The 122,523-nt window shown below is 34.3% G+C and overlaps 11 protein-coding genes, 1 long non-coding RNA gene and 1 other non-coding gene across 23 annotated transcripts; 5 read left to right on the top strand and 8 right to left on the bottom strand.

Annotated features, from left to right (window-relative positions):
- Positions 1–6,313: 6,313 nt before the first annotated feature.
- Positions 6,314–11,894, bottom strand: LOC18044549 (U5 small nuclear ribonucleoprotein 40 kDa protein). The gene is made up of 7 exons (XM_006436897.2): positions 11,591–11,894; positions 10,809–11,208; positions 10,501–10,657; positions 9,992–10,036; positions 8,900–9,065; positions 8,328–8,698; positions 6,314–7,122 (listed from the first exon to the last, which is right to left on the bottom strand). The coding sequence occupies exons 1-7, from the start codon at positions 11,756–11,758 to the stop codon at positions 6,807–6,809; spliced, it is 1,623 nt and encodes a 540-aa protein (XP_006436960.1). The 5' UTR covers positions 11,759–11,894; the 3' UTR covers positions 6,314–6,806.
- A 277-nt stretch (positions 11,895–12,171) lies between these two features.
- LOC18044548 (APO protein 3, mitochondrial) lies at positions 12,172–14,715 on the bottom strand. Its single transcript, XM_006436896.2, has 2 exons — positions 13,962–14,715; positions 12,172–13,787 (listed from the first exon to the last, which is right to left on the bottom strand). Exons 1-2 carry the CDS (start codon positions 14,453–14,455, stop codon positions 12,929–12,931), a joined length of 1,353 nt encoding a protein of 450 aa, XP_006436959.1. The 5' UTR covers positions 14,456–14,715; the 3' UTR covers positions 12,172–12,928.
- A 275-nt stretch (positions 14,716–14,990) lies between these two features.
- On the bottom strand, positions 14,991–24,081 carry LOC18044348 (protein MEI2-like 1). Of its 4 annotated transcripts, none has more exons than XM_006436894.2 (15): positions 23,459–24,081; positions 22,624–22,796; positions 22,421–22,466; positions 21,059–21,397; positions 20,363–20,793; positions 20,110–20,268; positions 19,824–19,940; positions 19,591–19,739; positions 19,221–19,303; positions 18,714–19,121; positions 17,135–17,789; positions 16,570–16,654; positions 16,346–16,414; positions 16,032–16,211; positions 14,991–15,748 (listed from the first exon to the last, which is right to left on the bottom strand). In XM_006436894.2, the coding sequence occupies exons 2-15, from the start codon at positions 22,699–22,701 to the stop codon at positions 15,587–15,589; spliced, it is 2,961 nt and encodes a 986-aa protein (XP_006436957.1). In that variant the 5' UTR covers positions 22,702–22,796; positions 23,459–24,081; the 3' UTR covers positions 14,991–15,586. The 4 variants fall into 4 exon arrangements, with proteins under 4 accessions (XP_006436957.1, XP_024041297.1, XP_024041298.1 ...); XM_024185529.1 differs by having other exon boundaries at positions 21,059–21,391; XM_024185530.1 differs by lacking the exon at positions 23,459–24,081 and having other exon boundaries at positions 22,421–22,482; positions 22,624–22,715.
- A 12,022-nt stretch (positions 24,082–36,103) lies between these two features.
- On the bottom strand, positions 36,104–41,185 carry LOC18044347 (protein MHF1 homolog). 3 transcript variants are annotated; one of them, XM_024186225.1, is made up of 5 exons: positions 41,014–41,185; positions 40,846–40,917; positions 39,493–39,573; positions 39,009–39,171; positions 36,104–36,344 (listed from the first exon to the last, which is right to left on the bottom strand). In XM_024186225.1, the coding sequence occupies exons 1-4, from the start codon at positions 41,135–41,137 to the stop codon at positions 39,023–39,025; spliced, it is 426 nt and encodes a 141-aa protein (XP_024041993.1). In that variant the 5' UTR covers positions 41,138–41,185; the 3' UTR covers positions 36,104–36,344; positions 39,009–39,022. The 3 variants fall into 3 exon arrangements, with proteins under 3 accessions (XP_024041993.1, XP_024041992.1, XP_006436956.1); XM_024186224.1 differs by lacking the exon at positions 36,104–36,344 and adding an exon at positions 37,205–37,478; XM_006436893.2 differs by lacking the exon at positions 36,104–36,344 and having other exon boundaries at positions 38,884–39,171.
- Positions 41,186–41,641: 456 nt separating this feature from the next.
- Positions 41,642–43,276, top strand: LOC18044346 (trihelix transcription factor ASR3). The gene is made up of 2 exons (XM_006436892.2): positions 41,642–42,603; positions 42,841–43,276. The coding sequence occupies exons 1-2, from the start codon at positions 41,925–41,927 to the stop codon at positions 43,125–43,127; spliced, it is 966 nt and encodes a 321-aa protein (XP_006436955.1). The 5' UTR covers positions 41,642–41,924; the 3' UTR covers positions 43,128–43,276.
- A 1,053-nt stretch (positions 43,277–44,329) lies between these two features.
- LOC18044345 (magnesium protoporphyrin IX methyltransferase, chloroplastic) lies at positions 44,330–45,765 on the bottom strand. Its single transcript, XM_006436891.2, has 2 exons — positions 45,041–45,765; positions 44,330–44,935 (listed from the first exon to the last, which is right to left on the bottom strand). The coding sequence occupies exons 1-2, from the start codon at positions 45,605–45,607 to the stop codon at positions 44,534–44,536; spliced, it is 969 nt and encodes a 322-aa protein (XP_006436954.1). The 5' UTR covers positions 45,608–45,765; the 3' UTR covers positions 44,330–44,533.
- A 2,198-nt stretch (positions 45,766–47,963) lies between these two features.
- LOC18044344 (probable alpha-mannosidase At5g13980) lies at positions 47,964–54,877 on the top strand. Its single transcript, XM_006436890.2, has 30 exons — positions 47,964–48,380; positions 48,463–48,546; positions 48,643–48,731; positions 48,909–49,083; positions 49,173–49,292; positions 49,391–49,477; positions 49,555–49,626; positions 49,858–49,971; positions 50,116–50,216; positions 50,301–50,394; positions 50,483–50,650; positions 50,738–50,824; positions 51,111–51,176; positions 51,279–51,335; positions 51,464–51,683; positions 51,776–51,915; positions 52,013–52,078; positions 52,176–52,235; positions 52,320–52,391; positions 52,503–52,550; positions 52,641–52,760; positions 52,908–52,973; positions 53,195–53,307; positions 53,400–53,484; positions 53,573–53,683; positions 53,769–53,864; positions 53,981–54,028; positions 54,129–54,197; positions 54,295–54,497; positions 54,571–54,877. The coding sequence occupies exons 1-30, from the start codon at positions 48,183–48,185 to the stop codon at positions 54,572–54,574; spliced, it is 3,033 nt and encodes a 1,010-aa protein (XP_006436953.2). The 5' UTR covers positions 47,964–48,182; the 3' UTR covers positions 54,575–54,877.
- Positions 54,878–55,679: 802 nt separating this feature from the next.
- Positions 55,680–64,523, top strand: LOC18044343 (signal recognition particle subunit SRP68). Of its 3 annotated transcripts, none has more exons than XR_002905984.1 (14): positions 55,680–55,996; positions 56,092–56,158; positions 56,289–56,399; positions 57,158–57,353; positions 58,422–58,507; positions 58,889–59,084; positions 59,159–59,270; positions 60,284–60,411; positions 60,586–60,792; positions 60,964–61,073; positions 62,243–62,372; positions 62,713–62,862; positions 63,184–63,650; positions 63,835–64,523. XR_002905984.1 is itself a non-coding variant. In XM_024185842.1 (13 exons), the coding sequence occupies exons 1-13, from the start codon at positions 55,906–55,908 to the stop codon at positions 63,403–63,405; spliced, it is 1,806 nt and encodes a 601-aa protein (XP_024041610.1). In that variant the 5' UTR covers positions 55,680–55,905; the 3' UTR covers positions 63,406–63,753. The 3 variants fall into 3 exon arrangements, 1 of the variants encoding a protein (XP_024041610.1); XR_002905983.1 differs by having other exon boundaries at positions 63,803–64,523; XM_024185842.1 differs by lacking the exon at positions 63,835–64,523 and having other exon boundaries at positions 63,184–63,753.
- Positions 64,524–64,855: 332 nt separating this feature from the next.
- On the bottom strand, positions 64,856–66,498 carry LOC18044342. The gene is made up of 2 exons (XR_002906002.1): positions 65,869–66,498; positions 64,856–65,567 (listed from the first exon to the last, which is right to left on the bottom strand). It is a non-coding gene; the product is annotated as an uncharacterized LOC18044342 (long non-coding RNA).
- A 2,949-nt stretch (positions 66,499–69,447) lies between these two features.
- LOC18043477 lies at positions 69,448–72,711 on the bottom strand. Of its 2 annotated transcripts, none has more exons than XM_024186470.1 (2): positions 72,680–72,711; positions 69,448–71,771 (listed from the first exon to the last, which is right to left on the bottom strand). In XM_024186470.1, the coding sequence occupies exon 2, from the start codon at positions 71,077–71,079 to the stop codon at positions 69,802–69,804; it is 1,278 nt and encodes a 425-aa protein (XP_024042238.1). In that variant the 5' UTR covers positions 71,080–71,771; positions 72,680–72,711; the 3' UTR covers positions 69,448–69,801. The 2 variants fall into 2 exon arrangements, with proteins under 2 accessions (XP_024042238.1, XP_024042239.1); XM_024186471.1 differs by having other exon boundaries at positions 69,448–71,761.
- Positions 72,712–73,153: 442 nt separating this feature from the next.
- LOC18043476 (ADP-ribosylation factor GTPase-activating protein AGD1) lies at positions 73,154–86,162 on the top strand. Of its 3 annotated transcripts, XM_024186038.1 has the most exons (19): positions 73,154–73,375; positions 73,751–73,827; positions 74,795–74,895; positions 75,382–75,452; positions 76,386–76,448; positions 78,464–78,508; positions 79,254–79,319; positions 79,433–79,480; positions 79,576–79,671; positions 79,762–79,803; positions 80,380–80,595; positions 80,684–80,815; positions 80,915–81,142; positions 81,302–81,388; positions 81,472–81,810; positions 82,038–82,183; positions 82,257–82,350; positions 83,249–83,739; positions 85,489–86,162. In XM_024186038.1, exons 1-19 carry the CDS (start codon positions 73,331–73,333, stop codon positions 85,601–85,603), a joined length of 2,502 nt encoding a protein of 833 aa, XP_024041806.1. In that variant the 5' UTR covers positions 73,154–73,330; the 3' UTR covers positions 85,604–86,162. The 3 variants fall into 3 exon arrangements, with proteins under 3 accessions (XP_024041806.1, XP_024041807.1, XP_006436948.2); XM_024186039.1 differs by lacking the exon at positions 78,464–78,508; XM_006436885.2 differs by lacking the exon at positions 73,154–73,375 and having other exon boundaries at positions 73,752–73,884; positions 74,047–74,895.
- A 586-nt stretch (positions 86,163–86,748) lies between these two features.
- Positions 86,749–90,762, bottom strand: LOC18043474 (pentatricopeptide repeat-containing protein At5g61990, mitochondrial). The gene has a single exon (XM_006436884.2). The coding sequence runs from the start codon at positions 90,669–90,671 to the stop codon at positions 87,579–87,581; it is 3,093 nt and encodes a 1,030-aa protein (XP_006436947.2). The 5' UTR covers positions 90,672–90,762; the 3' UTR covers positions 86,749–87,578.
- A 13,066-nt stretch (positions 90,763–103,828) lies between these two features.
- On the top strand, positions 103,829–103,932 carry LOC112099358. Its single transcript, XR_002906162.1, has one exon. It is a non-coding gene; the product is annotated as a small nucleolar RNA R71 (small nucleolar RNA).
- The last annotated feature ends 18,591 nt before the right edge of the window (positions 103,933–122,523 follow it).

The following is a 122,523-nucleotide window of genomic DNA, read 5'->3' as shown; positions in this document are numbered from 1 at the left end:
ACCCAATTCAATTATGGGAAATTGATAAAACATATGCTAAGATTGAATTAAAAAATCCAAATGTTATCATAAGAGTCAAGCCTATGAGATATGGGCAAGAAGATAGACAAGAATTTGATAAACAAATTAAAGAGTTATTAGAACTTAAGATTATTCGAGAATCTAAAAGTTCTCATAGTAGTCTAGCCTTTATGGTTAGAAATCATGCAGAAATTAAACGAGGAAAAGCTTGTATGGTTATTAACTATAAAGAATTAAATAAATATACCAAATTCGATAGATAATTTTTACCTTATAAAGGTACATTAATTACCTCTGTAATTAATAAAAAGATATTTAGCAAGTTTGATTGCAAATCTGGATTTTGGCAAATTAAACTTGAAGAAGAAAGTATACCGCTTACTACCTTTAGTACACCTCAAGGACAGTATGAATGGATTGTAAAGTCTTTTGGATTGAAAAATGCACCACAAATATTTCAAAAAATGATGGATAAAATATTCAAAGAATTTCATGAATTCTGCGTTGTTTATGTAGATGATATTCTTATATTTTCAGATAATAAGATAGACCATGTTAATCATCTAATTTCTTTTGTAGAAAAATGCAAGAAATATGGAATATTACTCTCTAAAAAGAAAGCTGAAATAATGAAACTCATGACAGAATTTCCAGGGTTAATAATAGATGAAACAGGAATTGAGATGCAACCTCATATTTCTGAAAAAATATATATATTCCTAGATAAATTATAATCTAAAGAACAAATTCAAAAATTTTTAAGATTTCTTAATTATGCTGAAGGTTTCATAGAAAAATTAGCTAAAGAAAGATAACCTTTACAAGGGTTATTAAAAAAAATAATACTAATACATGGGAAGATCTCCATACCAAAGTAGTAAAAACGATTGAAAGAAAAATGTAAAAATCTTCCAAGGTTAGGATTCCCTACCTCTAGTGATAATTTAATTCTTGAGATCGATGCTTCAGATAATCACTGGGGTGCAGTCTTAAAAACAGATCAAGAAAAGATCTGTAGATATGTCAGCGAAGCATTCAAACCCACATAAAAGAATTATCATAATAATGAAAATGAATTGTTAGCTATTAAAAAAGGAATAGCTAAATTAACTTTCTTATTGTTACCAAAGAAATTCAAGGTAAGATCTGATAATACTCAAGTCAAAGGATTTATATTTAATAAATTGCCTAATCTACCTCAAAATAAAAGATTAATTAGATGGCAACAGTTTTTTGCTAAATATGATTTTGAAATTAAATAAATTAAAAGATCTAACAATTGTATTGCAGATTTTCTTGGCCGAAAATACAATGGAGAGGAGTCTTTCCAAAATAATTAAGGGCATAATGATGTGCTCTAAAGGTCAAGAATTGCTTCTCAAAGGCAATGGTATAATTTATGATGGGTTTGCCATGATAGATGATGCCCATGAAGAATTGAGCAAACTTTGACTAGACAAAAGTTTGCAAAATCATCCAGAAGTCCAAACTTCATAACAATCTATTAGCAATATACTAAAAAATATCCATTTTAAGGATCAAACTGAGGGTCATATCACCCAGAGTTCTTCATAGAACTCAAAGGTCACACATCCAGAGAAATTTCTCACAATCAATGATTTCAAAGAACAATATACGAAGAAAGAAGAATCTCAAGGGTCTTCAATGAGCCTAAGGCCCCAATATGATAAAAGCGGATAATATCTTCTTATGGTTAAAATTCCATTAGGAAGTGACTACGCTTATAATTATAAAAGAATTGGTAAGATAGCCTATGGGATTCGTTCTAGCCAAACTATTATACCAGATTATTCAGGATTATACCCAAGGATAAACTTTATGCCAAGAGCTGATCCAAAATTGATAAAAGACATATTTGAATATGGTTTTCTTAACATTGTTTATGTCAGTGAAGATTGTAAGAAAATAAAAGACCTCCCAGAAAAAATTACAGAGGCTGACAATGACCTCAATACTCACTGCTTGCCCTGAATACTGTGAAAACAAGTGGTATCCAGCACAACACATGATTCAAGTTGGAATTAACAGCAAAAAAGTTAGTCCAACTGTTGATTTAGATCAAGTCTACAATGATATGATCCTAAATTATTCAAGGCCAAAGCTCTCACCAGCAAAAGGGCCATAGGAATGAAAGTCCTCTATAAATCTCTTGAAAGGATAAGGAAAAAAATATGGCTCCACAAAGCCACAAAGGAGCATATAATCTTTTCTATGAGTAGAAAAGAAAGCATTTTAGCCAGATATGCCATATTAAAAAAGAAAAAGACAATATATGTGGAATCCAGCTTGCCGACACATCACGAGGTATGCAAAGTGCTAGAGTATCAGTCATTATGTGGCTATTACTACGAAGGATCAAAAGGGAATTCTAGTGGGGAAGACATGTCTCTAGATGAAGATTTGATAATTGGCATGTGACAAGAACCACTAGAAAAGATAAAAGGTGCTATCCTAAAAGCATCAATAATTCAAAAAGAAAGATTCCAGAAAGATAAAACTCACCACAATAAGATAAAGGATGTCTGCCACTAGGAAAAGAAGACAACCATTGTCTTTAATGATAAAAAGAAAAGGGGTCACCTTATCAAGAGGGAATCCACGATCCACTAGGAGAATTGAACATGTGTCATGTAAAAGAAATAACCTTATCTCTTTAAGATTATAAATAGAAGCATGTAAGAAGGGAAGGACATCACATGTCTAACCTTCACCTTCATCTGTATTCTCTGTAACCACCTTTTGTAAATAATTTCAGTTGTGAAATAAATAAAGCTCTTTTGAGTGAAATTATCATCTTCCATATATCTTATATTCTTAGAAATTAACCAAGAACCTTATATGCCAATACTTGTGCTAAATGAAGAAGATTTTATATTACTAAGCACTCTTCCAGAGACAACTGCAAAGAAATTACTTAGGCATATCCTATTAGGCTAGTCTACTGTGTGTTGCGTTAGGCCGTGTGGAATAGTCACTGAAGTGGTCTTGTGTGATGTGTGGAGCTATGGCAGTGCTGACCATGAACCTTTCTATGGTTGGAGGCAATTGGTGAATCTATCTCAGAATTCCGAGAGATAGTACACTGGTTAGTAATCTTGAAATCTCTTCTTTTATTTTAGTAACAAACGGAAGCATGTTCGACCTTATTTGTTTTCAGAGATGTTATAAGATAAGAAGTGATAAGAGTAACTCAATTTCTCAAAAATGAAAAGATCTGTTAATAAATTTCTAGATGCAATTGATCATTTAGACTTTAGTCAAGAATATCAAGTTGCTTATACAATTTCCATGGTTAAAACTAGATTAACTACAAGCAAACACTTGTATGAATAAATAAAAGGAATTAATGATCCAGAAATATTCGATTCATTTGAAGAAGAGAACTGGACAGCATTAATAGAATCAATTTTATCTATCCTCGAAATAATCCAGGACAGGTGCAAGACTAATAATAGAACTCAAAATCGAGCATAAAACAATGGATAATAATAATAATATGGAAATATTGATTCAAGATGCAGATCTCAAATTACAATTTATATGTGAAAGCTTTGATAGGATGTACCTAAGTTGGGAAGATAGATTAGGAATATACATAGATATATTGGAAGAAAAAATTTGGTCTGTGACTCAAAAGAGACAAATGATTACAAATTCAGGAATTAATTTACATATAGATCTCTATGAATGAGATAATCATTTAGAACTTTACAAAGATATAGTTGAAACTTTGAAAAAATTTAAGAATAGATGTAGAAGAGATGGAAGGAAAAATGCTCCAATCTATCAAAATCAATAAAACCCATAAATTCGAAAATCGCATAAAAATTTTGAATATGCAAAAAAGGTCCTTATTGTACTAAGCTTTGTACTCATTGTTGTAAGAATATCATTGTTGTAAAACAATAGGTTAAGGTTTATTTATTTTAAGATGAAAATATGTTTTAAGATATATTGCATCATTATTCTAATAAGCTATAATTATTAGTTGTAAATGAATAGAAAAAAGGAAAATCTTAGTTTCTATACGCTGATGAAAATCGAAGCAATAATTATGAGTTGTAAATGATTTTGAGGTAGTTTACTTGGATTATAAGCTAATGTTGTGTCAATATGATTAGGTATATAGTTGTTTATTTAGCAAAGCAATTCATGGATTCTCAAAGTGGGAAGATGATGTTCGCACAGAAATTGGAAACAAAAAAAGAGATTAGAATTAGTGAAAAGAGGGGAGGAAAAAATTAATTGACGTCATCTTAGGGGAACACTATTTCTGTTATGGGTGGTGATATTTTGTGGGTTATAGTAGTTTTTTTTTTTTTTTAGTGGTGGTAAAAGTTAACAGTTCGATACATGGATGATAAGATTTTTTTTTAATTTAAATGTAACACAAATAACTATTAAATTACTTTCTTAATCATATAGTGAGATTCGAACTTCAAACTTTTTGATTCAATCCTAGAGATTTAATATGATATTACTTTTAAAAACTTTAAATCTTCTACTTAAAGTTTTGAAAGGAATCTTCATTTATTAATCTTGTCCAGTTCAACTAAAAAAAGTTGCATGTAATGTCATCAACTCATTCCCTCTCTCCAACCATTAGATTTCATATCCAACGATTCGAGTAGGACTTGTAACATAATTGAATTAGTAAAGTGACATTCTTCCCATAAACAACTATGATTTACAAGCCAAAGGCGGGGCCTGCGAATGCAATCTTGAGCCACTTTCAAATGGGATATGAGTACATAATTGGTTGTTCTTTTTGGTAAATCCAAATTTGAAAAAAAAAAAAAAAAAAAACGAAGGAAGGCAAGAGAAAGGCCGCGGAGATGGCAAAACTAAAAAAGCAAAAGCCATGCATGTCCTCTTCTAAAGATACAAGTATTGGGCTCCAATCGGTGACTTGCTTTGTACTGAATCCCTAAAAGCAAAGCATAATAACTACAATTCTTACTTTATGTTACTATAATTAATTAATCTTCAATCACAAGCATTGCCCATGGCATCGATGACTCATCGTGGGCCACGCACATTTCGACAAACAATACAATCATAACCCTAAAGAACCAAATCTTCTTCCTTTTTTTCTTTTTTTCATTTTCATTTTCATTTTTTCCTTCGTATTTTTAACTTTTAATTTTGTTTTATATTAAGAAAAAAAAATTTACCTCTTTTCGTTTCATGTAGAGTATAGTTGATTCATATCATTCAGGGTAAGAAATTAGATTGAAGGAGCTGCATTAAGAAATCCGAGAGGTAGATATTTTTTTACAGTAAGATGTCTATTGACATTTATAATTAAAAATTTGTTAGAGTCAAACCTAGATCAATTTTATTATGAGTACAACTTAAGTTTTTATTTTTACATTAAAATATATTTATCACCACTAATATTTGAGAAATATAATTATTCTACCCATACTTATGAGAGAGACATTTATCCTTATTTAATTATAGGAGGGGAATAAAGTCTCAGTACTATGCTGGGACTCGAACTTTAGGGAGCAGCTCGGTGGTTGCCATGTACTACAGTAAATTATGAGGACGAAACTGTATATTTATGGCGTCAATGTCAAGTTTAGATGAATTTACTAGTCAACGAGCACCCAGGTCAAGGAGTCAACCACTAGAAGAAATGAAGGTGGTGGGGTTACTGGGCCTAAATACCTAACAAAACATATACCATTACATTGTAGCCCACTAACTTACTGTACGTAATGGGTATCAAGGAGTTGGTGGGCCTTGGCTAGTCAAGGTCAAGGTCAACGTCCATCTCCACTGTTGTTCGGTTTCATCGCTGTACATTGCATACGCCTACCAACCTACTCACGATGGAGAATTGTACGCCGAACGACCTGTAACGCTTGGACCAAATCTAGAAGATTTCTCTTTTTCGCCCCCTTTAGTTTGTAACTGGTGGATTTGTCGTTGGATATGTTAAGACAAAAAAAACATGACTAACGCAGAAATGAAACTTTTCCAACGTAGGCATGCCTAGAAATCTTGATTTTAATAATAACAACCAGGCTTGCACCCCTGATTTGGTATTTTGTAGTGTAATAATAATAATAATAATAACAACAATTAAATAGGGTCCGACTATGGTACCTCAAGGTACCATATTCTATGATCTAAATAGTCAAAAAATTAAAAAAATAAATTAAATATGACCATTTAATGACACCGTAAGTCCGTAACTGTGAGTACATTACCTCCAAGTCCAGTAACGAACAATTTTGATAGCCATTCCAAAATGCACGACACGAGAGAAAAGGTAACCCTGCTAATATTCATATATGTTGACCGTGCAATGTATGAATTCCAATTGACATGACGATCAAAATTCCTAATACAAATCGTTGCCTGATGCTGTTAACGATTTTAACGTGATACAGGATCCAGCGGGAATATTGTGTATGGGTCACGAAAATACATTGAAAGCTAATACAGTTGCATTAAATTTCCTTCCAATGGGAAAAGAATACAGAAAATGTGAGTGATATTGTGATACCAGCAAACCTGGATTCTCAGTCAATTTCTGGCCGGTCATCACAGCATATGGGCAACTAATGTGAAGGCATGTGTAACTGTTTCTCCGACGAAAACTCGATCTTTTAATCCTACATATCCCAATGGCATGGTATTTGCTAGGATGAACCAAAATTGTTCTCCAAAAAGAGCTGTTTCTCTTGGATGCATGAAGAGGAGCACCAAAGCAAAATGAGAGGAATGATGTTTTGTCATACAAGAACAGAAGTTTAAATCTTGTGCAATCCAATATTCAGATCAGAAGATATGGAAATCAGAAGCGGATGTGAATAATGCCACACAGCTTTAAAGACTCGTTTTTGATGAGCTCGTATTGACTGGGATGGCTTGTTGGCACTGTACCTGATATCAAAGAGGTGGATCACAGGGTCTGCTGAACCAGATGTTATGTATAATCCATCAGGAGACCAAGACTGGTTTATCAGAGCTGACTGGGATTCACTACTTTCTTGCTTCCACCCAAAAGCATGAATTTCTGTCTGCCTCAGTCTAATATCATATAATCGGAGCTGCCTCCCAGGAGTCCTGAACACAAGATGTCACATTTTCAAAACTTCCAGGCAGCAAAAGAAAATATAAAAACAAAAATAGGAAGAAAGCTCCTTCTAATTAAGGCAACTACAGGTTTTCCCAAATCAAGTGATGTTTCCCTCTCAAGGCTACAATCTCACAGTCAAATTCATCAGATCCATGTTAAATCACCAGATATTTTCTTACACTAGCATACAGCAACTAAAGATGACCCAGACACATGACTACAACCCTGCACGACAACAGCAACTCAGGTCTCAAAATTATAGAACTGATAGTTCAAATCTTAAGGCAAAAAAAAAGAACATACATCTCTTAAAACTGACTATTTTTTCTATCATTATTATTATTATCTTTCTTTCTTTCTTACTTTATGTGTTTATTTTTTAGGTGGCTGAGGAATTTTTCAATCACTTCACTCTGACAATAAACGACAATATCTTAATGTAATAAAGCCCACTAGTAGATTCTCCATATCAATTATGCATCCATAGTATCATGCTTTACATCTCTAATTATAATTTCGGCATCACTACCTTGCAGTGTACCCTATGACCTCCTACTCAGACAAGTGCAGGGGTTGGGGGTAAGGTGTAGTTTTTCAAGCATACAATATGACAGCAACAGATTACTACCACAGTGATTCTGTTAATGAACTTGAATACTTTAATAACTTTCTAGAAAGTAAATTGATATGCTCCATTTTCCATAATTTTATTAATCTGAAGTATTCGTAACTGTAGGAAGCAGAAACATAGCAACTCATGTGGACGTATTATAGCTTGAAACCGGTCTCATTATTGTTGTAGTAAAATATGAACCATGCCAGATATTTTAAATCACATTATAAGAATGGCTTGACACGGTTCCCAAATTAGAATAACATAAGATTCATATTAGTTAAAAACTTAACCATGACATATCCAATTCATCACAATTCTCCAACACAACTGCAGCCAATTAAATGGGATATTCTAATAGGTCTTTCAATGTGTTGCATCGCTTTTGTCAGTAAAGTTTAGTAATCTCATGTACTTTTAAGCTACTTGTTTAACAAGTAAAATCAAATACTAGAAGAAACAGATGAAGCAGGTGTATTAACAAATCCAATGTGACTTCAACAGTTAATAAAGATGTATAACAACTGGGAGATAGATATAAAAAGTAAAGAACCTCAATGCAGAGTAGAAGTTTCTTACCCAGTTTGAACCATGAATAGATTGAAGTCACAAGGGTTAGGGAGAACACTCATGCATTTACTTTCTATTTGATGCTTGAAGTCGGCTCTTCCTACTCCTGCATCAAACCCAATAATTCTCTTGTCTGCACCAGCAGATAACACAATCTGCTTCTGCTGCATCCCAGCAACTCCCATAACAGCCGAAGAATGCAAATTCCTGTGAAGGGCTTTTGGCTTCCACGAGTCCTCAGCATCTCTCTCACTCCAAAGCACAACAGCATGATCGCTGCCACCAGTGGCAAAACAGGGATTTTCCCAGGGCAAGAAAATAATGCTGTTGATAATACCCTTAACATGAGGTTTATCATCTAGGAAGGTTACACAAGCTCTCTGTAATGCACAAACATAAAACAATCATGTTTTATCTGAAGGAGAACTTTGAACATCAGAATTGTATGTTCATGGAGCTATAACTAGACATGGGGACCGGGTGATCTCCACATCTTTACAAATATATGCTATGGAAATTAACATGCAAGATTTTAGTAGCAGTAATATATTTATTAAATAAAAAATGATAGTAGCCCTTACTCCTTTTGTTTTATTCAGATTTAGGACTGATATCTGAGAATCCCCACTATCAGCAGTGTGTGCAGAAAAAAGGCTGTTTCCCTGTGGATGCCAGGCTATATCTTCTGGCCATCTCCTGTGCTTTGGAGATAAACAATCAGTAGTACTAAGTAAGGAGGCACCTGACCTGCAATTTAAGATAAAACATAAGGACCAACACCACATGAGAACAAATTAGTTTTTGGTTACTTTCTGCCTCTAGGATATCAGATATTGAAAGTGCGAATAATAGCTACAGGAGAAGACAAGAATTTTTCTCTTCCAAGTAGAGGGCAACACATGACAATAATTTGGCAACAAAATACAAACTGACAGTGATTTTCCAATCTTTAGGCTACCTTAACAGAGATACTATCTTAGCCAAAATGGCATTACTAAAAGAGGCCGACAAAGAGGGTACAAAGAAAAAAATCTAGACCTGGAAGGAGCTATATTCCCTCAACCACTCATAAAAAAGAAGAAAGTCTTTAATATTGCAACTTTCTGGAGCCAAATAAAATTCACACTACCCATTTTATACCAAAAAACCAATTGTTCTTATTAATCACTTCCTGTTTAAAATTACAAATGATAAAAGATAGCCCCTTAAAAATGCAGATTCTGCCTAAGTCAAGACCAGTTCAAGTAGCCAACTAGATGCTGGACCAAAAGGCTTTACAATTTCCTAAATGCATTTTTACAGAATGTGATCCAAATAGTTCAGCGTATCACTAAACAGTTAATACAATGGAAAAGACATCAAATTTACCCATAAAGTTCAGCATGATATGACTTTTCTTCTCAAGTTCTATAGGTATCACCAGATTATTATGAATGAACTAATCACTTGAGACACTTTCATCAGCACAGTTTTCATGCGTTGAATTCCTCTTCACATGCGTTACATTCACAGTGCATCTCCTACTAGTTTTATCATTCGACATCTAATACCGTAAAACTGATGGTATGTATAAAATGCCATGTTCTTTCACTTCATATGCAATGCCACAGTCAAAAGCTTGTGTAAGCTACCTGGTAAAACTTCACCAGCTCAAGACAAACAGTATAACTTACCCCCTGGACTGAAGCTGCCACAACCTGATTACTCCATCCAAAGCACTGCAAGAATTCCATATTAACCAGAAAAAATTAGTTCCTATGGAATCAAATGAACAAAATGCAGTATTTTTTCTCTATAATTTTTTTGTTTGTTTGATAATGACAAAACATACGTTACTTAAGTAAAAGAAGAACCAAAACACCAAAAAAAAGGTGCAAGTTAAGCCTGTCCACGGCATTTCATGTGCCTGCTTAAGATTATAGAGCTCACAAGTGAAACAAAAATTCTTGTTCATGTATTAAGCCAAAAAGCCATCTGCATTACCTGAGTCAGGAATTCAAGACAGAAGACCAAGTATGCGTGACCGCTTATCTTAATCTTAAAAGGACACACGGTAAAAACTAAAACAAAATCCACGATCAAGACTTGGAAGCAAAAGATTTTATGTTTCATTCATTCCAAAAGATCACCAACATTCAGTTAAAAGTGAAAGATAGTCTCTCTATTCAAACAGCTCCATTACCTGGTAACAAAAAGCTGTTCATTCACAGGGTTCAATGAAAGACTTCTCAATTTTCTTTTGTGCAGACTAGAGACGTGATTGCTTGTATGGCAGTGGATTGTAGCAGGTGAAGCACTAGTACGCACCAATGGAATCAATTCTCTATGTTCTTTATGCTCTGATATATAGAAAAAGTTTGATGAGCCGAAATTGCAAATGATTGAAACCATGAAGGTAACTACTGGAAAAGCCCGATGCAAAACCAATTGAAAATATGATTTCAAGAAAAATACACACACGCAATGAAATTCATCAGGTCAGAATGTTACCAAACTTCCGTTTTGTTCCTCTATCTCGAACTTCGACAATTTCTGAATCCGACAAGTTTCTATGAGATTTCTCCCCTTTTACTTTTACGATACCAATAGAGTGAGCAGCAGGACTTGCTTGAGTACTTGAACCAGATGCATCTTTCGCACCAGACCATGTTGATTTTATAGGTTCAGAAATCTTGGGATTCACAGCAGGAATTAAAAGTTCTGTTCTAGATTGAGATTTGTTTCTAGAAGAACCTTCATTAATATGTACAGGACTGACCGATCTGCGCTCCACCTTTACACTCTTAGTTCCGTTAGCCGGAGAACTTCTAGACGAAACCACATTATCTTGGCATCTAAGACGAGCCAATTTAGATTGTGAATCTTCTAACCTCTTCTCCGCTTCCTCAAGCTGCAAGCCTCTCACAAAGAACATAATTAGCAACTAATTGCAACTTCATCAGCAACGTTTTAGTGTAAAAATACACACAACTTTTTATTCTTCATGTTTTGTAAAAACGTAAGAAAGAACAATCAATTACAAAAAGAAATAAAAGGAATCGATTTTTAAAAAAGTGCAAAGTTGAAAGAAAGAACTTCAAATGCCAAAGGAAAAGAAAAAGCATCATCATCTAGTTAGTATATTCAAACTTTAAGCTTCGGATATTTCACTTTCTAGGAAACAAATACCTAAACAAAGATTATAATACAAATGAGAATAACGAAATAAAACTGATTAAAATTGTTATCAAAACTGAAAAAAAAGGAAAGAAAAGGAAAGAAAGTGAAAGAACCTGAGATTTGTAATAGGAGATACGCTGACGGAGATGTTGAACTTCTTTGGTGCGGTGCTCGATCAAAGCGACCAATGCCTCTTCCTGCTCGTCTTTGCTGTTACATCCTCCGTTTTCTTCTTCTTCTTCTTCTTCTTGCTTCGGTTTCTTTACAATAAGCTCGCTCATCTGTATCCTTTCTTCGCTTTTGGAACCGTATTGTACTTGTACCGACACTTTCTTCTCTTCTGTTTATTTTCTTTTTTGTTTCGCGGCGATAAGCAGAGAAAGAAGGAATTTGTGTTTCTTTGCCGCAGGAAATTATACTAATAATTATAATTATTAATAATCAGCATTTACATTTACCAATTACTAGCCGCTCTGGGTCGCATGGTTTCACAGTTCAACGCAAAATGATATTTTCTGGCTAATTTTCTTTTAATTTTTTCCGGAATTTATTTGAATTATCATTTTTTTTATTTTTTTCAGCAATACAACTCCAATTTTCTCAACCTTATTATTATTATTATTATTCCCAATACGAGGGAAAGAAAAAATAGAAATAATTAACCGAAAGAATAATTCCTATTTCTTTGAGCAGCTGCTATGTTGGCGACACACGACTACACGTTTGGTTTTAGTTGTATCTGAAGATCCGCAAGTACGAGTTCCAACTAGTAACTCCAATGGCTTTGGAAATAAACTGATTAATCATTTTGAGGGCCGTTCTCAAAATCTAAAGAGTAGTTGCCAATTGATCTAGCTCACAATCACAAACTGAACACAAAGAGGTTTACGAAAACGGGATTTATCCTTTCTCTGGTACACATGAAATCGGAAATAGCCATTTTCAATGTCTTGAAGCAGAAGAGTGTGTGCTTATGTGTGTGTAACGCGTCTAGGAGGACCAGATCAATGACTTTCTTAATTATACATGGTACTTCCTCAAATAGATTCTCAAAATATGTCTCTGAGGAGATCAGAATCATTATTAAACATCAGGATTTTCCGCTAAATCATATCCGCAGTTATTCACCGTGGCTACTTCATTGACAAAATCGATCTTAACCTTAAGTTAGTGCCGATCAACTCCGCTTCTCTAGCATCATTTCATATGTCGTCCATTCAACTAGGAAGGCCGCAGAAAAATGGCATATTATTTATCCAAGCCACTCAAACCAGACCAACCCAAGTGGCACAACTTGACAAACCCATCACAACAGAGCTTGGTTCCCAAGCTAATGAGCCAAGAATTTCAGTTTTAAGTCATAATCACAGTATAAAGAGTCACATCCAAAGCTCCGGTGGTCATGGTCTTGTCAGTGTATCTATATTCCATATGCTTGAAACGAAACTACTTCAAGCAACAAGATCAACTTCATCACGTTCAGGAGGAACCACATCTAATCTCATCATGCTTCTATATTGATCTGGAACAGGAGCACCACCATGCACGCACAGCTCCACTACAGCTGGAGCCTTACCGTAATACCTCTTCAAGTTGTTATCCAAAGCAGGCCCATTCAGATCTCGAACATGCCAGACATAGTTGGGACCAACAAGATCATCCATTGTTGCTTCTTGCCACGCATGCATACCATCGCGAGACTGATGCTTTGATGCCTTGCACATCCTCACCTTGTGTCCCTTGGGACCAACCTGAACCTCCTGACAGTATCCACAGGTCCACACAGTGTACTTCTCCATCATCTCCTTGGCCCCTGATATCATCTCAAACCACGAGGCCAATGTCCTAATACTTACCTCCCTCAAATTTGCCCCTTCTACATCATTTGATTGATCCATCCGTTCACATTTTGAACTCCTCTCCATTTCATCAATCTTAGCTCCCAAATAAGAATCCAATACATGTTTCTCCATTTCATCATTTTCTACCACTGACTCAAAATCTACTATTCTTCCTTCAACAGAGTATACCGGTTTAGTTCTTCTCTTAGTAGGGTACTTTTCAATGTCTACACCTGCTTGAATACAGAGCTCAACAATGGCAGGAATCCTCAGAACAGAATGCCTCTCGTCATGCACAACTCTCGCTTTCCCAACACGATCGTGGAGATGGAAGCATTTGGGAAAGAATACAACATCACCAACTCCTCCTCTTCTCCACACATGTGCAGCACTTCGAAAGCCGCTTTTCGGGCCGGTGCAGGTTCTGATTTCGTGGCCCACATGGCCAATGTGAACCTCAGAGCAGAATCTAAACAAGAAAAGAGAATTCACCCCATTATAATTAACAGATGAATTAACCAAAATGGCAACATGTGAACATCATTAAATTGTATATAAAACAGAAATATTAAAAAAAGAAAAAATCAAAAGATAGGGTACTCTCGTGAAAAGAGGCAATCAAAAAACGACGTCGAATCTTTACCTGCAGCGTTGGACGGGAATGAACTGGATGAGCTTAGACAGACCGGAGAGGAGTGACTGACGAGCTCGGTAGACCTGGTGGGCCACGCTGACGAGTTCAGGGACCAATAATCCGTTGCCAGGTGGATGCTCGAGAAGCTTAACAGGCTCAGCTTTTCTTGATTCTCTCTCCTCTTTCGCTCGTCGTATCAAGACCTTCATCGGCGTCGGATACGGCTTTCTCTCCGACTTGTCCCTACGGGGTTTCGGCACGTCCGAGTACAGAGGATCATCCCCGCCTCCATTTAGGTTTGGGCTTTGGGTTTCATTTGAGGAGAATAAGAAGAAGTTTTGAGTGAATCGGAAGTTGAGCTTGGCTGATTGAGAGATTTGTGACAGTATTCTTCTTTGCATTCGTTTCCAAATATCAATGCCAGGTTTTTGAACAAGATTTTTAAACTTCTTTCTTTTTTGGTTGCTGGCAAAATTGAGGAAAAGGGCACGCAGACGGAACATCAAATAGTTGAAAGGAAATCATCAAAAAATTCAAAACCAAATCACGCGAGCTGCAACTACAAGTATAGTCCAAGCCCAACAATTGAGTCAATTGACCGTAGCTTGAGCTCCAGTTGGCTACGAATTCTAATATCTTGTCCATTAAATCTCGAATTCATTTTCTACAATAATAATAATACAACATATTAACTAATTTTTGACTGATTTGCAAAATTAAAAAAATGTTCGTGTTTACTCAGATGATCGAGGATGCAATGTGCACTCACGGCCAGCTAAACTAAGCCACAACAACTTTACTTGGATGATAACGGAGGTAACGTGCTCTCACCAAAAATGATGCAAAGTTGCATACGCATTATACGATTAACCCGTCTCCCTACAGTTGTTTCCTTGCATTATTCTTCGGCCGAAAATGCAAGACAGACAGTTAAAACGGATCTTTAGTGTAAACTAGTCTGCGGGCTAGCTTACATGAACTCTTGGCCGGGACGTACACAGGCAGGTCTTGTAAGCTTGGACACAAAAGGAAAGAAACTGGGAGAAAGTAAAAAGTTCTAAACAAACGTCGGACACAATAGACCAGCACTTCAAAAATTTCTAACAACCAGAACAATAATTAAATCAGAAAATGAGCTCTCTCTCTCTCTCTCTCTCTATCTCTCCTTGAGCAATCACAACCGCCCGCATAGAACAGAAGCGGAGTCCACAAACACCTCCAAAATCTCAAGGGAAAATTGCAATTACAATAAAGATAATGGGATACAAAATTGAGAACAAAAACAGAGAAGATCCCCAGAGTCATTCAAAAAGCTCAGGAACTTCTGTACATCATAACTCTGTTTAGCCACGACTATCCAAAACTTTTAACCTCTCTCTATTACGCCATGCTCTATACTTAGTGGGCGATGATACAAAAACTGTTGAAGGAAACAGCAAAGAAAATCAGCAAATAGCCCACTGGATTTTGGTTTTGAATTTTGATTTCCAAAAACTATGCAAAAATTGCTCCCTCTATAGCTGAAAAATGTTGTCAGGCCACCCCTGATATACAGAATAGGGATGGGTTTAGCTTTTGTACTCTGATACAGGGTTTTAAGGTTAGTGCCTCGGACCTTGGTTAAACCTGATTACTCAATCAGAACCCTTTGAAGAACCCGAGGAGTCTGATCCATTGGGAGATTCCTCTCCGTTTCCAGATACTGAAGTGAATCCTTGGCGCTGGCTTTCCTCGTTGCCATTGATTCGAGGTTTGCCCAATCTTGATCGAATATTTGTACCCATGGGAAACGGCTCCTACAAAGGAATAAAAGATGGGTTAGTTTTGGTCCTTCGCAAATGCACCAGAAGTGCCTGATGTTGACAGTCAAATCATTCCCAAAAATTTTCCTAACCAACACCTGTTACCTAACCAAGACTAGGATACTAGACCGGAACTTCAGTTGACTGATGATAACTTGAGAAAATTCCAAAATCCACCAGTCAATAGATTAGAATTACTTCTAACAGCTCAGTTTGAACTACAATCAATTCTTTATATAAATCTAAATAATGAGTTGAATGTACCCAGATATCCTACCGGATCACCAGCATTGGGGCCATCAGTATGGAAGAGAATAGGACGGCAACGTTTATCCTCATTCATCAAGCTTGAATTCTGAAAATGGGCAATAAGAGCCGCTTTTCCCTGAATTCGAGCATATGCAAGAGATGCCACCTTCTCACTGTTGAACTTTTCCCACTTTTTTCCATTGAATGCCTGCAAAGAAGATTTGTCTCTTTTTCCATTAGTTTTTAGTACAATATGCCACAAACATTTGTTGACAAGAAAACCAATTCCAAAAGAAAGCAATAAATTCCTTCTAAGCACATATCACAGCTCATCTATCTAACCTGATGGAAAGGAATAATCTGGCGGGGATCAATCATGTTGATGAATGCATAGCCCACATTACATTTGTTCTGTTGATAATTAAAGAATTACTAAATCGTACATATAAAAATGTATGAGTATTTCATGCATATATCAAGAGAGATTCTCTTCCATTCAAAAGAAGAGGGAAAATGAAGATGATCCGTCAGGGTATTAAAAATGAAAAAAAACCGAACAAACTTGCCTTGAAGTCAATTGGCAAATAAATAAAATCGTATGTTCCTCGACAATGCTCATCAATTGCAGCCAGAAGCATCTTTGAAGTATACCTATTAAAATCACCATATCAAACCAAAAATGTAAGGGTTAATAAAGAGGGAAAAACACATCAAATTGATTTGAAAATAGGAAATTAGCAATTCGAGTATAATTAATACAAAAGCATGCACCAACTTCCACTATTTAGCAACTAAACATGATTACAAAAATGATCAAATGAAAAATTATCGTTACTGTCAAATTTCTATAATAAATTATCTAAGACACACCATACTAGACTAACCAAATTGGAATAGAAAATTTTAAGTACTCAAGGATACTGAATCTAATGCATCACTAGAATGCCTAGTACTGATTACCAAGGTCACAACACATATATCAATAAAATCAAAAATTGCAGTTCACTACTAATTAGTTTCATGGACAAGGAAATGCTGCATACTGACATCCTTCACACAAATAAATAGAATGACAGGAGAAAGCAATGAGAAATAAAATGCTTGAAACAACTAGAAGGATAGTTCAAATACTTGTTGGGAATGTTCTTGATCATCAGCGTAGTTCGACTGTCATCACCCCGCAAAATGCGATCAATATCAAGTTCGTACTGTTTCTTATCAGCATGATTTGAATTAGATTCATTTCTGCGGTACGACAGGTTTCTCATGCGTTCATTAGAAGAATCAAAAGAAGTTTGCATTGACATCATTGGATTCCTTCCAGGAAAAAGGTGGCATATCTGCTGAGGAGAACGAATTCCGACATTTTTAGTCATGTCCATGCAATTTCCACCAACATGAGAAAGGATGTTCTGAGAAGCAATGTCCACATGATGTGATGGAGAACGACCCAGGAAACCCCCACTCCCAAGAGAACCCAGGTGGAAATTAGAAGTTTCGGGAGACTCCCCTGCATAAGCGTGCTGCCTATCCCAAAGAGAAGGATTAACTGCTGGTGCTGATCCAATGTGGTGGTGAGCAGGCGATGTTGCGTTCAGCATCAGAGGAGGTACTCTAGGAAATCCAGGCATGTGAGTAACACGATTAGCATGCAGACCATTGAGAAACGATGGGGAATTTGGCCAAACCATGGGACTTGAAGGATGCTGCTGATGCGAATTGGAGTTATTCCAAACATAAGGATTTCCATGAAGGGCGTAGCTTCCATTTCTAGGAGATCCAAAAACTGGATGGAAAGGATTGTATCAACAAACAACTCACCAAACCAATAAATAAAAATCAAAATGAGGAAATCACTTATCTGATGTGTAAAAGAAAAATGTAAAATAATCGAAAATTAGAATCTATGACACATTTTATGTGCTGAGTTCAATACTAGGTGAATTACAACCGATCTATCTATCTTCAAAATCCCTGAATTGGCTTGACCCAGAAAACCATTGGAGTATACAAGAAAGTAAATATACAAATTGAAAAATCCCTTTCCATCTGAACCAGTATAATTTTACATTGCAAGCAATGAATAAGCTAATCTATTTAATCTAAGGTGCGCTGGAGAAAGCACTATATAAGGAAGAAAATGGAGCTCAGCAGCAGGCAGTAGAGAGAAAACACCAGTGGGCAAACAAAGTAGTTATTGCTTTAAGGTCCTGGTAGCCACATTGTACCGTACATCTCAAACATGGGCAGTTGGGCACAAGCAATGTGCAAAACTAGCATAATGTTAAGAGGAACATCCAGAAGTCCAAAAAAAATCAGTTTAGGGTATGTTTGTAATTGTTGATTTGTTGTACTTAATTTTGAAATCACAACTTCTGGTGTTTGGTAAATACCCACTTTCACTTGGCAGCCAATGTTCACCACCACGCACCCATATGTGGTTGAAGTTGTCTATGTTATCCATCTCATTAATAAAGAAAGCAATCAGTCTTCAAACAAGTGGCAAGCCACACAATTTTAAAATAAGAGTAATTAATTCTTTACAACCATCCGCATCCAGCAAATCCTTGCTTTCATGTTAGCCTCTTACTTTAGTGTGTAAAAATCCAATTGCTATCTTCTTGAAAATGTTATTTACCACCCAATTCTGGCAGAGATGCAAGCAAATATTTGAAATCAACTATGGAACATCAGAATCAACAGAACTTACCCCCTCCAGTAGGTTCCATCAGGTGCCCATTTGAACTTACTCCACGAATGTGTCTACTGTCAAGTCCATCCTTAATTTTGGTACCAACACTGCTGGCTATGTCTGCAATAGTGCTAGGGGAATTGTATGGAAGACCATTGGCCAAACTATCATGATATTCAGGGAGGGAATGAGGATGGAAACTTGGATGTTGGTTGCCAAACTTCATTTCATCCAAAGAGAGGTTGGGCTCATAATGGCCAAATTGCTTGCCAATAGATCCCACTCTTGCCAGAGAAGGCAAGCCGTTCGGCACACTAGAAGTTTGATGAGATTCAGTAAGTGCAATCACAGGCAACCGGGTAGCAGAATGTAAAACCTGGATTGATCCATTATCCATGCAGGTAGATGTGATTACTCCAGAAGAAACTGCAGCCACGGAAATTATTTTTGTCAGACAAAAAGGGAAAAAGCTCTGAAAAGACAAATTCACCAAGACGAAGGAATTATAAACCGGCAAAGACATACCCATTTGGCCAGATGATAAATCATCAAAAGGAATTTGGCAAAGATTTAAATCATCTTGCTCCTGCTCTGATTGCACCATGAATCTGCAAAAGTAATGTTCATGAAATCTACCGTTTAACATAGGCCAAAAAGAATAAGAAAAATATAAAAAACAGATAAAACATAGGGAAACATATAAGTTTACTAATCAATTAAAATAAAAAAATCAAGGTAAGACCATGAAAGCCACAGACCATTACACAAAATAGAATTAAGTCTTCATCACTACTATGCTGAGTCATACGTTAAGGGAAGCACATAAAGTTTCCTAATATATCCAACTTGTGATAGAAATAAGGAAAGAAGTGCATGAAATAAATGGAAACCGTACCGTCTTGCACCCCCTGGACGGCTTGCTTCAAGCTTGATCTGCTTGCCAGCAACGTCGCTCCTGTTCAATGTGCGGAGAGCAGTTTCAGCAGCCCTAATATCATAAAACTCTATGAACTTGTGATTATGCTTGTGTGGAGTATCACGGATCTGCAAATCAAATTCACAACCATGAAACCTGATTGTATCAACCTCAATATAACTGAAGCAAGAAGTAATCACTCAAAGCCTTACTTCTCTAATTTCTCCATAAATACCAAAAATTTGGTGAAGCTCTTCAGTTGAAACAGAAGAATCAAGATTAAAAACCACCAAGGTTCCTTGGTTTGCATCTTTTTCTGATGGATTATCCTGAAATGATGAAGCAAACAAGATATTAAAACAAAAAAATCAGATCATCAAAAGAGTACAAAACGACAATAATGAGGACCGTGGAAAAAAAGGGGGAAAAGAAAAAAAAAATCAACTGTAAGGAAATAATGACTAGGAAGAATGTTAAGAATGAAAGACATCACCAAACCTTCGGAATTGAATAGTGTATGTCAAGTTTCCTACGTCGCAATGGCTTATTTTGAAGCGCCTTCATTGCATTACGGGCAGCCCTTATATCATAATAAGAAATCATCACAAACCCACGATGCTTGCAGGCTGTATAGATTGTTCGGATATCTCCAAATTGCTGATAGATGAGAAGGCAAGGACACGTTAAACTTGAAATAAATTTAAGTAATTCTGTAATAAGACCACAGCAAAAGCAAAGTAGAGCTACACACCTCAAAAAGAGCCTTTAATTCAGAATCTTCAACGTTGCTATTGATGTTTCTGACAAAAAGTGTTCTAGAAGGGTGCTCACCATAAGGATGTTCGCCAACAACCGAACCAGCAGAAACCCCTTGATTTGAAACTCCTCCAACAAAATCAGAATTTTTTTGCACTGCAAATAAACGATCATCCCCTTCTAATTCCATGCCTCCACCACTGCTAAAAAGGTCAAAGTCTTCCAAGTCATCCACAGTATTGGCTTGAAAATTATGTCCCATATCATCAGTCACTCCCGAAAATAGATCATCTTCATCAGGAAGGAGATTTCCAATAGTCTGTGCCTCAATTTCTTTCAAAGATTCAAAAGGTTCTTCTGGCTGATGATGAGAAGCAACTGCATTGAGGGGCTGACGAGATAGAATTTCATTCCCTGACAACTTCACTGTACATTAATAGAGAAGGAGAAAAAAATTATCAATTCTCTGACAATTAATTAGGGACTTCAAAAGTTAGCAGTTAGAAGTAAACTATGATGAACATACAGAAGATAGTATTTAAGACAATTTTGGGCCCATTAATTGGAGTGCCACAATATTCCCACATGATATTCTTAATGCATAAAGTCATCTAAGGTGTCAGACTTTAGCCATTAGCTTACATTTGGAAATATAGAAGGCATATTTATAGACATAAACAGAAGCACTTACTCTTCCGAGTAAATATATCAGACAAAGAGCTTGAGAACAGACTGCTTTCAGACTGGATCCCATTAATACCACTCCTGTTTCCACTCAAACTATTAATTCCTGGTTGCACAGCCAAATTTGACCATGATTTTGGATGGTGATTCACGGAGTTCCATGAATTCTCAGACAAATTGGCAGCTCCTTCTCCAACAATCCCTAGCCTTTTCATTTTGTCTCTGGCTAATGTTGACTGTTGCAGTTCTAACCAATCAACTGACGGAATGCCAACTGGTGAAAAATTTTCCATTGGTGATGATGCAACAAACTTGCCGCCAAGCATTGGTACCGTTCCATCTGAACCTAATGAAGAACAACATTTACATAAGAATAAGTTGGAAAAACTCTCTACAGTCATTTGTGATTGTTTAAGAAGAATCTGTAGATAAAACAAGAAGTCAAGTCACAGGATAAGAATCAATACTACACTCAACTTTTGTACAGAATGAACTTAAAAAAGCTTAACTGAATCAAAAAAATATATAAATCAACTTAGGCACATAGAATGATGAACCAGAGTGGTGAAAATATTGACTATCATAACAACCATTCCAGAACAGAAAACAGATCAGACTAATAAATATAAGAACGTGTAAAAGCATATCCATCAACTACAACAGCTTAGAAAAAGCAACTTCATCTTGAGAAGTTTAGATACCCAGTTCATCATCTATATCATCTACAACCCTGCTGAAGTGCAAACATTATCCATGTATGCCTTTCAAAATGGTTGTGTGTATCAATTGTGCCCATTACAACAAAACAAAAAAAGAGTAGATTTGCTTAAATGTCCAATATTTGCCGGTCAAAAAACAGAAAGTCCAAATATTTCCTATAAATGGAAAAGAAATCTGATGCGAAAATCCATATGTCATATGCTTTGTTGACCAAATGAATGCATGAATCTTCTGCATACCGACAAGCAAAAACAGTTGGAACCAGACAGTCCTGGAGGAAACATAAAAAAGATTCACTCAATCATAAATGACTAGTCATCGTAATAGTCTAGCACATCCATGGTTAATGAATATCTGACACTCAATTAAATCCAGCTATGTGATTCTCCGCGACATGTGGAGATCGCTTTAGACAGTATCTTGCGTATAAATGCTTATTGCCGAATCTTCCGCGTAATGACAAGCGAGAACAGCTGGAACCAGCTAATCATGAATTTAACACATAAACCACTCACTCAATCATAATGACTAATCATGGTAATGATCAAAGAACATCCATGGTAAATGAATGATCAAATATACGTCCATCCTTCCAAAAGAAGTCAAGAGCCGACAAAAAGTTAACTACTTCAACGCATTAAACGCTCACCTTGTTGATCGGACATGGTATTCGGCTTCCAAAAACCAATTTGTCTCTGCCCAGAAAAATCACTGATGACAAGTTAAATTCAAATGAAAAGCACATATGGTGGACAAAATACATATCCACAGAGAGAAATTCAAATTGCTGAGATACAAACTCAATAGAAGTTGATAATTAGAAAATCTAGAGTGGATGCATTAAGCAGTTACCTCAGCTGGAAAACGAATTTCTTCGGAGAAGTGGGTTGGAGCAGATCCACTCCTGTGATCCATTATCTCAAAAGGCATAGCGCAGCAGTTTGATGACGGATAGAAAACCAAAAACAGAGACAAAAGCTCAAATTCTATCACTAGCTAGTCTGCTACTTCATGATCTTTTTTTCCTGCAAAATTTTCAAATTCCTTTTACTTCAGATATGATAATTTTCTACCACTTAAATTCTCATATCAGACTATCCAATTAAAAAGGAAAAAATTACTCCTTTAGAAAAAAAAACTCAGAGAAAAGTCGTTCACTTTGTATATGTCTTTCTAAGAGATTAAATATTTAACATTAAAAAATTAAACGGAGATTTTTCTTCTTTTTCCTTAAAATTTGAGAGATAATGAAATGAAAAGGATAATACCATAAAAATGAAATCCACAAGCTTACCTACCAACAACCAAACCTAAATGCCTTGTTTGGTTCGTGAGAAAATGAAAATTGAAAAAATGAATATTATTAAAAAATGCCTCAAAACATTTTTTCTCCAAAATTAAAAAAATAATAATAATAATTAAACCTAACACAACACCTTCAGAGCTTAGTTGAGCTAAATCACAACAAAATCAATCTTAACATTCAAGATTCCATCAAAATTCAGCATTTCCACCGCAAAATTCACAAAAATGACAAAACGATCGCGCTTTAAAGAAAATATATAAAAAAACAAAATTTTCTTCATTCAACTCACGCTTGATCCCCCAAAGGAAAAAAAATCAAAATCAGAACCAACCGCAAGTTTGACCTTAAAATTATGTAACCCAAAGAGAACAGCAATCTCACCTTTCAACAAAAACAAAAACAAAAAAGAATTCACCAGACTGTCATCGAATTTCGCTTTCTCCCTCAAGCTTGAAACGTCGTCGTAAAGAGAGAGAGAGAGAGAGAGAGAGAAAGCGAAAGGCAGAGCAATTAAACAATTGTTTAAAGATAGATAGAGAGAGAGAGAGAGAGCGAGAGAGAAAGAGAAAGAGAAAGAGAAAGGAGTTTTAAAGAGGAGAGAAGAAGAAGGGAAGAAGGGATCTCATCTCAGCATCTCTCTTCTTCTCTTTTCCCCCTGCATTACGAAGCTTTATTATTATTATTACTCACCACACAAGGGAGAGAATATTTTTTCTCACTTTTTGTTTTTTTCTGCACATCCAATTAATTAATTAAATAATAATAATAATAATAATAATAATTACTTCTCCAGAAAAGTAATTATCCAATCTCTCTCTTGAATGGAAACATTTTTTTCTTTTCAAAACCGGAGATTCAGATGTTTGTTCTCAGAAAGGACTGAAATTCCGGCCAGGAACCGGCGAGATTTCGCTCGCCGGTCTTAGTTGTTGCGTAAGGTGATTGATTGAAAGCGTGAGGAGCTTCAGAGAGAGAGAGAGAAAGAGACAGATTTTTTGTTTTATGAAATATGCTTTATTTTATATATAAGAAGATAAGAGAAAAAAAAAAAACTGAACTTTTTTTTTTTTTTTTAATTTGATGGGGGTCTGAAATGAAGACAAAACAGAAAAGAAATAGGCGGGGGTTGTGAATTGTGTTGTGTTGTGTTTGTGTGCGTGTGTGGATAAAACGGAACTACAAATCAGAGTACCAGACCCGTTCCCTTGAAACACGAGCTTTTGGCTTTTGATTCGGGCCATTTTATTCTCATGCTAATATAACGGCGTTACGGCTTTTGAAAGTTGCTGTTACTCACAGGGCTTCGTTGGCTTGGCTTAGGTGGATCGGCTCATGGGTCATGGCTCGAGCTAGATTGGATTTAATTATTAACTAGTGAATTAATCCAGGTTTTTATACGGTGGGCAAGGCCGTTCACTTTTTATAATATGCAATTATTCATACGACCAGTTCTATTAAAAAAAAAAAAATTGTAGGGTTTAGTGTATAATTCTTACAATGAGAATTGAACACATGGATTGTCGTTCACCATTAGATAAATATCTGCGTCTACTAAATAAATTCTCAAATTAATAATATTAACCTAATGAAAATTTTTATTTTTCATTAAGTTTTAGTGTATTATTTATGATGTTATAAGTTATTTATGAGGGATAAGAAAACGGGGGTTGATGTTGATGAGGTGTGAAATTTATTAAGTTTCCAACGATTAAACAGGGTGCATTTTTTTTTTAAGGAAAAGGATTAAAGAGTATTCTATAATAAGAATTACGTTTGTAATTAACCGTATCCAAACTTTTTTTTTTCGTTTTTTTCTTTTGTAAAGATAATGAAGGGAAATTTATCTACAATTATGATTTTATTTTGCTAATTTTAGAACAGTTGAATTCGGAATTCTAGAAAGTGGCTGAATTTAAAAAATTCTAGCACCCGTTGATCATTTTTGCGATTTCAAGACTTGAAATCATATTTGACCAAAGCCGTTTGAACTCTGACAAGACTGAGTTCAAGCATAATAATACCACTTCCCCCAACGCCCCAATCTATAAATTTAAGTGAGGTTAATTGCCTCCACGTCATAGATATTTTGACAAATTTAAAATATATATATATATTTTAAAAATACTGACAGATTATTATTTTTAATGTGAATAGTAAATTAATTATAAAATAATATTTTTGTCACTATAATTAATTATAAAATGATGTTTCTGCCCTTATAATAGTTACAAAATAATATTTTTATCCTTGCAATTAGTTACAAACTATGTTTTTACCCCTACTCAATTACACTTATATGTTTTTCTGCATAAACATTATTTTATTATTAATTCTAGGGGTAAAAATATTATTTTATTATTAATTTACTATTCACATTAAAGTTAATTAATGATTTGTCACCCGCTCAAATATTTTTAAAACATGTGTCATTTTTTTTAAAATTTGTCAAAATATGTGTCACCCAGAGATAATTAACTCATTTAAGTGTTGGTACCTTAATCAAACCCTTAAACATTGTTCCTACTAAATTAGATTCTGGTGTCAACATATATCGGTATTTATGATGAGTAAATTGTTAATAGATTTTATTATTTATTAGTAATTTAATAATTTTATAATACTTACCAATAACTAACCCATTAGTTAAAGTATAATTAATGTATATATTTTTTTCTTATCATTATGATAAGTACCCAGACTACATTTTCTAAAAACGATTATAAATTCAAAACTTGACAATAGAAATAAACTTAAACACATTTGTCAAAGGAAATATCCTTGAATTGAAAATTGAGCAAGAGTTGGAGGATGAAGTATGAAAGTAAAATGTTTTTAAGCTCAAAAGGTGTTGAAACAAAGGAGCTTGAAATAAACAATTTTTTTTAAAAAAAAAAAGAAAAAAAGAAAGAAACAAATTTGGGGAGTTTGGTATTGGTAGTTATGAACTAATGAAATTTTGGGAAAAGTTTTCACGTAGAGATGAATTGTAAAGCGTGCCCCGATGATCTAATTTCTATGAGAACATTCAATATGAGTGTCGTGTACGATATGTTTTGAACATTTGTATACACGAAAAAGGGTAAAAAAAAAGAAGAAGAAGAATTGCATGTATAAGCTGTCATTATTTATTATTATGGGATAAGCTAGCTATAGATCCTCTCCCTTGTTTACTCCAAGAATATTATTATTATTATTATTATTACAGTTCATTTTTATTGTAATAAAAAACTCTTTCATTGTTGTTCACATAAAGTGTGTAACAAGCAGCATTTATAACAATTTATTCTCGACTCCTTCTGATTTGTCAACAAGGGCATGGCGCTGTAAAGCTTCAATTTTTATTGTATTGTTCTCGCTGGCACAAAATTAAAAAAAAGCCATTAATATTGTCATGGTTTGGTGAAGAGTATAAAAGTAAATAAACAAACGGTGCATTTTCTTGCCCCTTTTTCTATCTATTGAGTAAAATGCCAACACGTGGGGGTTTAAGATGGAACATATTTTGAAGTACTATATTTAAAAAATGCATTATATTTGTTCCGTTCATTTTTATGAACGATGGTATAAATGATATATCGTGTACTAAATCAATTTTTTTAATATTCTAATTTTATAATAATATAACAATTTTCATTAATGCTTAGTAAAGTGGTTCGTGTATAGATTTAAAAGACAATTTAGATTATATCACAACCGATGCGTGAATAAAAGTATATAATGATTATGTGTTGCTCTCATGCACTAAATAAATAAAACTTCATTTTGTTAATATCTAATAATGCTTATTTATAAATCGGGTTAGTCAAGAATAATTGCCTTTTCATTTTCTCTGTATGGGAAAATATACAATACAACAACGATATTCTTATTATAGAAAATTCTATAGTTAGTACACTATCACTACGAGATAAAAAAAAATTCATGGTAGGATTGAAAAAAAAAATTACTACAAAATATTTTCTTTTTTTTTTGTTTATAAAAATATTGTACCAATAGTTGTACATAGATCATTATTCATTATCCTATAAAGAATTGAACAACAATGATAATGAACTACCGGTCTACCACTTAGCAAGAAAATTGTTACTTTTTAAATGAAAGAATATTCGACTATTACTAAACTAACCTTACTATTATAATATTATTCTCCTATCATTTTTTCAATTATTCAATAAATATTAAGCTCGTAAACTATGAAACCTAACCAACCTTCATATTACATATTAAATATGTATTTTAAATAGTATTAGAAATAAATAAGAATTGTTTGTCTAATTAAAAATAATAATAATAATAATAGAATTTGGGACATTTTTAAATTGCAATTTCCTCTTCCACACGAAATCTAACGGCCACCTAACAAGGAGTTCACAAGCAGAATAAATTGAATGGGAAAGCCGTGAAGCCGAACTGAAAGGGGGGGACCAAATAACCGTGCACCAGAATTTTGAATGCTGGGGCTGGGCGCTGCTTAAAGGATTAGAAAAGCATTTATCCGAGATACTGCTGTTCAAATCAACCATCCACGTGTCGCCCTTTTATTTGTTCCAAATTATCAAAGCTGCTGAGTAACTTGGAGTTATAATTCTCTGTGTGTGTTTTTGACACACTACAACAAAATCTCTTTTTAAAGGAGAATTAAAAAAAAAAAGGTCAAAATAGCTTTTACTTTTTCATATTTTTTTAAACTTTTCTTGACAGAGAATGCTTTTATTTTTTAATATGTTTTCTTTGGGATTTGTGAAATTATTGGCCAATCAGAAATGGTCTCCCCCCTCGTGATTTTTTTTTTTTTACCCTCGCCGGAGCCGGACCCCTACTTATTATTATAACGATATCATCTGGAGACATTTTGTAATCTTTGCTTAGCTAATCAAATGTGAAATATTTATCCACTTTGAAATTGTGTTGTTATTATTAGAGAATTTATTTTTTCTTGTTCAAGTAATTTCATCCTATTTTATAATAAATTTTAAAAAGTTAGAAACGAGTATATTTTTAAAATCTAATTTTAAAAAGTAGTTTTATACTTTATACAATTTATATATATACTCACGTATATTATAAAAATTTAAAATTATCATAATTTAATTAGAGAATAAATTTGTTAAAATTAAAAATATTATTATTATTACCTATTATAGTGAGATAACAAAATAAAAAATTTATTTTAGTTATTAATTACTATATACACGCAATTAAAAAAACTATATACATTTATGTTTATAAATGTGTAAATAAATTTTATTCAATACTATGTTAATTTTAATCATTTGTATTTTTTCAAGAGTTCGATAGCAAAATTTACTAAATACATATGACTGCTTTTTAAAACTCACAAGACTCTCAAAAATAAATTTACTAAACATGTGGCTAATTCTCTTCACATCTAATTATTTGTACAGTACATCTCATATCAATTATTTTAAAAATTACAGTATTACCAAATTGGCCCTTAACATTTTTAGGCTTTATGTGACAAAATTGTTCACCGCCTAGTTTTCAAAAATCTATGTGTGAAGATTCATGGAGGCATACCACGTTATCGCTTCTAGTAATTTTTTAAAATTTTTTAGTTTATAAATTTGAAACATTAAGAAAAAAATCAATGAAATAAATAAATATATAACATAATCTAAGTCACATTTGGGGAAAAAAAATTGTAATCAACATTAGAATAAGTGATGTTTAATCTTCTCACATCTCATTACAATAACAAAGAATAATTTTACTTAAAAAGTATATCATAAAATTATACATGTTTGGAGCAAATAATTAGTGGATAAAATTGACACATTTATAATAATATTTTATGTCTAATTAAAACTAAAGATATACATGGTTCTATATTATACTAAAATTTTAATATTAAGAATTTGTATATATTTAAATAAAAAATGAGAAGGTTCGATGAAAATTACTGAATTACAATAACATCAACAAATCAAACATGGATCATCCATTATTCTCAAAGTTCATATGATAACATGATTTAAGGTGAGCATGGAATAACAAAATTGTTAATCCCCCAATTATTTAAGAAAATGATATAAAAGTGTTAAATTATCTTTCTCAATTATTTTCTTTTTATCCAACCATGATGTATTTATTAAGACCATTTATTTCATGATATCTAAACCAAATCAATTTTAAAAGCGTTGAAAAATTGTTGAGATATCTGAAAGGTGTTTTATGGCGCCACGTGGGCACGATTTCAGCTAAAAAGCCAATTAGATTAGACATTAGACGGGGGTGCCGGGGGGTCCACACGTTAAGAATCTGGGTAATGATCCATGTGATTGATAATGCATGCTGTTGCCGTTGTGTCCATCTAACAAACACAACGAGGAAGCATTGCCAAACTTTATTTGCTGGCACGATTAGATTATTGACTTTGCCCTAATGAGGGGATGATGTGTTTGTGTTCCCTTTTAAGGCCAAAATTAATGAGTTTACTTATAGGAAAATGGTAAACAAACTAAAGGAAGACTAAAGGACGACAAAAACTAGCGTGGTTTCACGCGTTGCCTTACGCCAATTCGAAAATGCATGGGACCATAATAAATAATAAAATAAAGAATAAGAAAATGGAAAAGCAGCTCAAATTTCTTCATTTTATCTTTTTCCTTATACTTTATCCAGCAAATCTCCCCAGAGAGATAGAGAGGATAGGAAACTAATTTTAATCATTTTTCCTCTTAATTTCAGCTTAGCACCGTGTGAGCATTCCCTTTTCATCAAACGATGTCGCTCTGCTTTGCTTCAATTCATTTCAGCTGGGCAGCACGTTGTGAGTTCTGCTCTGTTTCGAAAATAAATCAGAACATAAAAAATTTTGTGCCCAGGCCAAACGGACAAAATTGGAAAACTGAACTGACTTTTATTGATTATCTCTATTACAAACATTGATTTTGTGCCGAGGCCAAACACTTATTATAGAAGCTTGTAGTTGAGACAGGAATAGAAACAGAGACAAACAAAAACACACAAACACAAAAAAAAAAAAATTCCAGCAGCAACAACTCCAGCACCAGTAACACTTTCAGCAAAAAAAATTCCAATAACACTTCCAGCAAAAAAAATTCCAGCAACAATAACCTGGCTAAGGGGAGCCGTGGTGTGGCGCTTTGTGAGTGGATGAGGAGATGAGAAGGGAGAGAGGTTGCCCCAATTTGACCCACGAACCCAACCCGCGAACGTGACCCGGTTGGATTTCACAATCCCGGCCACTCTACCGGCCAATCAAGGTATTGATCTGAAGCTTGGAAGTCGGCCCTCGTTTTCCTGCCATCCTTGCCGCCGAAAACCAACAAGAACGCCGTCGATTTAGCTCAAAAATCGCGAACCCGACCCAACCCGATCCACGAACGTGACCCGGTTGGATTTCACGATCCCGACAACTCCACCGGCCGATCAAGGTATTGATCTGAAGCTTGGAAGCCGACCGTCGTTTCCCTACCATCCTCGCCGACGAAAACCAACAGGAACGCCGACCTTTTAGCTCGAAAGAACCGCGGCTCCAACGCACCACCGCGTGAGTTCTACTTCCTCGATCACGTGATGGTGGTGGTCCGTCGTCTGTGGGCTCGTCCGTCGTATGTGGTTTGTCAAACGGAAAGTAAGAGTGCGTGGCTGATTGTTGATTGTGGGTGTGATTATGTGGTTTGTCAAAAGGGAAGTAAAGAGTGCGTGCGTGAGTGAGTTTGTGGTTTCTATTCCAGCTAAAAGAGAGGTGAGAGAAAAAAAATTTCTTGTTAATACTTTATTGGCTCACGCATTATGTTTAATTTAATTTTTTAAATTGATTGTGGGTCTAACTTAAAATTCACGCATGCTCATTTTCTAAAGAGAGAGGATAGAAAACGACAGCATATGCCGCCGTTTCTGTCTTCCTTTTGTCGTTCCTGAGTCTCAATAGCAGTACTCTTATACTATTAAAGGTATCATATATATTCTACAATTTAACACCGTCAAATAATCAAATTTTATTGTTTCACTGATCATCAAACAATATCCAAAGTGAAAGGGACGACATCTCTAACCTTCTAAAATTTATTTGAGACCCAGTAATTTTTTAAATATTTATAATAAAGCATAATATAAGAAGTAATATTTATATTGATCTTTAACACATTTTTAAAATGTTTCAGTATTACTAATATTCATATTAGCACCTAAAAAATTCGTATATCCGTATACATAACTAAAACATATTAATCTCAATGAATCGAACTATTATTTTAGTTCAGTACGGACTAAAATAATTTCCAAGCCTCGTTGTACGGCCGAGGTTCACCCCAAAAAAAAAAAAAAAGTTCCAAGATTAATATAGGTGGTGTTTAATTTGTTGGAATAACATAAACGAATGCGAAAGTTCTGGATGAACAAAAAAGAATACATGAGAAAATAGTGAAAGTTGGATCCTTTTGTATGGTTTTTGTATACATAAATTACAGAGAAAAAAATAATTTTTTTTTTCTTAGAATAACAATAATTAAGAATCCAATTTTAACTATTATTTTTTTCCCCGAAAACTATTGTTACTTGGATAAATTCAAATATTTCTCGATAATTGATGCACAAACCATACAAAGACAAGTCACTATAATTAAAATCCACATGGACCATTATTGGAGTCGACAGAACAGTTAGAATACAAGAGCAAGAAAAGGATGAATGTAATAGAAATAACAATCTAAAGAGGGAAATTCCCTCTCTCGGCTATAATTTTATTTTCCCATAACTAAAATGAAACCAAACACGAGAAACAAAACCATCTTATTCTATCTACGGTGTAAGGGTCAATAATTGGGGTACGTCAATTACATAGATTTTAAGTTAAAAGAAAATTAGGATCAATAATTGGGGTACGTCAATTACATAGATTTTAAGTTAAAAGAAAATTAATCTCAATATTTGGTATTATCGATAATATTCGAATGTGAATAACCGTCGTAGTCTATGTAAGTATTTTGGAATAATTATTAGGGATCTCTCATTTTTAACAAAAGCAAGGATCAAATTAGGGAGGAAAAAAAAAAGAAAGAAATCTAATGAGACGTGGGTGTTCTTTTTTTTTTTTAATAAATAATTTGTCATAAATGACGATCAATTGCATTTGCGTCTAAAAACGAAACAAAAAAGGATTATTCTTTAATGTACACCGTGGAAATAAAAAACAAAAGAAAAACACAAAAGGATTTGTTTGTTTTGTTTCGTTTCGGATACAATTACTGGGCAAACACAGCTTCTAACAAATTTCCATTAAATCGGACGCTTATTGTGAAAGCGAAACGGAGAGAGACACAAAAAGCAGAGACGGTTCGGTTACAGTCTTAGAGAGGTTCCCGTGGTAACGGAGGCGTCGTGGTGGCCGTTGGATCTGATCTTGCTATTGTAAGTGTACAGTGTACACTACAGCTGTTGTTGCGTGCATGTGCATGAAACATGAAAGCGACGGGCCAATGGGGAGGTGGGGAAACGGGTGTTGGGGCACGGGGTTTTATTATGGGTGATGGATAAGTTTTGTGGTACTACGTTCCATGATATCACTGCCACGTGTCAGCTTCAAGTGACATCTCTTTTTTTGCTTTTGGCCTTTTTGGAAGCATGGTGGGATTTTAATGGTGAAAACATTTGAAGACAGTCGAAAATTTGAGCATCTTGTAACGATTACGAAAGAAGAAAAAGGGCAAAAAGGAAAACTGATATATAAATATATATGTAATATGAGTGGACCAATTTTAAGCAGGAATTTATAAAGGAGATGCACTTTGCTTTGGTTTCTATTGTTATGGCTTTATTCATTTTACAGCCTTTGTGGAAAAATTTACCTTACATTATCATGATTCATAAAAGAAAGCAGAGTGTAGTACTAACTTTAAATTGAATCACCTAACTAAGTAATATATACACCAATATAAAAGTTGTTTCAAATAATTTAAGTGTAATTTATTGTCAAAATACTAAAAGGTTATTGGACATTTCATCGCATGAAAGATAACAGAGTATAGTGCTAACCTTGAGTTGAGTCACCTTGCTAAGTTACATATACATCTACATAAAAGTTGTTTTAAATAATTTAAGCATAATTTATTGTCGAATACTATTAGGTTATTAGGAATAACTCTTACGTTGCGTTTATTTGTCAATAATCAGAATAAACTGGAATTAGAATGAGTTGAAATCAGAATGAGTTGAAATCGGAATGAGTTGAAATGAGAATCAAAATAAATTATTTACTTGAACTGTAAGAATTGGAATGTGAATGAGTTAGAATCCCATTGATGTGTTTAATTTATCTTGGAATCGAATCATAATAAGTGAATTGTTTCAAGTTACTAAAATGTCCTTAGTTAATTATAATAATAACTACTGCTATTATTATTATTATTTGTGATTTTTATTATTATAAAAATGATTAATAATAATAATATTATTAAAATAATATGATTAATAATATATTAAAGTACCTTTTGTTAATCATTATCATTTGATGATGATGATGATTAAAAAATAAATAATAGTAATAATTAATAAATTAATAACAACAACAACAACAACAATAATAAATTTTATAAAAATAAAAATAAAAAGAATTAATAATAATAATAACAACAACAACCATAACTGAATTCCATAATTATAATAAATTTTCAATTTTTTTAATATATATTCAAGAACTATAATTATTAATATATTATTGTTAATAGTATATTAATATATTAATTAATAGTACTATTTATATTAATTAGTTAATATTAATAGATGAATTAATAATTAATATATTAATATTAATATTAATATATAATTATTGTGATTATTTATTCAAAAATTATAAATATTAATAATTATTGTTAATAATATATTAATATGTTAATTAATTAAATGAAGATAAAGTGGGTATTTAAATTTTGAAAGAAGGTAAAATGGTCAATCTAAAAAAATGAGAGTCTAACCACTTGAGCTAAGATCAAGTGGCTAGAGTCACTCCCTCACAAATGTGAGGGAAGTGATTTGTGAGGGAAGTAGTTCGAGTCCGTAGACGTATTGTAAGGATTTAATTTACATTTCTTTTTTCGGAGTCCCAGAGCTTGAGTGAAAGCAGTGTTTCTTTCAGGATGAGAGTTGATGTATCTCGAATATTTGAGAGGATTAAAAATTTGAATAATGCGATATTAAAATTGATGTAAACGGATCTTAATATTTATATAATTATAAATACCATGAGTAATATTTGTCATTAAAAAAAAATAAATGAGAGTCTCATTCCCGATCTTTGAATTACATGTACTTGGTACCACACTAGCGGTCAAGCACTAACCACCCCTCGTACGGTCAGGAGTTGCACAATGGCGTTAGCAATTGGCCCCGAGAAAAGGCCTGGAAATAGATTAGGTCAGGCTTCAAGTGATATGATGGAACCATGTGAGCCGCACGATGTAACCATGACATTGACCATCAAAGGCTCAGAAACAGAAAAAAGACATCCTTGCGAACAACGAGTACAAATGATTTCAGAGAATCTTGATTCAGGTGTCAGCACAGTACCCACGCGCTAGCACGCGCGTCGCCGAGATGAAACATCAACCGTTTTTTGGGAACAAATTATAACCCAGGCTAGGGATGGCAATGGGGAGGGGAGGGGAGGGGACCGATCTCCCCGTACCCATCCCCGATATTTTGCGTATGTCCCCGTCCCCTCCCCGTCCCCGTCAGAATTACTTGAGAGAATCCCCATCCCCTCCCCGAATAATAACAGGGGATCCCCGAGGGTCCCCGATCCCCGAATAACTAATACATTTTTTTTTCAATTTTGAGTTAATCATATTAAAATAAAAAATTCAAATAAAAGTAAAGTTCAAAATATATCTTACATTAATATATATTACAAAAGTCACATACATTAAATTAGTAAGTAACGCAACATGCAAGGAATACAAAATTCTTTTACAAACTATCATAAACAAATTAATAGTTTAATACAGAATTGTTACAAATAAAATCGAATTTAGATTCAAAATTAACTTTTTCAATGGTGGCGTGGGCACTTTATAAATGTGGATTATTCCTTTTACAACACAATAGTTAAATCGGAGCAAATCAAAAGCAAATATTAGATTAGATTAGATTAGATTAGATATTAAAATTGTGATTCGCTGTGGGCAATTATAACATCTAAAAATAAATAAAAAATAGATTTAAGTTTAAAATATTTAAAGAATATTAAAATTAAAAAAAATGTTTGGCTAATAGAATCTACTCGATCTTTTTAATGTCCTAAATAAAAATTTAGGACTTTAATTAGTTAATTAGGCCTAAAAGTTTAATAGTATAAATATTTCGATATTTTTTATTTTTACCAATATTTATAATTTTATTATTTATTTACTAGTAATTTTAAAAAATTAAAATAAAATTAAAAATTAAAATGGGGAAATGGGTAGGGGATGGGGATTCCACCTCATCCCCGTCCCCTCCCCGAATAAGAAATTGGGTAAAAAAATTTCCCCGCCCCCTCCCCGAATAAGAAATTGGGTATGAAATTATCCCCATACCCTCCCCGAATGGGGAAAATCCCCGAGGGTACCCGTCCCCGTGGGGATTTTTGCCATCCCTAACCCAGGCCAGGACAGAGAGCTTTTGAATTATATTCAACAAATTTAACTTTTAATGAGCCACGGTATGTGTTGCGAATAAAGGTTTTTTTTTTTTTTTTTTTAAATTTGAATGTGTTTATTGTCTGAGATAGCTAGGATGCATAGATTATGCCATATTCAAAAAATTCTCAGAACCATTTTTTTAAGAGATTCATAATATTTATTGCTAGATTAACCGAGACTTGAGTCATGACTTCCGTAAAACCCTTACACATTATATTCGATTCAGCCGTGTGGCCAATTGTATTTAACTATGACGTGACTTGTATCAACTGCTTTTGGCTCTTTTAATGCAATTTTGGATTTACTATTTTTTTTCAAAAAAAAAAAAAAAAAAAAGGCTAAGCATTTGAGTCTGAGAGGCGCGTTTTGAACAAAAGATGCGTTGGGTGTGTGAATGTGCACTAAATTGAAGAAAATGCTTGTGACACAAGACACTCGTTATCTTCTGCGCATATTTGCCGCATCGAGAGAAACTGCCAGAAAGTAATTCAGTTTCGGTTTCATTTCCACCTCCAACTGCGTGACCTGACGACCTTTTCAAAGCTTAATTCAATTGCAAGCAATTTAGTTGAATAGCCTTCCCGCTCTTTATTTACCCGTTGAAACTGAAAAAAAAGTCTTTATCATTTTTCACGAGTTCTCATTTCAAAATCAAAAAGTTTCTGCCAAACATACAAACAAAATATTAAATTTGTAAGTTGCAACAATCCACTGACTGTGGCAACACTCATGTGTCGCAGAGTAATTCGATTATTCGAGTTTAACTGTTCGAAAATATATCTGATTCGTCGTGAGTTCAGATATTTAAACTATATTGTTGAAAATTTGACTTATGAAATTTCTAAATATAAGTAAATTTGTAATTATGGTGTATTTAAAAAAGAAAAATCTTAGAGTTATCAGAATGATCAGTTTTTTCTTTGACAAAATTTACCGATAATCTCCAAATGAATTGGTCTAAGAATTAATAATATCCTTTCATCATTTTTTTTTTGAAATTTGCTAAACAAATGTTCATAAGACAGCAAATCAAATGTGCAGTTTTGGTAAAAAGAACAAAAGCATTCTTTCAAAAAAAAAAAAAAAAAAGAACAAAAGCATCCAAAAAGAGATACCTAAATATAGAGAGCATATACCTAATGTGCACATGGGCGGATGGTACAATAATCAAATCTAAGACGTAATCAACTTCAACTGGTTCTCGTTGCCCTCAAACGATTCATATTTCTTTTGAATCTTTTAAAAACAATTTGCAGCACCCGAATAAAATTTTTGTGATTTTGAATTGGACCGAATGCAAAATTTAATCAAATTAATGAACTGTAAACATCAAGAGACTTGCTTCACAGGATCCAATTTGCCTCAAAAAATTACCAGTCAGTTGAGTGGTATTTGACCTCACTATAAATTCTTGAACGAGATGTGACATATTTTTCATATTTGAAAATGATTCAATTTGCGTTGTGTGGTCTAAATCATACCAAGATGTGACATTAACAGCCCACCTATATTGAATACCCAAACACATCCATTTCATGGGAGCTTGTGGACTAAACAGATAGGGTACCCATCCAATATATAAAATTTATTTGACAAAGAGTTAAAGATATAGTCATCCATTTTTCTGAGGGACCACAATTTCCGCGAGCAACCATATTAATGATAAGGAATGTATTTTTACTATGGTACTAATACTTGCTCTCCTATTCTTTCCGAGCTTGACTGAAGAAGAGCTGCGGCTGTAAAACAAAAAAAAAATGTATTCCAATTTGGGCCGAGAACCATATATGATTTGTCAGCTTGCATACCTATCTTTTTTACAATCATACTCGTGCAATAATAAAAAATATACTCCATTTCTTTAAAAGTTAAATAAAGATAGATATATTAGTAGTTAATATTTTATTTTATTTCATTCAAGACATAATGATGCATTTGAAACTAGTTTTTAAAATTGTCAAAAACACTTCCAAGTTTCAATTCTTGTAATTGCTTTGCAATGTTTTGACTGAAATGAATAAAGTACATTAAAAGTAGTTTTCAAAGATTATCTTCTTATATTTTTTGTTTAAATATTATATAGCTCAATGTCACCACTCGACCTATCATTGGTTTTTATTTTCAAAAATTTGTTTGATACATAGTGAAATCCAACAAAATTGAACTAATTATAAACAAAACTTTGAAGCTTCGTCATTTGTTGATAGGATCCATCTGTTATCATTCGCTTGTGTTTAATTTTTTCTCCTCTGTATTATTTATTTCCTATAATAATAATAATACTAAGTGCAAATCAATTTTTAATCTCCCTAACTAAACCAAAGTTTGAACATTAGTGGCCAGCCAAAGAAGACAAGGAAAACACTTAGCCAAGCTCAGGGGCAAAATATATCCTATAAAATATAAATTGCAGTGGACTCTAGTTCTTTTTCCCTAAAATTTATGATTTCCGGTTATAGGGCACATCAGTAGTTTGTTCAAAGTGCAATAAGGTCCTCTCCTTACAAAGTTGGGCCAAGTCTGAACTAAAGTGGTCCACATGATTTGAAGGCCCAACTTGGACTCACAATCTCGTATCTAGATATCCCACCCTTGATGTTGATGGCTACAAAATTACCGAACTCAGCAGTTTCCACGAGAAAGGTTCCTTATGATCCTATTAGCACCAATATATCATCCTCTTAAAACCATTATTGATATTTACAATATCACCTCTTCTCTCAAATTTCATCAAACAATATTCATGACTCATCAACTGCGACCTGAAAATCTATTAAACGCTTCCTCCAAGTCATCAGGGTTACCCATAGTTGAAAATTAATCAACTTCTCGGTAACTGAGAAATTGCTAAAGCTTCAGCTTAATTTGGGAATATAATGATGTAAATTGGTATAGGTTGTGTTTAGAAAGAAATTAGTAACGAGAATGTCCAAGTCATGATCAAGAAATGGATGGACTCCAAAACGGCCAAACTTCAATTTTGAGATACTGTCTTTACTCTTTAGTAGAAATTAGTATCAAGCAACAAACATAATACAAACCATACTATAATCCTAAACACCCTTCGACTTAAACTTATCTTGTTGATCAGGTTTTCAGCAATTTAAGAAAATTATAAGTATATAGATATAGTACTTTCAGAGAAATACAAATGCAATTCATTTTACAGATAAGAAAGATTTGGATAACAAGTAGAGAAGTCATTGTTGAAGTGTTATTTAATTATCAAAGAATAATAGGCCTTCATTACCAAATGCGAGTGCACATACCTGGAAGTCCTGACTTAGAGATCAGGTACTTGCACGACATTGGTAGTAGTTATGTCTTCCCTTGTTGAAGATTTCTTCCGTTTCCTTTCAGATCGTGGTTCTTTAGCTTTCAAATCATTGCGAAAGGACCTTAAAGTGGCGGCCAGATGTTCATTCCTATGTGCTAAAACCAAATTACACCAGTCTTAAAACATTCACAGAAATTAAAAAAGTTTCTAGCTAATCCAAATGTAAACATAAATATATGCCATTTCTCCCCTTCTCTCAACCCTGGCATATCTCTCTCTCTCTCTCTCTCTCTCTCACTTTTGCATAATCATGATTGCAAATATGTGCCATGGTAACAGAGCAGGGATTTTGAATATCTTGGTCAAGAGCAAGAAATGCTTAGGCTGTGTCTTCTGGTGAAATAAATGTTCATTCATAACATTCAGACACCTTGATGCTAATGGTCCTAGCAAAGTCATGACCGAGGAACACTCACCTGAAAGTATGACATCTTCCATTCTCACAGATTTACGTCCAGCATGCTGTGCAAATAGCTCAAGGTCCTTTGAAAGCTGTTCTGCATTTCAAAAGAGTATCTTCCTGATTAGTTCGGCCAGGCTTGGCTTAGCAATCTTCAAAGAGCATTAAAATGGCACGGTTGGTGCGGAAAAAAACTTCACCATCTCAAGTTTTCAAAGAAGTTGTAAAGGTTATGCATCATTGTCCAATAGTGATGCTTAATGTCACTACTTTCCTTAAGGGAGATGAAGTACAAATGTCAAATATAAAATTTGATTGAAAGTAACTGAATTCTAAAACCAATTCAAGAAAAACACATGGTTTCTGGACTTATATGCTTAATTTATAGTAAAATCTTGCTCTGTTCAATGAAGAAACAGTGGTGGAGACTCAAGCTGCTGGGCGAAACAGAACAGCTGCAAACTGTGTGAAAGAGAGAAAACACTCTTTCTTGTAGCTAGCCAAAAATTAAATGATCACTCAGTAGACTAGCTATCACATATGCAATAAGAGGTTGAGAGTAAAATCTTAAATTTGGACTAGTAGGAGGTTGAGAAAACACTCTTTCATCGTTGATTGAGAAAGTTTTTCTGATATAGTTAAAGCAACATGTGATTTGCCCTTTTTCATCAACAACTCCTCTTTGAAAAACGATGGCAGCGTCCATAACCATCAATTCGTCACAATAGTCAGTCATCTCATGATATGCTTAATAAGCCCATCATATCGAGCAGTGTGTAGACTCATGGCATTTGCAATCTCAAGTTGGTAGTCCTGTTTGCCTATCAAACTTAGTAAGCTTCTTAACAATGGTTCCTAGAATGACCTTAACATCAACAAATATGGGAAACTTGTTCTCAAAGCTGTGTCAGCAATACATCTCATGATTACAACCCAAAAAAAGATTCAAACAAAAGGTTGCCAATTCCTTGTAAAAGACTTGCCCATCAAGGAGAGTTTGAGCACAGGGTTTGGAAGCTGCCTTAGTCATTAAGGTCATATCTATATTCAGTGGCCAATTAGATGATAACGTGATTCATATCAATCTTCATAGTTAGGTTTATTGATTACGTTGATGGCATCTAAATTGATCAATCTTTAACAAATTTCGTCACAGATGCATAACCAAAATTACATTACGAAAATAAAAATAAAGTTGCATTCTAAACTTTCAAAGTAACGGCACAAATACTAAATAAATACGTTCAAAAAAAAAAAAATTAGTTGTTCTCTAATAACCTAATTCCATTGATAGTACAGAAAAAAATTGAACGCTGTACAATCAATCTCAATTCAATAGCAATGACGATGATTATGATGCGATCTATACCTGTGTATTTGAATGCCAAATCTGAAATACAAGCTATAATCGGTTTCGATATCTCCATGCCGATTTGATTGGCTGCTTGATTAGCCAGAAAAAGAAAAAAAATTGAAAACGCTGCATTTGATTGATATGTCTTCATATTCAAATTTATAATTTTGGAAAGGACGAAACCTTCGGCTTCGGCGATGGAGATGGTGGAGAGTCGAAATCGGTCTCTCAATATTTCGGTTACCGAAGCGTCTTCTTCGTGTTGTTGTTTTCTCTCTTCATCGATTCCGATTGTTTCTTCTTCCATTTGCAAGCTACTGGTTCTAGGGCTTCGTCAATTTGGCTATCGATATATATATATATATATATATATATACATATATACATATACATACCCGTACGTTGCCGTAGAAGAAAGGCGCGGGAAAGAAACGGGATTAAACGCAGCGTTTTTGGTAAATGGCTTTGAACGTTAAGCACGCCGTTACGCTGAATTATATAATTCGTTTATTAATAATCCGTATTCATTTAGAAACCTTAGCCTTGCATGAAATATGGGATAATATGATAAGTATCACAATTTAAAATTCCCATTAAATTTAAGATTACGAGCAATCGATGATTGATTGGTCAACATATTAAGTATTTTTTTTTCCTTTGGTAGAGAATCTAGTCATCAATGAGGAATTTGCCCATTTTAGGATCCTCTAAAAATTGCGTTATCGCCTTATCCAGCTTATCATGCCCCATCTGTTCACAGCTAAAAAAATGACTACCATTTCTGGCGCTTACAGTTACATATTCACAGGCATATTCAAACAACCTTGTCTATTAGGAAATTGCCCATGAAAAGATCATAATGGCCCCGTGTGTCCTCCCGCAAGAAAATATTTCCCTTCATAATAATGCATACCTTTAACTCACCATTAAAGCTATGAGTGGGAGACAGTAGTTTTTTACCTGTCAAAAGAAATGGAATTAAGAATGTCTTAAATAGTTAAATTGCCTGAAAGATTGGGTAACACTGGGCAGAATTCGCTAACACCTAAACAAGACTCCCAAAACTCTTCTGCCAGTAGTCAAGATCATTTGTGATGGCGCCAGGGTCAAATGATAAGCATGAAGATGGCAGTTCTCTGCCAAATGGGTATAACGAAGAGCAGGCAATTGGTGGTAACACTGATGACAGGAGTAAGACAGCAAGACACCCTCGATGGACTAGACAGGAAACTATTGTGCTCATACAAGGCAAGAGGGTTGTAGAGGACCGAATTCGCGGGTTTCGCACGTCAACTTCAGCCTTCAGACCGGACCAGAGTGAACCAAAGTGGGATTCGGTTGCTACGTACTGTAAACAGTACGGTGTCAACAGACGACCAGTACAATGCCGGAAAAGATGGGGCAATCTTCTTGTAGATTTCAGGAAAATTAAAAGATGGGAGTCGCAGATGAAGGAAGAGAAACAATCTTTCTGGGTGATGAGAAATGAATCGAGGAAACAAATGAAACTGCCGGGCTATTTTGATAGAGAAGTGTATGATGTTTTAGATGGAGTCCTTGCCATGCCAGCTGTTCCATTGACGACCATGTCAGTGTCAGAGGAGGATGAGGATGATGAGGTGTTTGATAGTGACCGAAGTACTGCAGCAGGAGATGGTTTGTTCTCAGATTCTGAACCTTCTCAACGGCAGGAAATTGGCCACAATCCTGAGAAGGAAACAACTGAAAGACAGGGTCCCCGCAAGAAAGTTGCTGCTCAATTGCACGTTGCAGGTAAATGAAGTGTAAAACTGAAGTTTGCATTGCACATGATTTCATGCAATCTCTCTCCTTCATTCCCTTTCCTTCCCTCATTCTTGTTACTCATTCGATTAATAGACTATTCTGATGTATGCATCCTGATACAGAATTTATATGATGTTGACAAATGCCAGTGGTTACTGTCAATGAAAAAGAAAATAAAGAACTTGTGGTTTGTTTTGGCTTCATATATATATATTTATCCTGCAGATACATTGAAAGAAAAGCTTGCAGGCACAACTACAGCCAATGGATCCACAACTCAGGAAAGATGGAAGCGAAGAAGATTGTCATCATGCGTTAGCAAAGAGACCAACATGGGAGATCTGTTATTCAAGGTCCTAGAGAGGAATAATAGCATGCTAAACACCCAACTTGAAGCTCAAAACATCAACTGTCAACTTGATAGGGAGCAAAAGAAGGAGCATTCTGATAACTTGATTGCTGCTATAAACAAACTCACAGACGCTCTATTAAGAATTGCTAATAAGTTATAGGGAAAAAAGCAACATAACTCAAGGTATCTTTCTGAAACTTCCGACAACATTTCTAAGCGTGCATGAAGCATCTGATATAGTTGACATCAAATCTCATGCATGCTTTTAGAATCTTTCTCTCACACCCAAGCTCAAAAAAGAAAAAATGCTCTCCCATCTACAGAGGGCCCCAAACCCATCTTTTCAATATATTTGACGGACTTATTATTTTGTTGCTTTATCTTTTCCATATCAAAGTAAGAACCAAGTGGTATTATGAGTTTATGAGATTCATTCCTTGCTAAATATACATTTCAGGTTGAAAATTCGTAAATGAGTTTGAGATAATGGTACTTCAATCTCTAGTCAACAAAACTTTTAAAGGTAACAGGTTGATATCATCAAAATTTTAAATAAACAATGAATAAAATCTCTCCGATTAATTTGCATTCAAAGTTATGTGTTTAGGCATGCTGACACCTAATTAGATTACAGACGCACTCATATAAGTCGCTTCAGCCAATGAATTCAAATTTACGGTACAACATAATTAGGATTTAAGAAGGATTAAAATGTGGTCTAAATTTGCAAATATTAATATATTTTTTTATGAATCAAACATTTATAGAAGTTTAAATGTTTGGGCCACTAGTTGAAGCTCGAACCATCAACTGTCTCCTTGATACGGAACAAACGAAGGAGCATTCTGATAACTTGATTGCTGCCATGAACGAACTCATAGACGGTCTATTAAGAATTGGTAATGAGTTATAGGAGAAAGCTACGTAATTCAAGAGATTCTTCTAAAATTACAACATCACTAGGCGTACGAGAAAAACATTCTGATGGAGTTGATGACAAATCTCATGCTTGCTTCTAGAATCTTTCTCACACCCAAGCTCAAAATAGGTTCTCCAATCTACAAAGGTCCCCAAAACCATCTTTTCCAACATTAGGTGACTGCTAACAGAGGAAGCATACTGAAAGATTTCGAAAACTGATCTATTCAAGGACTAAGTCGTTTGATGGACCTTTTTTTTTTTTTGGCTTTATCTTTTCCCTATCAAAATCAATACCAAGTGATATTCTGAGTTTTCGATATTCTTTACAACAACATATACATTTCTGCTTGAAAATTTTAATGTGAGTTAAGAAAATGGTACTCAATCTCTCGTCAATGAGACTTTGAAGGTAACAGGTTGATGATATCAACGAAATTTTAGATAATCAAAATCTTGCCATTTTGCATTCATAGTTAGGCATGCCGACATCCAATTACCTTACAGATGAAGTAATATACATATACAGTGATAACACATGAGGAGAACTCAGGGGTTTACACACGAAGCACGAGAACTTTCCTAACAATTTCTAGCAACAAATAAAGTGCAATAATGTAAAATCTGAATCTAACCTCACCTCCCTCTCTATGCAGGGACAGCCTCAACAAGTCTTGCAAAGTAGAATTGAGTGGTGATTAAGCCTCTCTTTCTTATTTTCCAGCCAACCTTCTGTAGCGCCCTCTCCACATCAGCTTCGGCGTGGAGATAAGCCCTCGTTGCCTTTGAAGGCCCAGGAAACAACTCGCCCACCCTCTTTAACAAATCATAATAAAATGTCTTTGGCGCAAAGCTAAGAATAAGTCGCTTTTCAGCCAATGAAGCAAGGTGAGCAATCATCCCATCTGCCTTACTTTGTGGGTAATGTATCAAAACATCTAAGCAGACTACTGTGTCGTACTTCCCATCTAAACTCTCTAGATCCTTCACTTCAAATTTCGGCATCACTGGTGCTTCCCCTCCATTTTCTGCTAACAGCTCCTCTTCTGCCTGCATAAATTTAACAAATAAGGATAAAATATCAAATGTTTTTAATTTTTAGAACAATCACATTTTCCAAGTTCCAATAATGCAACATACGACGAGTCGTTTTACCTTCTTCCTAGCTTCAGCAACCATTGCGGCCGAAATATCGCTGGCCGAGACAATCGCCCCTTGTTTCGCCAACGGAATCGCCAGACTGCCGGTCCCACACCCTGCGTCACAAACCGTAATTCCTTTCAGCGAGCCTTCGTCATTCAACATCTGCATCGTATTCTCAACGGTCTTCGAGTGACCTAGCCGAATGTCAAGCTGAACTCTGTTAACGTCATCGGTCTCGCCGTAAATCTTCTTCCAACGCTGGAACCCCGAGTTGTTGAAGTACTCTCTCACGACCTCTTTGTCTCCGCCTCCGACTTCCTCGGCCTGGAGCTGGCGCCGGCGCTCGGGGTCGGCGAGGGAGAGGACGGCGGCGAGTGCTGCGATTGATCCGCCGCTGATGACGGCGATGGTGGATAGGTCGAGGACGGAGTTGGTGGTGGCGGTCGAGAGTGGGGGAATTGCAGCTACTGGTTTGCACAGAAGCGGCGTCGTTTTACTTGTTTTGCCGCGTTTCGGCGAGAGTGTAGAGGAGTTGTTGTAGAATGGAATGTGGGAAGACAGTGAAGCTGTGAATGCCATTTTATTTTATTTTTTTAAGTTTCAGTGATATTTTGTGTTTCCCGCCGGTGAGGGAGAGGGGAAGGGGAAAAGGGTAAGGTCGTTACGTGGTGACGTGGCGAGTGGGGAGTGGCTCAGTTGGTGATGTTTTTGATAATTATTGACGTTGGAGATAAGATAGATTTTCATGGGCGCTTTATTTCTGTGGGGCCTGCTTTCTTGGGCTGGACCAATAGAAGGTGAAATGCTTTCATGGGCCCTTGATTTTGTTGTTTCTGAAATGGTTTATAACTAATATTTAATTTGAAAATGTGTTGGATAGTGGATACTGTGTTTTCAGACTTCTATTGTAAAATGAAAACTGAAAAAAATAAAAGTAAAAATCATGTTTGATTCGATTGCTTGAACGGTGAATTACAACCGAACAAACCCATTTAGTGTAACCCAGTTTTACGGATGCTGAGTCCGTACTCATTTATTTCACCCGATTCGATTTGTAGTAAATGGGTTTATATTTAGAAAATTAATTCAATTAATAAATAGGTAACTTATTAATAAAATGAATTACTTATTTACTTTTATATTTTAAACAATTTAGGTTAATAAACACGGTTAACTTCTAGCGCAATATTGTAATCGAATTAGAAAAAGACAAAATGAAACATAAATATTATATGGTACATAACATTTATCTAATATTATATATTATTTTAAGGTTAAATCAAACTAAAATTTTAGTTAAGCAAATTGATTCGTTTATAAAATAGATTAATTCTGAGTTAGCCAAATTTTGAAGAAACTCGTTTAAAATTCGACAGGAATTCAGCTCATCAACTCAATTGCTACCCTCAGTTTTCATCATTTATAATTAATTTATTGGATAATTTTAAATATCCACAAAAATCTATCTAGAGCCAATATCCTAATAAGTTAGCTTGCTCATTAAGCTGTAGATAATTTTAATTTTTTAAAAATAATTTATTGTATTATTTTTCTATTGTACGATGGTGCCAACTTATTGAGATTTATGTTGCATTGCTCTTTATTTTAATTAATTTTAGATTATGTTTGGTATAACTTTTTAAATAGAGCGAACCAAACAAGCACTTTTTAGACGTATTGTTTTGTTTGTGTTGAGTCAAATCTACTCCGTTTTTTTTTTTTTGTTGTAGAAAAGAAATCCCTTCCCCCGCTTTCAAAAATGATGAAAATTAAGTTTGTGGGGCTGCAGCTGTAGGTATTATGGATTCTCTAACTCCCAATCGGGCTTTACAAAAAAAAAATATATAGTTGATTGGTTGTCAATGTAAGTTTTTATTAAAATTTATAAAATCATCTTAATAACTAAGTTTTTTTAAAATTATATTATAAAATGAATGAAGTAAGATTATTAAATGGGTAAACTATATTTTAAATATTTAAAAAATTATTTAACATCTACTTCTAAAATCTTAAAATTTGAGCTTTTACTAATAGTGGTAAAATAACTTATTTAATTTTCAAAAATTATATTAAATAAATTTAAACAACAACAAAAATTTAAAAAGAACTTATGAAATAAATAAAAACTTATACTAATTAAATAAAATATGCTAAACAGACACTTGAAATACTTCCTCATAGCATTCATTAAATCGCAATATGAATGAACGAGGGCAAAACTTCAAAAAGCAGATTCTAAACGATACAAAAGATTTGTTAAAGATTACAAATCTTATTGTTAAGAGCAGAATATTATCAAATTTTATTGTTTAATTATCTTATAATCTGTCCAAGACCATAACACGTCACAGTCAACCAACAAAGCCAAAAGGTGGGGTATGAGCTTTGACCATTATTAATTGCATAACTAGGGAATAATTGGTGCAAACCCAACTTAGAAGATAAGATAACAAAAACCTGAATGTTCATATAAATTCTGAATAAATTAATTTATCGAAATACGAAATTGTTTATTTATTAGATTGTTCACGATTTTCCAAAAATAGTAGCACACATATGTGTAATAAATTCTTTAAATAAAAAATCCAAGATGGCGAATCTTTAATAAAAATGGAAGAAAATCAAATTTAGATACAACAGTAAAAGCGTGGGGTGCCACGCTATTGGCTGGCCAAGACCAAATGATAAACGATTGGTCACAGTAGAAGCGGGCAAACACTTTTTCAAACATACACGCCCTTCATTGTCTCTCCGTTTAATCTTAAAGTTGCAAGTTAATTATATTTCCTTGGATTAAATGCTAATCCTTTCATAAGATTGTAATATACCTGTAATTTAAATCTTAACTGCATGCACGTGGCTCTGTAAGACTGTAAGTCTTGATAAAGCTCACAGACACATAGTGACTCGATAACGACTCTGAATACTAAAACAACTGGGCTCACAATATTCCATTTCCATCACTCACAAAGACAGACAAGAATTATCAAGAGCTTGGCTTTCATTTTCACAGGCCAGCCATTAGAAAACAAGAAAATAAGTGATAATACTACTGACTTTGGTTCTCTCGGCTGAGTTTTTTTTTTTTTTTTTTTGGTTTACTTTATCTGCTCAAATTTAAGCGTTTGTGCTAACTGGGCATCAACAGTCATCAATGGTGAATCAAGTTTGCTTAGTAGTGGTTTTTTTTTTGTCTTTATTATGCGTGGAGTCGAAGTACATGATGTATAATACCTCGGCCGGGATTGTGCCGGGGAAGATCAATGTTCATTTGGTGCCCCATTCGCATGATGATGTTGGTTGGTTGAAAACCGTGGATCAATATTATGTTGGCTCCAATAACAGCATTCAGGTTCTTCTTCTTTATATGTGCACTCACTTTTATTGAAATGAATGGTTTCTTTTTTGATGATTAATGGGATGCCTATATGCAGGTGGCTTGTGTGCAAAATGTGCTTGATTCTCTAATTCCGGCACTGGTGGCTGATAAGAACAGGAAGTTCATATATGTTGAACAGGCAATCACTCATGGCTTTTTTTTTTTGGTTTTTTAAGTTTTGATTTCCTATTGGAAATTTATGCCCACGGACTTGTTGTTTTCTCGATAAGTATAGGCATTCTTCCAGAGGTGGTGGAGAGACCAGAGTGAGGAAGTTCAGAATGTAGTGAAGCAGCTGGTCAACTCCGGTCAACTTGAGCTAATGTAACATTCTCCTATCTTTGAAGTGTTAAAATCTATATATCATAAAGAAGCTTTTCTTCTTAAAACTATGTTGCGGTAGCATCTAGCCACTGACAATGGATTACTGAAGAATGAAGATTAGTGCTTTAAAGGGAATTTTGTTTTCTGGGTTGTGATTTTCTCATTATTGGTGTGCAGAAATGGGGGTATGTGCATGCACGACGAGGCAGCCCCACATTACATTGACATGATCGATCAGACAACTCTTGGGCATCGATACATCAAAGAACAATTCAATGTGACTCCAAGAATTGGTTGGCAAATTGATCCATTTGGGCATTCTGCAGTGCAGGCTTACCTGTTGAGCGCTGAGGTATTATATGCGATCTCTTTAACTCCCTCACTAGTCCACATGCTTTATGCAACAAATTGGTGAACACAAAAGCTTCCTTATTGGCCTAGGTTGGATTCGACTTTCTTTTCTTTGCGAGAATTGATTATCAAGACAGAGCTAAAAGGATAAACGAAAAGACTCTGGAGGTTGTCTGGCGTGCCTCTAAGAGTCTCGGTTCATCTGCTCAGGTGAGTTACTTAAGCCATTCACATGGTTGTTTTCGTTAATTTAACCAAACTGGTCCGTGTGCTAATGTTATGTATGTGTGTTTTAATTTCTTTTGCAGATAATGACTGGTATATCCCCTAAGAATTATGAACCTCCATCGGACAATTTCTACTTTGAAGTTGGCGATACTTCGCCTATTGTGCAGGTAATCTCTATGACAAGCATTGACATATCTACACAAATATATATGTAAAATTCTGACTTTTTGTTTTTGACTTGAAGGATGACATGAATTTGTTTGACTACAATGTCCCTGAGCGCGTTAATGACTTTGTGTCTGCTGCAATAGCACAAGTAAGTTAGCTGTTTTCACACACTAAGCTTGTCAATATGTTGCACTTCTGTGACACACATGCATTGGCTTTAACTGGCAGATGCAGTGCTGCTATCTCAATTGATATCAAATACATATTTTAATTCTTTACCAGTGACAATTGCTTTATGTAATGATTTTCAGTGGATGCAATAGCAGCAGTTCAATTTTATCAAAGATCATTAATTTTCTCCCTCTCTTTTTTTTGTTAGGCAAATATAACTCGAACAAATCATATCATGTGGACTATGGGGACGGACTTCAAGTATCAATATGCACACACATGGTTCCGGCAGATGGACAAATTTATCCATTATGTTAATCAGGTTAGTACATCCATAATGATTGTAATGCATTACCAAGTTATCTAGGACTAGTGATTGTAATGCATTACCAAGTTATCTAGGACTTGGCTTCCCAAACACTTCTTTTCTGTGTTCAATGGAAGTGCTGGTTTTGAATGTATCTAGGATGGGCGTGTCAATGCTCTGTACTCGACCCCATCGATGTACATTGATGCAAAATATGCAGCAAATGAGTCCTGGCCATTGAAGACCGATGACTTTTTTCCGTGAGTAATACTTAATTTAACTACTCATAGCCATTCACCATTTGTTGTTTGATCTGTGTGTATACCTATGCCTGCATTCATCAGATATGCAGACCGTGAAAATGCTTATTGGACAGGATATTTTACAAGTAGGCCAGCCCTCAAAGGCTATGTCAGAACAATGAGTGCCTACTACCTTGTAAGACTGATTTGTCTTCTAAATTGTTTCATCATAAAAGAAAAAAAAGATAGATGCATGATGCTCCTTTTGTTAAATAAATAAACAGGCAGCAAGGCAATTGGAGTTCTTCAAGGGAAGGAATGAAGTTGGTCTCAGCACTGACTCTTTGGCTGATGCCTTAGCACTTGTGCAACATCATGATGCAGTGAGTGGTACAGAGAAGCAGCATGTAGCTGATGATTATGCGAAACGATTGTCAATTGGCTACACTGAGGTTGAGGCTTCACCTTCTTTAGCATTCTTGTATTATTTCTCTTCACCATGCTAAAACTGTAATGTTTCTTGATAACTTTTCTTGCAGGCCGAAAAGGTTGTTGCAGCATCACTTGCATGCCTAACAGAGTTTTCAAAGAATGGTTGTGTCAACCCAATTACTAATTTTCAACAGGCAAATTTACTTTCACTGGCTGCTGTTTTTACTCTGCGTGTAGAATTATAAACTTATTATAAAATGTATGTAATTATGTACGCACTAACTCAAGACTCTTGAAATAACTTTTGTGATGCGGATAATTGTGTGCTTCAAAATTGCCATGACATAAAGCACATTGCAAGACATGCTAATTTAAATAATGCATAATGTAGCATGCATTTCTTTAAAGCAATTCTTAGGCCCCAGGTTTTAAAATTAAGAATGCTGATCGCTTTTCCTCCTCCTCTTTTTGCTGTTTCAGTGTCCACTTCTGAATATAAGCTATTGTCCTCCATCAGAAGTTGATCTGTCTAGTGGGAAGAGCCTGGTAAGTAAGAACACTTGAATATTTTTATCCGATTTATTTAGAAAGGATTATTATCTTACTCCAATTGCTGTGGATGAAATCTTAAGGTGATTTGTTCTGCAGGTTGTTGTTGTATATAATCCCCTAGGCTGGAAACGAGAGGATATAATAAGAATTCCTGTGAGTGATTTCACTATGCTTTATCTTAGGTTTTAGCCAGTAAGAGTTTGAAAGTATTTTCTTCCGACTTTTTCTTTTTGTCTTCAACCTCTTTACTTATCATCTCAACTTATTTAATCTCCCTGCAGGTTATTAATGAGAATGTCACTGTTAAGGATTCCAAAGGAAAAGTAATTGAATCTCAGCTTCTGCCTCTTCTGAAAGACTCTATGAGCTTAAGAAACAGCTATTCTACAGCTTATTTGGAAAAATCCACGAATGTGACCCCAAGTTATTGGCTTGCATTTTCAGCATCTGTACCACCTCTTGGTTTCAACACTTACATCATCTCAAGTGCCAAACAAGCAGGTTATGAATGTGATTGCTGTAGTGTGTAACACGTGACATAGACAGAGTATAAGGTTTCTAACAGTTTGTTAACCTTCAATTTGGAATTGCAGCTTCTCATTCAGGGATGAGAACTGTTTACAAGTCACAAATCCGTCAAAATGATACCATAGAAGTCGGTCCAGGAAACCTGAAACTTTTATATTCTGGAAAAAGAGCAAAACTTACGCAGTACATCAATAGTAAAACTTTGGTATGTGTTTGTTTGGAAATTGACTCTCCCTTTCAAATTGTATATTTACATATTTCTCTAATTTTCATATGTAATTTGAATCATTTCACAATTGAAGGTTAACAAACTGCTAGAGCAATCATATATCTATTATCGTGGAGACGATGGAAGTAAAGATCTTCAGGTAACTATATATAACTACTCCATCCTTTTTCTAGTTTCCTGATGGGTGATGATATCTTAAAACTTTGCAAACAAATGTGTTAACTGAATTGTTGAAGCCCTCTGGAGCATACATTTTTCGTCCAAATGGTACATATCCTATCGAACCTGAAGGGCAGGTACTCAGACTCTTTTTAAGAAATTAAAAAATGAACAATTTATATGTAATGAATGAAAAACTAAGGAGCTGCCAGTAATTTCAGCTCTCTTTCACCATTTTCCGGGGACCATTGTTGGATGAAGTGCATCAGAGGATCAATCCTTGGATATATCAGGTGAATGAACTCGCCAGAAGGAGCATTAATCTTTATTTATTTTCTAATATTCGATGCAGCGTCAAATCATTCACTAAATGGTGGGTATTTACTTAATGCATGCATAAACAGGTCACTAGGGTGTACAAGGGAAAAGATCATGCTGAAATTGAGTTTACTGTAAGTGTACTGCACTACTACTTAGTATAATCAAGAGTAGACGATTCATATTGGAGACTTGTATCAACAAATTTTTTTTATCAACTTCAGGTTGGACCTATACCTATTGATGATGGGATTGGGAAAGAGGTTGTGACTCAGATTACGTCAAATGTGATTAGCAACAAGACATTCTATACAGATTCCAGTGGTCGTGATTTTATTGAAAGGGTATGTTACCAGCTCACATTGATTACTAACACATGGTTGGAGGGTTTATGAATAGGACCTTGGAATCTGGAATCTTTCTATGTTCTAGAATCAATCAATATTCAAATCTGTGATCGTGCATAAAGTTAAAATATTCACTTCTTGCAGATTCGAGACTACAGAAAAGATTGGAACCTGGAGGTGAATCAACCTATTGCCGGAAATTATTACCCAGTAAGTTTATCTTATATGTGTAACCACTTCATTTTGTTGTCTCATAATGCTCTGGATATCTTCCATGGACAACAAATTCATAAAATATAAGTGTATGCTAAAATGCTAGGTCCCTACAAAAGATTGTGTGCTCATGACTGGATGACCAATACAGATGTAAAAGATTTAAGATTAATCTCTTTGTGCATAACTTATGAAGTTTGCTCTTTTGCTCCTTTCAGGTTAATCTAGGAATTTACATGAAAGATAATAGTTCAGAGCTCTCAATCTTGGTTGATCGATCAGTGGGGGCATCAAGTATTGCTGATGGTCAATTGGAACTGATGCTTCACAGGTTTGTTCTCCATACCCATAGTACCCATAGCATTGTTATACCTATATCATTGATTGTTACAAACATGTTAAATGGGATCCTTCTATGAGCAGGAGGTTGGTTGCAGATGACAACAGAGGAGTTTCTGAGGCATTGAATGAAACAGTTTGTGTCTTTGACAAATGTGAAGGACTAACTGTAAGCCCACTCTGACTGATTTATATAACTATTTCACTGATACAAAAGTTGTCACCTGTGTTTCGCCTACTTAATGTACATCTTACAGATTATCGGAAAGTACTATCTCAGAATAGATCCTGTAGGCGAGGCTGCTAAGTGGCGCCGATCATTTGGGCAAGAGATATATTCTCCCTTCCTATTAGCCTTCACAGAGCAGGTGAAAAGCAAGAAATTTGGAGTATTCTAGCTAACATATAAAGTGATCTATTTCTTACTCATAAAGTTGGTCATAATATTTCCAGGATGGAGATCATTGGGCAAATTCTCATTTAGCAACCTACTCAGCGATGGATACCACTTATGTTTTACCTGATAATGTTGCACTGATAACCCTACAGGTTTTATGTCACATTGCTTATTTTCTGTCTCTTATAGACTACTTGAAATAAAGTATGTGCCCATGTATTAATGATTTAATGAGTTCAAATTTATCACTTTGCCCCAAATTCTGCAGGAGCTGGATTCTGGAAAGGTTCTCCTTCGATTGGCACACTTATATGAGGTAGTTAGTTATTTGATTATTCCAACCTCCAATTATAAAATCTATTATAGTCTTAGAAAGAAAACATTTTCATATTCCTTTTGGTGCCTTGTAATGCAAGATTGAAGAGGACACAGATCTATCAGTTATGTCACGTGTAGAACTGAAAAAGATTTTCCCAAAGAAGAAGGTAGAATCAGATCACTACACAAACAAAACTCATTTGTTACTAGTAGCATTAAGTAATGAATTATCATTAATGATGTTTTCTGTTTCATTACTCTTAGATTAGCAAAGTAACAGAGATGAACCTATCGGCTAATCAAGAAAGAGCTGTGATGGAGAAGAAGAGGCTAGTGTGGAGAGTTGAAGGCTCTTCCAAAGAACAACCAACGGCTGTAAGAGGATCACCTGTTGATCCAGCAAAATTGGTTGTTGAACTTGCTCCAATGGAAATCCGCACCTTCGTTATCGAATTTTATTCTAAAAGGTATGAAATGCTTTATGAACTTATAAGTATTCGCGAATGTGATTTATTACTTATAGGTTTCCTCCTTTTGTAGGTAACTTATAGGGGGAGTTTCTCAGATGCTTTATACCGGCGGAGTAACTTGCGTCGGAAGGCAACTTTTTCGCTACCGTAATGTCTGTCATTAGCTGTCTAAAATAAGTAACTAGTTTAGGCTTCTCATAGAGCTCTGCCTAGGCGAATTGTTGTAATGATCAATAATATATTGTCAATTGTCTCTACACTCTCATGTTTGCGATTCATGAAAGAATTAAATAGACAAAGAATGGAAACAACAATAATATGAGAAAAAAAGCTGTCCTAAAGAATAAGAAAATATTAAGTTTAATAACAAGCTTTGCTAGCCGAGTAATGTTCTTATTTAATTTTATTTTTTTTCTTAATAATTTTATTTTTTTAATTTATGTATAATATAATTAATCATCTAAAATCTAAGCAATACGAAATTTTTTTAACAATAACAAATTACGACCCACAACTGTGGTTGGGATTGATATAATCAATCATCTAAAATCTAATCGACGTAAAGTTTTCTAATAATAACAAATTACAGTAAATAACACATAATTAAATTGGTTGACACATTCTCTCTTAAGTTAAGAAAGTCTCCCCATGTGGCTGTAGAGTTTATTATGATATTTTATGTGTTGGACCTATGTTGGATTTTACATATTGAATTTTGAGTTTTAATTGTTGGACTTATAATATACAAAGAAAAGCAATAATAAATTATGGATTATTCATCCATGGAAAATTATTTCTTTTTTTTAATTATCCGAAAAATTGTACAAGCAACAATTGATGCCAACTCCATGCTAACTAGTGCACGTTTGATGTCTAAATAGCTTAAAAATAAAATTAACTTAATAAATTTGGCACCATTCACAGTTTCACATTATGAAAAAAAGTTAACATAAATTTTTTGAAAAGGAGATAGAAATCCTTGACTATTTAATGATAGAAAAGCATTTATATGCTTAATAAATACTGATTTATAAGGTTACGAGTTTCATTGTTTCAAAAATGAAAAAAAAAATCGAGTACAAACGATGCAGCAAAATCCGTGAACCGGGCTCAAAAAATATAGGCACAGAGAACCGGTTAACCCGGCGATGTCATCAAAACCCAAAATCCGGTTTTGAAATCGGCTCGGATTTCATTTGAAAGATTTGCCCTACGATTCAAAACCGTCATCTCTCTTTCGCCTTTTCTATCATATCCCTCTCTCTAATCTGATCTCTTTCTTTAAAACTCTACATTTTGAGTTCATGATAAATTGCACTGACTTTAAAATTCGATGCCACATTGAGATTTAAAACGACATCGTTTTCTCCAGACGGAGGATTTAGTTAATTTGTCGATCAGTAGCATGGCGATAAACAGCGAAACATCGGCTATGGAAATTGACGATAAAAAATCCAGCAATTCCGATCAGATCGGTTCCAAATTCTCTATCAACGGTTAGCATTTCACCAAACAATAGAAAAAATAAATCTGTTTTATATTTAAAAAAATTGACGTTATTTTTATATTTATTTATTTTTTGGAGCTACAGTGCTGCAGCTTCTCAAGTCTGCTCAGATGCAGCATGGATTGCGGCATGGTGACTACACTCGCTATCGGTACTTATATTGATGATATTTTTATTTTAGATATTTTAACAATGTTGAAATTATTTTTATTAGTTTAGGAATTGTGAAATTTGTTTTATATTGTGAATTTAAAATTGATTGGATTAAATGTCAAATACAGGAGGTATTGCACTGCTAGGTTGAGGAGGCTTTATAAATCCTTGAAATTTACCCATGGCCGTGGTAAATATACACGAAAGGCCATTACTGAATCCACCGTCACTGAAGTGAGGTGTGTCTCATTTATTCGTCTTTTTCTTTTTGGTTTATGCTTTATTTCATTCTCATTGTAATCGGCTTCAACAGAATCAAATGCTACTAATCGTATGTTTATAAGTTATAAATGCTATGCCTCTGCTTAAATTTGAAACGACAGCAGTTATAGTGTTTGCCACAAACATTCATATTTACTCGCCACATAATATTAACCTATCATCCGTCGATCATACTTGATAGTTAGCATTTCCAATCTCAATCCCAAGCATATCCAAAGAATGTTTGTTGGCAATTTGGTTGCTTTGATGTGTAAGACATAACCAAAGGTTGGGATTACATAATTTGGTTGCGATTGGTTGCTGTCTTTACTTATCTTGATATATGAATCGGATTAAGTCTTAAAAAGATAATCGTCACTAAAGGGTCTTTTGTTGAGATTTAAGTGTTTTCCTTTAATTTCTTTAGACATGCAAACTTGATTTCTTTACTTGTGAAACTTGAGATATGAATGGGATTAAGTCAAATAAAATATTATCATAATTAATGGGACGTTTGTTGAAGTTCAAGTTTATATTTCTTTTCCTTTAATTTTATGAAACTAGCAAACTTAAATTAATGGAGCATGGTGTTGCTTGTTTTATTGATTAAATAGAACCTTGTTTTGTGGCTTATAATTTATAAAAGAACATCTACCGGAGTTTGAAAGAGAGAAAAACTTCAACTTATTTGTAGTCTGTTTATGTTTAACATTTAGTGTTATTTGATTCAAATTAGGTTTCTTCATCTGGTTCTTTATACGGCAGAGAGAGCTTGGAGCCATGCCATGGAGAAAAGACAGCTTCCAGATGGCCCTAACGCACGGCAACGCATCTATTTGATTGGAAGACTGAGGAAAGCAGTCAAATGGGCCACCCTGTTCTCGAATTTGTGTGCTATCAAGGCAGACCCAAGAACATCTTTGGAAGCTGAGGTTTGTCTGTAATAAGCTTGTTTTGGGCTGCTTATGTGATGGCTGTTAGTAGGACACAGAGAAAAAGAAAGTAGTTATACTTTTTTCCTGAACAATAATGTTTCTTTAGTGCAAATCATGTATGTGTGGATAGAGTGAGTGCATTGTTTCCATGAACTCCTGGGAAATCACTTTTCTTCTTACTTTGTGTTGTGACAGTGGTAATTTTTGTTCAAATGGTTTTTGTGGAGCTTTCGGGGACTTTATTATTCAGTCATTGTACTGATGAGATAAGTTTATAAACTATTTGCTAGGTACATCTGTGCATATTTTGTTGGAAAGTTATAAAGAGTTTATATTTAGTCTTCCTTTTGTTGGATGCACTAATGACATTGAGTGGCTGCTATGTAGGGGTACGCTGATAGCGAAAACAGGAGGCCCTTGTGGCAGTTTCTTATCACTGCATCCAATGGCCTTTTAAATTTTTGATGGCTATCGCTTTTTTGAAATGGAATTTGACATGTGTGTGATAGGACTTAAAAATGTTGTATATAGTACTCAATTTTCTTCTTTAAAAATGCGTGAAGAACATTGGGATTACTAAATAAATGTATTGTCTTGGTTATGCACGATATTTTTCTTAGTGTGTATCAGTGGATGGGGCTTGTGCCTTGTGGGCATTAGAAACTGAAACTAAAAGTTTATCTCTCATGTCATCTTTTGAGAAGCCATTTTAAGGGAGCTGACTCCAAGCATAAGCCTAGTCTTTATTTGGTTATGAGTTTGCCCTATTACAAGGCATTTTTCAATGATCAAATTTTTAGCCCCTTACTTTGAGGTATGTATGAGATTAAGAAGTCATTCAAGGCTTGTCTGATTTTCATGCAAGGCTTGTGTATTCCTGACCTATTTCCCACCATTATGCATTTAATCAATTAGTTGATTATTGTATTACAGCTCAGTTATTATGTATTCCAAATGCTTCAGTACTCCTAGTTAAAATTCTGATTGCCTTAAGATTATTCCCATTGTCCCTTTTTAATTTGCTATTATTTGTTTTATTCACCTTGTTTTGTTTTTAATTTGTAGGCTTATGCTTCCTACATGAAAGGGAATTTGTTGTTTGAACAAGATCAGAATTGGGAAACTGCATTAAAGAATTTCAAAAGTGCCAGGTTAATCCTTGTCTCTGGAACATGATATATGGACATCATTGGTTGTTGCCTTTCCATAAACAATATATCCTTTGTCTCACTGTGATCAGTGAATTTCGATTTAGGTACTGATTAGAAGTCCTTGATTGTAGATAAATAAGCGTATTTTGACCAGTTTCTTATTTAAAAAAAAAAGCGTATTTTGACTGCTTCAGGGATTCATGTTATGAATTCTTGTGATATTTTCTTTTTTGAGTCCGCCTTTTTTCGTCTTTATTTCCTCACTTTTTGTTTGATTTCTCATACTGATTGCTGTGGTTTAATAAACCAGGAAGCTAGACTAACTATTCTTTCTTCTTACTGATGGGATTGTATTCTGCTGCTGTTGTTAATAATCTTTAGGGCTGTGTATGAAGAACTTGGGAAATATGGAGATGTAGAAAATCAAGTTTTATGCCGGGAGCGAGTTGAGGAGCTAGAACCTAGCATCCGCTACTGCCTACATAAAATTGGTGAATCAAATGTAAAAACCTCTGAACTTTTACAAATCGGCGAGATGGAAGGTCCTGCACTAGATCTTTTCAAATCAAAGTTGGAGGTAAGTTTGAATACTGTAAACAGAACAAGTCATATGCTGAGATGAGTGCTGATGCTTTCATTCTCTTGTTGCAGGCTGTTATGGCAGAGGCAAGGTCTCAACAGGCTGCATCCCTGACTGAGTTTCACTGGCTTGGCCATAGATTTCCAATATCCAATGCAAAGACTCGGGTCGCCATTTTAAAAGGTTGATTATTTGTTTCCTTTGATAATGATTCACAGGCAGCATAGTACAGTTTGTTGCTTAGGTCTGCTGTCATCTCTTATAGTCTTATTGTTCTACCGTGTGAATTTGCTTTTCTCAAATGTAGTACAAGAGATCTTAGAGCTCCTGAATTTATCAACTAGTAATTAATGAGGTAGATGAAATCTATTTAACTTACAGGTTTCTTGAAGCTAACTAATTGCAAGGTACTTGGAATAGTTTTTGCCTTGATTGATGCTATTTCAATTATCAGCAAACTGGCTTCCAGTGGATGGTGATGATTAGAAAAGTGTTTTCACTTGTCCTCTGGGGTATTGAATATCTTTTTTGACTAGGGAAATTTTTTTAGGGAAAGGTGATATTAAATATATCATTGTTATTAGGGGGTGCTCGGTCAAAAAATACCAATCCTTGTTTGTCTGTTACATTTTTGAAGGGTATACATGCTTCTCTATTCTATGCTACAATCTCATAGTATTGTTCTATCATGCTTCCAATATAGTTGGACAATATTTTGGGTGGGGACAGGACAAATATGGTTCTATGGTCTTGAATTTGAGCATTGAGTATATTGTCATGTCCTCTGGGTATACTAAGTCTTTAATAATTCAAGCAGTTCATGAATTTAATTATTAAATGAAAAATGCTGCTGTTCTGTTTCCTACCCAAATTGAAAAACCAATTATAAAGCTGATGCCAAGTCTGTAAGCCTTGTGTACTTTTTACCCTTGAACCTATTCTTATGTGTTTGTTGTTTGTTTCCTTTCGATGCAGTCTGCACTTTTGTTCGGTTAATTAAACTCTAGCAAATTAGTGGCAGTTGCATATTGGTTGAAAATCTTGTTTATGCATCATTCATTCTATTAGTGAATGATGATATCCCTCCAGGTCATTGTGGCAAATTCTGTGAAATGTTTCTGAAGTTTCGTCATCAGTCATATGCTGTTTAGTCCAAACAAGGTCTCATGTTCTGATTCAAATGACATGTTTTTCAGCTCAAGAATTGGAGAAGGATTTACATGTTAAAGCAGCGGATTCCCTACCTGCAGAGAAAAAGCTAGTCATCTTTGATAAAATTTTTACTGCATACCATGAAGCCAGGAGCTGCATTCGTAGTGACTTGGTATGGAACATTAACCAATTGTTTCTTATTCATAATGATAAAAGATGATATCCTTGTACTTTTATGCTTGAGTTTTTATTGGTGATGTCGTTGGTTTTTTCCCCGCTCTTTAACTTGTGTGTACAATTCATTTCTTCTTTTTGACTGATATTCCTGACCTGATGTCTATTATAGGCAAGTGCAGGCAATGCCGAAAATGTAAAAGATGACTTATATGGCCTTGACAAAGCTGTTAGTGCTGTACTAGGGCAACGTACCATTGAGCGGAATCAGTTGTTGGTTAGCATTGTGAAGGGTAAACTCACAAAGCAACGTGATGACAAAACTGGGAAAGTTACCAAGCCTGAAGAACTTGTTCGCTTATATGATCTCTTATTACAGGTTAACAGTCTTTCTATATGTATGCATTCTTGTTATGCCTTTATTCATGAAAAGATGCTGGGATGAGTTTGCTAGTTGCTGCTACCTGAGAGCTGATAGCTAATTTCTCTGTAATTGATGTTATATGTAACAGAACACTGCTGATCTATCTGATTATGTTATTTGTAACAGAATACAGCTGATCTATCTGATTTAGTTAGTTCTGGAAGAGAGAGAAAACCTGAAGAAGTAAAATTTGCTGAAGAGTGTGAGCTTAAAAGTTTAGCATTCCGTGCTGAAAGGTATGATTCTTTATAATTCTTTGTTGTTCGCTTGGACTGAACTCTTTTTAATTAAATTGCTTCATCTGCTAGTACAACTGTGGATCACACTAATGTCTTCTTAAGTTAATCCTTCCAATTTGTGTTGGGCGAGTTATGCCTTGATTTGCAATTTATTTTCCAAATCTTGCTGTGCCTTTTAGTTTGGGTAAGTTTGGAGCCCTTGTCATTTCCAACTAAAACCTTGGTTAGGTTCTTCTCACCTTCTTCAGTGCTACACGTCTTCTAATGTGTCATTTTCAGTATTGTCTGTATGTTGCCATCACTCTGGTCTACATCCTGTCCATAGATGCTCATCTTGTTAGAATTCTTTGCTATGGTAGAAAATGCACATCATATTTGTTTGGGATTTTGCTGGAAGAACCTGTAACCTGTGTTACATGTCCTTGTTGACTTTCTATGAGGATTGTTTAGCTAATTCTTTATAAAATCTGTTATAAGGGCATCAAGGATGCCTGGCTTTGTTGCCACATTTTTCTGGGAACAAAGCCAAGTAGATTGAATATATAAAATTTTCCAAAAGGTGAACAAGACGTCCGCTAGCCCCAAAAACAACTTAAGAATTTACAAATTAGAGAGTATCTCCAATAAGAATGTTTCAGATGTTGATACTGTTTAGCCCATCCAAGACAAAAACCTTTCCAAAAGACAAAAGCTACCTACCTTAAAATTCCTCCTCAATTTAAATGTATTTGAAAAAAGAGAGTACCTTGAAATTCCATTGAAACTAAGGCACAAAGAGACATTCTGTTAAGAACTGTTTTAAAATTCGTGAGGTATAATAATTGATGTTCCTTTCTTCCCAGAAAAATGGTATAGAAGTTTTGTCTCTTTCCTTTATCCCCTTGAAGTTTACTATTTTGTCCAATGTGAATCAGATTAATAAATTTTTTATTATATACCGGTTTCTCAAGTCTTTTCTTTGCTTGAGGTTGGGGTTAGGGGGTTTTGTCCGTTTGCTGGGGAGTGGGCCTTGTTGTCTTCATCATCATTTATGATTTCCTTCTTGCCTAGATGATGGATGATCCAGGTTCTCACATATCTCCAGGAGTATTTTATTTATAATTGATTTGGTTGTCAAGGAATGTTCCTAAGTCCTATTAAGTCATTGGACTCTGTACTTCTTGCAGGTGCTTTTACTTGGCAAGATCATATAGTTTGGCTGGAAAGAGAACAGAAGCTTATGCATTATACTGTCGTGCCCGTTCTCATGCCGAAAATGCCCTAAAGGATTTTCAACGCATGGCCAACAGCGATCAGGTTCGTCTATACCTTTCAAAGTAGTTTCAGAGATTGTTTTGCTTCCTCAAAAAGCATTATGACTTGCTTCCTAAATATCAAAAGGTCCTTGATGATTCTTAACTAAGTGCACGTGCATATATTGATGCTCATATGCCTTATATTCTCGGTATTTACAATTTTCTTCAAGTTACAGTAGAAAAGAGATTCTTAATGTTCGCAACTTTCTGTAAGTGACTCCTTATTTCAGGACAGATAACCTAGTTGCATAATCCTACACTTTTTAAATGATTTTTTTTTTTCTTTTGGGCATGTTGGGAATTGATGCTAAATCTTTTCTGTTTCCTTTTTCATTTTGCAGATGATGATCGAAGAGTTGAAGACATTATGCAAGGAGTGCAGATCTAATAGTTGCATAGAACATGCGAAGGGGATTATGGTGGAGGAGAAGGCTTCGGAAAATTTGTCGAATAAAATCTCTACGGTATCGATAAGTGGTACTGGAAAGAAGGTACTGCATAGCCTTCATCTTCTTTCATTCCTAAGAAATAAATATGACATCTGTTAACCATGTATTTTATTTTAACTAGAAGCTTAAAGCAGCTTATCCTTATTTAGTTAAGCTGATTTAGTCTGTGCTTACATACTGGGAGTTGCTTTTCTATAGGAGGGAGAGAAAATTGATTCATACTATTTTCTTTTATTTATGTATTTTACTATTTAATTTGTTAGCAGCTGAGTATAATAAGCATCTATAAATTGTGCTTATATTGGAGTATATTATCATATATCCTTGCATTGGTTTGACTCATTTCTTCGTAAGTCTTTTCAGGTGGATAAATTTCTTCTTGAGAAACTTGATGTGTATGAGTCCGCTGTTGGTGATTCAAATGTGAAAGGTGCTGCACGCATTGAGGCCTTCCCCCCAGCATTCCAATCAATAGCTCGGAATCCAATTGTTCTTGACCTTGCCTACAATTTTATTGATTTCCCATCTCTTGAGAATAGGATGAAGAAAGACAGAAAGGGCTTCATTAGTAGGTTATGGCGATGAGTTTCCTTGATGAGGTTTCTACTTATTACCCCAGCTGAAAGAAGATACGTGAACACATGAAAGATCAGAAATCTAGTTTTGTTGAGTTTTTGGATAGTGTATCTCCATATGAAAAGCGGAAAAATTTTGGCAATGTACTTAGCCATTGCTTCTTACCTCATAATTCTTTAGAATTCTGGGATGAGACTGTTTTCAAACGTTTTTGGCTCATTAAATTTCAGGAATCAGCAACCAAGTTGACATAGGTAAAGCTAACTTTGTCCTCCCTTATACTTTGGCTGTGGAGATAATTGAGAAAACAATTTTTTGTTTCACTTCTTTCTTGTGATGAAATCCATCTTTTTGAAATGGGATTTTTATTGCTATTTATTTATTCATTTACTTATTTTTATTTTAGTGGGTTTCCTGAGACCATCCAATTTCTCATAGGACCTTTGAGCAACAGGCATCTGTGGATTTTAGCTCTGGCTTTCCTCATTAATACCAATAGGGATTGATTTCAAGCATCTAATTGTAAACTATCTGTTCTTGGCAAATGGTTGCCGAGTATAAGCCGTCACAAAGTGCTCAGATTTTCTGTTATTCTCAGTGCTGAAGAAATCCTGTCTAGGCTCCCCCGATTCTGCGGTAGAAAGGAATGTTACCAAATTGGTTGGCTTTGATGAATGTGACAGGAAGTAATATTGATTTTACGGTTACTCCATCATGTTATTTGTGAACGTTTTCGGATGGGTTACTGAAATCGGAGGTATTATTACTTCTCTGAAATTTGACTTCAGGAATCCCTCTTACCCCAAGAGCACTTGGAAAAGGTGCAAGAATCCCATCAAGCGCACACCTTTTGCTATCAACCTTGAGACGTTTCCGTATTCTGATTACTACGAGCAGAGTTACGGCATCATGTATGTGCTCCAACGTCATTTCTCTACCCCGGAATGCTTTGTAGTGGTGAGCATCTAGTAACAATTTCTAACATGGGACATCTTTGTTGCAGAAAAAGACACTTTCTTTCTAGTTTGTACTAGGGGTAATTTTTAAGGACCTCCCCTGAGATTTAGCCTATTAATACCTAGATAGAATGTATTGATATAATTACGGAAACCTCTCATGCCGTTATTTAGAAGTTAAGTTGACTGTTAGTGGACTCTTAAAATTACTAAAATATTCTTCTCACCAAAATAATAAATGATTAAATATAGCTTTGAGAATCGATGGGTATAGGTTTGGCTGGAATCACAAAACACAGAAAAAGATAAAAGAGCGTTGTTATATGCCCCGTACTTAATCTCGAATTAATCTCGAATTTGCGCCCTGAATTTGCCAAAACGCTGCGTTTTAAAACGGTCACTTTTTCTTTTTAATTGCAGCTGTGCAGCACGTGTGTGAGTTTTAAAACGGTCACTTAAACCGAACGACGTCGCTTCTTCAATTCATTGCAGCAACACTAACAGCAGCAAGACTTCTTGTTGTATTCCAACAAGACTTGGGCACTTGTTGTATTCAATTCATTGCAGCAATTTCACACACACACATATTAGCAGCAACAAGTGCCCAAGATAATAAAAAACAATCAGGAGTTCACACACACAAAAAAAAAAAATTGCAACAACAATTCGAACATCAACTCCAACACTAGTAACACTTCCAGCAAAAAAAAAATCCAGCAGCAACAACTCCAGCATTAATTCCAGCACCAGTAACGCTTCCAGCAAAAAAAATTCCAGCAGCAACAACCTGGCCAAGGGGAGCCGTGTGGCGCTTTGTGAGTGGATGAGGAGGGAGAGAAGTTGACCCGGTTTGACCTGCAAACCCGACCTGACCTGCAAACGTGACCCCGTTGGATTTCACGATCCCGACCACTCTACCAGCCGATCAAGGTATTGATATGAAGCTTGGAAGCCAGCCGTCGTTTCCCTGCCATCCTCGCCGCCGAAAACCAACAGGAACACCGACGATTTAGCTTGAAAGAACCGCGGCTCCAACCACCTTCGTCGTGGTCGATTTCGTCGGAGTTTGGACGCACCACCGCTTGAGTTCTACTCCCTCGATCGCGTGATGGCGGTGGTCCATCGTCTGTGGGCTCCTCCGTCGTCTGTGCCGGTTGTTCGCGTGACCGTTGGGTGATTGCTATTTGTGGGCGTGATTGCTATTTGTGTTGGAGTCTGTGATTTGTCAAAAGGGAAGTAAGAGAGTGTGTGAGTGTGGTTTCTGATGCAGATTAAATTGAGAACGATGCATTTTCAATTTAATCAAAACAACGTCGTTTTTCTAATTCGGGGCGCGACTCGGGATTAAATTCAGGGGAAATAGCTTTTTCCAAGATAAAAAAAAATCATTTATGTAAAGTAATTGACAAGTTAACTATAAAAAATACCCTAACACTGAAATAATTCCTTAGTAAAATATTATCAAGTATCAAAGTAATTAACTGCATCAGAATCAACAAATTGTTTGAAAACCCACTTCAACAAAATGCATGTTGGCGGTGTATTGGGCTTAAAGAGAATTTCGTTTGCGAGATCTAATTGGGTTGAACATGGCCGCAAGTGCGGGATGAAATTTATGGCTGTTGAGATGTTTTGAGGTCGGAGCTGCACGAGGGTTGGTTGAGGGGATGGACGGCGACAAAATGGAACCATCACCGATGGCAGAAATCACGGTAGTGGTATGCGGCGTGAGAAGCCGCGAGCTAGGGTTTTGAGGGCTGTGTGTGGTTGAGTTTTGGGATATCAGAGGTTGCTGCATGGTATCGGGATGGCTCAAGGGTGATGGCGGATGGGTGGCATCAGCAACGGCCAAAGGGGCATTGCCGGTGTGGGGGTTGTGAGACAAAACCCATCTTCTTGGGTTAATGCTTGGTGGTGGATGCGGCTGATTCAGAGGCTCCCGTCACCGGCGTTGGTCACCAGCGTTGGTCACCGGCATGAAGAGGACTCTGGCAATGGCAAAACACCACCATCGGCCGCCTATGGAGCCATAACTGGCTGGTCACATTCGGTCAACATCAGGCAAGTCGGTTAAAATTGTATTGATCTAGTAAAAAAATATTTTGAATTTTAAATATGATTTTACACATTTACCCTCCTATACTGATGCCAGACGTATTTTTATGCTAACGACAAAGGAAATATCTGTAATTACATCAATACATTATATCTAAGTGTTAATACATCAAATTTCAAGGGAGGTCTCTAAAAATTACCCTTTGTACTATGTATTATAGGGTGAAAATATTTAAACTTACTAAATTACTTTTAAACTCTTTATTTTTTTAATTAAATTTTTATATTTTTGAAATACATGTCAAGCAATTTACCATTAAGGACAAAATAATATACTTTTTTTTAGACAATTAATATTAAGTTTAACTAAAACAATTTTACTTCCTCTACCCATCTTATTTATTTGTTATTTACTATCAACTTAATTTAACTATATTTTCACAAATAGAATTCGATCTAGAATATGTGTGGAGGAAAGAACTCAATTAGAGTTATCTTTTTCAATTAGTAGAAATGTTTAACACAAGTTTTTGTTTTAATTTCATTTCATAACTGGGGATGTACATATATTGTGTATAGGGTGGGCACGAGTTGGTTTGGGTTGGATTTCAAGTCAACCCAAACCAAACCATAAAAATTTGGATCCAACCCAAACCAACCCAAATATTTTTAACCCAACCAAAACCAAACCATTTGGGTTTAGTTTGAATTTTATTATCAAAATAATTTTTATTTTAATAAAATTTAATTATATCAAAATTATAATAATGATTAATTGTTATTAATTATTAAATTGATATTAAAATATAAAAAAATATAGTGGATAAAAATTATAAATTTTACAATAACTTAATCCTTAAATTAAAGAATACTAGAAAATCAAAATAAAGTTTAATCACAAAAATTATTATTTCTCAATAAATAAGAACATACACTTTAATAATAAATTTTCACAAACATGACATTAACAATCTAATAATAAATTTTGCCACTTGTTATTTATTTAATTATGTAATATTTATTTTTATTTATTGTTTTGGTAGTTTTGCGTTATGTTGTCTACTTATATACTTAATTTTAGGGAGATTGCTAGTTTCCCCTCTACAGTAATCAACATATATTATTTTTCCCCCTTCTGTTTTTATAATGGCCAAAAAACCCCCTAATAGTGTAAGTTTACAATATTATCCTTATTTTCAACTACTCTTTTATTTATATTTATTATAAATTAAATAAATCACATGAATAGAAACTAAATAAAAAATAAAGCATTAAAAATAAGAAATATATGTTTTGATATGAACAAAAAAATTAATAATAAAAATTTTTTATACTTATTTATTTTGTGAAAATTTTCTTATAATAAATATATAAGAAAATTATTAGTAAAATGATAAAAAAATTATTATAAGAAAACTTGAATGACAAATAAAAATTTATTAGAAGATAAATAATAAAATATTTTACCTATACTTTTTACATTTAATTTTAAAATATTACAAAATGTTTATTATAAGAAAATGTTCACAAAATAAATAATTACAAGAAAAAATTTTATTATTAATTTTTTTGCTCATATCAAAACATATATTTCTTGTTTTAATACTTAATTTTTTTATTTAGTTTCTATTCATGTAATTTATTTAATTTATAATAAATGTAAATAAAAGAGTAGTTAAAAATAAGGGTAATATTGTAAACTTATGTTGTCAGGGAGATTTTTGGCCATTTAAAAACAGAAAGTGGGTAAATGATATATGTTAATTTAAATTTATTTTTACCGTTATTTTTATTTTCTAACTGTTGACAATTGATTACGCCGTAAAAAATTTAATGGTGGCCTTTCACTTATTTGTGTTCATTTATTTTGTTTTCATTTATTTCATTTGAAAAATTTGAGTGTTAGGGTCTTGTCCATGACCCGTGGGTAAACTATACCCAACCCATAATGAAATAGTTTTCTATATAAAACTCACATTTAACCCATTTTCATAATTTACCCAACTCAAATCATTTAATTTAGTTTGAGTTTGGGTAAACCCATGGATTGTGGGTTTATGCCCACCCCTAATTGTGTATGTATGATAATAGTTTCTTCACCATATATGTTATAACTTTCCAACTCTCATATTTGTTTGATTGTTTCTCTCTCAATGGATATTTGTTATGAAATATTTCAATGGATACAATTTTTTGCAAAAACAGTAAAAGCAGGATTAAGAAACTTTGAGCACGAACATTAAACATCAATCCCCGCTTAATTGTTCGGATTTAACATCAATGCTTATTTGGTACGAAATTGAAAGCTTTGTAGACTATTAGCCAACACGGATGATTTTAAATGATTTTGGTGGGTGTTCATAGAAAATCACAGAATTATTTTGAAGTTACATGTTATAATGGGGCTAGTTTTGGTATAACAAGAGGTGTAGAAAGTAAAATTTTAACTTTTAAATCGAAGCAAAGGGTGTGCTGAGTAACGGGGTGTTCATAGAAAATTGTTTCCCACCCATTATTATATTAACTCTTGACGATTCCCCATAAATTCTCGGAGCTGGCTAAGTTACGGATTCTGTAACTTACAGATCCAGCTTTAACCAACTCCCCATACACACCCATTTGCTGGCTTTTCTCTCTCCTCAGGACATGTGTGCTCTTCTCATTGGGTGTGTATGTTACAGATTCTGTAACATAGCAACCTCCTAAATTCCCATATGAAACTTTCACAAGGAGACAAGAACAAGCCTTACGATTATGTTTCATCCGGCACTATAAATATTCACTTGACACGGTAAGCATCAAAATTATGGTGCACTTTTACCAACATGATTCCTGGGTGATTTAAAGGTCACTGAAATTTCAATTTTCACTGGGAGCGTCTTGGCTCTCACTGACACCTTCAACAAAGACATTAGCCCAGAGAAAAAAAGTTATTTGATATTATCGCTTAACATACAGAACATTTTAATCTCACCCAGGAATTTCACAACATACGTAACATTTTAACAGAAGTTCTCTAATTCAGATACATTAAGATCTTTTTGACATTTCTCAAAACTATTTAAACCCATCCTTAAATCTCATACCTATGTCATGTTCTTCTAGTATAATGTATCCAATATTTCTTATAAGTCAGCTGAATAAGTGACATGCTACACTAAGAGATCCGCTGAGACATGAGGTGCAATGCTATCCACTTAGTTAATTACTTGCTTAAGAGGTAATGCATTGGGATCCAAATGCCAAGAGTCTTCAGGAATACCATAAATTGCAGTTCCTTGCACTTTAAAAGCAGGGATCTTGTGAGAGAAGCTGAACATCTCTGCTTGTGAAACTGTACAAGTGATATCAAAACCATCATTTTGCTGTCTGTGGAAGAAAGTCAGATTATTCTCTACCTCCACCAGCCTAGCCTGGCTATTGTCATCCCAGTTTCATCAAACAAGTCTGATAGAATTTCAACTATGTAATAATGGTAATTCTTATAATCATTTTGCTGCCATTCTTCATTCCAATCCTCGTACACAGCCCAAACTTCGCCTTTTTTTGGGTAAATAATGAAGTGTGGCTCATTCTCAGTTACAGATCTTTCATATTCCATGGAATGAGAAAAATGTGACATCTTCAGTATGACACTGGTTTTGCCAAGTTCAAACAAGCCACAAGCGATGGGTAGGTTTTTCTTCTTCCACTCAGTGTCCAGATGAAAAACTGGTAGAGGTTCTAAGAATGTGACATATACTTGCGACGCTGAAATTACCTCGACTATTTGGACGTATGGTCGTGGCATGTTCTCCTTTCCACAATATACAGCCCACACTTGACCTATGGCAAAGTCAACCGGGGACCAAGTGTGCTTCAGAAGCTGGCTGTCTGCACTTGACTCAAATGAAGGTAAATATTTGCTAGGAGTGAATCCAGATGAGGAGTCTAATTTTTCTTCCACTGAGATAATTTCAGTAGAAGTACCATGAACCATATCATCAGGCAAAGCAGATTGGTCAAGCTCAAAGATTGCAGTACCAACTTTGCCATTGTCTCCACCCAAAAGCCTGTAAGCTGGTATATTGTGAGAGAAGATATACAAATGATTGGAAGGAATCTGATAAATCACAGGATATTGTCCAATTGTTTGTCTCTGAAAGACACTCCTGAAAGCCTCAACCTTCTCCAAACACACAACATGTGCACCAGAAGTTTTTGAAAAATCAGATAGCATTTCAACCAAATCAAATTTACATCCTTTTAGTTTTTGAGGATCATTGGCCCATTCGTCGCAGTTCCAATTTTCATAAAGTGCCCAAATTTCACCTATTTTGGGGTAAATCTCAAACTGATCCTGTGTCCCTGTATGAACAGGGGAGCATTTATGGGAAAAAATCATTGGACTTTCCAAATCATGTACCACTGGATTTAGATCAAAGGAACCACATCCAACAGGCAAGCCTGAAAAATACCATCTTGTCTCACTTGGTCTAATTGGTATTGGTTTCAACCATGTGACATGGAGTTCATAACTGCCATTATAGTTAATTAGAGCATAACAGTAACTTCTGTTAACATTTGCCTGAAGATGCGCAGCCCAGATCTGCCCCGCTTGGATATTTTCCAGTTTTCGGTTGTTCTCAAAATTGTAGAATTCCTGGTTAGACTTTCTCAAAGTGATAATCATCAGGTTTGAAATTGAATTATTTTCTGAATGGCTAGCTTGATATGTAATTAAACCAACTTGTTCATCTGCGTCACAATCTCGTAATGGAAACAGTCCAAAATTTCTACTGTTCTTGGAATTCACCTCTGTTGAGTTACTTTGTTCAATCAATCTGCCTAAAATGTGGCAAGAAGAAGTCCTGTCACATGTATACGTACAACCTCCCAAACTATGCTTCAAATCATATTCAGATTGCTTTTCTTGGTCTGAGAGCTTGGAGAATGCATCATGTAGAAATTGTAGAGCCAAGTCTGTGCCAGGAAAATCATCCCTTATAGGCTGCAACGAGGTCGAAGCTTCTGTAAGGGCTTAAGGAGCTCAAAAATCCAGCTTTTATTAATCTCAGAATCTGATAACTTAATACCAGCAGCCAAGAGTAGCATGTCACAGGCAGATAGCATTGAGTCTATGTCATCTAGTGCTGGATAAAGCTGCTGAGCTGTGAGTAGCTTGTCTCTAGCAAAGTCATAATCCTCATTATGCATCATAAGTTTAGCAACCCATATTTCCCTCAGGGCCATTATTCTATTTTCGTCCATTTCTCAGTTATTCAACGTCATTTTTCAAGTCTCTAATTGATTCATTAGAACATCAGAACATGATATCTATAGCAAACAAGTCAGCTGAATATTTGCCTTGCTTTCTGGGCTTAACTTCAAAACAAACAAACGTATCATTACTGACTGCATGTATCATTTTAAAAATGGTAACAAACAATATCACAGGGAAGGAAAAAGATCAGAAATTAACATCATACCAGCAAAGAAATCAACATATCGGAAAATAATTGTTGCCTAAAGAAGGCTTGATGAGGAAGGAACATAAACTTAACAACCTATGGAAATCATTATAAATTCATATTTAATCAAGAAACATCCAAAATTTGTATCCACTCATCAGGATGCATGAGACCACAAAATTTTTCATCTTTCTTTGCCGAACCAACCGTACTTCAGTAAACTTCTATCACATTATATTTTTTGTAACTACTTCCCTGATTCTTGACCACTCTACTTAACACGGTTCAACTAATTAAGAGCGATCCTAGCTACTGAAAATTTTAAGCCATCTACAGCACATTTCCTATTAAAGTCTTTCCTTTAGATTGGTCATCCCAGATTAAGAATAATTTGCAAACTGCAGTGAACAATTTCTCTGGGTCCGATATTACTTAACTCATTTACTGAATTATGTTCATCACTTTCAGAGCTTCCATGGATTAAATGATTATGCATCTGCACCATCACAGATGCCACCAACTCAAATTAGGTACCCCATTAAACATTTTCTATGAATTAAGAATTATCTATGATAATCAAGACAACCAGTAAGAACCCTAGTATGCGTCCACCGTGTACTATGAAAATCAAGCAAACTTTGCTCTGTCAAGTTTCCAAGAAAAGTTCGATTTTTTTTTTTTTAATGACTGTAATGAAACAATGCAATTGAATAATATACACACATTTGATGCTTTTACATTTGCTAGAAATAGAATCAAAAGAAAACTACTTGTATCAATAAGATAATGCAGTAGGAAAAAAAGGAATCAAAGTTGACTCACCTTGTGTCAAAAATTACTCTCCCAAACAAAACCCCACAACACTTTAATGGAAGAAACGTAATGCATCATGAAACAGACATAAATCTGTGTCGTTTTACCTTTTTTTTTCTTTTTTTAATATTTAGTACTATACGTGGACGCAGCTTTTGCGGAGCGTGTCTCACACGCTTGCCGCCAAAGTGCGACTAAGGTTCGTTTCCTTTTTTTTTTTTCATGGACCCCACAATCTCGAAGCGATTTATTATTTAATTAATCAGTAGTTAATTATTGCGAGGATTCTCCCACGTTTGGCAAATTTCAAATAAAACGACACCGTTGCATTGACAGTCAAAACGGCTTTTTCTTTTTCCCAAAATGACAAATAAACTATACATTTGCTAGTACAGACTGGAGAGAGAAACTGGAAGGCGGGTGATTTGTTTTTTTGGTTTTTTTTTGTTTTTTGTTTTTTATTTATTTAGTGACAGCCATGAAAATTCGCAAACACTTAAGAAACAAAAAGCTCCTTCAATTGCGGCCATTTAAGCCAAACACAAAACGCACTAACAAAAGAAGAAAGAATTAATAAATATTTCTTAATTGTTATCTTCTTTTAATTTTCTTTTATCTTCAGAGAAGAAGAAGAGAGAAATTCATCGTATCGATTCTAAAATGCAGTTCACGAAACTTGACGATTCTCCTATGTTTCGGCAACAGGTTCCTTTTTCTTTTCTTTTTTTTTCTTTTTTTGTAGTCTTTTTTTTGTTATCAAATTCCATTTTGTTCTTAACTGTTGTTTTAAGCAAAATCTTACTTGATTAATGCTTCACTTTCATGCATTTCAAAACGATGCGTTTTAGGTTGCGCAAGTGATTTTTATATTGTGTTAAACTTGTAAGGGGGGGGGGGGGGGTAGACAGAAAAGCTTTTGAATTGCTTTTGTTACAATGCCATTTTATATAATGAGAAGATGTTTAAGTTTTATGTTGTTTAAATTGCATACAAATGACAGTGGATTTTCCTTGTGTATTATATTCGGCTTCAAAATATTTAGAGAGTGAGTGCCCTGATAATATACTGTTTGGCGAACAGATACAATGTATGGAGGAGACTGATGAAGCATTGCGAGGGAGATGTTTAAAGTTTTACAAAGGGTGTCGCAAGTACACGTAACTCTACATTCCCAATGCTCTATTACGCTCTTTCTATAATTTTGAAGTTGGCAGGTATTTTAAGCTTTTAGTATGCATTTGATTGTGTATTTGTTCTGGGAGACTAATGATCCCTAGCTGAAAAATCGAGACTCGTAATATCTTCTATGGCCTCATGTTTATAGTTTACATTCCCTGAGCAACCTTTTTCTCTTTTTCATTCTAAATGCAACAAAGTTTGCAATGAGGGGGCAGCAGTCCTCATCAACAACCTGCTAGCTTCTTCTTTTTTAAGCTTCGGCCACTCAACGGTTTGAATACCATGAACGGATCAAAAAACTTGGAGAGGGAGAAGAGAAAATTACATAAATTACGAGAAATTTGATTATGCTTCAATTGTGTACAAAGAACAGCTACTAGGATGAAACAACTTTTATTGGTTAAATTATCAGTCATCAGAATCATTCGAAGTACTGATTTGTGGACAGAAAATGCTACATTGGAAACAAGAAGAGAACCATAATCTGCTTTAGCCAGAAAATGACTTCCATCCTCCTATAAAAATTACACCATTGGAAAATGTCTCTCTCAATTGAAATTTTATATCTGTGCGGTCAAATGAAATTTCACTGCAGACAATTACTCACTGGAGTAGAAGGTTCCTGACTGCTTCTAACTCTTAAAATTGTTGAGTGGCTTCCTGGAAGCTGGAATTCATGGCATCTCTGCCTCCTTAGGCCAGAGCACTCTGGGGATTTCTAAAATCAGGATCAAAAGGCTATTGGATTGTAAAAATTCCTTATATTTGGTCTGGAAAACGTTTGTTGATGAAAGCTTACTGGTATCAGATGCAATACAATGTTATTTCCAAAAGTGCCAATTGCAGAAATGTTATGGCCAGATTACTTTCTCGACCATCATATTATTTTTTTCTATAAGTTTTTATGTTCATCGATGTTCTTACACAGTCATCTATAAATATCAGAGAAGGGCTTGGAGAGGGGTACGATGGCGATATTGCTTTTGTAAGTGCTCTTGAAAGTTTCGGTGGTGGCCATAATGATCCTATTTGTGTTGCTCTTGGTGGTATGTATTCCTATTTCTGCCCCCAGGATATGTTATGAAAAATTTCCTCTTTTGGCATGTATGCGTAGGTTTAGCTTTGAGAATGTGTTTGAATTAATTGGTATGTGTTTTTGTTCTTGAGTTGTACAAAATCATTGCGTCAAAAACTTGTTTAAAAGTATAGCACAACTGAGCCCACCTTATTCAAGCTCTGTGTTGCCTGAAATTTTCTCTGCAAGCAACTGAGCTTGGAGTGAGGATTTTGTTTGTTTAGACCATTGGATGGGCCTGAAAGAGCTTTTAACAAGCTAACTACAGCTGCTTGATTGCACTTCTATCTGACACATCTTTTTTTTCTGGGCCGAACTTATACAGTAATGTTGTTGCTTCAACTGGAACTTTCGTTCCATGTGGCCTTTGTTTTCATTCAAAATGTTTTAAAGGAGCTTAACAAGTAGCTCAATATGTTTAGTTCTGTTACTACTGAGAAACTTAATGTGTCTGCAGGCCCTGTCATGACCAAATTCACAATTGCTTTGAGAGAAATCGGTACATACAAAGAAGTTCTTCGATCAAAGGTAGAAAATCTTGTGCTCTTATCGTTCTAATATGCATGCGACGGTTTCTTGTTTCTGGTGCTCCTGTAAGACTGCAAAAATTTGTTATGACATGTCATCCTGATAATTGAAGGTCCTGTCCCTTTTATAATGCGACTGCTGTTGTTTGAAAAAAGAAAAATCACTGCAAAGGGCTATTTGGACTTCTATTTGTACATAGCTGATTCGTACTAAACGAGTTCCAAATTAAGTTAGTCTGCGCTTCAACGGCTTGTTAAACCCAAACTCATGCTAGAATCCAGACTATATTAGACAATTGTCAACTGAAATAGACTGAAATCTGAATTTACAAATTTTCAGCTGTTTTTGTCCCTTAAATTCTGAATGAATGGAGCAATTTTACAAGAAATAAATAATGACCCTCTTTAGTTAGTTTCCAGAGAAGGCAAACATTACTGATTAACTTGCATTCTTGCATTGTGGCCATCATTAATTGAGTTAAAAATGCTTCTAACAACCCTTGGTATTTTTCCTTCTTGTAAGTTTCTAGTTTCTCTTAAATGCATGAAGCTCAAATTAGAAGTAAATTTCTGTGAAAAAAAGGGATCATCAAATACAGGATTGCCTCTTGATGTAACCTGGTTTTTCCCAGTCCTTGGTCTTTATTTAGTTAGTTATCATGTATGTTTTTCTTGTTTCTCTCCTGCCAATAATCATTAAAGAAAACAATGAATTTTTTTTTTCGCTGTCTGATACTTTCAAAGCATTTCAATGAAATGTTTGGAATTTCCTGCTGTAATAGAGAGGCCATCACATGCTCCTGGTTAAAATTGTGGGTCATCAGTTAATTTGTAGCTTGCTAGATTTGAGCTTTACTATTCCAGTGAAAGATTTAGGAGACATGGGGAACTTGATTGATTTCCTCTGCTGACATCCTGTGATTGGCTTTCTCAGGTAGAGGATATGCTGAATGAAAGGTTACTGCATTTTGTCAATGTTGATCTGCAGGATGTTAAGGTATTTTGTACACCTTATGCAAGTTTCTGTTCTTCGTAGTTTTGGAAGTCAGAATCTATTTTGTGTATCACTGCTCTGTGGACATAAACATGTGTCCAGTTTTGATTAGGACATGTTGTGGGAGACACAACAACTCCCAAAATCTAGGGGTGAAAGCATGCTGAGATTTGTGCTTGTTTTGTACATTGAATAGTAGATGGTGGGGGGAAAAAAGATATGAAGAATGCAAGTTTGAAAGTTTTATGTTTATAATTATATGGGTTATGCACAATATGATATTGTTGTTTCAGGATAAACCCACATAGTTTTATTCTTGCATTTTTCTGATATAGGACAACCTCTGTTGAAATTAGAATTTATTAAGGTGATATTTTTTTTTCCTTATTTAAGCTGGATTAGATTTTATTTTACTTGTATGAGTGGGATAAATAGTGGTAAATTTGATAATCTTATTTGAGTTGGGTCTTTGGCAAATATAATTAACACCTTATTTTTAGTTTTCAGTTACATCATGAATAATTATTGAATTAAAGAGTTATCAAGGCCATGAGATTGGATGGACACCACAGTTAAGTCCAACTTTGATTCCAATCGTAAGATTCGTTTCCATGGAATACGTTTAGCTCATTTTAGACCAAGCCCACCTGGTTTTGTTCTTAAGTTTTCACTTTATTACTCAGATTGGTTGGAAAGTTATAGGCCGTCTCTTTTGTGATAAAGATAATAATTTTCATTTCACTGATTTTCTATAAAGCTTTCAGAACTTGCTGAAGTTCATTTATGAAATTGTTAAGACATTGTCCTAAAGAACCTGAGTGCTGCATACAGTGTTAATGTGATGGACATTATATTTCCACATTCTAGATTGTGCACATGCATGAAGGTGATCCCTTCTCTTGCATACTGAGTTCCATCCTTAAGACAGAGGCCTAAGCTTGACGGGGCTTAAAGTATCTTATGATATCATGATTAATCCCATGAACACGGTGTTTTAATTGAATTTTCAACTCTATATCATCTCAGTGTCTAACTTTGTATGATCAATCCGCTGCTTGAGGTCATAGACTTGAAAAAATAGATCAATGCATCTTCCTAAGAAACAGATAATGAATGGGATTTTTATTTTTTATTTTTTGGGACAATCCTGTTGGTCATCCTATTGGTCACTAAAGAGATTGATAAGAAACAACATGTAGTCTTCATTCATTTTAAGATCACACAATTTAGCACCACATGAAGAACAATAATGATGCATTTTATCAACACTTTTGTGGGATGGCCAAAATAAATTGCATCCTCGAGCTTTTCATTGTCTGACATAAAACTTAATTCCTTACCCAATATCTTTTCTGTTTCCATGCCTTCATCTTTTTGTAAGAGAAAATTTGTATATTTTTGTGCATACACATTGCATCTAAAAAAATAGGTATGTTTATACATATGGTAGTAGTAACTTATGTGTTGTCTGATTTTCTCATTTCTTTTTCGTTTTTATTTCATTTAGGAAACAAAGAAACTTCTATTAAGAAAAAAATACATGTACAAAAGTGAACAAGGTGTTGACAAAAAAGAATCCCTTAAGATTGCAGATCTATGCAATAGAATACTGATCAGATTTTATAAGTAGTATAGGATCTATATGATTATAAGATTTCGCCACCCCAAAAAAAAAAAAAAAAAAAAAAACACAGAGTTTCTATCTGTATTGCACATCCACAGACTTTAAACTTGCCCTTTGCTTCATTGCCTTTGTAATACAATGTTAAAAAAGTTGTAATTACGAAGATTTTTATTTCAAGATAACAAACTGTGAAGTTGGTCTGTTTCTATTCTCCAGTTTAAGTCCTCTATTACACGGTACCTAGAGTTATAATCTTTTTAGATTTATTTTTAACATTAACCATTTCGAATTATAATTAGCTCCTTCTTTGATTTGTTCTTATCTTTTTATGAGTTCTATTTTCCGGTTGTGTTTCCAAAGAGATTCATTTTTCAGTACTCTCAAATTGGTGCAGGAGGCCCGAAAACGTTTTGACAAGGCTTCCCTTATATATGATCAGGTGGATTCCAAATCACAAGAGTTGATAATTTGAGAACTTATTACTTGTTTGAGTACTCTTCTGTATTCATGCTTGCTCACTTTCTCCAGAACTTTTCATATATTTTTGCATTGCTGATAGATATAGATTCTCGCTAGCATCAACATGCCTTCTATCCTTGGTGATTGCACTTTGATTTATAGTCATGACTTTCTTGAAATTTCATAGGTTGATACATATATAATATGTTTGTGTATATGTATGTTCCTTTTAAGTTTGTTCAAATATCTCAATGGTTCAATAAATTATTTGGATAGTTTAGAATCTAGTTAAAATATCTATGGGTTCCCCTGAATATTTTTTTAATTTAATAAATGTACCATGCACATATTGACACATTTGTCTTCAAACTCTTGATTGCAAACCAAAATAAGAAGAACAATGGAATTGGAAGAAAAGTTTCTAAATCTACCTGATAATATGTTCAATATAGAAAAGTTTCTAAATCTACCTGATAATATGTTCAATATTTGGATTCTTATACTAGGTTCTGTGAAATCGAGAAAGGGATCTTTAAGATAGTCCTAATTTTACTATAAAATCATCTCGAGTAATATGAGCATCTTGAGGTTCGTTTCAGAAAATTGGAATAGTTTTACAATGAACTTGTGGCTAACTTGTATGGAGAAATGTGTCATGTTGGTGCTATATGGCCAGTATCTTCTTTACAGTGGCATTCAATGGTGATGGTAATTTTGTATTGCAGGCACGTGAGAAGTTTCTTTCATTGAGGAAGAGCACAAGGATGGATGTAGCTGTTGTCATAGAGGACGTATATCAACTATTTAAAACATAACTTATGTTTGTTCTAATGGATAGATTGATTAGCTAATTGGTAGTTTACACAGGTACGTTTTTAAAATTCTAATTTGGTTGAGATTCCAGGATCTTCACAATGCAAGAACCTCATTTGAGCAAGCTCGCTTCAATCTGGTACATTTATTTTAACAAGGAAACTCGGTGCAACTAAGTAACTATGTCGTCTAGGGTAGGCAACTCTTATATATTGCATGCTTTTCCATATTCAGGTTGGTGCTCTCTCTAATGTTGAAGCGAAAAAGAGGTTTGAGTTGTTGGAGGCTGTTGGTGGGACAATGGATGCTCACCTTCGATTCTTCAAACAGGTACAATATGATTATGAGCTCAAAAGTCAGCCTCCTCTTCCCATAAGAAATAATATACTTGCGTAGCTTCTGAAACTTTGTTCCTCTCAGGGATATGAGCTGCTACATCAGATGGAGCCATTTATTAACCAGGTCTGATTCTCTAGTTTTGTTTTCTCTGAGATGGTGTGAAATGCTTTCTTTTTTACTTAATTAACCAGGTCTGACAAATCCACAAGGACTTTATCGTCAGTACCTATAAATATGAAGGGAATCATCTCTAAAGCCCTTTGGATAATGAAATCATAAACTTTCATTCACTGGTTGAATATATTTGGACTATCAAATTGGTACCATTTTGGTCTAATACCTTCTCAACATCAACATCCCGTGCAGTTCTAGCAATCCTTTCTATGGATAGGAAATTTTCTAGCCAAACTGAACGAATGGAAAGATAGCCCTATAATTGTTAATAAATAGCCTGCAGGCACTCAATTCTTGTTACTTTCTTTGGTTATGACTGTAACTCTCAGTTAGCCAGACACTGCAATAAGCCCAGCACTTTCTGCTGATCTCCTGTTCCCTTGAATGTCTGCGCCGAGTGGCACATTGTCTCACTGTTGGCTGCTAGCAACAAAGTTGTCTTCAATTCCCCCTTTTTCGTTGTAAAAATATATATTTTTTCTTTTAAATTGGTCAGTGTTAAATTTTTGGCTGTTGGGTTTTCAGGTTCTGGCTTATGCACAGCAATCAAGAGAATGTTCTGACTATGAGCAGGCATCTCTTCATCAAAGGATGCAGGACTATCTTAAGCAGATTGATCGAGAAAGTAAGCAATGTTTAAATGGTTCTCTTGGTTCTCCTAGTGGAGACGATGTAAAACCTTTTCCAAGGAATTCAAATAAATTGATAGAGGCAGCTATGCAATCTGCTGTGAAAGGAAAGGTATTTTCTGATTTGATTTTCGATTTTTTAGACTCAACTGCAGTTGTTTCAACCTTTACATCTTTAAGCCAATGCTACAAATTTTCAGGTTCAAACCATTAAACAAGGGTATCTCTCAAAACGATCATCAAATTTGAGAGCTGACTGGAAAAGAAGATTTTTTGTACTTGATAGTCGAGGGCTGTTGTACTATTACCGTAAACCTTGGAGCTGGAATTCAGTGAGTTGTTGGCTGGAAGATTACTTGTAATTTAATTAACTGGACAATCCTTCTCTTCAAGTCTCCCCTTCCATGTTAAATGTGAGTATGCAATTTCAGGCAGCTGGGAGTCAGTCTGCTATACAGAGAAGTAATCCCTCTGAAACTAGTCAGGGGTTGCTGAGTCGATGGCTTTCTTCCCATTACCACGGTGGTGTACATGATGAAAAATCTGTTGCACGTCACACTGTGAATCTTTTGACCTCCACAATTAAGCCCGATGCTGATCAGTCAGATTTAAGATTCTGTTTCAGGATCATCTCTCCAACAAAAGTATATACTTTGCAGGTATCCGTTCAACATCCAACATGTGCATAAAACTTGTGAATTCATTATGGAACCTGGAATCCAAAGTTGAGGGTAATTGTTTTTGCAAATACTTACTGGATCATAGGAATATGTCAATATTAATCAGCAGATCTTATTTGTGTTTCCTTCGTAATGTAGGCAGAGAATACTCTGGACCAAATGGACTGGATCGAAAAAATAAATGGAGTAATTGCTTCCCTACTAAGTTTCCAAACACCTGAGAGGGTAAATGTTAAGCATGTTATCATTATATGTAGTCATTGATATCTCTAAATTATCTGAATTATCACAATTCTATTATACGTCAGTGTCTTTCTTCTGGTCCTAAAGAAAGCTTTGATCGTTGCTTCATCCGTGAAAGTGGCCTCTTGGTGGATTCCCCTTATGTTGATCAGACAACAATTGAGGAACATGCATCTAAAAACATTACCGGTGGAGATCATTTGCATTCATCAAAAAGTTTGGGTGACCTGGAATATATTGTTAAGAATGAGAAGCCAATTGATTTGTTAAGAAGAGTATACGGGAATAACAAGTGTGCTGATTGTGGTGCATCTGAACCAGATTGGGCATCCCTAAACCTCGGTGTTCTTATATGTATTCAATGCTCTGGTGTTCATCGTAATCTTGGAGTTCATATATCAAAAGTAAGTCATGAAGGTTTCTTTAGGGGACCTCACCTCTTTTCATGTTCAGGGATTGGTAATTTTCATTTAAATGTTTCCTGAGGAAAACCACATGGATTGCATAGGTCATGAGGAAAACCACATGGATTGCATAGGACGTTTAAATTGTGAGGCTTAAACCTAATTGAAAGTCTCCTTCCATTTTTATTTTTTATTAATGCAGCTCTCCTTGATAAACTTCAATGCAGGTGAGATCACTGACACTTGATGTTAAAGTGTGGGAACCATCTGTCCTAAATTTGTTTCAGTCACTGGGAAATATCTATGCAAACTCAGTCTGGGAGGAGTTGTTGCGTATTGGAAATAATTCCTTAACTGATGAGAGGCATATGGGGTAAGTGATGGATACCTTGATCTGATTGCGAAGTTTGTTTCTGTTCTAATAAGTTGTTAGTTCTGTGGTTTAGCTTTTCGAGGACTGACAAACAGAAACGGTTTATTGTGAGAAAACCCAATCCTGATGATTCCATTTCAGTAAAAGAGCAGTATATTCATGCAAAGGTAACACTACAAAGAACTCAATTTCTCCCTTCTCATTTCCTCTTTCTCTCACAACGGCTTATAGCTTATGAATATTGTTTGCCTGAACCAGCTTCTGAAGTTAAGAGAACTCTATTTGTTGTATTCAATTATAAGCATTGTTATATTACCCATTGAATATTCTTATCCAACCAACTGCTTGGTGATTTTGATTTTTAATCACATGTAATTTCTTCAGTTTTTTATTTAATGAGAAAAAGAATCTTAAAAATTTTAAAAAAGATATGACATTAATTTGGTTAATCAAAATATGAAACCTTGTGAGCTAGTTTGATTCTTCTTGCTCTGCTTTCTGTGCTTGATTTTGGTAGCTTCTTTCTTCCATTTTTTCTTCCACCCACCTCTTCTCTTAGTTGGTAGTTGAATAATTGGCAACACATTTTTATACTTACAAGTATACCCTCTTGTCACTTCTAAAAATAACCATAGATTCCCCATCACCTCATGACCAGTTGGCTGTCCTTTTATGGATACCTCTGCTCTGCTTTTTTTTTTTTTAATATTATATAAATATAAACCGAGCCCCTACCTAACTCCGGTCAGTCCGGTGTGTCCCAACCCAAGAGGAACGAGCATCATGGATTCTTAGTTTAATGTGCTCTTCTCGCGGTTCTTGATATTGATCATTTCCTCCTTGTTTTTTGACTTAGCTATTAAATCCAATGACTAGTTTACTTGCATTTTCCACTGACATGTATCAGTCTCTCCACCAAGTTTTCAGCTGTTTGTTTAAAGTTATCAAGTTTCTACATTCACCCGACCTCCTTTTACAGTGTGATAAGTTTTGTGGTTTACATGCATCTCTATGGTAAAAGTATATCATTTGGGACCGAGAGTTGATGGTTTTCTCTACATGCAGTATGCTGAGAAAATTTTTGTTCATAAGAGAAAGGACCATCACCACCTTCTTTCAGTGGCACAGCAGTTGTGGGAAAGTGTCCGTGATAATGACAAGAAAGCAGTTTACTGCCATATAATCTGCTCTGAACCAAATGTCAATGCCATCCATGGGCAAGCTTCATATGGTAAACGCTTGCCTTTGGCCACTGTGATGGAAATGGAAGAGCATGAAAGGGATGATAAAAAAATTGATTGCTTTGATGGTGACACTTTGGATGATCCTTTGAGCTATTTGAACTCAATGCATAGAAGTGGAGATGAGCTCATAGAAGAGGCTTCTGATGGCTGTTCACTGCTTCACCTTGCATGTTTAAATGCTGACATTGGCATGGTGGAGCTTCTCCTACAGTATGGTGCAAAAATAAATGTTTCTGATTCAAGAGGTAGAACGCCGCTGCATCATTGTATTATCAGCAGGAAACCCGCAATTGCGAAACTGCTACTTGCAAGGTAATTCTTCATTTTCTTCATGCCCTTTTGTTAAGTCTCCAATCAGGAATTTTTTTTTTTCCCTTTTCTTTTTTGGGTCATTGGGGATGAGAAACAGAACATTTTAGTAAAGAGGCAAAACTTCATAATTTAAATGAACCAGAGGTACACACAAGTCTGAGTATGGACATCTGCTAAAGACAGCCATAAGAAGTAAGCTCTTCAAAACAAGAATCATTTGACTCCTACCTCCAAATTATGGTGAGTGAGAAACAAATGAATGTCAGAAGGTAGAAGCTTTGATGCCTTTGGTGCCCATAAGAATGCAAGAAAATCAGTTTAGTCCCAAAAGTATTTGACATCTTTTTCTCAAGACTACTGAAAACACCTCTTGATTTTATCCAACCAAATTATCCACAAAACTGCTGCTATCCTATAATTCCATCAAATTGAGACTTTCCTAGCTTCACAAAGTGCAGAAGATTTTTCAAGTAGCAAGGAAATACACAACACAATGAACACCCAAGACAATGTAGCAGTTAGAGCTTTTTACACGGAACCCCCATCACACACCCTCTCCCCTCCCATCCTCCCCCGAGAGCCCAAGTATCATATATAAACTTGGAGGAAAACATGAAACAGAGGATCTGAAAGAAATTACAAGATACCCAAGGAGTCACTAGTCTAACTTGTACCATATTTCCTATGACTGGTTAACAGAATTGTTATCGGGTAGAGGGCTGCATAACCCTCAATCTGCATTTTCAGTTCCAAAAAAAAATAATAATAATAAAGTTTCAGCCCCTTGATGATGATTAATTTATGAAAAAAGAGGTTTCAGCCTCTCAAGATGATTAATCAACCACTGTACTTCAAATATAAGGATAGTGGCATAAAGAAATCCTATGCGGTCAAGAAACCAAATCCCCTGCCAACCTAAGTATTGTGTTGGGAAAAAAGTCGTCATAACCTTGAGAAATGATTTCTCAAGGACTCCGATTGGGCTCTCTGTTCTGACCAAATTTTGGTCCTTCCCATTGCTATCAACAAGGACGGAGCTAGCATACACAAGTGGGGGCAGCTGCCCCCAGTTGATTATAAGATCGTACATTGCATCCATTATTTAAGCCCCTGCTCTTGTAAACTTAATTGAAATGCCCCCATGACTTGAAGAATTTAGCTCCTGTCTTCATGAACTTAATTGAAATGCTCCCAGGAGTTGAAGTTGTGAACCATTATATTGAATTCATTCTGAACTTGCCCCCCTGTAAACTATATTTCCAGCTCCGTCTCTGCCTATCAATGGTAAATTTGCTGTTGGTGTCACCTTCAAATGGGCTTCTCCATAACCTTATGTTTGACATTCAGAATTAGCTGACATTTCTTTTTCTCAAATTCTGTTTCTTCTGACTTTTTATCTAATTCTTCCAGCTTTTTAGTAGGATTTCTTTCAAAGAAAATGTAAGAGACTATTGTGGCTGTTAGTTCTACTGAGTAGCCAATATGCTCATATGCGCCCACATTAATTGGTTGTTCAACCAATAATGTTGAGAGCATCAATTATCTTTCATGACCATTAGAGTTTAGCTACCCTCACTGAACCTTTTGATAAGTTAAGCTTTGAAATGAATGGTGTCTCTGTCTCTTAATGGTTGATCAAGTGGATTTGTGTTCAAATCACTTTATTGTATTAGTTAAGTTATAGCACAGCTCGTTGAAGCTGTTAGTACCATAATTATCTGTTTTATCATTTATCTCCCCTTTTTGCAGGGGAGCTGATCCACATGCCATAGATGAAGATGGTAATACTGCAGATAAGCTCATATCAAAATCTGACCTCCGTGACAATGAGATTGTCACTCTCTTAACTAGCACAAATGGATGACGCATTAAGATAGGGGGAAAAAAAAGGAGATTCCAATGAAAAATGGGGAGACAAAGTAGTCATACTGGCTTCCAGGAAATATTTGTAATTTTGTCATTCGGATTGAAGACAATAAGAGGGTTATGTTCAACGAGGCTCCTTTGTAGGTTTTTTTTTCAGCCTCCAGGATAAATCTCATAATCTTTTGTTAGGATTTAGGTCCCAGTACCCAAGACATACAATATCACATGATAGGGAGATCAAACCAACTGCACCAGTCAAATATGTAAATCGAGCACTCGGAAGTTGAAAGCAGAAGTCATCCCGTTTCAATGGCTGATCGTCATCAATTATTTCCTAGAAAAGTATATTCATATGTCTATACGTATCATCTGTTCTTTCTTCAAGTCTTGAAAACCTTCTGGTGGATCATGATGTTGAAACACGAAAATATGTAAAGCTAAAGTTTGGAACACGAAAATATGTACAGGTAAATTTTTGTTACACCTAAATCTGTGTAATTGCAGTGGTTCCCCGGTGGCCACTGGCCAGCCCAGGAGTAAAAATTGGGTTCATCTCGTATTGTTTGTTCAATAGACTTTTGGGTTATGGTGGCTGCTCCGACGAAAAGCCGGAACCCAGAATATTTTATCTGTGTTTACTAGTTCTACTGTTCTAGAATCTGGCTCATCTAATGAGCACGACTGTAAAATGGCAACGTTTAATTTTACCGTCTGGCAGTGCTCCCTCATTATTAAAAGTAACACTAAAACAGATGAAATTAATTAGATGCAAGTTGCAAGTTGCAAGTTGCTGCTCTCATAACGCAACAAAAATCAATTCTCATTATTAAATCTTCAGTCTCTTACAGCAGAGAAATGTTTATTCATTATAGAGCCTCATGTCTTTCTTATTCAGCCGCATCTCTTTTAATTCTAAATTTCTAATTAATTAGTTACAACGACTATCATACTTAAAATAAACTACGTAAAAAGAAAAAAGGAAAGAAAAAAAGCAACACTGAAAAACGATAAAATTAATTAGATGTATGTTACAATAAGGCAACAAAATACTTAAAAATATAATAAATACAGATAAATGCAGTATGTTTTATTTAATGCTCATTTACAGCATCTTCAATCTCATTAAGACAACTACAATGCTTTCTACAATACTATCTCAAGATATCACAATCATGATAGATTAACGATTACTTCAATAACTAATAATCTTTAAAATATAGTCCGGGAAGATGCAGTCAACCCACAAAATTACTAATGTGGTTCCCTGCAGTATTATTTGAGAAAGAACATAAGATTTCTTTAAACTGAACATCCAAGAAAAGGAAAATGTAGTAAGGGTAAAGATCTGGACATAACGGCATAGAGTATTTTCAACACAAAAGGAAAAGTGCCTAGTTCCTATAAGAAATATCGGCCTTGATTAGTTTAGAGCGAGCTTCCTTGGCAATTAATCAATGAACTTCTTAATGAAGCTTTTCACGAACTTCTGAGTGAAAAGCATGAGCTTCTGATTGAAACTTTTCACTCTGTTGTCCAGAATAAAAATCTGACAAGGCATTAAACAGTTGGATTCAGAATATCCTGGCCAGAAGGGCTTCAGAGGGCAGTTTTGGGCATTGAATCTTTGGCATGGGAGCTGGAATCACTAGAAAAGAAAGATCCTGGAAAAGCCACAGGCCAAACTTCCTCCTTGAACTTGGTGCAACACAGATAAGGAAGGGCAACCAGTGACAAAGCCAGACAACGTAGCTTACTCACCCTTTGACCGGAACTGCCCAAGGAAGAGTCATCGAGCAGTGAGTACTGCCCAATGTACTTGATTCATAATTGATTGCCACCACATTTTGCTAAACCAAAGGCCAATATAGAGAGTTTGCAGTACTTGATAGAGTCAGCAACTGTATTCCATTTGACAAAGTAAAGAAAATGTTAGGACAGGTGGAAATAATAGCTCTCTCTTCCAGCAGGTTGGATTACACCTGATCAGAGATTCCTATTGCTGCTGCTTCCTTCCAGGAATTACTAGCGTTCTCAGAGTTTGCATCATTTTGGTCTTGTTTAACTAAATCCATCATAACAGTGGAGTCTGCCACCCATCCAAACTTAATCATACTCTCCAGAAATCTAGTTGCTTTATCGATATTTCCTGCTTCATAAACACTAGAGATTAGAATGCAACATGTAGCATGACTGAGCTTAATTTCTTTGTCTCCCATTTCATCAAGTAACTTCAACACTTTATAAAATTCTTCCTCTTTGCATAGGGAATTTGCAAGTGAAGTGTACACATTTTGGTTTAAAACCAGACCCCTGAGAAACATTTCATCTACTAGCTTAATAGTTTTCATCATATTACCTTCTTTCAAGTAAGCATCAACCATCATGCTGTAGATTACTCCATCAGGCTCAACCCCTCTTTCCACCATCTCATCGAAAAGTGCAAACATCTCAGATCTTTTTCCTATCCCAGCATAACCATGTAAAAGTGAAGTATACGTTCTAAAATTCGGTTTTAAAACCCTTTTTTGCATCTCGACTAAGAGGTGTTCTGCATCCTTCATGGTTCCTGCCTTGCAGTGATAATCAATCAGAATTGTGTAAGTCACATGATTTGGTGTGATGTGCTTATCAGCCATGTCTTCCAACAGCTTGTTAGCTTCAAATATTTTCTGTGACTTACATAAGCCATTAAGCAAAGCATTGAAAGAAGAAGTCGAAGCTAAGCCCTTCTGCACCATTTCCAAAAACAAGGATAGAGCCTTCTCCATATTTCCATCTCTGCAGCATCCATCAACAAGGGTACAGTAAACGAAATTATCAGGTGTAACTCCCCTAGATGGCATCTCATTCACTAACTGAAATGCCTCAGTTAAATTTCCAGATTTGCAGTATCCATCAATAATTGTAGTATAAGTCACTACCGTAGGAGTCAAACCCTTTGCAAAGATTCCATCAAATAGCTCCCGAGCTCTCTCAAGCTCACCTGACTTGCACAAGCCATCGATCAAGGCATTATAAGTAACAATATTTGGAGTAATACCGCTCTCACACATCTTTTCATGAAGTTGGAAAGCCTCCTTTATAAAACCTTGCTTACAAAAACCAGAAATAAGAGAACTATAAGTAATGACATCAGGCACCAAACCTTTGTCTTGGAGCTCAGAGAATACCTCCAACGCTTCATGAATTTTTCCACACCTTGAGAGACCATGAATCAAGACACTATAAGTCTTCAAATCTGGGAGTATTCCTCGTCCAAGCATACATCTAAATGTTGAAAAGGCTTCCTTTACATTACCCTCTTTGCAGTGTCCATCAATTAGGGTCGTATAAATGATATCATTTGGAGCTATACCACAATTAAGCATCTCTTGGAAATATCTGTCTGCAGCCTGCATGTTGCCTGTCTTTGTATATTCACGAATGAAAGCGCCATAGGTATACAAATTAGGCTTTAATCCATTCACAGTCATTTCAACTAAGCAATTCCTGGCATCTTCCATCTTTTTGGCCTTGCAAAGGCCAGATATAAGAGAATTGTAGCAGAACACATCTGGCAAAACACCTTTACCTGTCATTCCCTTTAAAATATTAATTGCTTCTTCAAATCTATTTTGTCGAAGATGAGCTTGGACAAGGGTTGTGTAGACGAAATTATTTGGTTTCAAACCACAGGCAATCATCTCCTCAAAAACTCTACAAGCCCCTTCCAGATCACTACAACGACATAGGCCATTAATTATCACATTACAGGTATATGCAGTCGGTGACAAGTTCCTTTTCTTCATGTCAACAAGTAGTTCATAAGCTTTAGCCATGTTATTCTCTCGATAGCACCCTTCAATCAAAGAATTATAAGTTTGTGTATCAGGATTTATGCCCAATCTAAGCATCTCAGTCATTAGACCTTTTGCTTTTTCAATCTCTCCAGCCTTACAAATCCCACCAATAAGGGCATTGTAAGTGAAAAGATTTAATTTAATGCCAAAAGTAACCATCTCATTCTTGAGTCTAAAAGCCTCTTGCAAATTGCCTTGCTTCATGAACCCATTAATCAAAGTAGTATACACCACCTCATTTGGATTTAACTTCAAATCATACATCTTTTTCAACAATAATTTTGCATCTTCCAATCTCTTGTTTTTACAAAACCCGTCAACCATTAAACTGTAAGTAAAGCAATCCGGAACCAGTCCCTTATGAATCATAGACTCCTTTAGCTCAAAAGCTTCATCAATAGCCCCAACTCTACATAATCCCCCAATGACCACATTATACGTAACCAAACTAGGACAACAGCCCTTCTCCTCCATTTCAAAAAGAACCCTTTGAGCCGCCTTGACATTGCCAGCCCTAAAATGAGCATTAATCAAACTAGTATAAGTATATACATCAGGAGTCACCTTAGCCTCTAGCATCACATCATACACCTTCCAAAACAACTTCAGTTTATTAGCCCTCAACAAATCGTTCAAGATAGAATTACAACACAACAAGCCAGGCACTGACCCACCATCTTTAACAACACCAAAAAACACAATAGCAGCATCATCTAAAAATCCAATCTTTCTATAACCATCAATCAGCATTTCAAAAACAACACCACCACTAACATTACGTTCCCTATAACACATGAGAAAGGACTCCAAAATCTGATAACTGGATCTCCTAGTAGCAATCATTCTATCTATCACACCGGAGGCAGCACCAAAAAGCCTTGAATTACACAACATCATTGCTAAATAAGAAAAAGAATGCAAATTTGGGGGGATACCCAGTTGAGTACTGGTCCAGTTGAAGAATCCCAAGAGGCGTTTGGGATCATTTACATGGCTATGTTGAAGAACTGATTGAACCACATCTGGGTTCAGCTTGTTGCGCAGTTTTGATGATTCAATGAGAGATTCCCAGTGGTTCTCGTTGAGAAAATTGGTGATTTCTTTGGCTGCTTCTTCATTGCTGTGTAGGGAGGTTTGAGAGGTGCTAAATTGCATCGATTTGAGACGAGAGATTTTTGTCCTCGTTCTGATAAAAGAATGGCGGGTTTTGTGTGTGATTAATCTCATTATTTCTTGTTAATTGAACGGTATTGTTACCGTGAGATTTAAATAAAATGAAAAAGTGCTTCAGTTTTTTCTCACTTTCTGGGTGCTCAAGTGTTCATGCACTGCCACTGCACTTTGCAAGGTCGCAGACGACCTCAACGGCGTCGTTTGATGTTTGTTATTGTGGTGGGCTTTACTAGGCCTGAATCGCTACGGGCTTTTGTAGACTTGAAGACTAAGACTATTACCACCCCTGTTATTTTCCTTTGAAGCACCTTTCAGTCAAACCCCAAAATATCCTTTTCTAATTTTTCAGTTTCTTTCTGATTAAAAATAAAAATTCAGATTCTTCCACTCATTTCAATTAGAGTTCATTCAAAACAGAAAAAAAAAACCCAATAATTATATATATTTAACTCATTAAAAAATCATACATATGAATGAAATAAATAGCAAATCATACATATGAATGAAATAAATAGCATTAAGAGTAGACTCAAATAATTATTATGTAATTTTTTAAATAAGCTAATAAGTTTAGAATACAGGGTCTTTGTGAGGAAAAAAAAGTTGAAAAAAAGAAAGAAAGAAAGAAAGAAAACCTTTGGCCTAGTTGTGTAGGTGTAAATTGTAAAGGGTTAGAGTGAGAATCCTTAAATTACATTTATTTTATTCTTTAATGTAATTGGAATAGGAGAGGGGTTTTGTAAGGATTGTAGTGGGGTGTCAAAAATTCAGGTCAAAATTAAAGGATTAGCAATTATGGTTGCTAATTGGGATCAAGATTCTCTCATGATCTGGTCTTTTTATTTGAGCAAATATGTTTACATGATTGGTAGTTAATAAATGAGAATATAATAGTTAAGTAAATCTTGATCATTAATAACCAAAAGTGAATATGTGTAAAAAAAAAAAAAACCTTAAATCTCAAATATAATTAGGTCATGAGAAGATCCTTATCTCATGAATTGATATGATGCATTATTAGGTTTACATTCGTGTCCTAAGTCTGATTCATGTTTATTAATAGGGTGGGTAGAAAAACTCAAGCCAGCCTGACCAAGGCCCATGGTTTTTTTTGTCTAACCTTCCACATGAGAGTCTAGAAAAGGGCTTATCAAAAAAAAAATCTGGGATAAGTCCAACCCTTTATTTTAAAAAATTTAAATTTGAAAATAATAAATATAGAAAAAAAAAATTCTAATTCATAAATCAATAATAATTCAAAAAATCTAAAATTATAATACCAAGCTCTGACTTAAGTGTTAACTAATTAAGAGGTTGCTTGAACCAAAGATTCTAGTATTAAAAAAAATAAATCTCTAAGTTTTATTTGCTTTGTTTTCTTTACTTATTATTTTATTTTGAAATATTTATTTTCTTTAGCTCATTGTTGATTATAAAAATTTGCTAACGATTAATGAAACACCCCAATTCCACTAATAAGGTACTAAGTTGAAATTAAAGTGAAACTATATTTCATCATTCTCATTTCTAAAATCATTAAAATAATATCCAACAATAATGTTCTAAACCTCCAAAAGATAATAAGTAATGAAATAACAAAATTTCAAATAAATATCATCCCAAAGGAAGCTAAAATAATTATAGATTATTAACATAACATTAATCTCCAAAACAAATCGAGCTCGTATTCTTCCTCCTAAGATCATGAGCTCATATTATCTAACTCTATCTGCAAAAATGTGGTAGCGAGGGGTGAGTCGTCAGCTCGGTAAGTAAATTCATGTACAATGCTAAAAATCATTAAAATATAATTGATTAAAATTTCTTAGATAAGCATAATAATAAGGGAAATTACCTTTGTAAATCATCATTTAGCAAAAATATATCAAAACATCATAAAGTTATTTAAATCCTTTAAACATAACAATACCATTTTAAACACATAAAACTTAATTTAGCTTATGCCACATAATATCACCTGTAGACCCAATGACCCAGCCATATATCATCATTCAGGGCATTATACCCCGCGAGAATCATTAACATTAACATCATATGCGCAAAAAATCCGGCTAGCCTTCCGTAACATAACATCACTACATATAATGAGCCAACTCATTTAAAACCATCCTTAAACTTTTAATCATTTGTAAGCTTCTGTAAATTACATTTAAATAATTGATAATTATTTCAAAATATTTGACTTTAAACAATTTAATAAAAGTCTTTATTTTTAAGACAATTTATAAAACAAGTTTTTCATAAATAAAATTATGTTATAAATAATTTTAAAGAATGACTTTAATTAACAAATTATTGTAATAGGCTAAACAAATCAGTTTCATAAACTTTTCATTCAACATAATACATACCAAGAATTAAAAGTAATTTAATAGTGAAATACATATACCATGCATGAATCTACTTCAATTCTCAGCAATAAAAAGAACGGTAACCTCAACCACGAGCTCACACTCGCCCTAAAAGATCAAGACACATTCTTATAATTATTTTGGCTCATTCTGACCTTGATATAAATCCAACATAATCAAGCCAACTCATAAGCACTAAACCATCAAAATTAGTCTAAACCTGACCATCCTATACAAGCTGAATTTTACCAAGGTAATCATATGTCGGAAAATTGTAAAAATTAAAAAAGAAACTACAAACATGTGTAGCATTTCATATAAAAATTCAAAAAATGAATAAAATCATAAACATATTGCAAAAAGAATTTTACATGCAAGTATCAAAATTGTCCAGTAATGATAAAGACAGAGATCGTTGAATTAGAAAATCCATAAAATATTTAATATAACTCATAAAATTAGAACACTTGATTTTGCAACAGTAGAAACATTAAGACACAATGTTGTGCAAATTTTAATGTACTCGCAAGCGCACGAATCTATTGTAGTATAGACTAATGGTGACGAGTGTCGATCCCACGAGGAGGTGGATTTTAGTTATATGTAGAATTAATTTTGTAAATGGGTGGTTGGAATTGTGGTGGAAGTGATTTAAATTATCCTAAAATTGGAATTGAAATGGCGATAATAAATTCTAAAATTGGAATTGAAATGACGAGAATAAATTGAAGCGAAATCTATTGAAATGACGTACTTAAGTATCTGGATCCTGTTGTGCAAATTTTAATGTACTCGCAAGCGCACGAATCTATTATAGTATAAATCAATGGTGACGAGTGTCGATCCCACGAGGAGGTGGATTTTAATTATGTGTAGAATTAATTTTGTAAATGGGTGGTTGGATTTATGGTGGAAATGGTTTGGAATATGCTAAAACTTAAATTAAAATGGCGAGAATAAATTCTAAAATTGGAATTGTAATGGCGAGAATAAATTGAAGATAATTCTATTGAAATGACGTACTTGGGTATCTGGATCCGTATCAACATGCATCATGGGCTAAATAATCCGTATTAATGCCAATTAAATCATGAGGGGGGAATCCACATCTCATGAACCACGCTCTAATCAATATGGTGCTAAGGGCTTATCATGCCAAATAATAATAACCTTATACTAGAGAGCCGGTGTAACCAAGGCGGTATCTAGACAAGATTATTATTATTTGTCGACGAGAAGTCAAAACATCCACAAAAACTAGAGAGGAAGAGAAAATAAATTTACCAAATTAAGCCCATGACACATGTTGAGACTTCACCTTCAACCCAAGCTTGAAAGAAAATTAGCCACTCATAATTGAACTAGGGGCAAAATAGGAATTTATTAAAATACGAAGAAAATACAAGATGGAGAAGGAATTACATAAAATGAATCCCAAAAATGGATTCAGAGATATCAAATTAGGGGGGGGAGGCCCCCTTTTTATAGATACATAGAGTAAATCATGGCCATCGGATTAAAAACAGTTTGGACGCTCAGGATTGCGCCACGTCATCAGTCAACAGTCCACGGTTTGACCACGCGGATGAACAGTAACACGGTTTGACTCGTATGAACAGTAACGCGGTTTGGTTGAAAATAATCCTGTGTGATGCATGTACCGTACGCGAGATTTTTCATCCACTGATATGCTGCCACGTCACCATCAACAATACATAAGAATTTTAGCCCAACAGGATCGTGACACCTCATCAGTCAATGCCACATCATCGGTCAATGCCACGTCATCGATCCGTCTATGTGAACAGTATTGTGAACAGTAACGTAGTTAGTACCGTACACGTGAATAGTACCGTACATATGAATAGTGCCATTTTTCCTTTTATGCTCCTCCTAAGGTTTTCGACTGTCCTGAGTTCAAAAGTGATGTCCGTTTTGCCGTCTGATCTCTCCTTTATTGTGAAATGACTATAATGCCCCTAAAATACATAAAATACTTAATTAAAATAAAACACATGTAATTAAATCACAAGAAGATTAAATACATAAAAGTAAGGGTTGTTAGTAAGACTTGAAATGTAAAATGACGGTTTTCTCCTTTATAAATATGCATTTTCTAACACTCAACACACCCCCCAACCAGCTTATTGTTAGTCCCTAGCAAATAAAGCGAAAACAAAATTCAAATTCAAAATATTGTTTTTTTTAATAGAAACACTCGTATTTATTCCGTCAGATTAATGATAGCAATCAAATAAAAGTATAAGCATTATCTCAAGTCTAAAGCAACATCACACCCACATCAACCATCCACATGAATCAGCCCAGTAGACTTTGTCATAGCTACTTTCAAGAATGACATGTCAAACCCCAAAATCTCACTGGAAGTAGTGACACTCTCACAAAGAAATTAAAACCAATAAAAATAATCACTCCAATGAATGGTAATTGAGAGAGAAAATAATAAAGAAGTGATATCACATGCTCTCACCAAGATGAAATAAATATGCCCTCAGCTTAGAAATAATACGATCTCAAGTCAAACAAAAATGCTAGTCAACCCAATTTATTTATCTTTTTTTTTTATTATGCATCACTACATCTTTTTAGCCCATATAACTAGCTTCTACTTCAAACTATAGTTCCCTAAAATCAAGAAGGACTTTTATTAGGACGTAACGTAGGCTAGGGACATGGCTAACAAAGAAGGAAAATAAGGAAAACAAAGTGTATGTTTGAGAAAAATGCAGAGAATTTTTTTTTTTTTGGAAGTTGCAAGGTGGATTTCACCTATTATTTTTATTTTTTTTCTTTTGAAACAAAAACTTTTGTTTTGTTTGTTTTTTTTTTTGCATAACTTTACTGAACAACATAATTATTTACATTTTCTCAAACATAAATAGGTGATGGAACTTATAAGACATTGGGTAATACTCCAAATCGGAGTGGGTCAAGATGATAAGTTGACAAAGAAAAAAGTTTTTTTTTTTTTAAAGGCTCAAAAAGGTTAACTATGGATATTTGATAAAAGGGATGGCTAGAAAGACTCAAACGGATCAAAGATGGCCTTTCCATCGTCTTTTAGGGCTCTAAATAATCTTCCATATCTACTAGTTAGATGGGCCTCCAAATATAGCAACACACTTTTTTTTTCTTTTTTTTATTAAGGGTTAACTCAAAAAAAATCTAGAGATCGTGTATACAATAATAAACTGTTAAGCTGTATAAAAAATGGGCAAAAGGGTTACTCTCCAAGAAAAATGATAGGCTCAAAAACTCACTTGGTATTTATTATGACATGTTCATTCCTTCAAGCAACTCATATATGTCTCCGACATCAACATGTAGAGTAGCAAACATAATGTAACATCACTTAAGACCAAAGATAATACAAATACTAAAATTTAAATTAATCATGTCACCCAATGTTAAAACAAATCACACAATTTTTTTTTTAAACAACATTCTACCCCCCAACCTATTCTAAACATGAAAGGAAAATATGCATGCAGAAATGTGAAAATGATGCAAAAAAAAAAAAACTAATTAGAAAAAGTACACTTAAAATGATAGAAAAAGAAAATGGTTTTTTTTTTTTACTAAGAAGATGCGTTTCTAGAGGCACTACACTCCATATTCAGCCATCTTCGACTCAAAAGTTGGAAAATATATATTCATAGAGGAGAAATTAATAAGAAGAAAAATAAACATCAAAACTTAATAAAGAAAAAGAAAATGTGCAAATTTTTTTTTTGATTTTTTTTTCAAACGATGAAGATGCGTTTCTAGAGTAACTACACTCCATATTCAGCCATCTTCAACACAAAAAGTTAGCAACAGTTAGTTTCTACAACAAAAAATCAGTAAAAACCTAACCAAGATTCCACAATTATCGACTATTCTCTCCCCCTAACCAGAACGAAACATTGTCCTCAATGTTTGAAAGGAAAGAAGTAGAGTTTAGAAGGCATCACCTGGGTGGTGCAACACAGAAGAAAATATTTACAGGCGGAGAGTTAAATCTAATTTGTACTTCTTACTGCTGCTACTGTTACCATCATTATTTGGACGCTCCAACACAAAGGTCCAGGGGTCTGGCTCCGATCTATAAGCTTGTAACAGATCAAGTAGCTCATTAGCAGTGTGAGCACAAATAAAGAGTTTTTTCACATTAGCGGGAATGAAATAGTTTTTTATTGCATGGTTAAGAAATGCGATAAAGCCATCATAAAAGTTATTTACATTTAACAAACCGATGGGTTTCTGGTGGATGTGGAGATGGACCCAAGATGCTAGCGTGATAAGTGCCTCTAGTGTTGCAAGATCTCCTGGAAGGAAAATAAAAGCATCAGCATGATTAAGCATTTCAGTTATTCTTTCCTGCATACCTGAGACGACTAACTCTTCTCCAGTTGATGAGTCAGACGAACTGCCTAATGGTTTTACGACTCTTGGGATGATGCCTAACACTTGACTTCCTCTGATAAAAGCTGCTTCTGAGACCATTTTTGATAACCCTCGATTACCTCCTCCATACACCAAGTGTAATTTTCTCGCTGCTATGCTTCGACCAAGATCTATGGCTGCCTCAACGAACTCTTTATGTTTGCCATATGTAAATCCAGAAAGCACACAAATGTTCTTGAATTGTCTATTGGGAGTAGCTGCCATTGTGATACTTCGCAAAAATAATTTGTGAGTGCTTGACAAAGAAAATCACATTTAAGAGTCTTGGTGATAGTGGGTCATAGTTGTGTATGAGGTCACATGTCAATGTCAAATAACGCGTAAAGCACGTGGCTCGCGAGTCAAAAAGAAACAGTAAAAAGGAAAAAGCAAACAGTAATAAGGAAAAAGCAAACAGTAATAAAATTATTAAAGACAATAATGCAAACAATAAGACAATAGTGAAATAAAATAACAACTGTGGCTCACATCTTCCTCTGGTTTTACGTCCAGAAACGGCTTGAACGCCCTCTATGGGTCGAGGATAGGCTTCCTATCCAGTTTTCTTATAAACTGGCAAACAGAGTCGTTTATAGTTAGATTCCCGAGAATATATCGTGCATGCTCTTTCTGGAATAATGGCCATAACTGGAGAATCGCTCCTTGCACATATCCACTGGGATGCGTTTCAAGAGACAAAAGGATATCATCCAATGACTCCTTATTCAAGTCATCCCTAATGAATTGAATCTTATCTTCCCTGTTATCAGACATCATTCCTAAAGAACATGGGTTTTTATTGCAACTCATTCTGGCACACTTATGACAAGCAACAGAAATTCTTCGAGCTCGTCGTTTTCTTGCATAATTTTCTTTACCACAACCAGGCATGTATGCAATAAATTTTGGAGGTAACTCACCTGCCGATCGTACTTTAGCCTCGATTAACCAACGGATATCAGCAAGTATGTTATTCCTCATGAGTAATCGCATGCGTTCGGACCGAGCTTTATAGATCGTAAGGAGGGCATTCTGAGGAAGTGAAGGGAATTGCTTGTGAAGTTTCGCTAGAATCTCGTTTCTGTCCATACCTTCGCCTCAGAATATCAGTTATTATGGGAAACTAAAGTAACCGACTTGATTGTCACGGAGTACCGTTATCCGCCACTTCACCAGGGTAACAAACTAAAGCACACAAATAAAAAAAATAAATTAAAACACACAAAGAAAATTAAAATCATCCTCTTATTGAATTTACCTCAAGCTCTAACTGGATGTCGTAAACACTTCTCTCAATGTCTCTGAGTTGGCGTTCTAAACCCTCAACATAGGCTACTAACTATGGTGGTTGTAGAGCCCAAATGCGTTGTGTTTTACAAAATTGAATCTGCCTTTTGAGATGAGTTTTGACACGTTGAAGTGGTTTAAGAATGTTCAGGAGGAACGGTCTAAGTATGAGACTCATGATTAAAAATGATAAGAGAAAACTTAATGGTAAAATAAACACACTTATGCAAAAACAATTTCAATTAGCAAAAGAATAATAATAAAAAGAAAGAAAGAAAAATCAAATCAACGAAAATAAAAAAAAATCAATTCAAATTTGGTGGGTCACTCAAATTTATTTCGGTGTCTTCTTCATGTGGTTGGTGCTCTAGATATGGCTTTAATCTTTGACCATTAACTTTAAACGTGACACCGTTCTTTGGGTCTTTAATTTCAATTGCCCCATGTGGAAAAACAGTATGAACAATAAATGGGCCAGACCAACGAGAGCGTAACTTACCTGGGAATAGGTGCAAGCGAGAATTGAATAAAAGCACTTTCTGACCTGGAGTGAACGATTTTCTCATAATTTGCTTATCATGGAAGACTTTCATTCATTGCTTGTAAATCTTGGCATTTTCGTATGCATCATTACGAATTTCTTCAAGTTCTGCCAGCTGTAATCTTCTTTCTGAGCTGGCTTGCTGCATGTCAAAATTGAATTTCTTGATGGCCCAATACGCACGATGCTCGAGTTCCACAGGTAGGTGGCAAGCTTTTCCATACACTAGCCTGTAGGGTGACATCCCAATCGGGGTCTTGAAAGCCGTTCTATATGCCCATAAGGCATCATCAAGTCTTAATGACCAATCTTTCCTGTCTGGCCTCACCGTTTTTTCTAATATGTGCTTTATTTCTCGATTGGATATCTCAACTTGGCCACTAGTTTGCGGATGATAAGGGGTTGCCACTTTGTGTGTGATTGAATACTTTGTCAAAAGAGCTTTGAATGCTTTGTTACAAAAGTGGGCACTACCATCACTAATTATTGCTCGAGGGAATCCAAAGCGTGAAACAATGTTGCTTTTCAAAAATGCTATCACCACCTTGTGATCATTGGTCCTACATGGAATTGCTTCTACCCATTTTGATACGTAGTCAACAGCAACCAATATGTATTGATGGCCAAAAGACGGGGGAAAGGGTCCCATGAAGTCTATACCCCATACATCAAAAATCTCAACCACTAAAATTGGATTTAGTGGCATCATATTCCTTCGCGTAATGCTCCCCATTCGTTGACACCTATCACACGAAGAACAGAAAGTGTAAGCGTCTCGAAATATAGATGGCCAATAGAAACCACATTGTAAAACTTTAGTCGCTGTTTTCTTAGTACTGAAATGGCCTCCACAAGCTTGTTCATGGCAGAATGAAAGAATATTCTTAATTTCATTTTCTGGGACACATCGTCTAACAATTTGGTCTGCACAATACTTGAACAAATAAGGGTCATCCCAAAAGAAATTCTTTATCTCTGCAAAGAATTTAGCCTTATCTTGTTTGGTCCAATGCTCTAGAAGTTTACCTGTAACAAGATAATTAACTATATCAGCATACCAAGGTAATACTTCCACACTCATTAATTGTTCATCTGGAAATGAATCATTTAATGGTAATGGTTCTATAATTGTGTCAAAATGGAGACGAGAGAGATGGTCCGCCACAACATTTTCTGTCCCTTTCTTATCTTTGAATTCCAAGTCAAATTCCTGCAAAAGTAACACCCAACGAATTAGTCTAGCTTTTGCATCTTTCTTTGTGAGAAGATATTTAAGAGCAGCATGATCTGTGAATATAATTATTTTACAACCAATGAGATAAGATCGAAATTTCTCCAATGCAAACACTACTGCTAGCATTTCTTTTTCAGTAGTTGAATAGTTCAATTGTGCATCATTCAATGTCATACTAGCATAGTAAATAACATGCGGAATTCGATCAACTCTTTGTCCTAATACTGCTCTTACTGCATAGTCAGATGCATCACACATTAGCTCAAATGGTAAGCTCCAGTTTGGGGCCTGAATGATGTGTGATGATGTCAACAAATGTTTTAATTTTTCAAACGCAACAAGACATGAATCATCAAAGACAAAAGGTACATCCTTAGCAAGTAGATTGCATAAGGGTCTAGAAACTTTGCTAAAATCTTTAATGAAACGTCTATAAAAACCAGCATGCCCAAGGAAAGATCTTACTTCTCTGACTGTTTTGGGTGAAGGAAGATTAGAAATGAGATCCACCTTGGCTTTGTCAACCTCAATACCTTTGCTCGAAATGATGTGACCGAGAACAATACCTTGTTTTACCATAAAATGACATTTCTCCTAATTTAAGACCAAGTTCTTCTCGATACATCTCTGCAAAACTAGTGTTAAATGATGTAAACATTGATTAAACGAGTCACCAAAGACAGAAAAGTCATCCATAAAGACTTCAAGAAATCGTTCAACCATATCAGAAAAAATGCTTAGCATGCATCGTTGAAATGTAGCAGGTGCATTACATAATCCAAATGGCATTCTCCTATATGCAAATGTGCCAAAAGGGCAAGTGAAAGTAGTTTTCTCTTGATCTTTTGGTGCTATGGGAATCTGATTATATCCTGAGTAGCCATCTAGAAAGCAATAAAATTCATGGCCTGCTAATCTATCAAGCATTTGATCAATAAATGGTAAAGGAAAATGGTCTTTACGTGTGACAGAATTCAACTTCCTATAATCAATACATACACGCCATCCTGTAGTTACTCCAGTGGGTATCAATTCATTATCAGCATTCGTAACTACTGTGACTCCTGACTTTTTGGGGACAACTTGCACAGGACTGACCCATGAACTATCAGAAATGGGGTAAATGATACATGCGTCTAATAGCTTAAGGACTTCAGTTCTAACAACTTCTTTCATGTTAGGATTTAACCGACGTTGCATTTCCCTAGTAGATTTAGCATTTTCATCAAGGTGAATGTAATGTATGCAGTCTACTGGGTTTATACCTTTTATGTCTGCTATGGTCCATCCTAATGCTCCTTTGTGCTCTTTTAAAACATCCAACAACTTACCTTTTTGTTCATCATTTAGGGATGATGAGATGATTACCGGTAGAGTACTTTCTTCTCCCAAAAATGCATATTCCAATGTGTTGGGCAATGGTTTGAGCTCGAGTTTCGGTGGTGATTCTGATGATAGGATGGGTTTCTTCTCTGATGGTGCTAGTTGCTCAACTCTTGACTTCCGTTTATTAGTGTCCATAGATAGTGCTGAGTCAAGCAGGGCGTTGACCTCTTCGACCGATATGTCAATATCAAAATCAAAACCAAAGTGAGTTAAGCATGTTTGTAAAGAATCATCACTAAGGTTTGAAACAAGAGTGTCATCAACTAATGCTTCTATTAAATCCACATCAACAATTCCATCATCTGCATTGTGAGGTTGTTTGGCAATGTTGAAAATGTTTAGCTCCATAGTCATATTGCCGAAAGACAACTGCATATTTCCAGTCCTGCATTGAATGTGAGCATCCGCAGTTGCCAAGAAAGGTCGGCCTAGAATAATGGGGATGTGCTTCCTTGAATCCTGTATTGGTTGAGTGTCAATTACAATGAAATCAACAGGAAAATAAAACTTGTCTACCTGGATAAGCACGTCCTCCATAATATCACGAGGTATTTTCGTGGACCGATCTGCAAGCTGTAACACCACTGGAGTTGGGTGTAATTCTCCAAGTCCAAGTTTCACAAACACTGAATAAGGTAACAGATTTACACTAGCTCCTAAATCCAATAAAGCATTCTCAATTGTGTGGTTCCCCATGCTACATGAGATAGTGGGGGAGTCTGGGTCTTTGCATTTTAGAGGAATTTTATGTTAGAGGATATAACTAACGTTTTCTGTTAAAAATACCTTCTTTTGAACATGCATGTTTCTCTTTTTAGTACAAAGGTCTTTAAGAAACTTGGCATAAGATGGAACTTGCTTAATAGCATCAAGTAAAGGGATGTTAACACTTACCTGTTTGAAGATTTCAAGAATCTCACCTGTGGATTTTCCCTTTTTTCCTTTAGCTAACCTCTGAGGAAATGGAGCTTTGGGAACATATTCCCGTGGGTTAGTTTCTTCTTTCTCCTCCGGTGATGATTCCTCAACATTCACAGGTACAATTTGATTTTCTTTTGTCACCGGCATCTCTAATTTGTTGTCGACTTCTTTTCCTTTTCTCAAGGTCATGATTGCTTTGACCTCTTCATGCTGCTGTGGTGAACTGGTACTTGCTTCATGTACTCCTTTAGGATTAGGCACTGGTTGACTTGGAAATTTGCATTTCTCAACAGTCATTGCCAATGTCTAAACTGAAGAAGCAAGTTGTCCCACCATCTTTTCGAGGCTTGAAACTGATTGGGCTTGTGAATTAAAGCCTGCTCTCAACTCATTTCGTAGTCTATCAATGGTGCGGTTCTGTTGCTCAATCGTGGAGTGAGTAACATTTTTGAAATTCTGGAATGCATCCTCCCATGGTCTGGGCTGAGAGTAGTTCTGGTTCTGATTGTATGGTCTAAATGGTGGCTGAGAGGCTTGAGGATTTTGAGGAATTGGTGGAGCTGGAGCTGCTGGTCCATTCTGTTGGAATCCTTGAGACCATGAAAAATTGAGGTGGTCTCTTCATCCAGGGTTATATGTGTTGGAGTATGGGTTGTAATTTGATGGCTTTCTCATTACACTTATGGCATTGGCTTGATCTGAGTATGAGTCATGGTCATGTGGCTCTGTTGATTTAGCAGTCGATAACGATGCTATTTGTCGAGAGAGACCTTCAATTATCGCTTTGACTTCTTTAATTTCTGAACTTGACTCGCCAATGTGAACCTCATTTACTCCCTTAATTCTTCTAGTATTCCTGAGTGATCGACTCCGTTGTTGGGAATTATCCGCTTATTGCTGGAAGAATTCCCAAATCTCTGATGCACTTTTTGACATTAGCTCTCCTCCACTTGTTGTCATTAGCCATTCTTGCACATTCGGCAATAATCCCTCCAAAAAGTATTGGCATTGGTGCCATTTTTCGTACCCATGATGTGGACACTTCAAGAGTAACCCATTGAATCGCTCCCATGTTTCGAAAAATTGCTCGTCCTCTCTCTGGGTAAACTCCGAGATTTCCTTGCGAATAGCATTGGTTTTATGCACTGGGAAATATTTATTCAAAAATTTAGTTACCATTTGTTCCCATGATGTGATGCTATTAGCAGGTAAAGTATTTAACCATGAACGAGCTCTATCTTTTAAAGAAAATGAGAATAATCTAAGTTTAACATCATCGTCTGAAAAATTCTCGTATTTAAACGTTTGACAAATAGCATGAAAATCATTCAGATGATTATATGGGTCCTCATTTTCTAGGCCATAAAATGTGGGGAGACAATTTAGCACACTAGGTTTTAGTTCAAAGCTCCTAGCAGCTACATTTGGGTATCTTATGCATGATGTGCTCAAATTAGCTAAAGGACTGAAGTAGTCCTTAAATGGCCTCTCCTGTGGTTGTAAATCCATTTTATTTTTAATTTGTTTGTGTGTACGAAGTGTTTTTTTTAATTCAAGGTCTATAGGTTCAAGATTAGGTAATAATGACCTACGACCATGTATGCAAAACAAATAAAATAAAAATAAAGATGGGAACAAAACAAATAAAAATAAAGAAGAGAGAGAAATTACGATACTAACCTTATTGCGCTATTAAAACCTTTCTATAAAAATACACAAAAATAAATACGTGAAATAAATTAACTAAAAATAAATTAATAAGATAAATAAAAAAATTACAAAGAAAAATAAATTGAAAATTAAATTACAGAATTTTAAAGAAGAGAAAAAGAAAAGAAATACTAACCTTTAAATGTAGATTCACTTTTTTTTCTTTTTCTTTTTTTTAATAATAAAAAAAATACAAGAAAACAAATAAAAGAAATTATTCACAAAAATTAATTCTATGAATTAAAATTACTTACCTCTCCGGCAACGGCGCCAAAAACTTGTTGTGCAAATTTTAATGTACTCGCAAGCGCACGAATCTATTGTAGTATAGATCAATGGTGACGAGTGTCGATCCCACGAGGAGGTGGATTTTAATTATGTGTAGAATTAATTTTGTAAATGGGTGGTTGGATTTATGGTGGAAATGGTTTGGAATATGCTAAAACTTAAATTAAAATGGCAAGAATAAATTCTAAAATTGAAATTGCAATGGCGAGAATAAATTGAAGATAATTCTATTGAAATGACGTACTTGGGTATCTGAATCCGTATCAACATGCATCATGGGCTAAATAATCCGTATTAATGCCAATTAAATCATGAGAGGGGAATCCACACCTCATGAACCACGCTCTAATCAATATGGTGCTAAGGGCTTATCGTGCCAAATAATAATAACCTTATACTAGAGAGCCGGTGTAACCAAGGCGGTATCTAGACAAGATTATTATTATTTGTCGATGAGAAGTCAAAACATCCACAAAAACTAGAGGGGAAGAGAAAATAAATTTACCAAATTAAGCCCATGACACATGTTGAGACTTCACCTTCAACCCAAGCTTGAAAGAAAATTAGCCACTCATAATTGAACTAGGGGCAAAATAGGAATTTATTAAAATACGAAGAAAATACAAGATGGAGAAGGAATTACATAAAATGGATCCCAAAAATGGATTTAGAGATATCAAATTAGGGGGGGAGGCCCCCTTTTTATAGATACATGGAGTAAATCATGGCCATCGGATTAAAAACAGTTTAGACGCTCAGGATTGCGCCACGTCATCAGTCAACAGTCCACGGTTTGACCATGCGGATGAACAGTAACACGGTTTGACTCTGATGAACAGTAACGTGGTTTGGTTGAAAATAATCATGTGTGATGCATGTACCGTACGCGAGATTTTTCATCCACTGATATGCTGCCACGTCACCATCAACAATACATAAGAATTTTAGCCTAACAGGATCGTGACACCTCATCAGTCAATGCCACATCATCGGTCAATGCCACGTCATCGATCCGTCTATGTGAACAGTGTTGTGAACAGTAACGTAGTTAGTACCGTACACGTGAATAGTACCGTACATATGAATAGTGCCATTTTTTCTTTTATGCTCCTCCTAAGGTTTTCGACTGTCCTGAGTTCAAAAGTGATGTCCGTTTTGCCGTCTGATTTCTCCTTTATTGTGAAATGACTATAATGCCCTTAAAATACATAAAATACTTAATTAAAATAAAACACATGTAATTAAATCACAAGAAGGTTAAATACATAAAAGTAAGGGTTGTTAGTAAGACTTGAAATGTAAAATGACGGTTTTCTCCTTTATAAATATGCATTTTCTAACACTCAACAGATCCGTATCAACATGTATCATGGGATAAATAATCCATATTAATGCCAATTAAATCATGAGGGGGGAATCCACACTTCATGAACCACGCTCTAATCAATATGGTGCTAAGGGCTTATCGTGCCAAATAATAATAACCTTGTACTAGAGGGCCGGTGAAACTAAGGCGGTACTAGACAAGATTAGTATTATTTGTCGACGAGAAGTCAAAACATCCACAAAAACTAGAGGGGAAGAGAAAATAAATTTACCAAATAAAGCCCATGACACATGTTGAGACTTTACCTTCAACCCAAGCTTGAAAGAAAATTAGCCACTCATAATTGAATTAGGGGCAAAATAGAAATTTATTAAAATATGAAGAAAATACAAGATGGAGAAGGAATTATAGAAAATGGAGTTCAAAAATGGATTCAGAGATATCAAATTAGGGGGGAGAGGCCCCCTTTTTATAGATACATGGAGTAAATCATGGCCATCAGATTAAAAACAGTTTGGACGCTCAGGATTGCGCCACGTCATCAGTCAACAGTACATAAGAATTTTAGCCCAACAATATCGTGACACCTCATCAGTCAATGCCACATCATCGGTCAATGCCACGTCATCGATCCGTCTATGTGAACAATGTCGTGAACAGTAACGTAGACAGTACCGTACACGTGAATAGTACCGTACATGTGAATAGTGTCATTTTTCCTTTTATGCTCCTCCTAAGGTTTTCGACTGTCCTGAGTTCAAAAGTGATGTCCGTTTTGCCGTCTGATCTCTCCTTTATTGTGAAATGACTATAATGCCCCTAAAATACATAAAATACTTAAATAAAATAAAACACATGTAATTAAATCACAAGAATGTTAAATACATAAAAGTAAGGGTTGTTAGTAAGACTTGAAATGTAAAATGACGGTTTTCTCCTTTATAAATATGCATTTTCTAACACTCAACACACAACATATCAAATTTTTATAATTTTTGAAAATGTAAAACTATTTTAAACAAATTTATAAAGAGACTAGCAAACCTCTCCATAAACTTTCAGGTTTGTGTTTTGCATTCAAAAATTCATAACTTAGGGGTTTGTGATTGCTTTTGGAAGGGTTAAAAGTGATTTTAGAAATCTAAAAGCTAATTTTGATGTTTGGTAAAAAAAAAAGTAAAATCATTTTTACCAAAATCAGTTTCTCCTACAACTGATTTGGAAAAGTAGGGAATGAATAGCTTTTAGATTCTAATTTTGAAAATTAATTTTATCCTTTAATATAATTCCATAAACATCCTTATAATTATTACCTAAACCCGAAATTATCTTTATTTAAATTAGAAACAAAATCAATATTTTAATAATTTTTTATTATAATTCACGTATTCCTTTTGTTTGCCCTATTTCTTCTTATATTTTACATTCTGTCAAAGCTTCTCTAGGGCAACAAAGCAAGATCCAGTACGTGTTCCATCACCATATTCAATAACAGTAAGTGATTCATCACCCTTTCATGCATATTTAAATTTTATTATAATATTTGTTGTTTGTCTTATTTGGGTTTATTTATATATAAACGATTCCATGCCTATGTAATTTTTATTATACTATTTTTCGTTTGTCTTATTTGGATTTATTTACATATAAATGATTCCATGCAAATGTAGTTGCAATACTTTTGTTTCTAAAAGATTTAATGCATATGCAAGTAAAAGAGGATTACAGTTTATTGACAAGCTTTATTATTTGTTTATGCTGCCAGTTGATGTTCATCAAGCTTTATTGCTAGTAATGTAATTTGAATGTCTGTGATTTTCAGGTTTCCTACCTTTCATTTTCTTTTTGTTCATTTTAATTTTTAAAGCAGTGCTTGTGTTAAAATATATTTACAATGATGTAGATGGATAGAGACAAGAAAATTGTCAATCAAATTGAAACTAATAAATATACCACGAGGTAAGGCTATATAGGACAATGAGACTATTTTAATCTTTTGTAATTTGTGTATTGTAGAGGTAGAGGAAGGACATCGACTTGAGACTCATTTTACTAAAATAGGATGGGAAAATTTGGTCAAAAACTTTTATAAGGCGACAGGAAGAAAGTATAGTACATTACAATTAAAAAATAAATGGGATGCACTAAAAAACTATTGAAAATTATGGAAGGATCTTATTGGAAAGGAAACTAGTCTTAGATGGAATATACAAAATAAAACAATCGATGCATCTCCGGAATAATGGCAAAGTAAATTGATAGTATGGTACATTAATTAATAACTTTTAGTATAATTTGCTTAATATTTTCGCAATTCATCTAAATATGATTTATTACATGGAGGCAAATCCTAAAGTAGAAAAATTTCGCAAAGAGGGCTTTAATAAAGAATTGGAGGGGAAGTTAGATAGGATGTTCATGAACATCACAGCTACTGGCAATAAAGCTTGGACACCTTCTTCTGGAATAATTACAGTTGATGATTATGAGAATTCCAATAATGATACAATATTTCTCGTTGAAGAAAATAGTGATTCTAACAAGGATATGCAAGTTCAATATATTTACCAAGGTGCTAAAGAGAAAAAAGACGAAAAAGTAGTTGGATTGAATAGCACACAAGCCAAACAAATTAAGAAAGAAAAAAAAGTTGATCATGTTGGGAGGAAGGTTGGAGGTGCTACAAAAATATCACAACAAATTGAATGTCTTGTTGAAACAGTTGAGAATAAAAGTTCTACATTAATAAACTTACAAAAAGAAATGAATGGCTGCAGTATTGTCGAAGCAATAGAGATAGTCGAATTTATTCCTAGGGTTGAGATTGGGAGCAACACATGACTATTTGCTAGTAAACTTTTTATTCGTAAAGAGAAAAAGGGAGATGCTTGCAACCATGACAGAACCTCAAATTATGCTTATCTGGCTTTATTATGAGTAGTCACAATATTTGTTGTCTTAATTTTTTCATTGTTATTACTCTTATATTCTAGAATCAATAATGGATTATCCTTTTTTTGTTCTTTTTTATGGTGTTTTAAGGTACAATTAGTTATTTGAATATATGACAGTGAATTGTTATTTTGAATGTTTGTTAGATATTTTTTATTTTTTTATTTTTTGTTCATGCTAGATGATATGGGTTTAAATTATGAATTATAGGTTTTGTTTATAATATGTACATGCTAGATGACGACCAGGAGTTTGATAGCATCATATCCACTTTTATGATTGCTATTGATTATTATTATTATTATTATAGGACATATATTCATAAACAACCTTGCATGAATTTTTTAGAAATAGGTAATGTCTGGTTGATGCAAATATTAAAAGGGAATGAAACTCAGTGTCAGAGGATGTTCAAGATGGAGAAAGATGTATTTTTTAGATTATATAATGAATTGGAAATAAATTACAGGCTAAAAGGCTCAAAAAGAGTGAGCATTGCTGAGGTATTAGGAATGTTCTTGCATACTATAGGACATGGTGTGAGTAATAGATTGGCACAAGAACGATCCCAACACTTTGGTGAGACGGCGAGTAAATATTTTGGTGAAGCGCTAGATGCTATTTGTCGCTTATCTGTAGATTTGATAAAGTCATTTGATCCTGAGTTTAAAGATATTCCTGAAGAAATATTGAGAGATTTTAGACATATGCCACACTTTAAGGTAAATGATTATCAATTAAACTTTTACACTTTATAAAGTTGTAATATTTTTTCATATATACTTTTGTATTGTCGTTTTAGGATTGTATCGGTACTATAGATGGCACATATGTTCATGTTTCTATACCTCCTGAGGATCAAATACCATACATTGGTCGGAAAGGCATACCAACTCAGAACATAATGGCTGCATGTAACTTTGACATGCAGTTTATATTTGCAATTGCAGGTTGGGAAGGAAGCGCCCATGATACAAGGATATTTTTATCAACTCAACGTAACCCTACTTTGAATTTTCCTAAACTACCTAGAGGTTTGTCATTTTTACATAATTTTTCTTTTTCTTTGTTATCAAATTTTTCTCCAACAGTTTTCTTAAGTTTATTTTTAAATATGATATTATTAAAATTATATTTTAAATGTTTAGGAAAATACTATTTAGTGGATGCTAGGTACCACAAATGAGCGGCTTTTTGGGGTCATATAAAGGTGAAAGATATCACTTTCAAGATTTTCATAGAGGCAGCCAACCAACAAGTTATCAAAAGGTATTCAATCATGCACACTCTTCACTTAGAAGTGTAATAAAACGCACATTTGGTGTATGGAATAAATGATGGAAGATTTTGAGGGACATACCTAGCTATCCATTCAATAAACAAGTAAAGATAGTTATTACAACCACGGCATTACATAACTATATAAGAAGACACGCACAACATGACAAACATTTTGAGAATGAAGAAAATGAACACAATGATTACACCAATGAAGAGACAGGAAGAGAGGTCAATGATGGACAAGAAGGACAAGAAGAAGATTATATCAACAATGGACCTGAAGCACGAGAAATGGAAGTTCTAAGAAATAATATTGCTGCAAGTTTAATGCGAATATGATATTGCATAAGAATCTATTATTTGTTTTCGTTTTGAGTTTTTATAGTTCATTATATTTTTTTATGTTTATTTTGGAACACCTAGTTATACTTTGTTTGATGTTATTTAATGAAAATTGTAGTTGATTTTTTAATTATCAATTTTTTTAAGATTAAAAAAAATAAAATCAATAAAATCAATATAGTATAAATTTTATTTTAGTTAAAATTATTATAATACACAATTAAGATATTGTATGTGCACATTTTTATATGTGTAAGTAAATTTCATCCTACATTATGAACATTTTAGTCATTTATTTTCTTATAACAATTTAACAGTAAGATATACCAAACACCTATAACTGCTTTCAAAATTTACAGCACTTTTGAAAATAAAATTTACAAACACTTAATTGATTCTGTTCACAACTGATTTTTTCAACAACACAGTTAACAACAATTATTTTAAAAGTTACAGCATTACCAAACTGCCCTTAATGTTAACTCAATGAAAATTAGTCAAATTAATTTTAAATCATAGAGAACTCATAATATTATACGAATATAATTTTTATAGGTCATTCTAAAGCCTTTTAGCAACATAAAGTAATTTTACCATCAACCATTACAATTTTGGAAAGCAGTTTCTAGAATTATAACAGCCCAACATCACAATTTTTAATAATTTTACACTCAATCAAAAATTATGAAATTAAACATATAGTAAGTAGATATAATGAGGATTAAAAAAAATCAACATAATTTTTCAGAGATCATTTGGATAGTCAGAAATCAGAATTTTCCAGCACCATTGTTCCAATTTCAAAAATTCACAACAAATTGGTTACTTGGAATCTATTTACACAAAATATATCATCAACAACCTTAGGATGTCTACTTTAATTTTTTGGAAACTTCGTGCAAAAGTTAGATAAAAAATAAAGGAAAAACATTAATCACAACACTCATGCCTCATAATGTCTAGCTAGTCATTCATGATAAAATGAAGAATGCATGCATTCATTATCAAACACATAAGATTGTATTAGAGAGCACGTATTAAAAAATGATAAATACCTTAAAATTTCTTTCAAACATGCATAAAAGAAAACCCTAAAATTCTTTGCTTCTATACGTTTATTTGATTAAAGAGTTTTAAATCGTAGTGAGATTAAAAGAGTTTTAAATCGTAGCGAGATTAAAAGAGTTTTAAGTTTTATAAAGACACTTTCTTTTATAATAATAAATTATATGATAAAGTTGGTAATCCCTTATAATTTATTTTAAAAAATAAATAAATAAATAAATAGAATTATACCTTATCTCAAATAATGCTAATTAAAATAAATTAACCTAAACAAAAGATAAACAATTAAATAGATAAGCAAAATTAAATTCAAACAAACAAGGAACATGTGTTACAATTAACTTATTTTAAGTTGACAATAACTTAAAAAAATTAAAAAAATTAGTGAAACCCCAAGCCCTGCCTGAGCCCACAGTTGACCCGACTCAGGCCCGACCTTTATGCTTCCTCTACAATGGGTGGGGCCTTGACTTTTGCCATTCCTATTCATCAAGATCATCGATATACAAATTGATTTAATAGCATGAATAACATTTGTATTGTATTGTGTAGAATATATATTTGTGTTCATGTCAACGAGCCATTTAAGAATACTATTATTAGAAAAATTATTACCTAGTAACACAAAATAAAGAAGCAACACAAGATAAATAATAAAATGAGAGAAAAATATATTATAAAGTAATTTTATTCATGTCAAATGTGTACAAAACAAAGAGATGTTACATAATCACTACATGAAATTAATGATGACATTATGGATCATAATTCCTTGTGAAATAGTGGGAGTTATAGAGAAGTCAAGGGTTGTTAATGGGAGATAATGGGAAGACTAAAGATGCATGTTATGAACATCCACATTTATTTTAATAAATTCATAACTCTACCCCTTGGATGTTCATTACAAAAGAATATGTCTCATTAAAAATCTTTACAAAAAAAAACCCTTATGGGAAAAGAATATTAGTAAAGGAAATAGAGTACATTATTAATTGATATCTTGAAACAAATAATTTTGGAGATATAGAGTTACCTCATTAAAACCTTATTAGGAAAAACCCTATGGGATAAAAACCTAGTGAGAAAAAAGAGTACAACATATAAAATTCCCTCCAAAATAAATTATTTTCCCCAACAAGTATATTCCCCCTCATCTTAGTATAGATTCTTCAAGATTTGGAGAACAATCTTGGAGTTAACGCATCCTAATTTTATGTACTAATTTTTTTAATGTTGTAGTTGGTAAGAATTTTGTAAATAAATCTGCAAGATTATCATTTAAGCGTATTTGCTGGATATCTAAATCACCATTCTTTTAAAGCTCATGTGTATAAAAGAATCTTGGTGAAATATGATTGGTTCTATCACCTTTAATTTGGGCAATGCATGATGTTGTATCCTCATATAATATTGTGGGGTTATTTTTAATTGATGACAATCCACATGTTTCTCAAATATGTTGTATCATTGATCTTAACCAAATACACTCAGGACTTGCTTCATGAATTGCAGGTAATTCTAAATGATTTGAAGATATTGCAACCATTGTTTTATTTCATTGATCGCCATGATACAACACTATTGCTAGAGGTAAATAAATAACTCGTTTGAGATCAGACTTTATGTGGATCAAAGAGATACCCAACATTTGCATATCCAATTAGTGGTGATTTTTATCCATTTGGATAAAATAAACCCATGTCAATTGTTCTACGAAGATAGCATAATACATGCTTTACACCATTCCAATGCCTACTAATTGGTGCAAAACTATATCTTACTAATGAATTAACTGAAAATACAATAGCAGGTGTAGTACAATTTGCATGATGCATGAGTGCACTGCTGCTCTTAAATATGATACTTTAAGACGAAGAATTGCTTTACCGTCTTCTTTAGGACGAAATAAAACTTTTTCTGCATCAAGTTATCGCACCACCATTGGAGTAATTAATGGATGGGCTTCATCCATATAAAAACACTTTGAAACTTTTTTAGTATATGTTGGTTGATGCAAAAGTATTCCACTTGGCAAATACTCAATCTATAAGCTAAGACAAAACTTTGTTTTTTCAAGATCTTTCATTTTAAACTCATTTCTCAAATAAGAAGCTATTTTTTAGAGTTCTTTAAGAGTTCTAATGAGATTTAACTCATCAACACATATTGCAATTATTGCAAATCTAATTTTAGATTTCTTAATAAAAACATAAGGACAAATTGGATTATATACATATCCTTCTTTTAATAAACAGTTACTTAGGCGATTGTACTACATACGCTCAAACTTTTTTAATCCATACAAAGATCGTTGTAGTTTCAAAGAATATAAACTACGATTTTTAAATTTGTTTCTTCTGGCATTTTAAATCCTTCAGCAATTTTCATTTAAATATATATATCGTAGAACCATACAGATATGCAATCACAATGTCCATAAGATACATATCAAGCCTTCAGAGGCTGCGAGACAAACCAAAAATTGAAATGTAATTACATCCATAATAAGAGAATATGTCTCTTCATAATCAATGCCAGGTCTTTGAGAAAAACCTTGTACTCTTAATTTTACTTTATATCTCACAATCTCATTTTTCTCATTTCATTTTCTAACAAATACCCACTTATAACTAATAGGTTTGACATCTTCAATTGTCAAGATTATTAGTAAATATTTTACGTTTCGCAAGTGAATTTAGCTCAACTTGAATAGCATCTTTCCACTTTGGCCAATCATTTCTATATCGACATTCTTTCATAGTTTCTAGATCTAATCCTCATCATCATTTGTAATATTAAGAGCAACAATGAATGAAAAAATATCATCAATAATTATTTCATTCTGATCCTAAGATTTTTCTGTACCAACAAAACCAATTGTAATTTCATTATTTTGTTTCTCTTCAGGAGAAACTGATACTTCTTCAGTGTTGGTAGATTTTCTTCTTTCGGGTCGACGAGACGAACACTATTTGATTTATTAATTTCTGTTATTTGATTAGTAAGTAATGACTCTTCAGGAGTACTAATTTCATTTTGTAACTTTTTTTATGTTTTCCTCCTCCAGGGAATTTTATCTTTTGAGCAATTGGTCTTTCATGTTTCAGACATACTTAACTTTTACTAGTTTTTTTGTGTTATCCTTCAGGGATCCCAACACATGTTAGGGCATTTTCAGCTGGAATATGTGATTCTATTATTTTTCTTGAATCAGAAAATGCATTAGGAATTTGATTTGCAATATTTTGCAAATGAATGATGATTTGAACTTCAAGTTCACATTGATTTAGACCAGGATCAAGATGAGATAAAGATGATGCATGTCATGTAATCTTACGTCATTCATTTATTTTTATTTTTTCTCCCCCTAACGAAGAAAAAACTTGTTCATCAAAATGGCAATCCGCAAATCGTGCGGTAAAAATATCTTCAGTTAAAGGTTCAAGATACCTAATTATTTATGGAGAATCGAAACCAACATAAATTCCAAGTCTTCATTGCAAACCCATTTTATTTCTTTGTGGGGGAGCAACTGGGACACAAATAGGAATCCAAAAATTTTCAAATGACAAATATTTGGCTATTGGCCGAAAACAAGTTGTGAAGGTGAATATGTGTGAATGCAAATTAATGATGTAGCATGTAATACTGCATGTCCCCAACATTAAAATGGAAAATTTTATCTAAGAATTAATGGTCTTACAATTAATTATAAACGCTTAATCAAAGATTCAACTAAACTATTTTGTGTATGAGTGTGTGCAACAGAATGCTCAACATCAATTCCAATAGACGTGCAATAATCATTAAAAATTTAGATGTGAATTCACCAGCGTTATCAAGTTTACTTTTTTAGTAGAAAAATTAGGAAATTGTGCTCTTAATCTAATGATTTGAGCAAGAAATCTAGCAAATGCAACAGCGACTAGAAAGTAAAAAGACATGTGACCACATAGTTGATGCATATATTAAAATCAAGAAATAACGAAATGATCCACAACTTGGATGTATAAGGCCACATATATCCCCTTGGATTCTTTCTAATAATTTAAGAAATTCAAGACTTACTTTCATTGGAGATGGCCGAATTATTAATTTCTCTTGAGAACAAGCAACAAATAGACTTTTAGTTGGCAAAAGAATCTTCTGGTTCTCTAATTGATGTCTAGGTAAATTTTTTTATAATACGACACATCATGATTAGTCAAGGATGCCTAAGTCGATCATGCCAAAGTTTTAAAATCTTTAGATCAGAAAACTTCTAGTTCGTTGTAAAGTTTATTTATATTGTTCTTATAATTGTATAATACAATCCAAAAGAAAGAGAAGGTAGTTTTTCCAGTATATGCTTCTGGCATGAAATAGTTTAAGTAATGCAAAAAAAATTAGAATTACCTTCACTAGATGTTTTGACGAATATCTTTGAAGCTAAGCAGGTTTCTATTGTATTTACTGGAGTATAAAGTATCATCTATTTGTAATTTTGTACCATTTGGTAACATAATATTAGCTCTTCCATAGCCTTCAATTAGATTAGCAGAACCAGATATTGTATTAATATTAGTCTTAGCTAATATTAAATTATGAAAATATTTTTTATTTCGTAGAATTGTGTGCATTGTCCCACTATCCACCAAACATCCATCTTCATTATTTACCAAGTGATTGTTCAAATTCATTTTATATCTTCACACATAGATATAAAATAATTTAATTGAATATAAAGAATATTCAAATAGTATAAAGAAAATATTACAGAAAATGTTTTATTAAGGAAATTGAAAAGTTACACATCAAATTCTCATAAAACACCCAAAACAATAAATACTCTTACAATATAAACTTAAACACACTATAACTGTTAAAAAAAAAAACACACCAAACGTTAAATACACGAGTACTTGCTTTTGAATTTAAACACACCAAACTTTAAAAATTACACACTTCAAAATGTGGCACTCTTAATCAGTTTTCATATGTCCATCACCAATTAAATGGTCAATTTTACCATTTGCATCTTCAAAAAAATCTTAAACATCCAAATAAGTTATATCAATTGGATTTTCATGATCCATAAAATTTGTCTCAATTTCTTTTCCTTATGCCTTTTTGGATGCTTGATAAAGATCAACTAAATATTTTGGTGTACAATAAACTCCGAGACCAGTGTCCTTTCACACCACATCTAAAGCAAACATTTTCATGATCCTTTGGAGATTTCTTTTGTGGATCTTTTTCTTACTTTGCATTACTGTTATTCCACTTCGAGTGGTTTGATCAATATTTCTTGTTATAGCCACCATGAACTTGATTATTTTTGTAACCACGGCCTCGGCCACGACCTCAATTAGCACTACAATTATTGGCTTAAGTACCATTTGCTTCAGGGAGAGGTACACGTCCAGTCGGATGAGACTGATGGTTTCTCAACAAAAGTTCATTATTTTTTTCAGTGATTAAAAGACATGAGATTAATTCAAAATACTTTCTAAATCTTTGCTCTTGATATTGCTGCTACATGAGCAAATTCGAAGCATATAAAGTAGAAAATGTCTTTTCCAAAAATCTGCATTAGTAATTTCGTCTCCATATAATTTTAATTGAGAAACAATTTTAAATAATGCAGAATTGTATTGACTGACAAATATAATAAGTTTTTGGAAGTATAGCATTTTTTATGATTAAATCTTTCATTAAGACAATCCCAAATGACATGTGGTTCTTTGACTGTAAGATACTCACTTTTCAATTGTTTATGGCGATGGTGGTGAAGAAAAATCATCACCTTAGCATGGTCTTGAGTCGATACATCATTATTTTCTTTAATAGTATCTCCAAGATTTATTGCATCAAGATGAATTTCAGCATCCAAGACCCATGATAGACCCACGATTATCGATAGAAATATCAAGTGCCACAAATTCAAGTTTCGTGAGATTCGACATTTTCATATAGCTATAAAATAATATAAACAAAGATAAATAATAAATTCATTATTAACAAATAAATATTAGATACGTCATATAATCACTTATGGTAATGTGATATTGATAATAGTAAAGTTATGTAATGATTATATATCAGACTATTCATGTTAAAAAAAATCATTTTCAATTTTTAAACCAATAATTGTGCATATTTCAAGAGACAAAAATAGAGAAATGCAATAAAATTATAACCTTAGGAATGCAATCTTATCGCAAACTCATGTAGAATAATAATAACTAATATAACATGTTATCATTAACAAAATATTACAATTATATAACAATTAAAATTGATAGATATAATAAACAAAAGAATTAATACCTGATCAAAATGAGATCCGTGTTAATAACGTATTAGAAAAGCTATTAGCCAGCAACACAAAATAAAAAATCAACACAAGATAAAGAATAAAATGAGAGAGCAATATATTACAGAGTGATTTTATTCATTCGAAGTATATACAAAACAAATAGATGAGCTCTCATTTTCTAGCTACATAATCACTAGATGAAATTAATGAAAACATTAAGGATCATAATTCCTAATGAGATAGTGAGAGTTATAGAAAAGTCAAGTGTTATTAATGGGAGATAGTGGGGAAATTAAAATATGCATGTTATGAACATCCATATTTATTTTAATAAATTCATAACAATTATTACATATTTATCTTTTGTTGTATAATGCTACTATGAGTTTTGATTTTGTTTTTTTTTTTTGTTATTATAATTATTATTTGGTTTGTTGAAACATGTTAAATAAGTTAAACATTCTAGCCACACCCATGGTTTGTTTGAGATTACTTTTGGGGCTCAAAAGAGATTTTGAAAAGTTAAAAGTTAATTTTGTTGTTTGATAAATTTATTTAAAAGCTACTTTTGGCAAAATTGCCTAATCCAACGGCAGATTTTAAAAAGTAAGGAAGGAGTAGCTTTTTAAAATTTAATTTTGAGAACAAGTTTTATACTTAGTTCAATTTCATATATATCCTTGTGTATATTATAAAAATTCAAAACTATCCTTATTACTTAGGAAATAAAATCATTAACTTTAAAGAAATTATTATTATTATCAATTATATTGAGATAATAAATTAAAAATAAAATTAATAATATAAAATATTTATTTTAGTTATCAGTTATTATATATACACAATAAAAAAAAGTATTTTATATACATGTTTATAAATATGTTAGTAAATTTTATTTAACATTATGTCTAATTCAATCATTTATATTTTTACAGCAATTTAATAGTAAGATTTACCAAACACGTATGACTCTTTGAAACTCACCGTACTTTTAAAAATAAAATTTATCAAACGTTTAACTAATTTTTTTCGCAGCTGATTATTTTTATTGCACAGCTAACAACAATTATTTTAAAAATTATAACATTACCACATTGGTCCTTGAATATGTTGAATGCGTCAACATGACTAGATACATTTAATAAATAGTATGTATATTTTAAATTTTGACTTGATTAATTAAAAAAAAATATTTTATTATACCTTATTTTAACACAATACAAATACATATAACACAATTATTGCCCTACCAATTTTAAAAAATAGAGGGATGGACAAACTCAAATCAATCTTTAATCCTCTACTTCCACTAGGATTCGAACTTAGGTGGCTTAGGTGGCTAGTGAAATATAATTGTTTAAATGAACATCCGTCTATTATTCATAACACTAAATGATCATATTTAGGCTTCGTATTTGTAACAGTAAATGATTATATTTAGGCTTCGTTGATATTGCGATGGTGTGATTTAAAAACTATATCATCTAATGTGCAATGCAGCTCTGACTGTGTGGAGGCAGGATTTCAATCCATTGATGTGTCAAACAGTCATTGGCTTAAAACGTGACCGCTACGAACTGGGCTGCCAGGTCTTATAAGATGGATGGGCTTATCTCTCTTGTTACGCTCTACTCCCCCGGGTGTGAGTTCAGGATTTAAGCCCACACTCATGCTCTGGTGTGGCCCAGGATACCTGCATCGGGTATGGGTTTAGCCGTTGAGGAAATAAGTCCAATCAATAGCCTTATGGGGCTAATTGATTAATAAATGATTCAGAAGTTTTATAGAAGCGTGCAACTCTAGTATGTGATAAACGATATTGTAAATCGACGACACTATTTTATCTTCATTTGAATTTGTAAGCTTCCTCATTTCCCTTCAATTGAACTCGCAACCTACAAACGGGATCAACCGAGCAAGATTCCTCCGTCCATTCAGTATGTAGTTGCTCGATAAGATTTTCAACGGTACTAAATTTGACATCAAAAAATTTAACATCCAGCAGACGGTGCTAGAGAGCAGCAGCCAGGGATCAATGAAACTATCTGTATTTTGTATGGTAGAATGTGACGGTAATTGATTTAATTCAATGAACCTATCTGTACATGTGCGAACCAATCCCAAATATACAAACGTTCTTGTTTTTACTTCTTGTCAACAATACTATAATTAATTTTCTAATAAATTTGTGGGTGCCGTCTAATAGAGATCATTCATTAAAGAAATTATTATTATTATTTCACCCAATCGAGATCATTCATTAAAGAAAAAAAAAACTCTAATAAATTTTTAGCAAGAGGTTCATGATGATCTCCGAACATGTGGAATACATTTTACAAAAGAAACATAATGAATCATAAGCTAAGAAACAGAATCTCGAAAGTGTCCAAAGAGGAAACCCCACATTTATTTTCTATACTTCAAAAAAACTCATCAATTCAACTAAGTAGATAATATTGAGATGACATCCCTCGTCTGTGGGTATGTACTTCATAAAATTTAATATAATAATGTATGTCACGATTATATATCTAATTGTAAATATCAGTGTAATGATATGTTATTATAACAATTATAAATATCTATGTAATATAATAATTTAATATATAATCAGTATTAAAAAAAATGATACTGAGAATTGCGAAGCGAGTACATATACAAATTACAAAATACAGCACACTATATTGTGTAATGCACGTGTTTAGGTGCCATGATTATTGAAGTAAATATTGGGGGACAAATGTTGATACAAAAAGAGCCGAAATGAAAAAGATGTTTAATTAATTTGTTTCCAATTGTGGAGTGGGGGGACACCATTTTCAACGTGACCAAATTGGATTGAATCCACATGCCCTTGTGCATATTTCCATGCCGTGTTTGATTTGCATTCTCTTTGAGGGCATTATTGGTTGAATCGCCCCTCAACTCCTCAAGCAAAGTTTTTGGTCTTTGCCGTAATAGGGCTTCGGGTTTTTTTTTTTTTTTTTTTTTACCATTTTTGTATAAGAAAACAAGTGGGAAGAGTTGATTATGAAGAAATCATGGACTCGATTCACGATCGTTTGTTTTATTTGCTTTTGGAAAATGTTTTCCAACTCAAATGTTTACGAGTTTTCGTATTTAATATGGTTAATATTTAATTACTCTCTAACTCGCTACCATAATTACCGATTGCAATAATATAAAAATCTAACTTAATATTAAATCCAAATTGATGATTAAAGCACAGAGTAAATGTAAATTAAGTTTTTTTTTTTTTAATATCTCAAGCATATGTATACTCATTCCAATCGTTTCGATCAAAATTGTCTACGGTTTGAAAATTTTCCTCTCTTATTATGTCAAACAATTATATCGATTCATCAATAATTAGGAATAACTTAATATGCAATCAAATATATGTAAATTCCTAGAAGCAAACTAATACATTTGACAATGATATTTATTACTTAATTATGAAATCCTTAACCCCTGGTTATATATTAATTAGCAAAAATATTTTATTTGGGCATTGAAGTACCTTAATCAGATTATATTACTTGCTTCCTAGGCCGCTTAAGCAACACATAACCAAAGAACAAATAATTTATAGTCAACCGAGACAAGATTAATTATATTTTTAATGGGAAACAAGTTTTGATAACTGGATTTAGCTTCCCATTCAACTAAAATCTGTCTTAAAACCAAAAGGGGTTCTCAATTTACAACTAATTCTTTATCATAATTTAGGTTTTTGAATTGGTCAAAGGTTAATTGTTTTGTTGTCTAAGTGTTGCAAAAAGGGAAGCAAAATCTCATCATATGAGATCAAGATTCTAAATTAAAAAAATTCACAATTTAGTAATGTGATGTTGTCAAATGTTGTCGTAAACTCGTTGATAACGGCCGAAAGGAAAAGGGAGGTGAAGCCGGCGCCTACCCTAAATTTTAATGCAGACATTCATTAAGCCAAAATAATAATAATAATAACAAACATAGGGCGGTGAAATTTTATTATTTTAATTTAATTTTTTTGGGGGGAGATGAAAATGTAATGTTTCAATAATCAAAATATGTCACTGCCCTTAATGACAAGGACACTTTCCTAAATGTCCCCTAAAAAATATAAATAAATTAGTTATTAATCCTTCATTGATGATTTGTTGTGATTGCACGAATAATTTGACCAACTGAACACACGAACGGGTGTGTTAATTTAACTCGAATAAATCGCGCAATTGGTAATAACTTGTAAGTAAAATCAAGCCGTTTTTTTAATTCGTTTGCTTTTCAAGGCATTCTCGGAAGTAGTGTCGAACAAAGACACTCTCAAAATGTAACGTGTGGTTTATATAGAGCACTTAGAATTAATAATAATAATTAGTTGAATGTCGGCCAATTGAGCTTATAAAAATGCGTTTAATTAACATATGCTGGGATTTATAACGCAGCTTACCGGGGGTATCCGGAGTGTGCT

Source organism: Citrus clementina, unplaced genomic scaffold, assembly GCF_000493195.1.
Source record: "Citrus clementina cultivar Clemenules unplaced genomic scaffold, Citrus_clementina_v1.0 scaffold_4, whole genome shotgun sequence".
Taxonomy (NCBI): Eukaryota; Viridiplantae; Streptophyta; class Magnoliopsida; order Sapindales; family Rutaceae; genus Citrus; species Citrus x clementina.
Note: the sequence above shows the minus strand (reverse complement) of the source record. Positions and strands in the feature narration are given on the sequence as shown.

Bases quoted from the DNA above. Each gene is read 5' to 3' on its own strand.
- LOC18043476 (XM_024186038.1), top strand. From the start codon at position 73,331: ATGCAGTTCACGAAACTTGACGATTCTCCTATGTTTCGGCAACAG. The intron at 73,828-74,794 runs GTAACTCTACAT...TATAAATATCAG, and splicing joins AAAGGGTGTCGCAAGTACAC to AGAAGGGCTTGGAGAGGGGT. The intron at 81,143-81,301 runs GTATCCGTTCAA...TTCGTAATGTAG, and splicing joins CAAAAGTATATACTTTGCAG to GCAGAGAATACTCTGGACCA.
- LOC18044348 (XM_006436894.2), bottom strand. From the start codon at position 22,701: ATGCCTTTTGAGATAATGGATCACAGGAGTGGATCTGCTCCAACCCAC. The intron at 19,122-19,220 runs GTATGTCTTTGC...CCGTGGCTGCAG, and splicing joins TTTATCATCTGGCCAAATGG to TTTCTTCTGGAGTAATCACA. The intron at 16,212-16,345 runs GTTAGATAGATG...TCTTCTTTGCAG, and splicing joins AGATTATTCCTTTCCATCAG to GCATTCAATGGAAAAAAGTG.
- LOC18044549 (XM_006436897.2), bottom strand. From the start codon at position 11,758: ATGAGCGAGCTTATTGTAAAGAAACCGAAGCAAGAAGAAGAAGAAGAA. The intron at 9,066-9,991 runs GTAAGTTATACT...CTTAAATTGCAG, and splicing joins TGGCAGCTTCAGTCCAGGGG to GTCAGGTGCCTCCTTACTTA. The intron at 8,699-8,899 runs GTAAGGGCTACT...TGTGCATTACAG, and splicing joins ATCTGAATAAAACAAAAGGA to AGAGCTTGTGTAACCTTCCT.
- LOC18043474 (XM_006436884.2), bottom strand. From the start codon at position 90,671: ATGAGATTAATCACACACAAAACCCGCCATTCTTTTATCAGAACGAGG.
- LOC18044548 (XM_006436896.2), bottom strand. From the start codon at position 14,455: ATGTTCCGTCTGCGTGCCCTTTTCCTCAATTTTGCCAGCAACCAAAAA. The intron at 13,788-13,961 runs GTAAAGATTCGA...TTTCTTGTTTAG, and splicing joins ATTCCCGTCCAACGCTGCAG to ATTCTGCTCTGAGGTTCACA.
- LOC18044343 (XM_024185842.1), top strand. From the start codon at position 55,906: ATGGCGATAAACAGCGAAACATCGGCTATGGAAATTGACGATAAAAAA. The intron at 55,997-56,091 runs GTTAGCATTTCA...TTGGAGCTACAG, and splicing joins TTCCAAATTCTCTATCAACG to TGCTGCAGCTTCTCAAGTCT. The intron at 60,412-60,585 runs GTATGGAACATT...TGTCTATTATAG, and splicing joins GCTGCATTCGTAGTGACTTG to GCAAGTGCAGGCAATGCCGA.
- LOC18044345 (XM_006436891.2), bottom strand. From the start codon at position 45,607: ATGGCATTCACAGCTTCACTGTCTTCCCACATTCCATTCTACAACAAC. The intron at 44,936-45,040 runs GTAAAACGACTC...AAATTTATGCAG, and splicing joins TTGCTGAAGCTAGGAAGAAG to GCAGAAGAGGAGCTGTTAGC.
- LOC18043477 (XM_024186470.1), bottom strand. From the start codon at position 71,079: ATGATTATCACTTTGAGAAAGTCTAACCAGGAATTCTACAATTTTGAG.
- LOC18044344 (XM_006436890.2), top strand. From the start codon at position 48,183: ATGGTGAATCAAGTTTGCTTAGTAGTGGTTTTTTTTTTGTCTTTATTA. The intron at 49,972-50,115 runs GTTAGTACATCC...GAATGTATCTAG, and splicing joins TTATCCATTATGTTAATCAG to GATGGGCGTGTCAATGCTCT. The intron at 53,485-53,572 runs GTAAGCCCACTC...TACATCTTACAG, and splicing joins ACAAATGTGAAGGACTAACT to ATTATCGGAAAGTACTATCT.
- LOC18044346 (XM_006436892.2), top strand. From the start codon at position 41,925: ATGGCGCCAGGGTCAAATGATAAGCATGAAGATGGCAGTTCTCTGCCA. The intron at 42,604-42,840 runs GTAAATGAAGTG...TTTATCCTGCAG, and splicing joins TGCTCAATTGCACGTTGCAG to ATACATTGAAAGAAAAGCTT.
- LOC18044347 (XM_024186225.1), bottom strand. From the start codon at position 41,137: ATGGAAGAAGAAACAATCGGAATCGATGAAGAGAGAAAACAACAACAC. The intron at 40,918-41,013 runs GTTTCGTCCTTT...CTAATCAAGCAG, and splicing joins CTCCATCGCCGAAGCCGAAG to CCAATCAAATCGGCATGGAG. The intron at 39,574-40,845 runs GTATAGATCGCA...TTTGAAATGCAG, and splicing joins TTTGGCATTCAAATACACAG to AACAGCTTTCAAAGGACCTT.